This window comes from Poecilia mexicana, unplaced genomic scaffold (genome assembly GCF_051168715.1).
Source record: "Poecilia mexicana isolate PSO_F unplaced genomic scaffold, ASM5116871v1 scaffold_17, whole genome shotgun sequence".
NCBI lineage: Eukaryota > Metazoa > Chordata > Actinopteri > Cyprinodontiformes > Poeciliidae > Poecilia > Poecilia mexicana.
The window spans coordinates 16,236,370-16,342,920 of record NW_028263386.1 but is presented as its reverse complement, the minus strand read 5'-3'; the positions used below and the strand labels follow the sequence as shown (position 1 = coordinate 16,342,920).

The window sequence follows — 106,551 nt, the reverse complement described above, 5'->3', positions numbered from 1 at the left end:
TCATAATTGATAGAAGAAAGCTACTTTCCAACATTCAGCATTTTTCAACATTCCCTCATAGTTTTCTGAAGCATTGCATTTTGTGTGAAAGTCAAGAAATGAAATTTTGATCTTATCTGCAGACCAACATCTTCCACATGACTGTTGTGTCCAATACATAGATTTTGGCAAACCGTAAACATGAGATCTAATAACTTTTTTCAGTAAAGTTTTCTTTTTGCACTCTTCAATAAAGGTCATCTCTGTAGAGTGCATGGCTATAAGCTGGCCTGTCAACAAGTTCTCCTACCTGAGCTGTAGATCTCTGCTGCTCCTCCAGAGGTGCTATAGACCTTTTAATCTACACAATGTGTTTTGTCTGTTTCTGCAGATGATGCAATCCTTTAAATAGACAACCATTTCTTGGTGGTTGGCAATTACTCCACAATCTTTCCATTTTCTGATGATGCATTAAACAGTGTGAGATTGCATAACCTCATCAAGGCTTTCAACTTGTTTACAACTTTATATCTGACCTGTGTTTGCCGTTGACCGCAGTCTTCTTTGTTCACTGTTCACAAACAAACCTCTGAGGTCTTCACATGTTTATTTCTACTTATATTAAATTAGACGCACAGACCTCGCTTAAAAGGTATGTGACTTCTGAAGGCAAGAAAGTGTTGAGGAGTGAGGTAACATTACAGATGGGCTCTACAGAGACGGGATCACATCAGGGATCCTCTCTGGAACATTTTCCAGTTTGCATCGGTGATGGACATGTTGACAGATGGGGTCAGGCAGGAGGCCCCATGGAGTTTGATGTTTTCAGAGTACACTGTCATCTGTAGTTAGAGTCGGGAACAGGTGGAAGAGAGTCCAAAGAGGTGGATGTATACTCTGGAGAGAGGAGGAATTAAAGTGAGTAGAAGCAAGACAGAATGCATGTGGACGAGCAAGAAAGAGACACGTGAAGAACAGTGACGCTCCAAGAGAACTTCGATAAAAAATGGATGAGTTGAAGTTGCCATGAGCAACTGTTCAAAGCAATGGTCATGGGTGAAGAAGATCGTACAGGTATGGAGGAGTGGATATACACAGGTGCAAGGAATGATTTGTGACAGAAGGATAGCTGCAAGAGTTAAAGGTTTGATTGACAAGATCGCAGTGAGATGTGCCATGATGTATAATTTGAAGGAGATAGCACAAACAAAAACACACAGCGTAGGAAGTGACAGAAGCCAGAGATGTTAAATTTTTTATTAGGAGTGATCCAAAATAGACAGGACTAGACATAAGCACATCAGAGGGACAGCTTAAGTTGAAAGATTTGGAGACCAAGTTGGAGAGGCGGGGAGATGGCTTAGACACGTGCAGTGGAGGGATAGTGAGCATATCAAACAAAGAGTATTGCATTCAGAACTGCAAGTGAGGAAGAATGGAGGAAGAACGCAGGATTATATATTTAGTAAAGACGTATATGCAGAGGAACGACATGGCAGAAGGGGTTGAGTGAGATGGAGGCAAAGACAAAGTTTGTCCTCGGCCATACAGCCTTACATGCAGAATATCTTTCTTGATTTTTGTATGATTTTAATGCAAAGAGTGAAGGAGACAAGTTTGACTCTATTATAATATTGTAGAGCCTTGTTGTGCAATTTTTTAATGCCTTCATATGTGCTGACAGCATAATAAAACTCCACACACTATACATGTGCCTTTGATTTTAATGTGACAGCCCAGGACGATCAGTGCCCCCTTCTGGCCAGCCTTCTCCAAAACATTCTGGATGCGCCCCTGCCTGAAACTCCAAATACCTCAATTTCAGAAGAAAATATTGAAGACGTTGGGTGTGAAAATCCGTTTCAACTCTGTTTTCTGCAGCAAAAAAATGTTTGCTTGGAAGAGAATAATAGACTGGTATCCGTGGTGATACAACAAAAAGGAAATTATGCAGACGCAAAAAATAAACAAATACAAAAACTAACAAAAAAAATCACGTAGAACAAAGGTGTTACAAGATTATCATAAATACAAAGGAAACAATGAATTGTTCCTTGTAGTTTCTTTTGTTGTTTTCCATATTTGAGCTCAGATCTAGTGTTGTATTGTCCAGCATGATTCAGGTTGACATACTCCCCAGGCAGAGCGGAAGGATAAAATTAGACGGAGGGATGGATCAGCTGTATATAATATCCAGTAAGAATCAGCTGACACTTGTTTACACAAAACAAAATGTGACTTGCATTCTGTCTCAGTCGCAGATTCAATCTGGAATCGGGAAGCTGGCAGTATAAGGATTTTTTATTTTTTTAATTTCCCCTTTACTTTTCTCCCTCCTTTTCATTGGGGGCATTATTGCATCGTGGGAATAACACAATGTGCACCGCGCTTACGCAACAGAGATCGTCACTCGGCAGAGGGTTTGCGGGGCAAGGACGAAATTAAAGCGAGCATTTTTGAATTCCATTTTTGTTAATCCCACTGATTTTCTGAAGGGATTAGCGGACCGAGCATGATAGAGGCACCGCTGGTTCGCCTGGCACCGCTCGGATCGGGAGCTGCAGACAGTAAGTGCAACACAACCTATAGGATCCAGAATGCACTGAGAAATCTTTTTTCTTAGTGCTTAGTCCTTTTCCATTTTCTCTCTTTCTGTCTTTCTTTTCTTCTTCTTCTTTTTCCATCTTGATCTGCTGGGGATATATTGCTGTTACTTATGCCTTTATTTTCTTACTCTTGTTAGTGCCTAAGAATGAGAAGGCGCGCTGAAATTCCCACCAGATTGTTTTGGCGCACGTTTTGTTGAGATGTACTTTAATTTTTGATATTGCGCAAGAATTTATCTCAACTTCAGCGATTTTAGATGAGTGGACTGAAAAAAAACAAACACTTTTACATATTTATCCAGATACGCTTTTCATTTTTGTTAATGCTTTACATCCTGGTTTAGTTATGAATGACCTATTTTACTGATAATATTTAGCAATATACAAGAAAGGACGTAACAATAAGTAATGGTTGTAAAATACTTAACTAAAGCATTTGTTTAATTGAGCAACTCTTTCCTTTTCTTTGTTTTGAATGAATGGCACAAACAGAGAACTTATTTGGTGTTTAACACCCCCCTATTCAACAAAAGAAAATAAAACATCTTATACCGCTTAGGATTGTAAGGTCTCAGTAGCAGACAGCAGTTGCTTATTCTCATTCTAAAGGATTATCCTGTGCCCTGCAAAGTAATCACTGGATAATGCAACGTGACTGAATCCACAATAAAGATCTCCTCTCAGGAGAGAAAGAGCAACCAGCGATGAATATAACGGAAATGTCTCAATCATTCTTGTGAGTAACAGTTTCTAATTCTCTGCTTTATTTTTTTTTCCCTTCAGAATATTTCAGAGCATAACCCCTTTTTCGTATCGCCCGACCAATGGATGAGGAGAGATCTGCAGGTAATGTTCTTTCTAAGTCCACTTGCCCTGTACCGACTGGCCTTCCCATCAACTGGGGACTCATCACTGGCCCTGTACCAGAGCCTGTTTTCGGAGCATCTTCTTTTAAGACCTCGCTGCCTCCTCACCAGAGTTCAGCCTCGCATGCACTACAGACCAAAGTGAAGTCGTTGACTCAGAGAAGAACAAGAGGCAGGGAGCGAGAGAAGGACAGAGAGAAGTTGGACGCAGGCGAGATGCGCACGAGTGGCTCGCATGGGCAAAATTCATCTGAAGTGCTCCTGAGGCAGAGGCAGAGAGCCAAAGGCCAGTTGTTTGTGCCGTCAACCTCCTGGCGATCAGGTGCTGCAAAGGACTTGAGCAGCAGCGATGAGGATGAGGAGGTAGAGGTTCAGGTTCGACTGGAGATCCACAGTCCTCCTGTGGACCTACAAACGGAGCAGGGGACAGAGGAAAGCGACGAGAAGTCAGAACAAAATGAGGGCCAGGTCAGCTGTTGTGGGCTCGAGGAGGGCACCAGTCTGGAAAGTCTCCTCTCAGATAACTCAAGTAGCAGCAAGGATGACCCGTCGCCCCCTCCTCCTCTGCCTGCCGTCTCCTCCTCCGCTTCAACTACGTCTGCTTCCACCTCGTCCTCTTCTTCAGCGAGACACTGGGCACCTCCAAAGGGCTTCTGGAGAGTAGCAAGGCCAGAAACATTGCTTCTCAATGGGGTCGGCCCTCACGACATAACCCCGACATTACCCTTGAAGGACTACACCCAGATGGAGGCAGTGGAAGCGGAACCTCAGTGCAAGTCCAAACCTTCTCAAGCAGTCGGCAGGAATGAGGCACAGAGTGTGGCTGAGGACACCGAAGCGGCGTCGGTGTTCAAACATTCAGATAGCGTGGAATTTTATCTGGACAGATGTGAACAAAGCGAGGCAGATGTGGCGGATTCAGCCAAAGGGCTGTGCAGTTCTGACAGCTGGGAAAGCACGTCTTCTCAAAATGGAGTGCTGCGTGCTGACCTGAAGCTCAGGGTGAAGGAGAGGGCCTACGCAAAGCTGAGGGAAAGACAGCAAAACTGCAGAGAGGCGCGTGATCGCCGCGGAGGAGAAAGCATCGATTACTATGGGGACATAACATACAGAGTAGATTATAAAGGTAAGCGTCTTAACGGGAAAAAAGCCTCATATGTCCATGTCCTACCTTCACAAATGTAAACACTACTGGATGGAGAAATGTGTAATCAATACTTCAAACAATCTATAAAATACATGATGGTACCTAGATGCATGTCCCTTCTTTAACTTTCTTTGCTGATAGATTTTTTAAAAGTAGATTGCGTCACATCAATTATCCCTAAGAGAGCTATGCAACGTCTGACTATTAAAACTCCAACAATTCTTATAAATAAAAGTAACCTCAGAATCTTTTTTTCAAATTTATTTATGCTTTAGGTATTTAAATTTGATAAAAGTTTATGCAGACTTTCTAATTCATAACTTCCTGTTTCCCTTGGGAATTAATATGACATAACACAGAGGCCCACTTCTTTCAGCTGCTCTTCAAAATAGGAAAAAGCAAGAGAATATGCCATGCAAGAAAGTTAAAAGAGATTTGATCTTCAAAAGTTTTTTTTAAATTACCTACAAGAAAAAAAGACAACTTTCCTAAACATTTTATTTTGAGCTTTATTTAACCAGGAAAGTCCCATTGAGATTTCAAACTTATTTTTCAAGGGAGTCCTGGGCAAGCAGCAGCAAGAGTTATGCAACTTACACAGTCACATCTATAATTTAAAAAGCTTAAAACAACTCCATTTGTGACAAACATGGCTAGATGAGAACCCCATTTTATCTTGCTACTATGCACAAGTAGCACTTCTCTAAAAGTTAAGAATAGTGGTACAGAGTGGGATCGTGGCCTTGGCAATGGGAACCGTCGGAGCTACATAATTATTTATGAGGCATGCCTGAAAAAAGCCTCATATGTCCTACCTTCACAAATGTAAACACTACTGGAACTTTATGTAAAACTGAATATTATGAGACTAAGAGGTAGGTTTTTTTGAACAACAAACATTATTAGTTGGTTTGTAAAATAAAAGCTTAATATGGAAACTTCTCACACCTAGTTTTAAGCATGATAGAGAATCTGTGATGCAACCGGTGAGTTATCAGCCCCGTTTTGTCATTTTTGAGAGACAGGTTTCACCCATTTTGCCTGGTGCTGGTGCTAGACTATGGCAGGCTGAATATTGTGAATGACTGAATGTAGTGTAAAGCCCTTTCCAGCTTTCTGAACTAGATAACGCACAATCCAAGTATAGGCCATTAAAAAAAACAAAAATAAAACATGACATCTTTCCACTCAATGAACACGTGAAATCAAATTAAAGGTACATTTTCTCCAATTATTGATCATTGGAGAAATGATCCCTTTGGGCTGCTCCAGCCCAAAGGGAAATTTTATTGTGAAGCTTTAATACTTTTTTTTTTTTTTTTACCAAGGATGCCACTAAGTATATTTATTGGCATGCTCATACTTATTATACTTATACTTATTGCATTCTATATATGGGAACACTTTATGTGTTGACATGATTTTGTTTTTGCATCATAAAATCTAAAAAAAAAAAAAATTCTTACAGAATATGTGGGTAAGTCCACTTTGTTTACCATCCAGCTGCTACAGTCATTCAAAGTGCCATTCACGAGCAGTCAGTTGCATGTCTGCTTAGGATGTTATGTTAAAATGTGGTTTGTAACCTGGCTGGTCCCTAGCTCTGAACAGATGTCAGATGTGCAGATGTGCATGAGGCTGTTGCTATTATTAGCAGCCAGCGCAGTGGGGGAAGTGTCCCTGTGTCGGTATCTCAGTTTGAGCGATGCTGGATGTCTTTGTATGCTTGAGGATGAGAGATTATGTATTATCCCATGATGTTTATATATAAAAGTGTACATCTGCTGATAGGCGATGAAAAACATATTCATGAAAATACTCGTATTTTCTCCAGTGGCAAAATAGTACAGGATTTCTGTTTAGCTGATGTTAACTCAATTTAATTGTATCCAGTATATAAAAAAAACATAATAAATAAACAAAAAAACATATTTATTCAAAGCAGAAATGCCCCTATTAGGTTTCAACAAGAATGGACTGCTTTCTTGGTCGCTGTGTGTGGCCCCAAGTATGATCTACATGAGAAGTGAACCTTAACTAAGTACCCTGTGCTTTAACATGTTTCCGGAACAAAGAGTTTCAAAAACAAGCTGTTCCAGCTTTAGAAAGCCACGTTATAAAAATTGCTTTTTCAAAATTACATTTGACATTTGAATTACAGCTTACTTCATGTTCCACATCTCCTCTGACTTGTTTGTTTGTTTGTTTTTTCTCCTACTTTATGCCAGTATCAGGGGACCACGATGTTCTGGAGAGCACAGACACCACACTTCTCGCTCAGGAGCTTGAACCGTATTTGAGGTAAGCTTTGAAATTTTTTGTTTGACAATTATTGCATGTGGTGAAATACAACCCTTAATATCTTAATATCTACTTATAAAGTCAGTCTTGTAGAAAATCTGGATGGTCAAAGCAAGGGACCTTTAACAAGGAAAGACAACCACAAATAGTAATCGCTGAAGAAGCAGGTCTGTTTGGAGGATGCTACATACATTGGGAAGCTGAGATGACAGTGAAACTCATAGTGAATGACTACAGTGAATGAGTTACACTTTAGGGAGGGAATTACGACAATAAATAAAATATTTGACTATATTCTCATAACCTTTACCAATCAGGACCTGTTGGAATAGGCTGCTAATTTCCTGGAGGTTGTAATTGATTGGATGAAACAAGGTGACAAACTCTAATCTACTAAAACACACTGAGCTCTCATCTTGCTACTCAGGAGAGAATGAATCACACTCTGTCCATTCTAATGATAATCCACGTGGCTGATGTATCATGCTATCTTTATCACTGGGCCAGGGGATAAAGAAGTACAGACGATGAAGCACAATGCAGAGCAGCTTAGCTTAGCTGCTGGGCGTGAGGATAGATGGATGGATGACGTTTCCCTTTGCTGCTTACCATCGGGGCCACGCCCCAGTCTTTTTCATCTTACATTGCATAAGGCAGCTTAGGAAGATTCCACCCGATTCACTCAATGTTAACTTAATCTTTGAAAAGTATGATGCTGAAATGCATCGACACAGGCCGAGCTATGCGCATTTCAACATCACCTCAGGTATTAGCGGTACTCAAATAAGTGCAGATCTATTTCAGTCTAATAACTCTTAAATCCCCTCATTCCCCTTGCTGTTTTAATCCCACGATGTGTTTTGGTACCAACCTCCGCTTTTATTTCGATCACCAGGTCACTTCTTGTAATAAGCGATGAGCTACCTTTAAGCCCGAGGCACGAGCAAGCCAAGCGTCTGCTGGAGCGAGCCAGGCTCAAGGCTCGCTCCAGCCTCCTCAAAGACGACCGTCCCAGACGCTCGCAGTCTGATCAAAGATCCGCGGTGTAAGTCATTAGTGTATCGTGCTGTTTTCCCCTCTTTGCTTTCACTTACGCATGCCTCTTGGTTGTCCATCAGACTGCTCTTTGCCTGGTTTAGCGAGTTGCATAAGAGAAAGCTCTGAAACCTGACCGCCCTTTGCAATTACAAGGCTCAAACGGACAACTCTGTGAAAATATTTGCTCTTATTTTGTTTACGTAACACGGCGAGCATCACAGCGCTTCAGTTATTCCCAAAATACTTTGTTGTAAGCGAGAAGAATCTAGTTAATGTGGGATTATGAGTGTTTGCAATATACCTTTCATTCATGAACATGATTACAGCAGGCAGCAGAGCACTACTTTTACGCAGTCATTATGTAATCTAAGATTGGATGTTTTTGATGAATTGGCAATGGGCCTGTGTTCGATTTAATGCTTAATAAATAATTTCCTCTGTACTGTTACTTTAGATTTTTTATTTGGCTTAATACTAGACAATACTGGTTCACATTGACTCATCAGTGGTATAATTGGACTTTAATGCATTTAAACCACCCATTGTTGGTGTACATAATAACACAAAGTTAAACCGCAATGACTTTTAGAAACTTCTCTATGTAAAAAAAATTGAGTTTACGCCTCTGAACTTTGGTTTAAAATCAGATATCCAAGCTTAAATGTATGCATGCAACCCAGTGGTTTTCAAACATCGGACAGATACACCTTGACCCTTCTCACATTTTGTAATGTTTCAAACCAGCCATCGGGTAATTTAATGAGATTTTATGTCATATACTTTTACTGACTTTTTGTAGGAAGGAGAAAATTAATTCATGTATTTTTTACAAATAAAAATTCTGAAAAGGCGGCAGTATCATGCTGTGGAGATCAAAAGGAATATAAAACTTGGGCAAAGTCGATGCAAGATGAATAGAGATAAACATGGGTCAATTTTAAAAGAAGAAAATCTCCTAGAGGCAACAAAAGTCCAAAGACTTGAGCAGAAACTCAAATTCATGACCTGGCACTATGACACAATTATTTGGCTCAAGCCATATTAGCGTAATTGCACTAAAAGACAGTTCTACAAGTTATTGGTAACAAATACATGCTTCACTTTCAAGGTTTGAAAATAGTGTGAAACCCATCTTTTCTTTTGTTTCCATTTCACAAACACCTGTGAGGTAGTCTTCTGCTGTTTGACACTGAAAAATGTTTTCTGAGTCACGTTCTTCCCGTTAACAGTTTCCACTTTCATTTATCTGAAAGTAGAAAAATTGTTGCACACATTTACACAACGATGCTTTAAATGTCATTGATAATTACACGGTTTCTATTTTGTACAGGAAAGATCAGCAAGTTGAACCTCCCAATCACACAACAGCACAGAAAAGTGTTCAAACCAAAGAAGATCCTCCATCCCAAGCCTCGTCTGGTCCTCTTCTGGTTCCCACACAAAGGGACTCTTCTCCCGTGAAACAAGCAGATCGACCGAGACGGTATGGCTGTTCCCCCACACGTGTGAGCTTTGAAGATGAATCCGAGAAAGAAGCCGAATCCCGCTATCTGGACAGAGTGAGACAGCGTGGCAGACCTGGAATGCCCAAGTCCAGGGCGAAGGAAAGTAACACAGACTCCAGCAGCAGTGGCTCAGAGAAGAGCAGAGGCCACAGGAGTATCTCTTTGCCACCTTCACAGAAGCAAGAAGATCTTGTGACAAATGATGAAACAACTGTTATCAAAGAGATCATAGTGCTAGTGAAGAAGTGTGAAGCGTGTGGCTCCGTAGTCAGGGAACCTCAGCCGGTCTCCTCACCCTCTGAACTTCAGAACAGCGAGCCACAGCAGACAGCTTCCCCAGAGGACCCGCGTGGAAAATCGACTCCTGTGTGGGCGCCATCAAACAAACCAGACGCGAGCACCCGCCCTAAGGCTCCTCTTACTGTCACGTTCGCCGGAGCTTATGTGCTGGGAGAAAATAAAGAAAGCAGCACCGGGTGGAAATCTTCTGGCTTTGGGAAACTCCGAAGACGGAGCAGGAAGGGGGAAAATCGTTTGGAGTCTGGTCACGGTCCGTACGGCCCATCGTGGGCTCAGCGACGAAACTCCAATCCACGGAACAGGGTCAACTTGAGCAGAGCTGTTTCGTTTGCTCCCGGGAGCCCCGTTGCCTTAGAACCACATTTACTGGAGGCATCCGGTGGACTTAGAGAAGCATCCGCGCCGTCGCTGCCCATAAAGTCAGCCCTGAAGTCAAGCTCGAGAAATCGCTCATCTGCAGGTCAGTCCACGGTTCAGTTCCAGGTGTCCCCTATTCAGGGAGGAGAAAGTGGTTCACAATCCCCGGACTCCCCTGAAGCAAGAAGGGAATCTCCCGTGTCTACAAACCAAGGGTCACCAGCAGCAAGCAGCCCAGTACCCTGCATTAGGCCCTCCACTCTTAGATACTCCCCAGCCAGAATCCCCACGGATCTGCTGTCGGCTGAAATCTGGGATGCCACGTCAGATGGAGCAGGTAAGTGAAGACAAGCTAACCGCTGTACAGACATCAAAACCTGTAGTTTCTGTTGTTAATTTCGAGCAGTAAATCCAACTCTTGCGTAAGAAGATAAAATTGGTTAATCCTCCTATCCTTTTGTAAATGTACTATATACTGTATTACTCCATGAGAGACCTAGAATTAAAATTCAACTCTGTTCTAATTAATATTTTCAAAAGTTATACAAATGATGTTTGATATTTATTTTCGATTAGATAGAGTGGTTTTTGTTTTTGCTTTGTCTGCAAATTCATATGGATATTCTGATCAGTGTAACCATTACTGTCATGACTAAGCAGGCGTAAGTGGGGAGACAGGTCCTGGTTCGGACTTTCGAGCTCTGCGAGGCATGGGTATGTCTCGGGCTGAGGACCTCAGAGCCGAGCTGCTGAGAGCTGAGCATCTAAAAGCCGAGGCTTTGTGGGAAGAAGGCTCTGACGGCTCCAGGTTTGCACTTCATAATCTTACACGCGAATCTCCTCCTACACCGAAGCTGTCACAGGAACAACTCTGCGTGGAGCTGTTCCAGCAGAAAGATTAGAACTAGAACTCTGAAAAACTGTACACTTGATACTGCAGCTCAAAAGATTGTGTGAATACTTCGACAATTCTGCCCTCTATTGGTGGGAGAAAGTAATTATGCTTTTGGATGTTACATAAACTCATTTGGAAAGTGAAGCACAAAATTAAGGGGGTGATTCATAAAGCAGTCTCCTCCATAATTTGCAATTCTCTTGCATGTGGTACTTACTGTATTTCTGCACTGAATTCACAAAGCAGATGGCTCCAATGACATGCAGGTGCAAATATGACCATCCATAACGCCAGTAATTTTTTTTCTACTAATGCGAGGCCTTCATCTGATCATTTATTTTTACCTATACCATGCAATTGACCATGCAAGCCTAACGATAACCTCTCGTCTAAGTTGTGGGGTAAAGACAGATCTTCTTTGCAGAGTTCATTTATTTATGCTGTGTTCATTGAACCTTAAAATGTGACAAAATGATCCCAGCGAGTTTATTTTATTATTATTTTCACTAGAATATTGGATGAAATCAACCTTCTCTAAAGCCAGCTACACTGCAGGTCACTATTTTCTTTATTTTTATTTATTTATTTATTTTTTTTCAGTTTTCTGAACAAAAATTTGGAGTATATTTGTCTTGAGAATACAAAGTTGTTGTTTTTGTTGGCTGTAGTTTACTTCAGCGTGCATAAATATATATGTTCTTTCCTTTAAATGCATTTACCTCAGTGCAGAGACAGCATGCTAAAGGTGAAGGAACTTTTGAACTTCTGGAGCAGATCTACATTAGGACAGTTCCAAAATTAGAAGGATCTGAAACTTGCACACATTTAGAACCTGAAAATAACTTGGTGAATTTCTGCATGTTAGTAAAAAACAACAACAACAACAACAACAAAACAACAACAAAAAAAACATTTCTTCCTCTTACAGAAAATTTGATGGGAGGCCAAAACTTTTCCTGCGTCGTTTCTTTTCCTCCATCGGGCTGAATAGCGTTGGCAGACTGGTGAAGGGGGGTCGCTCCAGCAGCATGGAACAGCTCAGTCTCCCCACCGTCCAGCGGGCAAGCTCAGCCTCACCGAGCCCCACACGGAGACCGCAGCCTACCATTCGAATACAGAGGACCCCCTCACTGCAGACCCTGCACACAGTGAGCGAGAAAAACAAACTTTATTTTATGCAAGATTTTATTCATTCCCATTTGTCACATATTTCTGCCGGACCTCTCTTGAGATTATCAGTTGCAAACTTGTTGTCCGACATTGGAAGCACAAGGTTAACTCCTTGCATCAGTCATAAACTTGATACACTCGTGGCACACTTCAGCAAGCTCAAACTCTTATCAGTTGCAGTCACTTCTGGGATACGTGTAATGTTTTTACATTTGTCATACGGGCACTACTCCTCTGAAAACCGCTCTGAGTTTTGCCACTGTGCTATAAATGCAATACTTGTTGCAATTCCACTTGTTCGCCACTAGGTGCTCCCACTGGCTCAGCTACGTAAAGCCTCCTCTGTCCAGAGTTTAGAGAGAAGAACAGAACGCTCAACAATACTGGGAGAAGTCCAAATACCATATGGCTTGGCACCCAGGTACGAAAATAAAATAAAAAAAGAGAGAGAGAGAGAGAGAGAGAAAGCCAAAAATCGGTAAAAGAAAGTGAATAATATAAATAATTTTTAAAGCACGTTAATAAATTTTATCTGTTTTTCTTCAGCCCTGAAAGCCCCCAGATTGAGATTCACAGGGGCCTGAGTGATGAAGATGTAGTTGTCACCAGAATGGCTCATCCAATGGGCCGGGTCACACAGGCTTTCCCTGATGGGACTATCTTGTTAGAGCTCATCAAACCCCCAAGTGGCCCCTTTGGTTTTGTTATTTCAAGAGGAAAAGGTCGACCAGATACAGGTAACATTTCTTTACTTTGACACTTACTTTAAAGCATTATGGTCAATTTAGTGCCTCAGTTTACAGCGTTAGTCCCCCTAACCACGGACCTCGACGTCCAATCTCTCGCATTTAAAAGTTTCAACAACCTTGATTCACATAAACATCCAATTCACAAGTCTCTGCAAAAGCTGATGCTATACTTAAAAGGGAGTTAGACTAGCTGGAGGACCACCTCCACAAAAATCATCCAAATAGCTCAACATGGGAGAGAAAACACAAGCAAAATTGTATTAATCAAAACTCTCGTTGTTCGCTGACTGTCACCTACAGGTGTATACGTCGAGAAGGTCGGCGATGGCGGGGTAGAGGGCCTGCTGGGCGTTGGTGATGAAATCCTACAGGTTAACGGGGAGGCGGTGGCAGGACTCAGTTTGGACCAGGTGACACGCCTCATGACTCGGGAAAGCACTGCCAACCTCCGGATCTTGCCCGCCCGATGCAATCAACGCTGAACGGCGCAGGATAGACATGGCACACAGCCCATTCCCTCTGGACGCACAGTCAGCCCACTAGCCGTGCACTGCGAACTGACTGGAGCACAATGTACACGCGACACAATGCATTTTGATGTAATTCTAGATGAATAGCACAACATAGAGCTAAGTTCTTTTAGAGCAAACAAATCCAGCTGCACAGAGAACTTAAAAATGTGGATATTACTGTGTATTGTGATAGGTAGGCTCTTACACCCAACACATTTTGTTGACTGAATCTAGATACATAAATTCAGTTCTATATGGTTTTTTATTATTATTTTAGCACCAATTTACACTAACTGTCGTATCAAGATATTTTAGTACTTCACGTTATGTAGAGAAATGCTTGATGAAATCAATTCGATAACATGGGCAGATTTAAATTTTACTGTATACATTCCAGTTTGATCCTATTGATAATACAATGCAGTCAAATGGATTGTATAATGCCTGCTGGACGATACTTTTCCATTTTCAGAAAAGTATCGAGATGAATGCATGGAGTGATTAAATTTGCAGCAATGATCCCCCCAGAGAAAACGTGTAAAGACTCAACATAAAATCCAAGTGAACTGAAATTCAGTGATCTTAATTTAACAAACAGACACATTCTCGTTCAACTGTTTTACAGCCCTTGAATGAAAGAACATCACAACCAGAAACTATAATGTAATGTATTGGGATTGCATGTGATAGAAAAGCAGCAGAAAAGGGAAGGAAAATAATGGATGGTTTTGATCTTTCTTTTTATCGCAAAACATCTTAAAAGTGTAACGTGTTTTCTTCAAGCCCATAGTTTGAATCCCATGTTGATTTTTGAAAATGAACACAAGCTTGGTTGAAGAGCTTATATTTGCACAATTTTGTTTTTGCAATTCTTGCCACAGTTTAATTTAGCCCTGAACATTACAGGGCCGTTTTAAAACACTTATTGCTTTTAATGCTTTTATCAGAACTTTTTTATATGTGGAATTTATATCAAGCCGTAATGCTTTGGGTCATGGTCCCGCTGCAATGTGAAACTCCAAACCAAGTCTTTTGCAACTTTCATCAGCTTTTCCGTTCAGACTGCCCTCTATCCATCTTCTAAGCAATTCAGCCTGGCCTTCCTGGCTGCCCCTCTCTTTAATGCTCTCCTTACCATTGTTTAAACTAAAAGTCCTTGCCCTTACTGTACTTTGCAGTTATGCCACAGATTCATCATTTTCATACAATAGACTGACAGTATCGTGGGATGCATTCGAGCTTGTTTAAGTTTGTTTAAATAAATCCACATCACGCTTTTGAATTTTATGGGGGTTTTAGGAAAAATATTTAAAACCATGCACCATTTTCCTTCCACCAAATCCCAGTAAAGTACATTTGAGTTTGGGGTTGAAACAGGACGAAACAGAAAAAATATATATAAGTTCATAACTTATATTTAAAAAGAGACAGTTTGATGATAGACAATGTGAATCAAATCCATTTTTATTTTATATGTTGCTTACCTTGGTCACATTTAACACAGTCTGATAGAATTCTGTCATTTTTTTCATATTGTGGGACAATTTCTGGAAATGTTCAATACTGATCAGCAAAAAGACAAAACTAAAAGCTGTAAAAAGCTAAAAATAAATAAATTGTTTTACCTTTTATTAAGCACATGACAGCCCCTGTGTGGAGCACTTTGTTGCTTTTACTCCATGAACTGTGCTTTTTATCGTTCTCTTTTTTTTTGATTTATTGATTGTAAAATAAAATATTTTATTTTGTCAAACATTATGCTTCAGTGTCATACCTTTGTTAATTGTGCACTTTTGCTTCACGAAACCATCTGTTCACAAAACGTTGGCAATGTTGTGGACTTAAAGTTAGAATAAAGTAAGCAAAACATAGAGATGTCGATAAAAATAATTCAAACACTGAAAAACATTCACAGGAGATTTACTTGTATATTTATTTATTTTCTTAATTATTGATTGTATTTGTTTGCGTTTCAGCCACTTTTGCTGTTTGTCTTTTGTCAGCCTGACTAGCGGGGATTAGTTCACGGAAATCTGCTGTGAGGACAGGAAGCAGAGTGATGGTCGTGACTGGCGTTTCCACAGGTTTCATGGAGAGACGTGACTCCACCAATCAACTATCTATCTATCTATCTATCTATCTATCTATCTATCTATCTATCTATCTATCTATCTATCTATCTATCTATCTATCTATCTATCTATCTATCTATCTATCTATCTATCTATCTATCTATCTATCTATCTATCTATCTATCTATCTATCTATCTATCTATCTATCTATCTATCTATCTATCTATCTAAAAGCCGCGGTGAAATGGTCTCGTATCCATATTACTTTTACAGACCGGGTAATTAATAATTGAACTATAGGGACAGAAGCGTGTGGAAAATCCGTTATTATGATGTACCTTCTACCATTAAGGCTTGTCCTGAATGTGCTCTGATAGCATGTCAGCAGTTGATGCTCTGCTCTTTTATCTGATGCCTCCAGAGACCGATACGCTTTTATCTCCCCCAGCCATGACTGCCACCCCCACTCACCGACCCCCCCCCCCAATCCGTGGACGTCGGGGAACAGCCGGCCGCGCAGAACCGACCCCTTTTCCCGGGACAAAAAAATAAATAAAAATAAAAATGTGGCACAGACGTTTATTTATTTATTTATTTATTTAATGAAGTAACGGTATCCAATTAAGGCATCGTTGGTTCCAGTGAAAGCAGTTGGTCCATTGGTCCATCCTTAAGGTATACAATAGATGAATAAAGATATCCCACTCTTCTAAAGAGCTAATAAAACATAAAACAACTTTTATTGCTTGATAAATGAGCTTATGGAAGAAAACCTTTTGCTCAGAATACAAAGTTCCCCAAGGCTTAACCTGAGTTTTTGTTTCTTTCTTTCACTTAAAAAAAAAAAAAAAAAAAGACTAAAGCACCTAAGAGCGCAGCCAGTACAGTCTGCCATATACCTCACGTTGTTACAGGCCCTTGCGCTTTGCCTGTTTGCTTTTTTTTTTTTTTTTTTTTTTTTTTTTTTAATGCCTTGCCCTCCACAAGACTATATAGCCCCAACGACAGCCAAATAATAATGAATCATTTCATAAATAATGGGTTTAGGAGCTTATCGGGAATGAAGAGGCCGCTGCCGTGCGCTTATCTCACTCGGCCACATTGCGGCCTGTGTTCCGCTCCCCATACAGAGAGGGAGCGCACTGGATGCGGCGGGGAATAACTTACACTTGCGCACACTCGCGCGCACATACACACACACACAGCTCCAGAAACTGGCAGGGAAAAAAAAAAAAAAAAAAAAAAAAGAAAAACCTCAGACATGGATGACCCACTCACAAAATGGCTCCACTTACACAGTAACATCAACAACACGGCTGAAACGGTAAGTGCGAAAAACTCCCTCTCCATGTTGAACCGTCGTGGCGTCGCTCCTCTTGTTGCGGTAGGGATACGGTTGGGTTTATTGTGTTGTTGTAATGAGCGACATATTTACTCTATATTTTCTAGTTTTGTCCGATCGAGTTGAGACTGGGGGGGAAACGGATGCGAGGCCTGCAGGAGAATCCCCAGAAACAATAATTAAAAAAAAAACTCCGCGTCTATTATAATCAGTCTGTTGTTCGTTTTACATATTAGCAGAGCTTTTTTTCCCCATTAGATTACTCCTGAAAGCACCTTACGCGGATATATACTGGGTGATAAACATAATGTCAAAACCTTAGCGCTCCCTTGTAGCAATAATAGCATTATGGCCTTCCCAGTAAATACATAAAAATACATCTACAAATTAATTTCTAGCTGCTATCGCTAATAAAACGACCCAATACGAGCTACTTTAGAATATTTCAGAACTAGCGAGAAGAAAATGAAAGATTTTATTTCGACTCAGAAATAGCCTACTAAGCTCCCGTAGATAGTGTCTTCATTATGTATGAACGTTGATTATTTTCACCCATGAATAAAGAGCTACAATAATATACTCTTTAATCTACAAAACGCGAATTACAATTAGACATATATATTTTTTTGTCTCACTTAAAAAGACATTTCTCTTTGTGGGCTGCATTGTCGTGGATCAAGCATAGTATTACAAAGTATAACTTACCAGACATTGCGCAAATAAAAATACCTCTCGAAGCTCATGTGGTTAGGAAATTATTTAGCCTATTCGAGTCTGCCGAATTTAGACAGTGAAGAATTTTAGCATTAAGATCGAATCCTCGACCTGTACAGGCAGGTTTTGTTGTTGTTTGCAAAGGTGATTTTTCGGTAAACTGACCACTAAAATAAAACATAACATGTTATATAAAAAAAAAAATCTTTCAGTTGAGAAAGATCGTCCGATAGATTTTTTTTCAGAGAGAAAAATGTATTGATCAAAAGGAAATAAAACGGCTAATTCCAACTTAAAACGCTTATATTTTCATTTTTTGTTTCATAATAACTCAAACATTGTCTAAACGTGGTAATTATTAATGTCTGGATAATTATAAAGGCTTTGTAAGACAAAAAAAAAAGATAATTCAAGTGAACTCTTATTTAAGATTTAAACTAGAGCAAATGCTTGCTGTGTGAGGTATGGATTATATTAATCGAGGACATTTTCACTTAGGACATTGTGGGACTGTAAAAGCGGGTCACGATTCAAAAATGATGGAAAAACGGGAGCAGGAGCTTTGTCCTGGAAGTCCCGACGCGGGATCCGGTCCTGGAAAGCGAGAAGACTCGGCCATCATCTCCAGACACAACGGATACAAGGAGGAAGAGAAGCCGAGGATAGAAAGGGGGGAGGAGGGTGATGCCAGTGAGAGGGTGAAGGAGGAGGAGGAGGCGGACAAGAAGGAGAGGGGAGGGAGCTTCAAAGGGGCTGAGGAGACGGATGACGTTCCGCTGCAGAACTCGAGCAACGGGACCAGCATCAGCATCATCATCAACGGCGTTGCCAGGGAAACTGCCTCTCTCAACGCCCTTGACCTGAAAAGGGAAGTGCCGGTGATCGAGCTCTCCAGGAGGGACGCTATAAAAGCACTGGAGCAGAGGACGGAGAGCCATTTGGTGCCGATCACGGAACTTCGCAGACCTCCACCGCTGCCGCTGCCGCCGCCGCACCGAGACGACGCTCGAATGGTCCAGCTGAGCCCAAACGCGTTCCCTGTCCCGGCCCGGGCGATGCTCTACAATCTGGCGCAACCTCTCGCCGCCATCAACAGGTACCTTTGAAGTCGGAAAGATATCGACTGTTTTAAATGCACGTTTTATCTTTGACGTTTGGACGGAAACTTGTTAAGGGAAAATGCACTTTCGCATCTGGGTGTAAAAACTTTTGATGTGACGCAGCGATGTGCTTTTTTCCTGATGAAATCCGAGTTTTCTCACATTGCCACATCAATTAACCTGTATTTGTTTTCTATTTTTCTTTTTTTATAGTCTTGGAGGAGAGTCAGAGCAGTACAGCATGTACCCCAGCAACAGGGTAAAGCGCCGCCCGGCGCCTTATGAGGTTGAACTCGACGAGGGTAGGCGCATTTTAGATCTTTATAAGTATGGTAAGATGCACTTCTGCTGTGTGCTCCTTCTGCCAGTACAGTCCCTCTTCCCCTCCCCGGCCCTCCCCCCCCAAGTGTCCCTCCCTCATCTCCATTGTCATTCATCCCTTGACATGGACGTACACTATTCCCAATCTGAGAGTTGCAGAAGATGCGTTGCAAAGAGGGGGTTAGAGGAAGGAAATAAAAATAAACGAGTTCAACCAGTGAGAATTGTAAAATCTTACTTCGCAGAACAAATTACTATACCTGTACCTGCGTATAATTAAAACAAGCCATTCTTAGGCAAATTTGGAGTTGATTTGATTTGAAACATCCTCTCCAGTGCTGCCCACTCACTGTCATAAAGGGGAGGAGAATTGCGGGTGCTGCTGCCTCCATGCCAAGGTTTTACTGCAGAGTGGGCTGAAGGATTAAGATAGGCTGGGTGTGTTCCAAGAGCAACAATAACCAAAAAAAAAAAAAAGAAAGAAAAAAAGACACATCTGTTGGGGGTGGAATAATATGACTACCTGCAGAGAAGCATCTCAGTGTGTCTAAATAAAAAAAATAAATTTAAAAAAATGAGTGTTTTCTCGTATCCTTAAAAATCTGTTTGTACTGAGGACAGTTTTGCTAGATATTTAAGGTTGCTTGTTACCTGTATCTAAGCTTTGAAGATGATCTAAATAAAAGTGAAATTAATTTCATAGTTTTAATGACGGGAGTTAAACACTCCCCTATAATGCAGACTTTATTGTTGCAGTATGACAGAGAGAAGCACTTTCTTCTTTTATTCCTAAAATTCACAATTGAAAGTCAAATCTTTTAGATTGTACTTTTACATGCAAGAAGCATTTGAGTCTATCTGATTTAAAAAAAAATCCCAGATTGAAGAAAGGAGTTAACATCCACTCCAAAAACTTTTCAACTTCTATTTGATATTTGAGGTAGGGTATTTTGGGTGTTTTATTATTATTATTATTATTATTATTAAAATTATTATTATTATTATAATTATTATTATTATTATTATTATTATTATTATTATTATTTAGCTATTTTCAAAGTGGCCTTCAAAGAAGTATGTTTAAATAAATAAAACTGATTATGGATTGCAGAACAGGGCTACGTGATCAACCCAAACATATTTTGCTTTTGAGATTTCTGCAAGCAAAATCTTGTGTTGTTAAAACTTTAAGGCGGAACAAAAGATAGTGTTGCAACCAGCATGTAAGAGATAGAGTTGAATATTTCAAATAAAGTTTTATTTCCCTATCTTCAGAGAAGCTTTCAAGTGTGTGTAGACGAATGCAAATTCACTAGATTGCACTATATAGTTAACTCAACCTCAGAAACTAACTTCATTCTTGAGGTTTGGCAAAGAAAATCAAAAATTTGAAAACAGGATACGGAGGACAGTTTTGCTATTTTTATGTGAATGTTGCAAATTATTATTTTTTTGCATCCTATAAATAAATAAATAATCATTTATTTCAGGATGTGGTAAATACACCCTTCCAAATGGCAATTATTTTTGAGGTTTGTTGAACTACAGTAAATAAATAATGTCTTATATATGATAATCCTTGGTTATACTGAGTGCAAATGCTGATTACTGCGATTGTTTTCTATTTTTTTTCTCCTTACAAATATTGTGCATCCTGTTTGCTGCTACACTTTTTAAGCACTATATAACTTGCTTGCTTTTGAAAATCCACATTTTCAGTAATGTTTGAATGTCATGATTTAGCTGCTTCACTTCTGCGTCACCTTAGACTCCTTATATCAGTATTTTTCTTTCTTTCCGTCCTCTCCAACAGCTGGCCAGCCTAAGATTGTGCGTCGCATTTTCACAAACAGCCGTGAGCGTTGGCGGCAACAGAATGTAAACGGTGCGTTCGCGGAGCTCCGCAAACTCATCCCCACTCACCCTCCGGACAAGAAGCTGAGCAAAAACGAGATCCTGAGACTTGCTATGAAGTATATCAGCTTCCTCTCCAACCTCCTGGAGGACCAGGACGGAGGGCGAAATGTTGGCAACAGTACTGACGGAGACACGGGGCTGCTGGTTGGTGTCCCAACCCATGAGGGAGGCCCTCAGGGTGCGCCTCATCAAGAAACCGTGGTGGGCCTAGCGAGGGATGATCTTCTGGAGACAATGTCACCAGGCTCCAGCTGTGGTAGCCTACCTGACGGGGATGGGGAGGGGAGTCCCGAGAGCTTCATGGAGGACCAGGACTCACCTCCGGCTACAAGGACTCTAACAGCATCCCGCGGACCCTCACTGCACCTAGCGGCTAGAGATCTGAGGCGCAACGGACGCCCATTAGATGGTTCCACTCGACGATGATGCTGACACCAGGAGAGCACAGTCATGACATCAAAGACTAGAGAAGAGCAATTACATATGATTCGGAACACCTCAAACACCTTTTACCTTGGAGTAATCAGTTTAGGAAGAGTTATCTCACTCGAAAGGGAAAGACGATAAATACCGTGGTTTAAATTTGAACTTGTAAATCGTGCATGTGCCATGTTCTTGACCAACCTTGCGGACTATAAGCTTCTACGCGTTGAAAGTTCCAAAGACACCCTCTGAAATGAAACTATATAAAAAAAAAGAAAAGAATGAAAGAAAACATTTTAAATTAAACACTCGTTATTTAGAGGATGTTAAGCGTAAGGAGTTCATTTTGGGCTAAATTTGCAGTCGCCATTGATTGCAAAATGGTGCATAATATGGTATTGATCCACTTTGCTTGAACAGTTTTGTAGGGAGCCTGGTCCAAAATGCCAAGACATAAACATAAAGACGTAAGTGGAACAAGTTTCATAGGGCAGAATAATAATAATAAAATAAATGTTTGCGAGAGGCTGTTAACACAGTGGAACAGGTGGGACTCTGATGCAGTTACGTATGTATTGTAAATAGTATTATATTTCCACTGCAAAATATAATAACAGTGACTTTCCAGTCACGAGGTTTCAGATGTACCATAGTGTGTTTGTGAATGGGTTTACTATCAAAACTCTCTTTGAAGAGACAGGATTGGAGAAGAAGGGAGAACAGAAATTCAACTCTACACGTGACGCTATAACAAGTGAACATATAGATGGAAGTACATCAAATGTGGTACCGCTTCTGTCACACCCGGTGATTAGAAAATCAAGCCAAATATTTCAATAGTCAAACAATTACGCTGTGTGTGAATAAAAACCACATGTATTTGAATTGTTGTGGAGGTACAATATAAACAGTGCTCTTAAAGTGTACAAAAGCAGGGGTCAGATGAAATCTTGAGATGACTCATTAAGTCCTTTTGATATGAATGTTTTAATGTTTTCTTTTTTTTTTAAACTATAATGCAATGTAGTTTAGCAAGGTACACAAATAAGTCCCTTTTGTTTCCGCATCTTACGTGTACACGTACACTCCCACCACAGCTACCCCCCCTCCCACCACCACCACTTTGCAGTATTACCATGCGAACACCAGCAGTTTTCTGGAAGTGTTGCTCACTGTTGTTGGTTGTTCTGCTTTTGTAGCAGAATCTGGTAGCTTATCTTGGTACCTTTGGTATTTTATGAATTACAGTAAAGGGACATTGTACGTTTGGTAATGACATATTTGTTGTATGATAGCTGTATCTATAAATATATTACAATGTTAAAGGGATGGATTTTATACAAAAAACAGAATAAAATATACAGAGAAAATTTGAATTTTTTACTGTGGCGTGTATTCATTTTAATATGTTTGTGTTACAGTTTTATTCTGTTATCATTTGGGTTTAGCTCATCCATTCTGTATACCCGCTTATCCTTGCGGGAGCTGGTGCCTGTCTCCAGCAGTAATTGGGCCAGAGGTCGGGTAGACCATGGACAGGTCACCAGTCCATTGCAGGGTCACAGAGAAACAGGCAGGACAAATAACCATGCATGCACACTAAGGACAATACAGAAAGACAAATAAGCATCGCAGTCATGTTTTTGTCTGTTGGGGGAAGTCGGAGTACCCAGAGAGAACCGATAAATGTGCAGAAAGTCTCTAGGTTTGAATCCAGGACAGTTTTGAAAGGCAACAGTTCTACCAACTGCACCACTGTGCAGCGCCAGCACAATTCAATTCAGTTCAATTCAATTTTACTCATTTTGACTAAGTTCAGTGCTTATATTCAGATTACTTGATTTCAATTCAGTTCAGTTCAGATCATTTCACTCCAGCTAAATACACTCAAATTCAGTTTTGATCAGTTCAGCTGAGTCTTTATGTCTGGTCAGATTGATTAAGTTTAGTTCCATTTGTTCAGCTCATCCAAGTTTAGTTCAACTTAGTATAATCAGTTTAATTCTATTTAATATGATTTAATTCAGTCAAACTGAGTTAATTTCATTTACTTTTTGCCTACTAGATTCATTCTACTTCAGATTAATTCAGTTCAGTTCACTTTACCTCTGTTTATAATACCTCTCCTTTGTTTCGTTTTGTTAGTTAAGTTAAATTGAACTCAATTCACTTCAATTTTAATGAACTGAGATCAATGTCATTTATTTAATTGCAGCTCACCTCATCTTTATTTCAGTTCATTTTAATTTAACTAATTAAAGTTCATTCGATTCAGTTCAGTTCAGTTTCTCCACTGGCTCCACACCAGTTTGGATAACTTCATAGCTCGAGAACTTATTGTTTTTATCCCAAATCTTTTACCTTTGGTTTTCTCACTACGTCTCGCTTTCTGTTTCACGACAGTAAAACATAAATTACTTATCTAAACGGGCAGGCAAGTGCGATGCCATGCAATTATTTCCCGCTTCATTTGAACGCGGAGTAAAGTTTAAAACCACAACCTCTTCAGAGAAACTCCCTCACCGGGCGCTACGATCCTCACTTCCACCCCCAACAAGTGACAACTTCCTGTGGAGGTAACCATGGCTTGCTGACCTACAGGATATCCTGCCATTGTGAAAGTGAGTTTTTACAGCCTTCGCTGCGCTCGTTTGCTCACTGTTGCGTCTGCGCGTTTTGTTAACACAGATGTTCAGATCAAGCGTTCGCTGAACACGAATAAGATTCTTGAGCAGTGGAAGATTCACTGCTGTTTCACTAACATCATTTATTTTTTTTTTTTTAACTAACAAAATAAAATAAAAAGAATCCGCGAAAAAGCAGCTTTTGGGTGAAGTTGACTTTAGCTTTGCGCGACAGGGTATGCCACCAGTCCTACTACCTCAACACTGAGCACTCAGATATTTCCAAAGGCTATAATTGCTTCCAGAGAGCATCAGAGACTACCAGGTGTTTGGAGACCTCTCCTGCGCTCCGCTCTGGCTGAGCTGCAACTCCACCGAGGGGCTCTCTAGGTTAATGCCTGCCAAACGTTTACCTGCTTCAGTTTTTCCTGACTCTCAGAAAAGACGCAGGCTCACAAAAGGGGGAAGGATAGGATAGAGGGAGCATACGAGGGACTGAAAGCAAGGGAGTGAAAGAGAGCGTGTATGTGTGTGTGAGAGAGCGCATGCTTATGTGTTTTCGTGTGTACGTGCGAACGGGGCCGGTGTGTATGCGTCCGCATTTCATGGATCTGTTGGTGCGAGCTGTGTATATGAGTGTGTATGTGTATACGTTTATCAGCTCTGTGCAGATGGGTGGCAGAGTGGCTCTTGCAGCCAAATGATTCAGTATGCTAATGAGTTGTTATCTGCGGTGCTGCAGGAACAATATACTGTCTTTCTCGCAGGGGGAATCCAGCCTGCTGGGAACAGATTACACTGCACACACCGCCAAGGTAGTTATTTATATTTTCACATCGAGTAGTTGAAAATACATAAAATGTACAAACACACTTAGACACTTGCACACGTTTATGCCTCTGTGTGTGTGTGCGTTTGTTTGTAATACCTTGTGGGGACGATTTTCCTGACATATACTGTGTTGTGGGGACCAATTGCTCCTTGTGGGGACCAGAGCCTGGTCCCCACAAGGGGAAACCCTGTTTTTGGGTCAGGGGTCAGAGTTAGGGCTAAGGTATGAATTGAGTTTTGGTTAGGGTTAGGAATGTGATGGTTAGGGTTAGGAAAAGGGTAAAGGTAAGGTTTAGGCTGTAGAAATGAATGGAAGTCAATGGAAAGTCCCCACAAAGATAGCAACTCAAACATGAGTGTGTGTGTGTGTGTGTGTGCGTGCGTGCGTGCGTGCGTGCATGTGTGTGTATGTGTCCATAAACAAACAAGCAAAAATAACATTTCAACAAACTGACACAAATAAATTGCCGTCACCACAAGCAGCAGCAAGAATGAGATGGAAATTTGACAAACACTCTGGATTCTTCCGCAGTGGATGGAGATGTCATGGGCCTTCCTCTTTAACAGGTATCACTGCTGTTTCTGTCTTTTTACGTAAATGTCTACAAATGCTGCTCCCCTAATTATGGAGAACTCTTAATTAATTATGAATGTTCTCCTTGAGATATCGTGGTATTAAAATAGACAGTGTTTTTATTATTTATTTATTTATTTTTTAATGGCCATTCTCTCTTTGTGAGTCAGATAAATCTTTAAGGCAAAATTAACAAGTATCATTCGATCAAAGAAATGATGCAAAATATATCTAAACTGCGCCAAACAGATGTGCATAAGGCATATTAATTTATTTCTACCAATTAACTCTTATTACTGTCAACAGAGGATGTGACCGCAGATGTCCGTAGTTTCTTCTGTATTCATGTATTAAAGAACACATCAAGCTCATTTGATGGTGTTCATAAATGCAGCATTCTAAATATCATTTCCTTCTTCCTAATGTTTCTCATCATGGTAATTTTGTAGCAAGTACGTGTTCATGCCCTGCAGTCAACAGTTGTGGTTAACATTACCCTTAGTGATTAGACTCCGTTTGAAAACTGGAGGAAACAGGAAGACAATAAAATCTTTTATAACAGGTTTTGTTTACATTTCCACAAGTGTTTACATGTGGATAACTGCTGTCAAATATACTGGATTGACAAAATGTAAAACAGTTTTGTATGTCTAGTTTGCAGCTTGAGATGATTCAAAACATGCAATTGTAAATAAAGTTTTTAATATTATTTAGTTTGTAAAAGATGTTGTAGCTTCAAATGATCCAAGAAAGGGGAAAGGTTCTGTTGCATTGTCTATGTGCATTCATATTTCTTAAGCTTTATTTCAGGTCAGTGAAGACATACACACGCATAATTTGCTTTTCATTCATCAATAAGTGGAATTTGACGAGGCTTCTTCAGCAAAAAGGAAAATCCAGACTACTAAAACTTATAGAAATTGTAGCAAAATCTTTAAATTCCTGTGGTATGCAGGCATCACTGGTTTAGTTTTGTATCGTTTCCTTTATATTGTCAGGGGAAAAAAAGCAACATAATTTTCTTTAAGCAAACTTAAATTGATTAAAGTGGGGTTTAAATTAATATTTCAAAAATCTAACTACCGCTGTCCTGCTGATTTAGAAGGCAAGCAGTAAAAACTGCTTGACGGTAAATTAAATTAGGAAAAAAAAAACACGACAGCAACCACATATTCTGCTATTTGGTAGCAAAGTTAAAGATAGTAATGAACCTGGAGGAACAGATACAGACACAGATTCATAGTAACAACATATTTCTCCTTTTGTTAACCCACAAGTTTGAGATTTTGTTTCCCAAATATAATGAGTAAAACTACTGTCAGTGTTCATAAAAGTATCTGTGTGCACAATATTAAATACAACACACACACACACGCACACACACACACACACACACACGTGTGTGTGAATGTAATGTTAAAATCATTTTAAACTGAAGAAAATGAGTAATAAGTATGTTTTTCAGTTGCATTAAATCTCTGGTGTGTCTGTCAGGAGCATTGGAAGGCTTTTCTCCCCCATGCACAGAATCTGTTTGCCTGACAGTTATCACGACAGATTTGTTCTGATTGGTGTTAGACATAAGTAGTTAATAGGAGAGTAAGCCAAGATGATTAATATTCGTATTTCCATTCTAATTATAGAAAGACAATTCAACTTAACTATTATGAGTCAGACCACGTCTTTGTGAATCAAGTAAAAGACAAAAAAACATTTTGAGTGTTTTCCATCCAATTCTGTGACTGGTATAGTGTTTAAGGCTGATGTATTAACCTTCTCTGTTTGCAGACAGCTTCCTAATTTTCTAAGTTAATTTTTATTTTTTCGAGTGACTAGATTCAGATATTACATTTCAGTCATATCGTGTTTTTAGTCTCTTTCTGCAACCTGTTTGCCTGTGTTTTAATGCAAAACTCGACGTTATGGTCCCCAGTAATTATTTTTTTTTGCCAAATATGAGCATATTCTGCCCTCTAGTGGTTACTTGCGGTAACTTAGGGTCTCAAGAATTGATGTGATTTTCTTACTGAAATCCCAAATCCTTTATGAAATTAGTACCGCCTCTCTTAATAAACGAAAATCCATACATAAATGTTCTTTCAAGCAGAATAATTTTAATGCAGTTTCAACCAACAAAATTTGAAATAAAAAATGATGCTCTCTCCTAGTGTAATAAAACATGCAAAGTAATTGGCTTGATCAGAGTAACTCTTTAAAAAAGAAGAAAAAATAATTTTAAGCTGGAACATTTTACAGAAACATAAGCTGAGAGATATCCCTCTACAAGCTACAGCTAAAATAAGACAGTTGTAAAGTTAGAAGTTGTGCTCAAATCTTTTTCATAGCGCTTGCTTTTGTAGTTGAGTCTGGGTAAATCAGGAAGCCGGAGAAGGTGCTATCGTCCTCGCTGCTGGAGTAAACCCCGTTCCAGTCCCTCAGGGTCTCCAGCCACACCTGATCTCCCTCGCTGAGCTGCATCAGGATGAGGTTGGAAGCCTGGTCGATGTCCTGGCCGTAAAGGGAATCTCGCGTCCTCACTTTCCGTACCCCGTTAACCACCAGGGCAACCCGCAGGGGCCGGTTGCGCACAGTGATGTGATAAGTGAGTAAGTAGACTCCCGAGAGTGTGACGTTGAACTTGTTGAGTGCCGGGTCCCAGTGACCCTCCTCATTGTAAAAGACCTTATCAAACTTCACAGGCAGACCGGGTGGAGGAAAGGACCGACTTGGGAACAAACCCACACTGAAAGCAGAACGAGCCGGCTCCAGACTCTCACCTGGATCGCCTTTTGGGCCCCGGGGGCCCCGTACGCCTTTAACTCCCCTCTCCCCCCTCATTCCTGCTACTCCTCTTGCACCTGGAGGCCCTCTTGCGCCGACGTCTCCCTTCTCTCCTGCTGGCCCCATTTCTCCTTTTGAACCATCACTGCCATTTGCTCCTTGAGGACCCATCTCACCTTTTGGACCAGGAGGCCCAGGATCACCAAGATCACCTTTCTGTCCTCTCTCACCAAGTAGACATTCTCCCAAACGTCCCTGTTCACCTTTCTGACCCTTTGTCCCAGCTGTCCCTGGGGGACCCATAGGCCCAACGGTGCCCATAGTTCCATTGTGACCAGGCTCTCCTTTTTCTCCTGTGTCTCCTTTCAGCCCATTGATCCCATTTTCACCTTTCTCTCCTTTGAGGCCCAAATCACCTACGGCATGTGAGGAGTTTATGTGAAAAAAATAAAAATAAAAAAAGAAGGAGAGAAATTATAGAAGGTTTTGTATCATGGGATGCAGTTTAACCATTTACAGGCATGTTTGTTCATTTTAATTTTAAATACTGTGACATAAAAGTAGGGAACACATCAATGTTTTTCTCCAAAAACATTAGTAGTAATGGTGCTACTAACATGAAATAATTTACAGACATACTGCGTATATGTTCATTTTTTTTTTGTATATTTTGGGTTTCTTGAATTTTTACAGACGTGGTACCAATTCTATGTCAGCAGCCTCGTTAGAAATATATCTACAGAGAACAACATTGCCATGTTTTGACAGGGGATCCAAATCTAGTTTTTGAAGGAAGAAGCTACAAACCTTTCTCTCCAAGTTTCCCTGGCAGTCCAGGGGAGCCCAGTAAACCGCTTGGCCCTTGATCTCCTTTTTCACCTGTGGCAGTTTTGGTGAAGTAAAAAACAAAAAACAAGAACATATGTCAAAAAGAACTTTTTGTGACAAGCAGACAGCATAAATAGAGTGGCAACAAGTTGGACCTTTCTCGCCATTTAATCCACTGAGCCCAGGTAACCCAGCTGGTCCTGGAGAACCCTGGGGTCCAATTTCTCCCTTTTCTCCTGGTAACCCTAAAAATAAGAGGAGAAATTCAGTTTGGCCTCCAAAATTTTATTCAAAAGAAACCAACGATCCAATCTTACCTGGAGGGCCCCTTTCCCCCGGCGGCCCCTGTTCACCAGTCGGTCCTTTGGGACCTTTCTCTGGCGGACAGCACTCACACATATTGAAGAAGCATTCATTGTAGTCAAAAGTATAATTTCCTGGGGGGTTTCCAGGGGGCAGGATTGCATCAGCGAGGTACTCGGTTGGGTAAGCCTCACTGTTGACGGTGCTGCTGTCTGTTGGGGACAGGGAGTATCCGTCCGTCATAAACCCAGTTGTTTCCTCTGTGTGCAGGCTGCTGGAGGGAGATGGGTTTTTTGTCGCAATCTGTCCAGACCTTCCTCCTCCACCTAAGCCACCGATCCCAGTTTGAGGAGGCTTGTTGGTGTTCTGAGGTTTGGGCCAGTGTGTGGTCCTGGCACCAGACGTGAGCGCAACAATGAAGGCCATAAAGACGGTGGTCACCAGGATGAGATCAGCGGATGGCATGCTGAATTATCGGGTGGAAGTTAGAAGATGGATTACTGGTTGTTCATTTCAAAGATTCGCAAGACAAAAAAAAAAAAATCCCTGTTTTCAGAAGAGCAGCATCGTTTTTGAAAGTCAATCAAAAAGTCGGTTCTGTCGACATTATAGGTCGAGGTGGAGTTCAATCTTCTCGTTCAAATGAAAAATAACATTCAAATTTTCACTAAAATGAATTTGGACTACTGTGAAATATTTCACAACAGGTTTAATATTTATTAGTAGGGGTTTCATATTTGAATAAAATAGACGTGCTTTGAATAGCTGTTTCCTCTGCAGTGTATTTTGACTCATTTTGACAATAAGTTTAAAGGTCATGTTCCAATTTTCCTTATTGTTCCAAACCATTACTCTTGGCATTAAATGGACAATGCAATGCAAAAACCTACATCTTGTCATACTTCAGCTAATGATGTCAGAGTACTGCATATGATTTCATGTTAGTCAAACACAAAATAGGATAAAATTGTGAAGTGGAAGAATAATGATAGAAGGTTTTCCTATTTTGATTTTTGTAAATTAATCTCTTGTCTGTATTGTGTTCAGTTGTGTCCTTGCGTGTGCTTCTAAATTGTCTGGACTTTGACTGGACTATCATAACGCAGCAATTTGTTTTCATCTAAGCCATTCATTGTACCCTGGTGGAGGGTTTTTGTCTTGGTAGAAAGCTAACAAATGGCCAAGACTCTAAGCTTTGACAGCCTCTCTCAGGTTTTCTACAGTAATGTCCCTGTGTTTATTTTCATCCGACTTTCAATAAACTCTGACCAGTTTACCTTTTAATGCTGCCACCACCATATTGCTACCGGGGCGTAAGCACCTTTTTCTCCAAATATTTTTTCTGTCCCCTGCACTCATGAAATTTGAATACAGTAATTTTTTTTTAAAGCATGCAGATCTTAAAAACTGGAAAAGGATTTAGAAAGCATGTGGTAAAATCCCAAAGACCAAAAACAGACACACTTTGGAAAAAGCCTGCCAGTCAACACGGTGCTGTTGTTTCTAAAATCGTACTGTGGAACTGAAATAAAAACGATGGAAGTCCTATATTGAACAGAAACTCTGAAATTATCTGTGCAGAAGTCATTTCAGTTTAAAGTAAAAAAAAACAAAAAAAAAAACAGTCTGCTTTTTATGAAATTGGAAATGGTTGAGGCATTTGTCAGTAACAAATACAACGGCAAGAGTTTGTGATAGAATGTGGGTGCATTGATGTCACTGACCTGGAAGATTCCCTTTGCATGAAACATTCCTGATATATTAAAATTTCACAAGTAATATTCCATTATGTAATAAGTTTTGTCTGTTTGTTTGTGTACCTGTCACAAAAAAAACATGCCTTACATACTTTTATTATGCAAAGCAGTTTGAATTGCCTCATTGCTGATACAAATAAACTGGACTCGACATGACAAAAGGAAACATTTTCCTAATCAAGAAGTGTAAATAACGGGAAACGTAGCTCATAACGTGTTAAAGATTTATAGCTCAAAACTTTCCTAAGCATGTTGCTGACATCAACATTTGTATTTCTTCATATTTTCTGACCACAATGCCATTTCAGTCAAGAATCTGAATAGCCCATCTGTGTTGAAAAATACTAATATTTAAAGTGATAAATCCAAGTTTATTTTAAAGTTTAATTTCAAGATTTTTCTGGAAAGGAGCTCTGCAGCAAGGAAAAGCATCCAGAAGCAAAATATATATTTACCTGGTTATGTAGACTGTGATGATTCTTCACTCCATCCCAACCAAGCAGGGACTGGTGGTGTTTACAGCCTCTCTTTTTTATTGCTAATGTGGCCCAACTTCGGCACCTTCACACCAATGAAAGAACAAAACACGGAGGGTTATCAAGACGCAGGAGGGCTGGACTGGACAGATTGTGTGACTCTTTATGGATACGAAACAAAAGCAGGTTGTGTACAAAGACGGACTTTCTTCTTCTTTGCAAATGGGATATGAATACGGTCCCCCGAGACTACATCAACTATTAAAGAGTTATTTGTTTTGCTTTTCTGAAAACAAGAAGACATGCAATTTTAGAAAAGGTTCTGTTAGCATTACGCATTTTGTTTAGCTGTACAAGTTCGGACACAGTTTGCAGTAAAAGGCATTTCATAACAAACCAAGTGTAAAGGGTAGTGATCACACCGTCTGGCAGTACTTCAAAGCAGATCAATGGATCACTGTACACCCTGTGGGAGGAGGATCAATGTCTTGAAACAGGTGGCATGGAAACCCCGAGCCAACCATTTACTTCCTTGACCAAGCACACCTAAGAATCAGCCCAGAAATCCAGAGGAGCATAATGGAAATTTAACACTGATTAAGTGTCAGAATATCTGACATTAATGTCAAGCTTCCACATGAAAATCTCTTCAAACGCCTTTTGAGGTTTGCTCTTTCCATCGATGTGCTCTTCAGCTTCTATACAAATCTAAAACACCTATAAGCTTAAGATTTACCCCCAAAGTATTAGCTACGCTCAAGCTTAGTTAAACTGAATGGATCTTAGGTCTTTGGTGCTATTTCATAGAGATCATAGAGACTGGACTTTGGCTGGGCCATTCAAATGCAGGAACAAGGTTTAGTCTTAGGTATTCCATTATTACCCTGCCAAACTGAAAGAACTTTGTTTATTTCTCTGTCTATGGTGCATGAGTTTAATCTTGGCTGCAATCTGACTGAATTTTAGAGCATGGAGGTTATGGGCAAGTTTATGCTTGAAAACCTTGAGACTGGGAATTCTGATTCCTCAAACAATGCACTATGAAAGCCATTGCCAAATGAGTAAAGGCATTTAGATTCCCCATGTTATTATATCCTTCATTTCTGCAGCAGGAATTCTGTCAAGTGGTATATAGATTCCGTCCTTCTTTTCAATATGTTGACCAAATCAAATACATTGAAATGTCTATGGACTTTAGCATAGACATAATATAAGAGTAGACCCCGCATTGGCCGCTCCGGCGCAAGAAATACGGCGGCCATCTTGGAGCGGTATACCCTCCTACTTTGCTCAATCAAAACAGCAGAAGATGCCTCAGCACTGAGGGATATTGTTATTCTGATCGAAGGATTATTGATGTGAGGGCTCCACAGACAACATTTCACAAGTAAGATGGACATATTATTGTGTATATATTGTGATTAGAATATTACTTTTCTGTATTTATGTCCACCGGCAAGATACCAGCTAAAATTAGCTACAATGCTTGGTGTAATACCGGGTTCAGCCCCGCTATGAAGGCTAACTGAGATTCTGTACATCTAAAAAAATTAATTATTCTCTAACATTGACTGAGATTATCTGACAAAAGAGCCTATATTAGAAATTAAACAATATAAAACATATTATAAAACTTATATTATGTGTTATAACATTCACCAGCAAAGTTTACACAGGTGGTCAAAACTATTGTTTATATGTAATTCTTTCACTAGTAAGATACATCCTAAATCTTCCGTTTTTGTTTTGAAAGTTTCCTAAAGACACGATGTGAGGAAGAAGAGGGAGATATCTATAAAGAGAGACGGACTCACTGCAGCACGGATGAATCTCGCATCGGATTTTGGACTCAATCTCAGCTGCTGAATCACTCTGAAGCTAGAACTCGTCGGGTGAAAAAAAAAAAAAAAAAAAAAAATATATATATATATATATATATATATGTGTGTGTGTGTGTGTGTGTGTGTGTGTGTGTATGTGTATGTTTTTCACAATCATTATTTATTTATTTGTGTTTGTATAGTTATATAAATATGTATTGATATTACTAAATAATTTTTTAAATAAATTATGAACGGCTGTGTGCTTTGTAATATGCTCATCATACATCAATATCAGAATATTCCATTCCAATTCTATTGTTATAGCCTCTAAGCATATTTAAATATGATGAGCTATGTATTAAAAACATACTTAAAAATACAGTTGTTTATAAATGTAGCTGTGATAGATGTTTGAATATGGTTTCCAGTAACAAAAAAGCGTGTTATGATCGATTAAATGCGCTGATACGTCATTGTGACTGCTAAACACATAACGCTGAGCGGAGTGGAGTACCGCTCCAAGATGGCCGCCCTAAATCTCGTCAGCGACAATAGGCGAGAGCGGTCCATGAGGCGTCTATCCTCATATTATGTCTATGGACTTTAGGGTCACTTTGCTCATTGTAGAAACCACTTCCGATTCGTCTTTTCAGAATAAAGGCTTCTCTAGCAAAGCTCTGCCCAGACCTTATTGTTTCTCTGTCGCGTGTTTAGCTTTATTAAGACAAGCAATCCACTTCCGGCTGTGTCCCCATCGTCTCCCGTTTCTCGTGACAATTTTCAAGAAATGAGGCGTGTAGTGTGAAAAAAAATCATATTAATACGGAGGCTAAATACACATTTAAAAAAAAGGGGTCAAAGGCGGAAAAGGAGGACACCGCCAAGTCACAGCATTGAGACTCTCATTTCGCTCTCCGATGTGCGTCTGACCCAAAAACTCGGCCATTCAGCGATGGGACCTGGGAGATCTGCTCAGCTCCTTTGCAGCTGTTCAGGGGGCCGAGGATAGGACCAAGACATCGGTCAGAATCACCGACAGAGTGGCCTGTTGGTTCTCCACCCGATTAGTGCGCGAATGCGCTTGGGAGACGCTGGAGAAGCCAGCCCACGGAGGAGCGTTTTCAGAGCCTAAATTCCGTTTTTGTCCGTCATCGTGATAGTAAATCGATCTCTTCACAGCTCCGCGAAGCGGATGGAGTGAACCGTGCCAAAAGAGGAGGGGGTAGTCAGACTGCAGTTCGGTTGCGTGTGATGATAGGAGACACAATGACGCTCCTGTCTCTTTTGGGTCGGATCATGCGCTATTTTCTTCTCAGGCCGGAGACGTTGTTCCTGCTGTGTATCAGTCTGGCGCTGTGGAGCTACTTCTTTCACACCGACGAGGTGAAAACCATCGTCAAGTCCAGCCGGGATGCCGTGAAGATGGTGAAGGGGAAAGTGGCGGAGATGATGCAGAACGACCGCCTTGGAGGCCTCAGCGTCCTGGATGCGGAGTTCTCCAAGACGTGGGAGTTCAAGAATAACAACGTGGCCGTGTACTCCATACAGGGCAGGAGGGATCACATGGAGGACCGGTTCGAGGTGCTCACCGACATCACCAACAAGAGCCACCCGTCTATATTCGGGATATTCGACGGTCACGGGGGAGAGGTACTGTATCGCAGGCCCGTTTCGCTACAGCTGCTGCAGTGAGTTTAGATGCGGTGGATGTTGCGTTTGTTTTCAGTTTAACAACGATCTGAATCAACGAAGACAAAATGTGACGAAATCCTAGTTTTTGCCAGGGAAACTACATTCCTCATGTGAGGAGGCAAAATGTTCCTTTAGTAAGGGGAAAAATTGTGAATTACAAAGTTTTAACCAAAAATCATTTGCTTTGACTATTTGGATTTTCATAAACTTTTAAAACTAAACAGTCATTCCCCCTTTATTTATTTATTTATTTATTTTTTATTCCTTGTTTGTATTTTCTTGTATTAACACCCTAACAATGGCTGTGGCTCTCAGGGAGTTGACTTGAAGGGTTGTAACAATGAGCTTTGTGTGCTGTGTGTGTATGTGTGTGCGCTTTTTGTCCCTCATTCACTCCCTCCACTGTCAAGGGTCAGCATTTTCTCATGCTGTGCCTGACGACCTCTGGTTTCAGACGCCATCTGTCACCGGGAGTGTGTAGTTTGAGACTTCTCTGAACGATGAATCCTATGAGCCCCGTACTCTCTGCAACAAACAAGAAACAAGTTTATAATTAACATTATCGTCACAAATATGCTTTCACGCTGCTTAAATATTTAAGAGAGTCGGCTTCTGTTTCTGTTTGCTGGTCGACGTTTCCTGACATTGAAATCTTAGAGCCCGTCGTTCCATGACACAGTTCCTTGTCGTGAATTGACGCTTTATAAACAAACTGAACTGAATTAAATGTGAGAGCCCTGCCTGGCTATGAAAACACTTCCTAGTTTCACATGACTTTCAGTGCATGAAACAAGTCTTGTTTACTCCTCACTCGTTATACCAAAAATAATAAACAGTTAAACTTGTATAGTGATTGATTCTGTCGCAGTTTCTCCTGCAAGTGGATTGCAGGTGAACTATATTTTGATTTTGTCTGTAGAAAACAAAACTGCATCTGTATATTAAGAAATGTAATGTAATCGGTTTGTAAAATTCAATGAGAATATTTAAGAAACTTGCCTAACAGTTTCTGTTTCTCTGTGAAAAGCCTCGTTACAATTTTAGCAGCATTCCAAGATATATTTTTCTATACTTTTCAGTTGTGTTATTTAATTATTTCTGTAATGAGTAGAAGCACTTTTGACAATGATTGCTATAGTTGATTTCTTAAACTGTATCTTTTTTTAGCAGTTAGCATGGTGAGTGTCAACTGTGTGTGTGTGTGTGTGTGTGTGTGTGTGTTCCCCTCCTTTTTAAACGCCTTACTGACACTGAATAAAGCTAATTTTGAGTCTCCTTCCACAACACATCCATACTGCAGTGTTCAGGCTCGTATGACTTGTTACTGCATAGGTATGACGCATTAACCAATTGTTGACCTCATTCTAGCTAAATAAAACTTGTTAGAGTTGCAAATGTTGCACGGCCGTTTGGAAAATGATTAGTTGTAAATATCTACCTTAGAAATATAAATAGAAAAACCTCCTGTCAGTTTCAGAGAACCTGCCACTTACTTTTAATTCTCAGGCTTAAGATAAATGAATGAGTGCATTTTATTGTATGAGATTTTGATATTTGTGGAAAAAAATAACGCGGTTTAAAATTTTTTTAATGTTGTTAGTGTCATTTCAGTGACAAAATTTAGTGCAATTTTTCCTTCAACAAACCAGAGGAACTGCTGAAGTCAACCTGAAAGTTTCCATTTCTGGTCACTGTCCAATTGCTTACATATTAAAAAAAAAATAAAACTTTACTTTTAATGGCTATTTAAGTTTAAATCTTGGAAATGGAGCGTTTGTATGGTCTTTTGTCTGGTTTACAGGAAATGTCAGATGCGCCCGTCCTACATGCTGTGGCAACAGACACAGTGTAGTTGGTGTTTGCTCATTTGGACTTCTCTGTTTATTGTATTCCTACAAACTTTTGTTTGTAGCTCTTATTTAATATAATATTTGTTGCTCTTATCAGTCTGACACCCCTCCCGCCCTCAATGGCAATATCTCACAGCAGCAGCTATTGTTTTATGTCAAGTTACTTTTTGCATGTACTTGCTTACCCATTTTTCCATATATTTTTCCACTTATCTCCTCTTAAGCATCAAGACAGTTTCCTGCTTTGGAATCAGTTGTGAATGCATAGAAACTATGTTGAACGTAGCGATGCTCCTGCAGAGCCATATGAGGAGAAATAGACCAGTGTGTTGTGTCCCAGGCCTGAAAATACAAAGAACATTTTTTTTAGACATGTCTGTCTTTCTCCCTCCCCTGCTGTATTCATTGAATCATGAGTTGTGCCCCTGAAAATGAAAGTCAGCACTAGCTGCTGCTGCTTTCACAGCTTGATTTACAGAGATTAATGTTGTGGAAACACGCACACGCACGCACGCACACACACACACACACACACACACACACCCGTTTACAACTTTGCTCTATCAAATTCAAGTTTATAGCCATAGGCTGAGAGAGGAGCAAAGCCATTTTGATATAACAGTGATGTCAGCAAGAAACCCAGGCTATACATCAGTCCACTTTTAATACCACGGCTCCCATATTTTACATTCACTAATTAAATACAACAGCAGTAAAAATCTTTTGGCTATTAAAAAGGTTTGCAACTGCATTAATCCTGCCGTTTTTTTTTTTTCTTCTTTTTTTGCTGTTTGCTGCAAATGGAAAACAGCACTTTAAGCTCTTTTCCTCATCCAGTCGCCAAGAGTACCACTCTATCCAATTAAATAATGCGCAAGTACTCTTTCAGCAGAACGGGAGGCGAGGGGGAGGGGCAGAAAGGTGATGATGTTTCTCCCATGTTAAGTAGGATTTTGTTTCTATCTAAAATTTCGTAATCTCGGGGCTAATACCTCTCCTCTGGTTCACACACCTTTGCTGCAGCGGATTTGCAATCTCACATTCTGCATGACGACAAACTGTTTGAAGAGAGGGGTGCTGCGATCGTTAGCGCTGTAACTTCGCTGCAGCATTGTGGCTGTCTTTTGTGCTGCGCGCAGTCAAGTCACTGCCAAGTGAAGCTTTACTTCTGAAAATAGAAATTCAAAGCAAACGTCACATGAAAGGTCATATTTGCTGGAAACTGTTTAAGCACATCGCCACATCAGAAAGCAGCTCCAAGAATAATGTGAAATTATTTTAATCATCTGCTTGTAAGACACATTGACTGTATAAAAGAGAGCAATTAAGATGGTTAATTGTACTTTTTGGTCTAAAGAAAATTCTAGCAGGAAAACCGAGGGAAGAAGCAAGTAAGTAGATGTTTGTGCAGGATGAGGAGGCTGTTCAATGATTCAGCTCAGACTGGCTGCTTGCTCAGCGCAGCTTAATGGCATATGGGAAAACTATACCCAGAGACTCATAGAAAAACATGTCAGCTCAGTTTATAATAAAGTTCTGATAAAATCTGGCAAAATCAAGTCAAAGCAAACCTTGTTCTCTTTGTGCGTATTCCCGTCACATGCACGGCATTTCTGAGCTCACTGACGGCATCCACGCAAAGCACAACTCTGCTCTGTCTGTGCCTCCACTTTCTTGTCGTATCTCTCTAATCGCCACTGTGGGTCTGTTTGTGTTCCTTTGGCTTCCTGTCTGCCGCAGGCTGCAGCTGATTATGCCAAGGCCCACCTGCCTGAGTCTCTGAGGCAGCAGCTGCAGGCCTTTGAGAGGGAGAAGAGGGAGAGCGCTGTCTCTTACGCCAGCATTCTTGAGCAGCGCATCCTGGCTGTGGATCGGGAGATGCTGGACAAGCTCTCCGCCAACCATGATGAAGCAGGTCGGGAGGGGGAGGCGGGCGGCCAGAGGGACGGAGGGAGGGGGATAAATTAACGTGAACCGCAGCAGCCCAGTGAAGGGAGAAACCGTGATAAACTGTGATAAACTTTTGGCGCAATCATTTTTTCTTCTTTTTTATCACATACTCTAGAACAATCTCTGGTAAAAAAAAAAAAAAAACCTAAACACACCCTGTAGGGAAAGTTTCAGGAAAAGATGCAAATACACTTTTCAGATAATTTTTTTTGTAAAACGAAAATACATTTACTCTTAGCAACAATATTTTTCAATTACTAAAACAAGATATTGAGTACATTTTAAATATTTGATTTTTTTTTTTTATGATGTGATTTTTAAACATGTTCTGGTTTCTGTCGTTCCCTTTGAACGTCTCGTTCAGGTACAACGTGCCTGATGGCTCTGCTGTCAGACAGAGAGCTCACTGTGGCCAACGTCGGAGACTCTCGCGGAGTGTTGTGCGACAAAGACGGGAACGCCGTCGCACTGTCGCACGACCACAAGCCATATCAGCTGAAAGAGCGCAAGAGGATCAAGAGAGCAGGTACATGCTGAGGCAGTGCTGCAATGCATCCAACATAATCTACTGCAACACCCTTCAGTGTGATTTTAGTGTTCTTTGTTGCCATCTACAGGGGGAATCCAAAATAGCATTCTGTTAAAATATACTGCATCGGACAATAAATAAATAAATTTACACACTCATATCTCAGCGAATTCTGCATTTTGATTATGTAATGCAGCTTCGATATTTCTATTCAAGTTTTTCCCAGTTTTTCCTAAAATGTATTAGGTCGTTTAGGAATATCTATGGTGGCCATTTCATCTGTAAAATAGTTTAGTTTTTTTTTAAGAACTTTTACCCACTTTAACTCAAGACTAGATATCAGTTTATCTCATTAGACTTCTTATTTTTTTACAAAGTACTTAGACTTTTGCTCAAATGGTCTTTTATTATTATTATTATTATTATTATTATTATTATTATTATTTTCATTTGTTGCAAAACAGCTAAGCCATTTCGTGGTAATAATCACAACATCACGATTTGTTTTAATAGCTCTTTGATAACAGAAGTAGACATTTTTTTCTGAAATAACTTTGTACTAATGTTTACCTGCAGGCGGCTTCATCAGTTTTAACGGATCCTGGCGAGTTCAGGGAATCCTGGCCATGTCTCGCTCCTTGGGCGACTACCCTCTCAAGAACCTCAACGTGGTCATTCCCGACCCAGATATAATGACCTTTGACCTGGACAAACTGCAGCCTGAGTTCATGATCCTGGCGTCTGACGGTCTTTGGGACGCCTTCAGTAACGAGGAGGCAGTGCGCTTCGTCCGCGAGCGCCTGGACGAGCCTCACTTCGGCGCCAAGAGCATCGTGCTCCAGTCGTTCTACCGCGGTTGCCCCGACAACATCACAGTCATGGTGGTAAAGTTTAAAAGTGGAGCCGGGGGCAGTAGCAAGGCCGGTGTGTAGGTCTGGGGAGCTCACACTGTGATCAGAAGGATTTTTTTTTAACCCCTCGTCTGGATGCAGCAGGAAGGTTACAGGAAAGCTGAGGTGTGTACCTATAACAAGTCGGCACATAAATTTCCTCATGTAAGAACAAAGCTATGTTTTTCAATTGTCAATTTATTCAGAAAAGGACATTTAAACATACTGTAACTAACCTTTGTATGAATGATCAATTCTTGAAAAAACAAAAAACAAAAAAAGAACATAAGTGCAGAGTAAGTACAGAACTACTACAGACACAGGGGATTTTCTCTTAACCAGCACATACCAGACTGTGACTGCTTTACTTCTGTTTACTGTAAATTGCACATGGACAGTACAACTCCACTGGGAGCTTTTTACGGGATGCTTTTAGGAGAAACTGTGTTACTATAGGAAGGTGCTAAAACTGTAAATGCAAAACCACGGGCTTGTGGTAATACGATGATGCTCTGAATTGTACGTATCTAGTCTTTCTTACTGAACAGAAGCAATTTGTCATATTAAACAACAAGGCTGCAGCAGATCCAATATACTTAATTAACTTGAAGCAACGCTGTGCACAGATCTAACCTTTGAGTGTACGAAACTTACCCCCTGCATACTTGAATGGTTCCCGTTTAGTGTTGACAGTCTTGCCCTCAGCATGCATTCAGCATTAATGCATGCTGAACTGCATGGATTCTAATAAATAAGCTGTCGACACGACCGGTAGGGCGTCAGACGACACAGCGCTCCTGCTGTGACTTTAGAGGTCCTTTACTTATCGAACTCTTAAGAAGCACATGTTTCTACATCTGTAAGCTGTCTTCCAAAAAAGTAGTCAAAAAAAAGTGTAAAATTCTGAAATGAAAAATTAAATAGCTAATTGTTTTCTTTTCAAACAAAATAGAATTTGCACATGATTATTTTTTAATAATCTTAGTTTTTTCTTTTATCCTAATATGTAATCTAAGATTTCACCAAGTCCATAAAACAATTATACTATCGTTTGTTGCTATCGTTTGTCATTTGTAACATTTCAACCTACAATATGCAGACACTCTATCTAGGCTGAAGAAGATTTGATTGCATCAGCTGAGTGTTTTAAGTGACTCCAGCTGCTCTGGAGCTGCTCTAATTATTTCGGCTAATAATCATTTGACCACTTTATGACACTTGCGGGCAGTTTATAGGGAAGTGTGCCTCCGTTCTCAGAGAGTCTTGAAAAACTGGAATGAAAAGGAAACAGTGATTATACAAAGTGGGGCTGCCTCAAACCACACGCACACATACTACATAGGTGTAACACATTCTGATTTTTCACAAAATACACTACATTTCTATCTGTTCAGACCCATGTAAGATGCATTCTTTAGATACACATGCATTCAAGGCTGGATAAAAAAACAGCATGGCAGAAGTTCTTGATGATCCTGACTCCAACGTTAGTTTTGTCACAACAACAAAAAAAAAAGAAAAGAAAAGAAAACGTTGGTTGTTTTGTGTCAGCTGATGCACATTTGGGCTGTTGTTTCTCGCTAATGTTTATGTTGTTGATTTTCCTGGAAGTGACCGCCAAAAAGGATTTGCAAAGCTGAGATCATCGATGTAAATGGGATTTTTTTTTTCTGTGAACAGGCTTTGATGGAGTTGTTTAAAAGGTTTCCGTCAATTTTCCTTCTCCTTTTCCTTTGCAGAATGACCCCTACTGAAATCTAATTTCACGAAAATGACTCCCCCCCCCACCCCCCTTCAGATTGTTTTAACTCTTTCAAGTCTGCAGAAGGTGGGTGATACTCAAATTGAAATTATGGCCAAAATGCCTAGTTCATTTATTAAACATGCACTTAAAAGCTGGGAAAACAAAATGATTTTTCAGAGTGCTCGCGATTTTTTATGGTTATTTGGACATATCAGCCTATAGTAACACTACCCTTAGGAATATTAAAAGGTTTTTATGTTTGTAAAACATAAAAATCTACATCTTTTCAATGTTTTCACCATCTGCACCATCTCATTGTTGATGAACAAAGTACTGTACTTAAAGTGTTTGTCATAGCGCGCAGTTTTTGACCAGATGAGCACACAAGACTTTGGGTGATGAAACAAATTAAATGATGATTCATCGTGAACTCCTTGCCTATAAAGGGAATGCTGCTGGTAATGAAGCGGATATGCTCATGAAGCAATGCAGCTGACTTCACGGGCAGCAGCGACATGTCAGAGAAAGTTCCTGTAAGCCACACTTGATTTACTACTGCTTTCACTTCCTACACTGTAAACCATGACTATGTTATCATCTGAGTGCAACCATAAGAGCTATTTTTTTTATTATTATTATTATTTAACAGGTTACCTGATGCCTTATTTATTGAGTTTTGGATGTCTCTGGCAGATCGACAAGATCTGCATACTGTATGTTTAATCTCTGTCCTTCTGTACCTCAGTAGAAGTTTACAATAAAAACATTTTACTCTTGAGAAGTTTGAATTCTGAGTATTTAAACCATGCTCATCTATATAAAATATGCATCTTTTAGCAAATCTGTAATACCAGAAGCCAGAAAAAAAATCATTTCTAGTACTTTACATATCAGTGTTTGTATACATGTCTTTATCTCACACGTGGCAAGATAAAAAGCACGTGCAAGATCACAGGTACCTTGCTCAGAGCACAAAACATGAAAACATAAGCAGTTGTCATCAGATAAAGCCATCCTGTTGTGCTTTTCATCACCTTTTCTGGAATTTGAATGAGCTGTGTGCTCATAACAAGGACGCTGTGTCTAAATAAACACATGGTTGTAAATCGGTCAGTTTACTGTGGCTCCTACATGAGTCACTACTGGTGAGCTAAAGCTGGGAAACGCATGAGCTTGTCGGACCGCACCAGCTACGCTCCCGTTGGGTTAGAAATAGCTTCTTCTCAATGTCATCCGTGCAAGATAAGTCGCCCTGAAAGGAGAGTACACAACTCCTAATACCTCTTCCAGCACCTCAGTAAGTTTTGTAAGGGGGCCCAAATGAGAAGGCAAGGGAAGGCAAATGGATAGCAATCTTGGGGTGACGCATCAAACGAAGCAAACTCAAAAAAGAAGAAAGTGAAATGTTCAAAGTTGTAGTTTTTGTGTGGATGAAATTATGCGCATCCTAAAATATTCCATTTTAATTCCAGGTTGAGAGGTGGCAAAACGCAGAACAATCTAAAGGAGGTGAATACTTTCACAGGTCACTGTACTCTGTACCATGGAAAAAAAATAATAACTGGAACAAGCCTTTTCATATTTATTTATAGGGGTGGACATTGTCTCCCTTGGTGGCACCTCTGACTCAAGGTCGGAGACGGCGTGCAGCAGGTGGACTGACTTAATATAGCTTGAACATGATCTTATTGCAATGCCCACGCCCCTCCCGCTCCCCCCGCATTGGTGTCAAACAGCCCTATAAGCAAAATGTGTCACACTTCAGTGTTACCGGAACACTTTACTTTCCCGTGTGTACTTGGCAAATATAAGCGAAAGAACAGAAGGGTATTGGCAACAGAGGAAGAGTGCCTGTGGGAAGAAAGAACAACATTTACTTCATTTTGGGAGCCGTCAATAAGTCACGTGAGTTTTCAACCAGCATGGGGCAACACGAATCCAAAGCCTCTGTCGAAGCCCGCGTTATTTTCCACCGCTGTTGTCCAGAAGACATGAGCCTGAAAATGGATCCATCCCCTACTCCGTCCTCCGTCGTTCACATTCAGAGGAAGGTGCCGTCTCCGATGAGATGTCTACGCCATTCTGCCCGGACCACGGAGAACTCCTCAGCCCACTCCTGGCCTCTGAGTCGCCGTGACACAGAGGGACTGGTGTACGTGATGGATAACCCAACTGGTGGCGTCTGGGTGAAGCCGAGGGAAAAATGGACCAGATCCTGATGGGAAGAGAATTCGAACAATGGAGCGCCATGGATTTTTACCGGAAGAATCAGTCGAGCCGTGACTGAATACCTTCCTGTTCAAGGTTCCTTTCATTTGGGTTCCCTAAAGCTGATGCTCAGCTACACACCGCAGCTTGTGGAGCGGGGCGGGCGTGAAGGCCTGCTAGTCTCTGGGGAGGAGGTTGTACACCGATCACTGCAGTGATTTAAGTGTAACTGTGGGTTATGCTGAGCAAGCAGAAGCCTGCGTTTACAAACTCGGTGTTACATGTGTACTGCCATGTGTTGCTCATCTACATTGATCCATTAGATTTTGCAATGGATACAATCGTTTGAGTAAAATTAAAGAAGTCAAAGCAACGAGAGAAGTCAAGTCTGATAAAGTGCTTGAACCACTTTGATTGGGATGTGTATCTGTAGAACCTTCCAAAGTCTGACCCGAGCTTTATTTATTTTTCTCTCCTTTTTATTTATTTATGTTCATTGCTAGAGCACTGAAAATGAAAAAAAAATAAATGCAACTGATTTGTATTTATTATGTCTTGATATTTTAGTTTGAATGTAAATCATTGAGAATTAGAACTGGTGCATTTTTTTTAAAGTCTGACCACATTTCTTTTCACTTTATTTATTATTATATGTTTTTTTAAATTATTTTTAAATTTGTCTTACTGAAAGATGTGGTGTGTCTGACACCAGTGTCTACATTGAACATTTTAGCGTCTGTTGTTTTGAGTACACAGACTCCATGAATAACATTTTCCACACTTGATTTAAGTTTAACTGCCTAATGCGATTTATACTCAATCAGGGGAAGGCGTAAAGACTTATAGTCTTGTATCATGATGGTCAAATATTGCTTATATTTAAAATATTTAATGATTACTTGGATTTGTCATTAAGTTGAGTGGATTTTTAAATTGTTAAAAATTGTAAATTTATTGTCTCAGTCACGTGTTAACTATAGTACTTTCTGACACGGAGGGGCAGAAGAGAGATGTTTGTTTACCCCCAAAGGGCTGTTTGATATGTCTGCACACCAACAGTGCTATAATTGCTGAAATTAGCATCATATTTACTGATTCCAGTTATAAATAAAAATACTTTTTTTTCTTTTTTGATGGAATCTGGTGGGTTTTTTTTTTTTTACTTTTGTGGTTTCAAATACACTTTAACTGTTGAGTTGAAGTCTTGTTCTGTTGCATACATTTTCTAAAACATAATTTCAAGTTAATAAAATCCTTATTGATTTTGTTGTGAGAAAAGGGAACGCTCAGTTGCTTGTTCAGGTGTTTCGACCACAATAGATACAGGAAAGTATAAAAGCTTTTATAATCAGGGCGCTCAAACTTGAATTATTACATAAATTATGTAAGATATCTTCAAAACATTGCAATTGTTCAAAACACAGTTTCGATTTGTGAAGTTCAAAAAGGAATATTCTGCTTTTATGACCACAAAGAGGATGGTAGGATGTCATTTATTTATTCAACAACCGTCACTACCTGTTAAACAAATACCTAATCACCCATCCCTTCATAATGTTCCCATAAAAATATCCTGTCTAAATGGCTATTTTTAGTCATAGGTTTAGCAGCATGTAAGCTAAATGGTTACATTTGAAAGAGACGTGGTCAAGAATAAAACTATTTCTGGTTGGTGGAAAAATCGTGTGACTCTAAATGAAGGATAGGTCGAAACTTTGCCCCCGTTTCCGCGACTTATCAGTGTACAGTGAATCATATATGACTATAGTCAGCACAGAGATAATAGCTTATCTATTAAACTCCGGGCAACGCATTATGCAAACATGACACCAGGCCGGTTATGCGGCTGCCCCTCATACCACTAAAGAGTCTGTGTGAATTCACACCGCCATGGGCCACCCGATCTCCAAACCACAGGTTCAAGTCCTTCTTCTGGGCCTGGACAACGCTGGAAAATCCACTCTTCTCTACAAACTGAAGCACAACGCTAGCGTCTCCACCGTCCCGACGATCGGCTTTAACGTGGAGATGTTGGACGCCAGAAAAAACAGGAAGAACATCGCCGTGACCGTGTGGGACGTCGGTGGTCAGGACAAGATGCGCGAACACTGGCAGGACTATTACCAAAACGCGGCAGCCGTCGTGTTCGTGGTGGACACCTCGGACTTTGGGCGCATGGACGAGGCGCGCAGTGAGATGGAGAGGGCGCTGCGCAGCGACCATCTGCGGGGCTGCCCGGTCGTTCTGCTCGCCAACAAGCAGGACGTGAGCGGTGCGCTGACCGTCACCGAGATGAAGGACAGGTTCAACATGAGGAGGATGTGCGCGGGTCGGGACTGGCTCGTTCAGCCTTGCTCCGCTTCGACGGGGTTCGGAGTCGAGGAGGCTTTTAGGCGAGTGATTCAAATGGTCAGACTCCCCTCTGAGACTGGAGCGGTCAAAGACAATATCAAGGATAGGGTGCACTACCTGCGATCGAATAGCAAACAATAAGCTTATCATGTCAGATATGTACCACTTCTAACTTATTTCCGCCAACAGCAAACTTAGCGGTCATATTATGCAAGTAATTGTTCTGTGGAGTTCACTGGATATACACTGCAAAAATGCATGGCATAATAAGTTACTTTTTAAGCGTCCTGCATTTCTAGTCATGTTTCACAGTGGTTCGATTATAATTACATCAATTACTTTGTTTTGATTATACGATTTCTCCTAGACGTTTTCATTGGTGTTCGACAGAAGCCAGAAGTGGACGGATATCGTCAGTGGTCGTTATGTCCACCTTGCTGGTTCTGGATGCTCTTTAAACAGCCCTTTTGAAATATGAAAGTACATTCATTCTTCAATGGACATTTTTGAAAACGGTCATTCCAAGCGTATGAAGTGCAAAAGAAAGCTTTTGGGTTTTCGACATCTGATGCTTGGAAAAATCTTGGACTAACCGCATCGGCAAAAAAAAAAAAAATTCTGATTAATTAATTTAAAGTTGTGGTAGCTGAGTCTGTGTGAAAGTGTTTCCAGACCTTTATTAATTTACCACTCTGTTGTGAAATCTTATTGCACTATGCTGCTGCTGTCTTGTCCAGGCTCGTAAACGAGATCTGTTATCTCAATAGGGCAAAACAGGTTAAATTTAAAAAAAAGTAATTCTCTTCTGTGTGCAATGTATTAGAAATATGTTTATTACTACATTGAAACATAGTCTTACTGGACGGAGAAACCTAACCTTGTTTTGTCTCGTTTCTACTGTAGAAAAAGATACCAGAATGGCAAAATGAGGTTAAATGTAACTAACTTAGTTGAGTAAACATACAAAATAAAAATCAGTTTGAATGTTCTTACTTTATTGCAATGTTTTGATAAGATATCTTACACAATTTATGCTCAGAAATACTGATTAAAATATATTTCACATTTTATTGTTTAATTTTTATCTTTTTAATTTTTAATCGGAAGTTAAATCATAGTACTGAAATATTGTTTTAGCACCAACTATTTCTAGCTGGAGCCGGTATTCGAATCGTTGCTTAATAACGCAATATCAAGAATTACATTATTTAAACTTCAAACAGACGTGTGTTACACTTGCCCTTCTGGAAATGTTCCAACAAAAGCCACGGGGGAGAAACATTCGCATTTCTCAACTTATTTTACTCTGATCAGTAAACAAGCAAATTATGTCAGCAATGGTCAGACGAGGGAATGCGGTGAATTCATAAAGTAAGCAGTTTAAGTCATAAAATAGAAACATTAGCAGGAGATCACAAATAATGAAAGTTCAAGCATGTTCAAACAATATCCGCGTCGTTCATCCTGGAGGGGCCCGCTCGTCCTTTGCTTCCGTCCTTAATGGTCTCTTCGTAAGTCGGGAGATCTCGACATTCCTCATATGTGGGCAGAGTCACAGCTGCAGCAGAAGCTAGAGGTGGATCAGCCAAGGTGTCCCGCGAACAGCTCTCCATGAGCATTTCTTGTGAGAGGGTGACCGGCGGCTGTCCGTTTAGCGGCGGGCTGTGCTGCCTGGATTTGGAGCACAGCATCCTCTGGATAAAGTATCCCAGGGCGAAGAGGAGCAGCATGATGAGCACCCCGGAAAGTTTCCGGGTGACCATGGCGATGTTGTAGTAAGTCTTGTCCACGTGAGTTTTGCAGCAAGAGTCGATCGTTGTGTTTTTACAGCAGATCTGGTCGTCCCTGCAGATGCCCAGTTCGCATCTTCGGATCGAGGAAACAAGTGTGCGGGTGAGGAGGTAAACACTGAAAACGATCAGTGTTCCGCATCTGTTGGAAGACATATCTGTTGGGATCGGAACCAAAAAAAAAAAAAAAAAAAAAACCCACAAAACAAAAAACTCTCAAGCTCTAAAAATCTAGGAGTGGATGAATGATGCGTCGAAAGATTCCTGGATTGAAACATAGAAATAGAGAACCAACAAGTCACCGCATGCCCAGAGGAAAAACAAAGCGACCAGATTAAAGCTTCTGAGTTTGAGCCTTAAGTTCTCAACAATTGGCAATCAGCCTATAGTTTTTTTTTTCTTCCCAAAAACACACTATTCCAACAAGCCCGGCTTTAACTTTTTATTGTACTCAGAAGTCCTTCCGACGTATCAGACGTTCAGTGTGTTGGTAAGTCGTAAACCCACTCATGGACATAATTCCTAATCGAGAATTGGACTCGTGGAAACAAAGAAAAATGGTCTTCAAATCCAAAACAGCGTGAGGAAAGTCATGTCGAGAAGAGGTGTGGGATTGTTTCAGGACCACGGACAGCGTACACGCCCTCCCGTAGGAAAAAAAAAGAAAAAGGGCGGGGGTCACGCTGTCTGTGACGCTGACGTAGCAAATGGTCTAAAACTCTTCTCTGGCAAGAGCGCAACTAAGATCCATTTGCAATAAGGTTTAGTATTCACTTGTGGGTCAAGCTGGGTCAGCGCAATGCAATGCGTTGATCCACTTACTGCGACGTCGATACAAAGCACAACATGATGTCCTTTTACTGATGGGGGGAGGCGGGTGGGGGACAAAACAAAAAACAACACTACTCATTGGACAGTTTCTGAATTTTACAAAATACAACGGCGTTGCACATGCTTTTGTAATTTTGCCCAGAAAAAAGAAGAAGAAAGGAGCTAAATCTGTATGGGGTCGTTTTACTGGCAATGGTGAAGCCAGCATTTTGTGTTACATCATAGCCTTAGCAAAGATAATCGATAAAGTGACTGCGTGATTAGGTTGTGGGTTGTAATGGCAGGAAGTGGCCCTTAAAAGCATGTCTGGATGTCTTCTAAATTGACACGAGTCAGTATCAAGTTACTGCAGATGAATCTTTGCTCTTGTCAGAGATGCGTTGTTTGTATCTGTGATGCAAACAATGCATTCTTTACATGTACACTTCTCTCTCTGTGTGGTTTCAAGGCAATCCAATGCTAAATAAATTGATATAGCAATTTATACCAAGGCCCATAAACTGGGAGGAGGTTAGTGTTATATTACGTGTTGCACAATAAAAAATGTGACTAAATATTTTATCTTTACATGATTACCCAGGAAATTCTGTGGTGTAGTCTATAAGATTGAATGGGGCAATGAGTTTCTGCTGTAACCATTGGGGTGTTGGTTTGATTTCAGTTGTGTCCATGGGCAAGACACTTCACCTGCCTTGCCTGCTGGTGGTGGTCAGAGGGCCTGGTGGCGCTGACTGAATGGCAGCCTTGGTTCCACCAGGCTGTGTCAGGGCAGCTGTGCCAACAATGTAGATTACCTTCAGCAATTAATGGGTGAATGAAAGGTGTAAAGCACTTCAGAGTCCTTGGACTTGATAGAGCACTCTGCTGAGCTTTGCTGCTGCCTTGTGGCCGACAGCTGAGGCTGGACTACCCCCCCCGAAGTTTGCTATGACCAAAGATTGTGGGCTGCTTGCTCGTGAACCCCAGCTGTAGTCCAGCCGACCCTCTGTAAACATTATGAGCCACCAGGATATGATTCATCGCAAGTTGCGACCCATTCTAAGACACCTTTTGAAGATAGTGGGCCTTCAGTCCACTAAAGATATAGCCGCAGCTGCAGGTGATTAAGGCTCCTGCCTATTTATGACTGCCACCAGCTCTTTATAAGCGTGTTTTTCCTCGACTTTGCTCTGAATAAAAGTTCATAATTAATTTTTTTCTTTAGCATTTTTTTTTTGTTTGTTTGTTATTTATTTGTTAGTTTCTGCTCATAAGTCACAAGTGCTGTACGCTTAAAATTCCACAAGATGGCAACAAAGCTGCATGACATTATTTCTTGAGTTTACAGGGACGGTGAATAACCAAGAATAATGCTATAAGTTTGTAACAAACATAACCTACCTTGTTATGACTTTGAGGTTCTTCAAACATATTTGTAATAAAATTAAAGTTGGGTTGTCTGAAGAAAGAAATATTGTTAATTAAGCAATTGATTAAGTAAATGTCCATAATATTGTTAATATTCAAAAGTACTTTATGGTAAAGCTTCACAAATGCTGCTTAGCATTTTCTTAATATTTTCACAGCTTTTATGTATTTTTATTTAATTTTAGGTTCAAGCCACTGGGCTTGGCAGAGTTGCTACTTTGGACTCATGTAATTGATAGATTATTTTAGTTTTTTTTTAGACATTATTTGTGTACGAACATAATAGTAATATTTGACCATGATATGTGTTTGGTGAACATAAACGGGTCAAATAAATCATGTCTAAGTAGTTATTAATAGGTCTTAAAGTCCAAGTTGAAGTGCAAGTCCTCTGTGATTTCAGCATGAAACAAAATGTGACAAGTGAAAAAAATACATTTACCAGAGATCGGCTTCTTCATTAGTTTCCTTTTCTCAATAAATACACTTTTCAGTCGACCAGATATAGAATTTAATAAACTGCATTTTAACACTGGAATGGTTAAATTTAGTAACTTCCTTCTTTCTACTTCCTTGTTGTTTTTCTTAAGACCAAACCAATGACAGATGAAAAATAAATTCTGTACATTTAGAGCACCACGTATGATTCAGTATTGTAGCCACTTTTTTACAACTGAGATTCCTTTGCAAACATTTTGTGAGATTGAAATTAATGAATGTGAGGCTGATGAAAATTTCTAAAATAAAATCATGATGTGTATTATCGCAGCAAGTAAAAATGTTTCATGATTAACAATTATGAAATCACAGGGGATTTTATATGCATCTCCTACATCTTGATTGCTTTAGTAATTTTTTTTCAGGGACCAAACAACTCATTTTATATTGCTATAAATAAAAAAGTTTCTAACAGTTCGATATGACATTTTTACATCTGTGGTTTCTGGTTTCTGCCCAGATATAGCAGCTTAGTATCACTTAATATGGTGAATAAATTTGCAGTAATAATAAATTGAACTTTATATCTTGAGTACCTGAGTTTTTTTTTCCTTTTGATATATTCTCAGAGATGATATCACAGGTCCCTCTCAACCTCAGCAACCACAAACATCCGAAGAGCTTGTTCACACGACAAGGAAACAATACAAACCAAAGCTGACAAAACAAAACCAACTATTCACTTTCAGTACTGTTTTATGAATAACAGGTTGCAGACCTGCACATTTGAAACATCCTTCCCGCAACTTTAGTCACTCCCAAGACTAAAGGTTGGCACATCATGGGATGCATGGGAAAGATTCTTATGAGTGGTATTTTAGGGCATCCGCTGGGTGATGTACAGGACATAGTTCTCTGGTAAAAGTTGTCGGTACGGTGGCGCCTTAACACCTTCTTATCATTTTTCTGTAAATAAGAAAGTTGCTCGCTGGATTACACTGGATATTATCAATATAAAGCCAGAATGCTGGACAAGAGGAACTAAAATATTTTTTTTCTCTTTTTGTAATAGTCCTATTAAAACCCCAAAGCCTTTTCCAGTGATGATTAGACTTATCGGCTTGTAAGACGCTGGACTTTCCAAACGATGTGTACGCAAGCACAGCTAAGCGTTCAGGGTGAATTAAACAATCAAGGTAGTGGTTACAGGAAAATTCTTCTACATGTTTGTTATCATGTGGTTTTATGGTAACAAAATCAACAAATGATTGAGACCGTCAGCTTAAACAAATGAAGGTCTTCTTGTAAATCCTAGGTAATGCTTGTAAACATCAACATAAAATCAAATATTATTAATCATATTGCTAATAATATTAATATCAGTGACTGTTAATCAATTAATGTTATGTTTAATTATTAATTAATTCATATTTATTCATTAAATATTAACAAATATATTACAGAATATATTGATCTGTTTACTACTAATTAATCAATTACTTACTATTAATTGATTTATTAATCAATATTAATCAATTAAGATTGATTAATTAGTATTAATCAGTATTATTTTATTAGTATTAATCATTAATTTATTAATATTAATTAGTATTAATATTCATTCGGAATTGAACAAAATAAAAAATAGCTTCACTATTTATTAAGGTGATATTACTATTATCAACTTCCTAAAATAAGGGGCTCAGTCATTTTTTGCCAAAAGTGATTTGTTTTTATAAGATCTTTAGAAAAAAAAGACCTGGTGATCTTACTTTTTCTTGACAAAAAATGACATTGGCAATTATTTTAGGAAGTTGATAAAAATCACATTTTGAGAAGCACAGATGACTACATTTACAGATAATTAAAAATTTGAATAGGATGTGATTTTCAAAGACTGTTTTGCTTATTAGCAAATGACAAAATACATCATGGAAAACTCAAGATGATTTTTTTTCTTCAACAAAATGATATGCTGAACTTTGATTAACTTTGAGCTTCACGAGCTAAAACCCCAAGTAAACTTTAACAGATTGTAACTTTAATATGAGATTTTGTGGTTAACTTAAGTAGTTTTAAAACAGGTGGCATACCTCAGTTTAATTCATAAAGATGAAATAAACTCTTTAGGAGGGTAATCCTTGCTTCCCACAGAGGCAGCCACCTCTGACATCATAGGTCTCTCTCAGCCTCAGCAGCCACAAAAAAACCAAATATTTACTTTCAGTACATTTTTTTTCAGTAACAGACAGTGGATAACCTGCACTTTCGAAACATCATCCCCTCAACTAACCTACGTGCACAGCTTACAGGTCAAGTTGCTCATTTACAGACTGTTCAGGAATCTTATGACTGCGCTGGTGAATTCATAACTATGTTTTGAGAAAATGAAAGCTGGTATGTTCACACCTCAGCTCCTCAACATAAAGGAATGTAAACAACGCCACAGACTGATGTTAAGTCTGAATACTAGTCTAAATCAAGAGAAATCAAAATGATTTGCTATAACAGCAGTTTAATATGAGAATGAAGCCTGGTGTTCAAATTCTTTTGCACATAAAGGGAAGATGGCCAACGTTAATGGAAGATAGGTGAAGAAAAACAAAGGACAGTCCTGAAAGAACTCCTGTTAGAGGCTATGAAAGACTATAGACTGGTGTGGAGGTTCACCTTCTAGCAGGACAACTACACTAAATGTACAGCCAGAGCTGCAGTGGAGTGTTAAAGAATATTAATCTGTTTCAGTAAGTCAAAATTCACACCCAAATCGAATTTCAAATCTCTGGCAGGAATTGAAAGCTGATGTTTACGTGTGCCTCCTAGTCGGTTTTGCTGAGCATGAGTAATTTTGTGAAGAAATAAATTGTAGTAGTGTGCAGAGTCTTTGTAGTTATGGTTCCACACAGATACAGATACATATTCGGATGTTAATTTGCTAAATAAAATAACTGAAAATCATGTGTTATCTTACATCTGACACTTCTGGAGGATTGTGGTTTTAAATGTGACAAAATGTAAACACTCAGGTGGGGAATGCATTCTTTTGAATGGCACTGCACAGTTTTTGTTTTGTTTGTTTTTTTAATAAAATTTAGGTTTTATTAACTGTAGTTGTCATTTTTAATTCCAAATTGAATCATTCTGTCTTGTGAAATGAGCGAGAATCAACGATTTAAAAACAAGATAGAACATCAGGTATCATGCAGGAAAAAATAAGTTTATTTGATCAGTTTTAGAACCAAGTAAATAACATCACCATAAATAGTTAAAATAAATAGTCCCGAATAAAAAACAAAACATTATTACATTATGTAAATATCACATGTTCCAAAATATACTTTATAAAAGTACACTGTCACACATCATCTTGATGTTAAATAGAATCATCACAGACTTACAAAGAAAATAATAAATAATATTCCATTATAAAACATAGACTTCAGTGTTTCTTTTAGAGTTGGATTTTCTTTCTTTCTTTTTTTTTTTTATAGTAGCACGGTGTAGTTTAACTGTTTGAGAAGTGGTTCCTTGCTGCTTGTTTCTTGCTCTGGAGATCGGTGAGGGTTCAGTTAGTGTGTTCACCGAGGTTCATGTAGCCAATGGCTCGGTTGATCGTGATGGTGCGGACGTGGAAGCCTTTCATGATCTTGCAGAGGAGCTTCCGTTGATTGAAGCCGTTGGTGCTCGAATGGTCCACAGAAGCCTGAAGAAATACAGAGGCATCATTAGGGCTTTGTGGAAGCAGCTCGTCTGGTAAAGTTGTGCTTGGGTTTATCAGAAATATGTTTCTCGCTAGTTTTTGAGAGAACAGCTAAGGCTTACCTCCTTTGAGCTCAAGTCTGTTAGAGATGAGCTAAAGCAATTCTGTTGATTACAAAAAAAAGAGAGAAATCACTTCAGTTTTTTTTTCCATAGAGTTCAGTTTGCAGCATGAAAAGAAGTACAAATGCTTACAAAGCAACAAGTATCAGTTCAAAAAGCAATGGTGATAATGTTTGACAAACCTCCATGAGCTCTCTGAGGGGGAGGAGAACAGAAGAACCAAGAGTACCGTCAGAATCCGGCTGACTGGAGAGAACGTTGTAGTAGTAGCTCAGGTCGGTCCCGATGTCTTTCAAACACGACTCCTGCACGGAATAACAACAAACATCACCTTCAGACTCAAGAAAAGTGACGCCTTGAATTCTATTGACAGAAAAAAAAAAAAATAAACACATAAAACTTTATTAGGTAGCTATTTAGATGCCTACCCGATCAAACGCTGATGTAGTTTCCCCAGAGCATACCGAACCCTGTGGGACAAACAGTTTACAAAAACCCATTAAAACCACTTTCATAAAAAAAAAATAAAATAAAAAAAAAATAAAGTTGATATGCAGCACAACTTCTGTGACTTCTCTTTATGTCAAATGTCAAAAATGCCGCCAAGCAATGCCAACGTCATTGTCTGTACCTGTGGCGAACACACAGTGGACGTGTTGGTCTTCAAGTTCAGCTGCATGTTGTGCCTGGTGCAGTTCATCCCACTGAACATCCTTGTCTGTTGGGAGCAGAGAGGTTTAGCACCCCAAACGCAACATCGTAGAAGTCAACCTTCACCGAGTCACCTACCGGATCGTCCGGCGCCAGAAGATTTGTGACGTTTTCCAGAAGCATCCGTGCATAAAAGACACAGGAGTCGGTCATCTGACCGCTGGGCGTCAGTGGTAGTGACCGGCTGACCACCCATGCAGGGCAGCTGAGTGCCAGGAGCAGCAGCACAGGAGTGAAGGCTGATAATAAAAGAAAAACAAAAAGCAAAATAAACACACAGAGTAATGTTAAAAACTCTAGTCTTCTAATTATTTTCTTGCTGAGATACACAGAGAAATCACTTGATACTCACAGAGCTTCATGAGTGGCATCCTGGACTTGAGTTGAATTCTCTGAGCGTATCTGTCTCAACTCAGGCATCCTCAAGGGTTTTATACCCTAAGTAGGGATTTTCTCTCTTTTTTTAAATTTATTTCTTGAAACTGAAAGTGCTTTGTCACGTCATTCCTCCTTTAGAGATTGAAGGTCAGGGTGAAACTGGAAATAACATTAGCAAATCTGTGAGGTTACTCTTGTGTTAACCACTGACATTTATACTGAAAGGAAGGGTGATAATATTATTTGATGCTATTTTCGCCCTCCACATTCATACTGCCTCACAATTCTCCATTCAAAAATTTTCAAAGCTAAGCTGGATGTATTTCATTTCTTGTAAGAGAAAAGAAAGAAATTTTTCATTAAATAAAAAAGCAGCAAATACATTTTGAAGAATGAGACGTTCTAATTGAAACACTTTTGTGCAGACGCTCTTGAGCTTCACAAGAGCCACGGGTCACTCTTTCATTGGATGCAGTTGTGTATTATGGTTATGTTGACCCTGAAACAAAAATCCAGTCAAAATAACAGTAATAAAGAAATTCTCATGAAAGGAAAACTGAAAATGTTCCCTTTTTATGGTATGACATATATAATAAAATGTTTAAAATTGTTGTAGACTTTGAATCAGAACAGCTCAAGTGCAGAAATTACAAAATGTGGAAATAACCCTTTAATGCTATTCATTACTCTAGCACACACAGTGCAATTACACTATTGTATTACAGCCATATTCAGTAAATTGGAATATTATTGAAAGTTAATTTATGTCAGTAAACTAGTTCTAGTAAAACACATTACATTGATTAATTAGACACAGACTGATGACTGTGGGTTTACACTTAGGATTAGAATATTACATTAGACCAATGAACATACGGTTATCATGCAGAAATGTGGGTTTGTTTACTTGTTAAAGACTTTTACAGTTTTCAAATTGTACTTTTAATCAGACAAGCCTCATTGGAATTCATAGTTGAATTTGTCGAATAACACTGAATGTCTGCCACTCTGTTACACTTTCTTGTTGCAACATTCTCTCAAAATGCTGTACCAACAAGCAGCCTTTCCTGGCTAACAGCCATCACGACGGGGCACAATAAGCGCGCCTTCTCGCTTCAAAATATCAGTCTCATTTGACACAGCTGGTGTTATGCCTAAATTATTGATCTCTACTCTTCTCAATAGCAGTTCACATTTATTTTTGCCAGATAAAGTCGCATGCTGACAGTATGTTGCAGGTCAGATATTATCTCGATCAGAAATCGGTATTTGCACTGTTGAACAAGATGAATATTCTGTGCGAGAGGTTCTGTTCTTGGTTCCTCGTGTCAAATTATGTTATGCTCTACACAGTACAGCATTTGTATAATAACGGTTCTTTGATTGTTCTATAAAATGCCACTTTGTGTCTGGGTCATGCATAATACTGCTCCTTTAAATAACTAAATTTAAATCAATGAAATATGCTGCGAATGAATCTCTTAAGTTAATTTTGGTTTTCCCATGGCTTCTTATGAGATATTTTTCTCATTCTTCTTGTTTATAGGTGTTAAGTGCTTTTCCAACTAGCATTGTTGAGCCCATAAAAGATCCAATCAAAAGTGTCTTCTTATACCTATAACCACTTTTGTAACTAGCCTGATTTTCAGCCCAATTTTCCCTAGTTGCCATTTCTTAATGTCTGATGTCATTTTTTGTAGGTTACCTAGTTATTCTCATCAGAGTGGTTTCCCGCTTGCTTCCTGTAACCCTTTTTCAAAAGTTGTCGCACAGTCAGAAGCGTGAATGTGTGAATGAGGACGAAAACCCAGCAGTGGTTGGTTTTTAAAAGTACGAAATAAATGTGTTAATGAGAGAGTTGACGTCACGTCGCCTTTCGGTTTCAAGGAAATCGCACATTCTATTAGTGGTTTCTGAGGAGCGTGAAACTTTCAAAGCACTCATTTTGAACAGATTCCTCTGAAATCCAGCTGAATGCAGCTCACTTCAGTTCACAATTGAAACATTTATTACTGGATTTGTTATTACAATCGTTGTACAGTACATTTCTTAATGAAGCAAACAATATAAAGTTCATCTTTGTGTGAATAGACATTCTTAGAAAGCTGAGTGTGGAAACACCGAACATCTAATCGATTTAATCATTCTTTAAATAAAGTCTCTTTTGACATGTACGCACATAAAATAGATTATTCTCTGACTCTTATGCGTTAATATGGAACCAACATGTTTTATGGTCAGCATAAGCAAATAAAGCATAAAACATGATTTTGCATATTTCCTATCTGGAGGTTTGTACTTTTACACGACTCCATTTTTATTTTATTTTTTATTAAACTATCTTGATGTTCTTGCACTATCAATAGAAACAAAACGGTAAAATCTGTTGCAAGCAGAAGATGCTAAAAGTGAATTTCAGTAATGAAACGGCTTTGATACAGTGCTCATAGTGGAATAAATGATACACTTTACAAATACACAGAGCACGTCAAGAAAATCAAGCGTTTGGTGCGGCACGTTGAGAGGTTTAAATCAATGTCCTGAAAGGAAAAGGGAAAACAAGGCTTGAGAGTTGTTCCCGAAAATAAGAGATCTGTGCAACATTCACCAAATGTTAAAAGGATGGCAAGAATACAAACTGGGCAACAGGATTCCCCTCATCCAAACAATTATACAACATGACTTGTCTCTAGTGGGAATGAGAAGCCTGCACCAACTCATTTGTGCCCGTTTTTAAATTAGTGACCTTATTCTCTTTTGACTTTGGTTTGGGGCTTTTCTGACTGAGTCACACGATGCGATAAACTGCATGCGTGTTCATGCTATAGGCCTGTTTTTTTTTGGGGGGGGAGGGGGGGATTTTCCAAACATCATGACCATGGCTCGAGTTAGTGAAAACACAAAACACCAGCAACAGTCTGTGGCATGGGAGGCTGGATGGCGTGCAAAAGGAGACGTGTGGATAAGGATGTTTATTTAGAGACCGCTTTCTCTGTCTGGTGCCGCTGATGGCTGTGCGCGTGCCTGCAGCAGAGAAGAGCGAAAGTTAAAGGCACGTAAATTCACTCATTTGAAACACTGGATCTCTGGTACAAAGTGGAAGAATACCTGGTTAGGTCCTCTATGTCCACCAGCATAGCATCTTGTTCCACATGCAGCTCGTCCCTCATTAGTAACAACTGCACCAGCTCCTCGTTTAGATCTGCATGAGATGATCAAAATTGTATATGTCAGAAAGCCCCTAAATGGTGCCAACTGAAAATAATTTTGTTTACTAATATGTTGCCCACTAAAGTACCAGAGTAAATTATGATATGACTGCCTTTAAGTATCATTGACATAGGTAACCACAAAATTTGGAAGGTCATGGAACTCCCATTTCTCTGGTTTCTAAGAGCTTGTATGCATGCTTGTGTTGTGTGACGTACTCACTCTGAATCTGTGAGTGTAAGTCGTTTGTTATGACTTGCAGCTGTCCCAGACTCATGTCCCTCATGTCCCCGTGCTTCAGGTTCCACTTCACCAACCCCTCACTGATGTGGGGCAGATGAGGGAGCTGAAAGACACATACAAACGAATTGTTGCGCATCAGAACAGTAGCAAAATCGAGTTGTTTTCAAGAATTTGTCAACTTTAAACGGGCCTTGCAAATATTCCCCAACTATAAAAAAAAAAGTGGGACAAACATGCTGGCCTTCACTTACCAGGGGTTTTCTCTTGCATCACACACACACACACACACACACACACACACACACACACACGCGCGCACACACAAACCAGACAATTGACAGTTTACTGAAGCCCAGCAAGTCCCTAATGTCATCTTTATTGTGTTTACTGTAAAAGCAGCCATTCCATTTCCATCTTGTTTCCCCTTTTCATTTGCTGTGGATATTTTATTGTCTCATAAAAGGCACAGCAATGAATCTTATCTCTTTCTCGCTGACTAACCAGGTCGGCAACAGGCGAACGTCTGTGCAGCTGGATTTGCCTCTCCACCTCCACCTGCATGCGAGCCATGGGTCGAGCCAGTGCCAGCGCCACACGTGCCTCCTCCTGCAGCCTTCTCTGCACCCGCCAGAAGCCGCTGCAGTCGTCCAACGGATCGGAGTCCTCTTCCGCCGTGTCCCGGTCCGACAGTGACGAACTCTGCTTGCTCTGCACGGGAAGTGAGGGAGTTAGTGGAAAGTCGCAGCAGCCGGGGTGCGTTTTTATGCGACTGTGATGCACGAGGGGAGCTTAGGGGACGCCTAAGGGAGTATCTGCTGGTGCATACCATCGGTGACAGCGGCGTGTCCAAGCTGGTCTCGGTCCTACTGTCCTCAGCATCGCTGTCTTTGTCGCTGCTGCTGTCGTTGACGAAGCAAACCTGCAGATTCACCCCGCTCTGCAGCCTGAGAGGAAAAATAAGAAAGGTTTTTAGTTGACACCAAACTTGGAGTTAAAAGGCAAAACTTTTAACTCCATGTGTGTTCTTTTTGTTTTTGCACAAGACGGCAATAAAACCTCAAAATTTGGAAGATTGATGTCTATTGTAAGGGAAATTAGATGTTTAGATTAAAAAAAAGTGAAAAAGAAATCGTTTCTGAATAGATCCACAAATAGCTTCTTTTTTTTACCACCAATAGCTTTGAACACATCAACAAATTTGGCCGAAGTTGTAGAATGTAGACAGCAAAAAATAAAAAAAAAGTAAATACATAAATGTTAAAGCTAATTAATAGATTAATTAGAAATAATTAAGCGTATGCAGAGCCTTAATTGAATTCCCAGGATCTAAAACAAATTTTTAGCTCAAGCTATCACGATAAGCATTAGGAGAGAACGAAATTGAAAGTAATTATCGAGAAAAAAAAACAACAAAAAACAGCCAAGTTAGTTACCTCACAGTGTCCCCCAACCACAGTTTTTCCAAACAATAAATGCGCTATTCATTCAATATCTCACCACGACAACCCCCTACTGAAAGGAAACTACTCAACAACCAGGATCAGAACAATTTGTTATACATCCCACAAACAGGATGAGGTGGAGCTGGAATTTCCACTTAGAGCTAAACCCTATGATAATGTACCTATATTGGGGGTCACGTGGCTCCCATACCACAATCCCAGTTTAATGGATTGCATCACGCATCACTTCTCGTTTCTCAGAGCGCTTCCTCAAGTTAACGAGAAAGACTGAACTGGGTGAGAGGGTAGGTGTGGTTTGGTGTTAGGTAAACAGGGTGGAAAATAGTGTGAAGTTACAAGAGGTCAAGGCTGCTTGTTGACCAGAAATGACGAAACATTATTGTCACAGGTGTTATGAGTTTTGTGTGTGTGTGTGTGTGTGTGTGTGCGTGTTATTAGCCGTGATGTCAAGCAACGCCTTCCACTGCACGCCTTCCAAAACCTCAATTACAAATGTGAAATGTCAGTTTTGGGGGACAGCAACAACCATCATGTTACTATGTAAATAAAACCAATGAGGCTGTGTTGTTAAGGTTTTTGTTATAAAATCTTAGCTAACAAAAAAAAAAAAAAAAAAGGAAGAGAAGAGAAAGCTGCTGCCTACAAAATGGAAGTGTGAAAACATAACTGGAAAGGGGAGATAAAGGATGATTGACAACCAAAACAGGCAATGTTTTCTGAACGTTATGCCACGGTCAAAATATTATCCTCTGCAAAATGTCAGAGGGTAAATATACACCCTGTTGCTCACACCAGTTCTTCCCAAACTTGAACCTCTTTGTTCTGCTTTTCTTGGAGGGATTCCTGTCTGTCTCCTTGAAGTGAACCTGACCTTACAGGACACATCTTACTTTCTGTTTTACACTTCCGTCTGTCAAAATCCAACAATTTTTATTTTAACATTTTCTTCTAAGTTATGTTCCGTTTCTCACAAAATACATTTCCACAGACGTTTGAAGCTGGAACAGCACAGAGGCTCAGTTGGTAGCACTGTACCAACATGTTTATCCTCTGAGGACGTTGGAGCTAAACCCTATGATAAATCCAACACACTTTGATAAATAGTATCATGTTAGGATAAATGTGTTGGATGGATGGAAGAACCTAAAGCACAGGTTGGTCAAAAAATTTGCAGAATACTTTAGGTATATTAGGAATATGAATCATTAGGATTTTGTGTTTTTATTAGTACTCTCTTTTGCTCTGCTTTTAAAATATTAATCTGCACAAATAGGGCCCATAGTGATATTTAAAAATAAAGTTCCAAGAATGAAATATTTTGTTGCACATCATCAAATCGTTTTAAAATACAAAAAAAATAAAAAAAATCAGAAGGCAAGATGACTATTCACGAAGTCCTATAGTCATATTAATGGAAAAGTGAATAGAAGGAAAAAGCAGGAATGGTAAGCATGGGATAGGATAAACATCATCCTTGAGAGGCTAACCTTTCTATCCTTTATAAAATTTGTCTTATGTGATAATTAGATTTTTGACAAAGCTGAATTTTTGCTGCTGCCAGAGTCATGAGCAAAAACAGGAAGATGGATTATATCACACAATGTCACTGCCCTGGCTCCCTGTTAGTAAAAATATACAATTTAAATCCTTATTGGTGTTTTATTAGGCATTATAATACCTGAATGTATTTGAGATTTGCTGTTTTGGCAGAGACACCTCAGGTCATCAGACCATTTAGTCAGTTCATTGAGGAGCAGAACTGAACAAGGAACGGCAGCATTTATTTCATATGCCCTGCAGCTCTGGGGAAAAAAGACTGAAAACAGTATGCAGAAACTGTTGACTTCTTTTAATCAGGACTGAGGAAAATGACGTTCAGCTATAACTGTACTTTATCAGCTTTTTTCTGTCATGTTTTAACTTCTTATTTGTGGTGTCAGAACAGCATTTTAATGTTTATTTTTATGCTCGTCTCTGTTTTTGCACAGGAAGTGACACTGTGACTTAGCTCATTTTTATAATGATATGTTTGTGTTGTTGTTTTGAAAAGTCAGTTCTTAATAGGGAAGTCCTGGAAAAACAAAAACAAACACAAACAAAGAAAATGGTGGCCAGATGTTGGCCACTGACAATATTGAACCAAAACTGAACAGGAGTTTTATTGTATCCTTTTGTTATATATGTTGAATTCACGGAGTAAGTAGCATTAAAAAGTGATATACTAAAGTATGAAGTCAGTGTAAGAATGCATACTTAAAAAAGATGAAACTTTACAAAATATTAATGCTACCCTACCCCATTCTCAAGTTAGCTACGGACAGATTCAGAACAGTAATTCTGTTACATTTAGTAAAAAAAAAAAAAAAAAAAAAAAAAAAGTATATTGATCAAACTCAAACCAAACACACAGTAACTCACAGACACAGATTGAAACCTACCGAGAGGTTGGGGTGCTCTTGCTGCAGCTGGTATAGATGACAGGCTCGTCGTCATAGAAACTGCCAAGGGCAAGTTTCTGCCTGATTGACTCTCTCTCATTCCTCTGAGCCTACCAGGAAAAAAAAAAAAGAAGCACGCATGAATGATAAAGGACATTAATAAAAGTGTGGCTCCTACACTGCCACATCCACTCATCTCCCCCGCACATTAGCAGAGACTGAGCTGATTGGTTATAGCTACAAAGGCTTTTCTAGCAATAATAATACTAGGGATGATTAAAGGTTTCAAAAACAGTGTTTTTACCCTTTCAAGAGGTTATGTTTGGTAGACATTTCTTCAGTGATTTAAATGATAAAGATCTGAGAGCTTCAGTTTCTCAGATGCCTCTCCATATATAGACCGGTAGGTCACAAGAAGTCACATCTGAGCTGCTGTCATGAATGAATATCAAAGGTATTAACTTTATTCTGTGTTGCATCAAGACTTTCAAAAATGACAAAACACGCAAAATCAGCAGAAAAGGTAAGAATACATTTTTGGTTTTTTTTTTACAATTTGTATGTTTATTTTTGATTTATTCATTAATTCATATTCATGTGAATTGAAGTAATGGTTACATTTTTCTTAATCTTTCACTTTGAGAAACATGTTATTTAAACACAAACCTGTGGTAAGTGCAGTTTTGATTTTTAACTGAAGCAAAACCCAAATATATTATTAAAAATCTAAATTCCCTGCTGGAGAGTCAAAGGTCCACTAGATGGCACTCTTCTATTGATTTTTCTATACAACACTGAATTGTGCATTACATTCTCGCACTGTTTGAAAAATGAAAAAGCAAGGCTAGCGACTTTCCAAATTGTACACATGTCCTAAAAAGGTTTTCTCAGCTCAAACACCATCAGCTGATGTATTTCTCAACAAGTCTTGCATAAATTATATTCAAGGATCCCTCAGGTAAGCAATAGTTTGTAAGGGGTCACAAAGGTTTTCAATGCATCAGGCCAGTCTTACTTTTACATTGTTATTTGAGACATTTGTTCACAGCTTCAACTCTTTAGCTCCACTCAGCTCAGCTTCCTTTTAGATTTCTACACTTGTTTTTTTATCCTATTCCTGTACGGTATGAAAGCTGAGGAACCCTTTCATTTTGGAGAAAGTCTTTTTATTTTTAGTCTTGGAATCAAATTAGAGTGCAAGATTCCTTTTTAGCACCAAAACAATCATCTCCAGTGACTCTAAATTTTTAACCAAAAAATCATATCCAAATTTAGTCAGACTCACAAAATTTTACATAGCTGCACCTCAGGTTCTGTGACGCACATTCAGATGAGGATGTGATGTCAGAGCATGAATCAGGTGAGAGTCTTTACAATTTTGCTCCCCCACAACAGATGGCCAGATGTCCCCCCCCCCCACTTCCTCACACTAACATCATTTTTCACCTTGAAACATAGTAAGCACATATTGATGAATGGAATGGAAAACGCCAGACACCACAGTGATGCCGAATAACCACCTCAACCTATTTTTAGCCTTCAACAATGCAATTTACAAAAGACAAGTGTCACTACAAAGACGCAAAAATGATTTACGATCATGTTAATCCAGATAAGGATTAAATTGATATAAATAAAAAGTGAGAGATTATTGAGAGATGCACAAATCGGAATCATGTGAAAACATCCACTCCCTTTCCAGACATCCAACTCATCCATTATGGCTGACATCTCCAGCTGCACACCCATTACGCAGATACCTATCCCCCATATCTGTGAAAATCATGTCACAAACACTCTGCTCTCAGAATCCCCGCACCAACGCAAACCCAAATCCACACACCTGGTAAACGCGTTTCTCCTGATGCACCATCTTCTAACGCATCGTACCAACACGGCCGCTCTGCCCTTCTCTACACTGCAGTGGAGCTCTCGTATACTGCAGGTCCATGCAAGGAGAGGAGAGTGAGGGAGGAGAGCACAGGGAGGGGAGAGGCATCAGAGAGTGAAAGGAGGAGGAGGAGTTCAAAGTGTGGGAAGAGACGGAAGCAGAAGAGGAGACAGAAATGGTAGAGAGTGGAAGAGGGAGGGGAGAGATAGAGCTGCTACAGTTTTCCTGATCTGTTATCTGTGCCTCCATCTTCCTCACTTGTGTTTAGCCTCCGTCTTTCCTTTGCTGAAAATAAAAACACAAGATATGTAGATTTGGTGAAGGAGTCGAGTTCCAGGTGAGTCAGACTATGTACTGTTCTGTCCTGAATGAGACTGCATTACTGGAAGGCAAAACAACAAGAGAGGCCCTGATTCATTTGAAAAAGGTTCTGTAACAGATGACACTAACATGGCCTCCTCTTCTGTCCAACTTGTCTCCTTGATCCTGTCCAGTTTTTTGTTTTAATGTGGACGGATTAAAGTACAATCTGCCATAAAAGAGAGAGGAGGAAGCGGATGATGCATCTGCTCAAACGTACTAAAACGCTCTGCCCTCAGAGTGCTGTGTCACAGTGAAGCAGTGGGTCGATCAAAGCATCTTGAATCATCATTCATCCGTCATCTGCGCAGAACTAAAAATACCCAGCATACAGAGGGACATTCTCTCAAGAACAGTATATTAACTTTTATATTTATATTGTGCGCACATATTTGAGAAGCAGTAACTCGGTCACTCACAGAAATGCTGGACAGCCTGGATCGTCCCCCACAGTAACAGCCTTCAGCTTGTGGCACCAAGATGTCCTGGACTTCATCGGCCCAGCTGGGGCTCTCAACCATGCAGCGTCCTCCGTGGTGCTGAGCATCCCTGCTGCCGTCACTGTCCTCCCACCAGTGGCCTGGTGTGTCCCCTCTGAACATTTCTAATTCTGCCAAATCCACATCGTATCCTTCCAGAAAGACCAACTGAGTGGAACAGTCAAAATTTGGTGTTGAAGGTGAAATTCAAGCAAAATTTTAAGATTTAAAAAAAAAAAAAAAAACCTTTGACTTCCAAAAGCTCCTTCATGTATTTGAATTATGCATACCAACCTAAATCCATCTCGTTTAAAAAAGGTATTTAGGATCGTCTTGGAGCTCAGTACCACTCAAAACACAGCTATTCCAAGGGACTATGGAGAAAGAAAAGACACTGTTCTCAGAGTGTGTAGTGTTGCACATTCACCGTCACATGGAGCCCAGTTTCAGTGAAGTGTAAATGTTCCTCGTTCACATGCAGCATCAGAGGGCGCCCAAGGGAGAGAGCACCATGCGGAAATGTATAAAAAGAGACAGAATGGGGTGAACGCGCACATGTTCTGCAATATAAAGTTAACACCTGCCGATTAGTAAATTTTAAACTTAATGTTTTATAAGTTTATTCTTTATAGCTTTATAAATATATTCACATGGCCAATATGGATTACAGTTTACTAAAAATTACTCAAATTTCAACATTGTAAAGGACCAATGAGTGATGTCCAAAATATGGTCAAACCCAAGTGTAACTTTACATTTTGAAGTCAAGGCTCCAAAATTTGGAACAAATGTAGAGGCAAAGAGTTGTAGAATACAAGATTTCCACTTATCTGGAAATTGATGCCATCTGGTGTTGGTTGAGTTTGGAACCAATTCCCTGATGTCAATATACTACTGGCTAGCATGTTTAAAATCAGATTTTCAAAACATAGTACAGTTGAGAAAGAGTGTACCTCAGTAAACAGTGTCTTTCAGTACAATATAGAATTGGAGTTCTGGATCCTGGCTGTAAACGCCTTAAAGCGCCACCAAGGAAAGAAAAAGTTTCACCTTAAAAAAAAAAAATCCCCAGACAAGACATTGTTCAAAGTTAAAGATGTTTATTAAACTCTCAGGAGATTCAGGCACCTACAAAGGAGAACAGTTCAGCTTCTGTTACAGGAGAGCATTGCCTCTTATCTAGGAGTTATGTCCTCCCAATCAAGGTATGGATCATCTTGGCTTGCGGTGTGATAAAGCAAAGGGAATGACTCCCAGAAAGAGTCATGATTTTCTGGACTTTGGTATCCAGAGCTGATCTGCGGAGACACATTTTGCTGATCGTCTGGCATTTCGTGATGTCCAAATGACATTCTTGGAGCAAAAAACAGCCTGTCAAAAGGACCAGTCCTTCTAGCGTATGGGCAGTAACTGCTTGGCATGTTGGCTGTAGTTGTTGGCATTGTGGTAGTAAAGTAATCCATGAAGAATTGGTAGAAGGGGTGGTTAGCTACCTGAGGCTTCGGAGCCACTTGGGGATACATTTGCCACACTGGACGTCTATAAGCATGGTAATAGGATTGCAGGGGATGAGCCTGCTCTTTAAGGTAGCGAGAATACAGTGGGTAGAGTGCAAGGAGTCTTTTCCAGAAGTAGGGATTTTTATAAATTGGGCGAGCTGTGACAGTAGTGGTCGTGGTGGGAGGAGGCGAGGTGGTCGTAGTTGGCGGTGGCGGGGTATACAGGCAGAGTGGATAACGTTTATGTGGACTACAAGGAAAGTACATGGGACGCCATCTTAAATGGCGTCTCAGACGATGAAGGCTTAGGGAATCATGAGGCAAATCATCTTTTAAAGGAAGAGCAGGCTCTGTTGTGTTCACCTCAGAAATTGGAAACATGGTGCAGGTTAAATTAATGCCACTCCCCCTCCATCTCATTGTGAAGATGTACGTCCCATTCTGAAACAGGAAACAGGTCAAATTACACATTGCCTTGTGCTTTTACACTCAATTGTAGAGACACAAGTTGAGTCTAAAAGGCAGTGGGAGCAAAATTACTTACCTCTTGTAAAACTGTACAGCTGTCATAATGAACAAGTAGAACAAGTCCAAGCTTGGTCTGGTTCACCAAGACGCCACAAGCTTCAGGCACCTGGGTAAGTGGTACATATTCCGAGTTGCCTGCGAAAAAACCCCCAATAAGTTAGCCGAGTAAGTTTAGACAATTTAAATAATTGCGATAGAGACTCCTACCGATGTCCAGTTGAAGCTCAGCAGCACCCAGGCCCATCACTTTGAATTTCATTTTGCTAGGGCCACAGTGAAGTGAAGAGTTAGCGGTGCTCCATTCATCTCCCGTAGTCACGCCAGCTTCGGTCACACACACAAAAAAACATTTAACATTTGTTGGTAAATTACAGTTAGAGACATGAAAAGTGGCTTACCATTGGTGTCAGCTTGGATTGAGGAATCATTTAATCCCATTTTTGGACCAACAGCCACAGAAGGAGCCGACTCAAACTCTTTTCCACTAAATGTAGCATTTTCCACTTCGGAACTCCTCCCCACCTTAAGTGCTTTAGTTAATTCTCGCCAGCTAAAAAATGTTAGACCAAGCACTAAAGAACACAAGAGCAGCGCAGCAGCTATCGGTTTCCATTTTCTACGCCACACACCACCTTCCATCATAACAAGGGAACACAACAGTTCAGTATGATGGATAATGTCTCAGGCACACCTTTTAAATAGTACATGCAATCTAAGTGCCAGGTGATTCAATTAAGGAATCAACCAATCAGCCACAGCTCACCCCCTGTTGCCAATTAGGTTCAAACTGGTGATTCTTTAGCCTCTGTTCCAGATTATACCCCTTTTTTTATCTGCTCAAAAGAGAGAACTGAATGGTTGGACGTCACCCCCCATTAAAATCAAGAAGAAGAAGATCTTAATGCTGACAAGAATGTTAAAAACCATGACCTCACACAAATCAGCATGCAATTCAAATAACTTTAGCTGTAAAAATTGGTAGGGTACCCAAAAGATACTCTCAAGAGTAGCATAACTTTAAAATGTTTTTACTCAAGTAGATGCAAACAGAAGTCATCCAAAACATGACCAAAGAGTAAAAAAAAGAACAAATATTTAATGAATATTCTGACTGAACACTTTGATTACATCTGTTTCCCATTTATTGAAAGAAATAAACCCACGGGTAAATAAATGTGAAGAAATTAAGTAATGTATTCATAAATTAACCAACAAAGGCACCAACAAGATCTAAATTTCAATTGTTCTCAATATGAAGCCTATGAAACCAACCAAACTTCAGATGGCAACACGGCTGTGCTGTTTGCCCTCCAAACAGCACAGCAAAGTTCAGATAATTAACACTGAAACAAGAAATCTTGCGTACTGTGATCAAAAAAGCAGACTCCCTGTATCAAACTGTGGGTATGTATGTATGACCTCTGCACCATAAATTGAGTTGAGTTACTTAACATTACTCAAGTAAAAGTTTTGTGAAATGTAACTTTTTTTAAATTACAAATAAAAGTAACTGATTACTCTCCACCTGTAAATATGTATGATTTTTAATTTCTATATACCAAAAAAATCTTTTTTTTTTTTTTTTTTTTTTTTATTCAAACAAGTTTGGCAACATGGTAATTGCAGAAGAAGTTCTAATACATTAAATATTGTTTAGTCATGAATAAGGTGGCACAATAAAGGCCGTTGCTATTAGTTGAGCTTTTCTTTTTACCTTCCCTTTGGTTATGATTTTGACAGTGCTTTAGCTGTAAAAAAAAAGCTCAACTAATTGCTAAATAAATTAAATCAATCCATAAACAGCGAGATTATTACTTCCATAAACAGTGTGACGTCTACGTTCTTCGCTTTGTGGTTGTAAATCGTTCACAAGTCACATTTAATTAGTATGAATGAAACAAAAAAAAATAAAACTCAGCAAGAGAATTGGAATGGAGCATTAAGACAACTGTGAATGTAGCCCAAACCACAACTAGATACAACTTTAATTTTATATTTTGGTGGCGACAGTGGGTGTTTGTACTGCAATCGTTGGATCACCAGTTTGATTCCCAGTCCATTTGTGTCCCTGGGCAAACACTTCATGCACTTTGCCTGCTGGTGTTGGTCAGAAGATCCAATGGCAAACAAAAAAAAAAAAAAAAAAAAAGCCTCATACAGCCTGCCCCAAGGAAGGCAGCTGTAACTTCAATCCAGTAGCTTGTCATCTGTATGATTGTGAATGTGCCCTTTGAGATTTCAGTTAGATATAAAAGAGCATTTTAAGTAGAAACATTACAATAAAACCCAGACATGCTTCATTAGAATGTGGGGCTGAGTAAAGTGAGCATACAACTAGAGATTTGTCTAATTTAAAAAAAAAAAAGCCTTGTTCCACCCAATCCTGTCAGAAGTAGGACTTCATCTACTTGAGAGCTGAGCCATGTTTCATTGGCCTTAAGATAGAGATCACGGTCTACCTATGAATAATTGCAGCGACATTGAGAAACACCTGATCAATTTTGAAAATACTTAATCTACCCAGAGTAAGAATTTTATTTTTAGTGTGCAAAATTTTAATCACAACATCCCAGCTTGTTAGGCTTTTGGGGAAGCACTGAAATACCCCCTATATGCCAGTATGAATTTACCTCAACACAAACAAATCACAAGTTGTGTTTTCAAAACTTTATTTTAAAGCTTCACACTAGCCTTTATGAGAATAAAACATGTGTGGAAAATGTTCATTTGGAACAACAGGTAGGTACTCCAAGGGATACAACTGTCCAGGGGCATCAGAAGGACCCTGGGTAGGTTCAGGAGACTCTGTAGTTTTAGATGAAATTGCTGTCATCTTCTGTCCTGAAGTTGGAGACTTTGGAGGTTTTTCAGTTGGATAAGGCAAGAAGGGAGGGAATTCTGGAAACTGAGGCCAGTATGGGACGGGGAAATACGGCGGAAAGGGAATCTGAGGATATGGGATTTTAGGTACTGATGTGGTAGGTGGTGGGGCAGTCGTCTGAGGTGGGAAAGGGTGCAGATACAGGTATAAGGGAAGTTCTGGAGATTGTGGCACAGGTTTTGCAGGTTCAGCCGGTGCAGGGAAGAGATGAGAATAAAAGTCAAAGTAAGGCTGGCTCGGCATCCGGGGAACCTGCGGCATCCGGGGAACCTGCGGCATCCGGGGAACCTGCGGCATCCGGGGAACCTGCGGCATCCGGGGAACCTGCGGCATCCGGGGAACCTTAGTTCTTGCAGGTTTGGGACATAACAGAGACAGAGGATGGCCTTGCCAGAGTAGTGGTAGCATGTAATTTCCTCCCTTGTGATAAAAACAGATTACATTTGAACAGAATATTACATTTATTTCATTAAGTTTTATGCAAAGCAGTAACTGCATAAGAAATATCCAAGTTCAGAAATGTATCCCAACATCTTGCAAAGTTAAGACAGTTTTACTTCAACACAAACCATTTTAAAGCAAATTATGGATACCTGCTGAATCATGTTGCAGCCATCATATGGAGCCATCAGAACAAAGGCCATTGGGTCCCCATGCATTCTGTAGCCACATTTTGGAGGGACCATGGACAGAGGCATCGGGGGCTCATGTGCTGTGGAGTGGGGGGATATTAATAGCCAGTCCAAGTGACAAATTTACTTTGAACATGTTTGTTTTACCTTGCTCCACTGCAAGTTGTGAAGCTCCTGGTCCAAGTGACCTGAACTTCATGTGGTCACCAAAACAATGCAGAGAGGTTGCTAAGGGGTTCCATTTCTCCTTGGAGCTCTCTTCCATGTCAGCCTGCTGAGACCAGCCTATGAAGGAAAGGGGGGGGGGGAAACTGTCACTCAAGATTCAGACAAGAATATAGTACAGGCTGGAGACACCTTCCTTATATTAAGCATGTGAAATACATACCAGCAAAATCTGATTGATAATCCGTTTCATCATCCACTGAAGTGTTTTTAGAGTGCTTTTCGCTTCCATAGGGGACCTCAAAAACCCTCCCGAACACAATTTTTCCTTCTTGAACTCGACCTGAGGGAGGAAAACCAGTTTCTCTCTGCACGATTCGTCTCTGAGATTTCCTCAATCGAAAGCAGTCTGTAGTTTTCACCCAGTAACACGTCAGAATAACAACTGCAGCCAAACAAACAGCGGGATTTTTCACTTTTTCTCTACCCATCGTTCAACCCTGCGCAACTTCTGTAAAGTATTGATTTGTCACGCCTTTTTAAAATAACTTGTCGTTTGGAGGCAAAGAGTATTTGCTGCAGCGGCCAATGAAATGGTGCGAGAGAACGCGGCGTGTAATCAGCTGGGACTGGCTACACCTGATCACCTTTTGATCTCAACAGTTTCGTTGCCACTGCGTGGCTCTTTAAGTCACAGCTACGTTTGGATAATTTAAACGCTGACGCGTTTGCACAGCATTTCGAACAAAGAATGGAGCCATGAAGTGAGAAAAATGCGTAATAAATTAAAAAATAGTAATAACCAGATTCATTCATAAAGAAAAGGTTGCCACCTTTTAATCTATAATCATTTAAATGGGTGTGATTCATTAAATGCATCATAAAATTATTACATTTGGAAATCATTAATTTAATTTGAATTTATTATTATTTTTTTACTAACATTGGAATATTTCAGAATTAAAGGGTGTAGGTTTTACATAATCAATGTCGACATGGTACTGTATGATCAAACAGAGCCACACTTCTGATTGGTCAACCTGCAATGTTTGTCCTACAGCGGCGTAGAAATAAATTAAATAAATTCCTTATATGACACAGAACTGTGTAATAATTGCTTTTTTAAAAAATATATTTTTGTGATATATTTGCATATTTATATGAATTATATAACTGAAAATATTGTATCACATGCTGTTTAAAGAAACTGTTTCAAGACTTTTTTTATTTTCTAAATTTACTATTAATTTTATCTATAAATTATATCACACCAAAAGTGCAATATAAAACTGTGATAATTTAATGTGTGAACATACTTAGACAAATACTCTTGATGCACCATTGTATGCAGTTTACACATTTTTTTCTGCTTGGGTAACATCACTAAAAGAACACTACACTTGGAGTGAAATGTGGTTGTAGCAGTGTCATGATCTGAGTTTGTGTTTCTTCAGGTGGAACTGTGTGCTGAAATCAAAGCGAACTAACAATAGTCAGTTTGGACTCAAAACCTTCCACCGTATGATTGAAGGGAAAGACCAAGATATTTTCTCCATCCAAAACAAAAATAAAAAAATGGTAGGAATAGTCCACAGTTCAGAACTAAATCTAAAAATTTAGTTTTGAAATCAAAAAGTTTAAAGAGGGCTACAGATATTTCTACAATCTGACAGATTTGGAAAATGTTTGCAAAGTAAATTTAGGCCAAGCCTAAGAAGATAGAAGTAATTTAAAAATCTGGTATTAGTGAAGTAAGGAAAATAAGAGAAAAAGTCAACACCTTTGTAATAGTTTATTTGCATAGCACATTTTAGAGCACTGCAGCATTTTAATCATGTGTTAACCTTTGAGAGTTATAAGTTTCTTTCTGAGGAAGGAGGGAGTTCTGTATACTTGTGGCAAAATGTGAACACTATTTACAGTGCCAGTAGGTCTAAAAATAAATATATATTTGAACTGTGCCCAATCTGGCACTCCCCAACTTTACAATTTTCCCTCTGCTTCCATCTAGTGGATGACTAAAATAAGTGCAGTTAGAATAAAAGCTGAATACACTGTATTAAGTTACCATATCAAGAGCAATACTGAACAAAGGAAAATCAAAAGGTAATATACATTTAAAACTAAATAGCCATATGTGCCAATATCCCCAAGTCACCATAAATCTATTGCAAGCCACAATTTGAGAAAACTCAATCTTACATCAAATTAGTCTGAAAAATCCAGACTCAGAAATTAGACTTGAAGAAAATGTGTCCCTTTGTTCAACCATTGTTGATCTCTTGCACATTTGAAAAATAAACCCCTTTAAAATAAATGGCTTGTACAGCACTGTATCAAGCCCAGAGGACACCAAAGCATCCATGGTCATTCACACACACATTGACATGCTGATTGATAGTGGCAAGTTACTGGCCTGTAGCCCTGGACTACAACCCACCAGAGGCAAGGCTGCAATGCACCAGCACTTCTGGGCTCTCTGAGCACCACCAGGCATGGTGGGTGCAGTGTCAGATCACTGTATCCAAGTAGTTCATAATTTGACTGTGCCCACTATTCCACTCCACCAAGTGGTTGGACATAATGAAGGTTTTAAGCTTTACTTTTGGCAAAGTTACAAGAACTGATTGTAGTCCGATTATCAAATTTTCATAGACTATACTCTTTTCTCAACAAAAATGTCCAACTTGACCCATGCCATAGACTTTAGTTTCCATTTCAGTTTCAAACTGAAATAACCCTGTAGGGAAAAGAAATTAAAAAAAAAAAACTACACATTGTTGGATCTGCAACCAAAGACACAAGTCCCTTTTATTTTAAACATTTATTTCAACTTTTCAAAGCTAACCTTGATAAAACATGTCTTGAAAATGTTGCTCATTTGGAAGAATAGGTAGGCAGATCACAGGATACCAAGTTGCAGGAGCATCAGGAGGAGTCTGGGTAGTGGCAGGATCTTGTGTTACACAGGGAGTCTTTTGTACAGGCACTGCATATTTCCCATGAGGACAAGGATAGACAGGAGGAAATTCTGGAAGCTGAGGCCAGTACGGCCAAAGAAGCTCTGGATTAAAAGGAATCTGGGGATAGAGGACTTTTGGCTCTGCAGTGGGAGGAGGAGCTGTTGGAGGTGGATGAGGGAATGGGTAGAAGGGGAAGCCTTGAACAGGATCATCTGTTGCATGATAATAGAAGTCAAAAGGCCCCACGGGCGGAACCACAGGCCCCACGGGCGGAACCACAGGCCCCACGGGCGGAACCACAGGCCCCACGGGCGGAACCACAGGCCCCACGGGCGGAACCACAGGCCCCACGGGCGGAACCACAGGCCCCACGGGCGGAACCACAGGCCCCACGGGCGGAACCACAGGCCCCACGGGCGGAACCACAGGCCCCACGGGCGGAACCACAGGCCCCACGGGCGGAACCACAGGCCCCACGGGCGGAACCACAGGCCCCACGGGCGGAACCACAGGCCCCACGGGCGGAACCACAGGCCCCACGGGCGGAACCACAGGCCCCACGGGCGGAACCACAGGCCCTGTATGTTCGGGACACAGCAGGGACAGTGGATGGCCTTGCCAGAGTAGAGGGAGTATGTGATTTCCACCCTGGAAAGCAAGACAGAATGTTAGTTTTGGCAGAGTTACTCTATTCCTGTTTGCATTTAGCATCTGCATTAAACGAGTTTGAAGTTAGCCCTTTATAGTGGTTTAAAAGCAAAGTATAGCAAGATATGCATGACTGTCACATTTAACAGGGTTGAGGTACCTGCTGAATAATGTTGCAACCTTTAAATGGAACAATCAGAATAAATGTTATTGCAGTCCCATATATCCTGTAGCCACATCTTGGAGGAACCATGGACAGAGGTATTGGGGGTTCATTTGCTGTAGGGGAAGAGAAGTTACATCAGTGTGCAGACCTGTTTATGTATATTAAAATAAAAAAATTACTACCTTGAACCACTGAAAGTTGTGAAGCCTCTGTTCCAAGTGACCTGAACTTCATGTGGTCATCAAAACAATCCAAATATGCCCCCAAGCGCTCCAATAACTCCTTGGAGGCTTCATCCGTGTCCGTCTCCTGGGACCAGCCTATAAGATCAAAAGAAGACTTAAATTTGTCCCACTTGTTTTTAAAGCATACAGGCTACATAGTTATGGTCCTGACAAGTGTAGGAGCTCATGAAGCAAGTGTAGCAAACTACTGTGCTTAGCCTGGTTTAACCACATGAGTTTGAGGCAGCAAGACATTTTAGAGGGGAACATACAAACTCCCTATTGGTTAATCATGTAGTGTCGACTAGTGTTTCAGGGCAATACATCACAACTCGGTTACCCACACCATAAAGTCCTTTACTAAACAAAGACAATAAAATCCTTCAAGTTACTCCGACAAGAATTATCCGCTTTTTAAATGTACGCCACACTAGAGCAGCAGCATTAACACCATTAGCACATACCTGCGGAGTCTGACTGATAATCAGATTCGTCATCCAATAATTCATTATTTGACGACTTTTTGTCGATATCAGAGCTCTTGAAAACTTTCCCAAGCAGAATTTTTCCTTCTTGGACAATAGAGGTGGGAGAATGAACAGACCCTCTCTTCACCGCTGGTCTCTGAGTTTTCCTCAGTCGAAGGCAGTCCGCAAGCGGCACCAAATAACACATTAGAAAAACAGCTGCAACCAAGCAGACTGGGGGATGCGCTTTCCGTCCCACACCCATTGTTTTCTGCTGCCTAACTATTGTGAAGCAGTACTGTCACCTGCTATTTAACCTTTAATTAATTGGCCGCTTAAACCCAGTGCAGCACGTGCTGCACCAGTCAATGAAATGTCGCGAGACCTGCTGCACTGTAATTAGCTGAATAGTTTACAGCTTAGCAGAAGACGGTGGCGTGGCCAGAAATTGAACTCCAGCAGGAATACTTCAACATATTTCTATTGAAATAATAGGAGACGGTAGTGTTGTTAACCAATGAACCTGGGAATTCAACATCTTCACCAATGCCTGGTGTGACCTACATTGATCTCCTAAGATAAAACATTCTCCACAATCTTCATGCTGCTGCTCAAAGACTTCTGGAAGTTGGTGGAGATGAAGAGATGACTAATAGCGACAAAGTCTTCATACATGGGTGCATTACATATTGCTAATGTGTTGAAGTCAGATTCCAGTATACTGTTGTTGCATCCCAGTGAACTAGAATACCTTTGAAACTCAAGATTTATAACTCAGGATAGTTCACGTATTGTCTGGACATTTTGATCATTTTGGTTCAAAGCTGAGGTGAACAAAAGTTCACCTTTTCAGAACACTATAACATTTCTGATCAAGAAATTGACATCTACTGAAAAGAATGTCCATGCTCTGTGCAGTACACCCATCCATAAACTACATCAGTGCAGCTTAAGCCTCTGCTGAGGTGCTAAGTAAAGCCCATGTATTCATATTCATGAATCCAACTCTGGTGTCAGAGGCAGAACATCTATGGAGCATGGTTCATATTCAATAATCTGAATGTGAATCAGTGATTCTTGAGAATAGGGACAAAATGGGTTTTAATTTTCCCATTTTTTTTTTGTTATTTCTCAACCTTATGTATGCAAATATGACAAATAATGTTTAGGAAATGTAAAGATGCTAAGGTGCAGGCTCCCAGTTGCAACATTTTTAAAAAAATGATATTTTTAATCGACCTGACCAAGAACGTAACTGAAGGTGGTGACAAACTAGTAAGTAAAAAGAAATACTTGATACATGTGAAGTAATGCAATTTATGTAAAATACATTAAAATGAATTAACTGCACATTTAAGTGAGATTTGACAACAATTTCACTGAAAGAGTCAGAAAAACTCTGATGGAGTTGACATCTGACGGAGTTGACAAAAAGCCAAACTACCTCAATTTATATGATGTTATTCTTTAGGAGGCCAAATTGTAGCTCATCAGGTCCATGAAATCTTTACAGTTTACCAAAATTAAGCTTTTATTTCACAAAATTTCATCAAAGTTTTGTAAATTGTCAGTTATGGTGTTGACACATCATGGTTGTGACGAGCAACTTAGGAATAAAACAGAAGAAAAAACTAAAGAATAACTTAAGCTAACCAGAGCTAACTAGCCCTCTTAGCAAAGGAAGAGAAAGGAAGAGATCATGGGGTCCTCAGAAGTTCTGGTGCCTCCCAATAATGCCTGATTTTTTTTACATTCTTTTCATTTCTGACGGTGTTGACAAAAACTAGGGACAAATTTCAATGGAGTTGGAAAATATATAAAAATGATTTTTAATTCAATTTATTGATACCTCTATAATTATTTATATGACTACTTGTACGTAATTGTCACAATATATAATTTTAGTATTTCTTTAATTGTTTTAAACTGTTATAATGTATTGAGTTCTGCTCCTGGACAAGGGCTTTTACAGGCATCATCCACCGACTACAATGTTTAAAATAAAATATTCAGCAAATACCTGGAAAGTATACATTGTTGTGCTCACATGACCCAGGTTAGTTGAGTTAGATATTTGAAAAAAATTATATTTTGTGTATATTTTATTCAAATTTTGTGCTTTATCCATAGGACCTGTTTTGTCCCTATTCTCAGGAATCACTGGAATATGGTTCATAATTTAGCATTGTATTTAATGCAATAACTATAGCATACTCTTCCAACTCCCCAGGCCTCATTTTTAATATTCGACAATACACGAGGCTCCCTGAATCTTTAGATCTTGATATCTAACCTGATTTGCTTGGTCTAATCAAAAGAGAACCCAAATACATCCTAACATGAGCACAAAGGAGATCAAACTGTTTTCATCTGTAAACCACTTAGATGGTTCACTGAGACATCGGGATTTATGAATAACAGCATCAACGTGATTACACATTGACAAACGCATATAGAAATTGATTTCATAAATTCTGATTTGCAGAAAAATACCATCTCCTTGCAAGATTCAAGTATGGTGAAATTTACCTGACCCCTCAGCTTCTCTCTCGACCTCAAGTTATTTCAATTATTGCAGAAACATGCTTTAAAGTCCTTTTTGTTTCAACATTTAGGCAAGCAGAGATACAGAAAAGGGAAAAAAAAAATAAATCAATCTACACAAGTGAGATAAATTACGGTATTGGTCTTTTTAAATCCATGATAAATAGAAACACTTAAACCCAGCTTCACACTGAAATTGTTACAATGTTTTATTAATATTCATAGCTTCCTCCAACATATGTAAATATAAAAATTATTCAGAAATCTTTCCAAGACATGGTCTTAATGGTATTGTCACAACAATTATTACAGATCTTAATTGGTTTATTTTTGATATGGTTACCTACGTCTCTGACTGGTACACTTAGAATTCTACATATGGCTCGTTGGTACAAATAACATATTTTTTTTTCTTTTCCATTCACAAAGGTCAATTATATGAAACAGGTTAAAGACTACAATAATCGATGTTAAATCTCCCCTCAGTGGACCACTAATTGCCTGGATGAAATCAGCAGTAATATGGATAGTACAAGAACATAACAGAACAGCCTAAACTGTTGCCATGGATCCCGCTCTGGCGTCAGGGGCAGGACGTCTCTGCGGAGCGCGGTGAAGAGTGATGGGGGGCATCCAGTCTGTGCCAGCAGTCCTCCTGCCTTCAGCGCAGACCTTCATAAACATCACTTCACAGCTCAGAGAGAAGCCCACCTCGAACCTGGGGACAAGAAAGAGTCGGCGTGGGTCACACGTTACACCTCGTCAAGATTGAGCGAACATAAAAAGAAATTCAGAATAAACGTACAAGGAGGGGCTTTCAGCTCCAGCCAGGATTTGAAAAGTAGGGTTAGGAGTGGTGATGCGTTCTTGTGTTCATGTGAACGTTCATCTTCATCTCGTTGTCCAGGATTTGCACGAGTTGTTGCATGGAGGGGAGGTGACCCGATTCTAGTTTCGACCACACTGGCACGTCTATAGAAACAAGACTTTGAATGTGGCTGAGTTTTTCTTATCCTTGGAGCAGCAGCACAACAACAAGTAATAAATGTTGCTTACATGTAGCAACATATAATAATGCATTTTCACCAATAAAAGGCTGTGGATGTCACACAGTCTAACAAGAAGTTAGGGTTTAGTCTCTGAAGCCATGCTGGAAAGGAAATGCTCACCGTTTAATGTGATTTCAAACGCTCCTGTCGACATTAACTGGTTTTCAATCATATTGCTGAAGAAGAAGACCATCATGCAGGCATATATCTGACAAGAAGAACAAAAACTAGGTTAAAAGTCTGAACCAAAAAGTTAACATGAGATGTGTTCGTTTTGACCCGGCAGGCGTTAGAGAAAATCCACAAGAAATTCAAACTGAAATGTAACAAAGAATGAATAAATAATTTCATGACAGACATAGATTGGAAAAACAGACAGAGAAAGTAATAGATGAATAAATCAGTGGGTTTGCTAATTCACAAACCCACTGATTGATAAGTTGATGGAATAAACCAAGCTTCTTTTCTGTACTATTTTATCAGATTTGGACTGATTTGTTCATGTCCAAGACTGAAAACCTCTTTCACAAAACGCTCTGCTGATTAGCTGATGGGATTACAGCATCTGGTGTCATTAGTGAAACTGACTTCAGTTTCACTAAAGTCAGTTTTTTGATACGTTTTCCTTTAGCTATATCTGATGCAATGTTTACAGGTTATTACCCACAACAGATACCAAACACTGTCACTATCAATCTTACATTTTTTGTCCAAGGAACAGCAACTACAGAATATTGTGACGCAACACACTCTCTGATGGGAGTATCAATGACCCTGGGGAAAACAATCTAAGCAATACTGAACTTTAAAAACATGCAGAGCTCTGCCAGAGAGCATAAAATGAAATCATGGGACCTTTGGTTGTCTTACAAGTGCATATGTACACCCTGACACCATTTTTCTCCAATTCTAAATAAAACCCAAGTGATTTCTGTAATGGCACAAAAAAAAAAAAAAAAAAAAAAAAAAGCAATGCAGCTGAATCAAATGGCAGCATCCTCCACCCCCCCTCCCCCCTTAAGAGTGTGATTTTAAAATGAAACAGAAATCCTCACCTTGTTTTGCTGGCCCCACTCCCAGATTCCTGGGGCTTGAACACCAACGAGAGCGAATGGGTCCCTGCCGATTATGATCAGTCCGATCACCAGCAGTTTGAACATAGACAGGAAGGACGCAACATGTCTGTGGAAATAAGATACCATCTCATCAGAAACAGAGCACAACACACACTGGGATGATGTTATATCCAACGCCTGAACAATCAGGACATGTCCTACATGTGGACAGTCTCTCTGCAACTTATTCATTTACATCACTGAGGGAAGGGTGAACTGAAAGTTACTCAAACTTCCCTATTTTCCATTTAAACATGTTCTTTTCTTAATGTTGCTGATGTGTGGTATTGCTTCATCAACCACTGGAAGTCCTACTTGGACCGCAGCCATGCGATTATCTGAGGCACATCGCGCACTGCCTGAATGGCTCCCAGCCCTGAACTCTGCCCAGGTATTCCTCTACGCCGTATGCAAGAGCTCTGTTCCAGCGTTTCATGAGTAACCGGCATGGATCATTACCTCATGTCACTCTGTGCTGGAATGCACAGCCAGCATATCTTCCATGATTGATAACTCTATGCATTTTCTTTTTTTAGGTGTGGGGCAGAGAAAAAGTAGAAGAGCACTAGTCATGCCTATGAAGAAAATATAAAAATGTTTTTTTTTTTTGTTTGTTGACACCTCAATACAAGTAACTTCATCTGAGAAAAAAAAAGAAAAACATTCCATTTCGTGTAGTAAATGAGTAAAGTCATGTTTACTAGTTGACAGAACTCTAAAGAATAAAAAGGGGTAATTTATAGCTACGAGACCAACCTTGGAAGCTCAAGGTCTGAGCTTAACCAAAGCTGGACTCTAAACTCTGCAACTTCTAACATTTAAAAGCAGAACTGGTAAAACAAAAAACTACCTGAAGGAATATCTTGCTCTTGCTGTGACATACGCAAATGACAAACTTCACAAGAATTCAAAGAAATGATGTCTGGAGCATTTGAAGCATGTGACGAGATATTTAAGAGAGTCGCCTCGCTGAAATGTAGCCAATCTCTTGTGTGCTCATTAAGTCGACCACATGAAGACCCAGGAGTCTCGGTGACACTCCCTGTTGAACCGCGGCACCAGAGGCTGCATAAAACCAGCCTCCCATCGATGCAAATATAGTGCAACTCTAATGGGACCGAGGTTTCACAGAGTCTGACTTTGTTTCTCCCAGTTTATTTCTTGAAATAAGAGAAACTTTGCGAAGTAAGCAATAGAACCAATAAAAATCGACTGATTAGTATTACGGATTCAACCAGTGGTGATCGAGCACAAATTAGCCAAAACAAATCAATTGTTCAGAAGTTCATTAACTTCAGTAGTTTAGTCCAAAATGTAAAACAAATAGGCCCATTACATACATTCCATGCCACAGGCTGAAAACCTCTAGGTGACAGTGATGTGGTAATTCATCTAAAAGCATTGCCAAACAAATACTGAGTACATATACTTTAGAGTACAAAACAATCTACGTAATAAATAAAGTTCACTGCTTAAACAGCATAAATGAATCTACGTTTCATTACTATTCTCATTTATCGAGGCACCTGCTAATCAGCTGAAATCAGAAAAGGCAGGGCACATGCCACTGCATCCCGATACCAGCTGATGATTAAAAAGCACATTCCAGGTCCTAACCAAATCTACAACTGATGACATTTATCCGTCTGTTACACGCGATAATAGCAAATGAGTATCCAAGGGAACTTCAGTTTGTTAAACAAATTATACCTGATCCTGGGCTGGACTTAATCCACACGTAAGCCGCTAGACAATGGCTGTCCCTTACCGATAGATGGGTATAGGAAGGTAGTTCTCCCCTTCAATGCGGATGTCTGGGTACCGCTGGTACAAGGCCTGCGTGTACTCCTCAAACACCCGCTTGTACCCTCAGGAAATGCTGCAGAAGGAAAGGAGGACAGGTTGTACAACTGGAAAAACAGAATTTAAGTAGCCAAAACATAGTTATCAGCCATTCCTGGAAGACAGTACTTCCACTGTGCTGGAGAGAAGAAGAGGCCTTTTTTTTTTTCTTTTTCCCCGATTCACGAGCAGCTGAATGTTATAAAAAGATTTTCTCTTTTCTTCCAAACGTATCGTGGAGCCTGAGGCACATTTCACATGTTCCTGAGTTACCGACACCAACAACTGATATCCTTCCTGATCTTCCAGAAATTCAGTCATTTAAATAAGTGGCCCTTTTCGTCAAATAAATGGACAGCAGCAGAAATTAAGAACAATGCTACAGTACAGCAGTGTTCAGAACTTTCCTCGTGTTTTTCCATCTGCAGCCAGATATTTAACTGCAGTGAATTTTTATTTCTAAACACCTGTGGAATCTGAACATTTTATTCACCTGTTGTCGCACCAGTGAGCCCAATTCAAATACACAGATCTTGCTCTCTCTGCATAACTTTCCTCCACTCGGTCTTGAAAGTAATTTTAACAAGTTAATCTTTGCTTAACTTGTTGCAACTCGTTTCTCTTATTGAGAATATATCCAGTGCACTTGAGGGTCTGCTTGTACTCATCAAGACTGTCAAAAATCATAATCTGAAACTCATTAAAAACACATTTTCTCTGCTTGTTGAAACTTTCTAAGTGATAAGTTGTTCTGAACAGTGGCGTCAACTCCTGTCATATTTGCTCATTTAAAGAACAGATCAGAGGTATTTTATGCATCAATATACCAACTTGATGTGGCGAATGCATCATCATTTATTTCTATATTTATATACACACACATATATATATTTATATATTCACATGTAAAGAGTAAAAACACCAACGAGGTGAAGTTGTGTGTCCACGTTTAACACTGTGTAAATAATGCAAATCAAGTTAGTTTTTCTAGCTTCCTGTTTTGTTTTCTCCATTTGATGTTTCTATACAAGCAGCTTTACTGAGAAATGAAGTTTCACAATCTAGACAGACCTGTTTCAGACATGTAATAAGTAGCTAAACAACATCGTTATCAGCATGCTGTCATAGGTACAAAGTGAATTTAGCTGAACAAAATTAAAGTGAAAAATCTACCGCTGACACACATTTGCACAAAACTTTAACATTGATAGTCATGATGGATTTGAATAGGACCAGGTTGACATTTATCATGATGTACAATCTCTGTTTAATTACATTAGCATAGTCTGTACAGAAAATGACAGAAAGACAGATTTTTTTTTTATTATTATAAAAAAAAGATTAAATATTTTAGTAGTGAACATGCTGGTAACAAAAGTTAACTTGCTTTAAAAATGAACCAAGTTCACCTAGTAAATGTTTCTTGGGTCTAATTTGCATAAAGTTTATAAATCAACACCTGTGCTGCTTGTTAATCTTTTATTTAGCGGCTTGGAGACTTGCTCTGACCGTTTTCGTTTGAGGTTCAGTGAAGATGTTTAAACCTGTGCGATTCAAACCAAAAGTTTTGAATCGCACAGCTTCACTCACCCTCGGAATGTAGTCTGTACCTTACGTAAAACATGTTTGTCTAATCCACAGACGCTGGGGCGGTTCTTAGAAGATTTAATATGTTTCACTGCGGAAGTGGAGCCATGTTTCCGATGTGTATGGGAGCTACCAAATATTTTACTTTCACACATTTTGTTTCGGCGTTTCTGTAAGAACACACGGTAGCGGACGCTCTCCTTAGTGACCGTTTTTTTTTTCTGCACACAGACTAACTGACATCTTATTCGCTTGTGTCCGTACGGCGATGTTAGCTGGTTTCTTTTAGCTAGTTTCTTTTAGCTAGCTTGCAATGACTCGCCAGATTTCTTTTTTTCGTCGTCTGCTTACCAAATCTGAAACTTAAGCAGAGGTCCCGTAGCAAATTGCATCTTCATCTTCTTTATGCCGCTGCTGTCACCAGCTGTGGAGCAACAAAGCGAGAAAACCCCCAAAACGAGGAGCGAAAAGCGCAACCACTTCATGGCCATCCGGTCCACGGTTGCTTACCTCTGCTCTGCGTTAATCTGTAATCTTTTTTTCCCCTACTGCTTAAACCCCGCCTCTGCTTCTTACTCGCGACATGCATTCAGGTTCTCAGAACGCATAGAGCACCCCCTATTGGTCTGGCTGTGGATATCACCATTCAACGCTGTTGTGAGTCCCGAGTGCTCTGCAATTGTTACATGGACGCTTTTAATGGATGTTTTCTTTTAAAGTATTCGTGATTTTAGTTTAAGATTTATTAGATGTGGATTGCGTTGATCTTGTAAGCTCTCAAACACCCTTAATTTAACACTTATCTTCACAATCCTCCTCACCCTTGGACAGCTGAAAATTATATTAAAATGAAATAACTTTTCAGCATGTCTTGGTCACATAATGTCAACCTTTTTTTCCGTCTTTTAAAGTAAAAAAATATATCATTTATGGTGTTATTTTTATGTCTTAAGTAGTTCTTTATTTTAGATGTAACCAGAAACAATGTACTGTCAAGTTGTATCTTTGTCTCGTTTATAAAGCACATTTTAGTGCATTTTGTTACTGTGTGAGAAAATTTATATGAAGAAATCTGTAGAATTCAATTCAGTATTGTGCAAAAGTAATGACACCTTTTTCTCACAACTGTGGTAGATTTAGGCATTCTTGGTCTCGTTTCTTTATTGACAAAGTGACCCGAGAAATCTCAAAGTTCCAACAATAACTTCATTCTCCTGAGTTATCAGTGCACTCTAACAATTATTGCAACAATTTAAAACTGAGGTCCATGTAGGAGCTAGACTTTAAGTATTCAGCTTCTTGAGTCTTCAACTTGTGCAATTCAAGTCACATTTTAAGGAAAAGAGTACAAATTGAAGGAAGAAAACACCTCGATAGCGTTTTTTTGCTTGTCAAGGTGGAATTACAAATTAGATAAACATATATCATTTGAGCTAATTAAATAAAAGGTACACAGCTGCAAGGTGGCAAAAATGTAATTGCAAACTATTTTAACAGTAAGGTATGTTTCTTGACACTACAGCTGGTTCTTTCTTTTAAGCACATTTCTTTTTAGTACCATTTACTTTATATTGGGTTAATTTCATTCTATCCAAAAAGAAGACGGTGAATATGTACAAAAAAAAACTAGCCAAAATCCAAATTATTCACACTATTGGAAAGCCAATGAGAAAATATTACTTTTCAAAAATATTTACCGATATCAGTTTTCCACCTATGGAGTAAAAAGCTTTTTATTTAATATTCTGCAGAATAAATCTTAATATCATATTTGCTGTAGTTTGAATAGCGTGCAAGAGCTGCACTTTCAGTTTTCTTTAAATAATTACAACCATGTCAGCAAATAGTGTCATAAGAAAGCAAATTCTGGATTTTCTAAGAACCATGCCATTATTGTTTTTTTCTCTTTTTAATGTTAGTGTTGCATTTTATTTAACAAAGTATACATTACAATAAAAACAGCTGAAAAATAAAACAATTTGTCTCTCTGCAGGAATATCTGGCTTTTCAGAGGTTCAGCCTGGCCATGCGCTCCTTTGCGACAGCAGATTGTAGAGCCAGAACTGAGTCTGCAAACAAATACAAAAGTACGCACTTCAGATTTTTTGGTTAATACTGGAAACACAACCTAATCGGACAAAGACGAGTCAAATCCTGTACAAACCCATCAAATTCCTGGAGTAATCCACCAGCTCAGGAAGCCCTTCCTCAATGTTGTATGAGATTTTGTCCATTTCCTTAACAACTTCATCTGCTCTCTGAATAAGAAAAAATTAAATAAATTTTTCTTAAACAACAACAACAAAAATAATAAAAACTACCTTCAGCTCTCCATAGACTTTTTCTTCTAACTCTGTAACTTGAGATATGATGTCCAGCACGCTGGTATCAACAGAAGAATCCTGTAAAAAAAAAAAAAACAAAGATCATAAATGCATTTGGAATAAGTACATCATTAAATTCAGGATTTTGCTTGTTGTAATGTCATGCACCTCTTCGGACGAACTGTTTATTGGCTCCTTCCCCTTTTGTGCTGCGACTTTGGAGTTGGCATTCAGCTCCTTCACTCTGCCAAAGAAACAGAAATGTTTAAAGTTGTAATAGATCAAATGTTGAAGAGTTTTCATTAAAAGGATGAATAAAATGTCATGACAAAAAGGTAGTCGTTAGTCATCAGTTTGAAATGCCAATAGTGGATCACTACTCTTGAAGGACAGTCTGATTGATTGATTAAAAACCAAAAACAAATTCAGCACAAAACTAATTTAGAAAAGATTTTAGATTAAGCTTTTTGAAAAAAAAAAAAAAAAGAGGCTCATCTACTGTTGAGATGAAGTTAGAAAATAAAGATATATCACTGAGTTGAAGAATAACTCAGAATTAAGTCTTTGACTTTCTAATGGCTTGTTCTTGGACAGCGCTTTATGAAGTTCAGCTTTAACAACAACAAAAAAAGCTAGAATTTTTTTCATCACTCCTAAAACCAATTACAAAGATGCAGCTATGTAAATTATTGTGTCATTTTGAAGAGTGACAAACATCTCAGTCCTTCACAGACATTTTGAAATACAAACATTCACTTGGAATATATGGCATGCATCTGTACTATGGGCAAGGTTTACATATGGTACAAGCAAAAATTAGGAACCTGTTAGAACACAAGGATGGAAGGACAGACAGACAAGAAAGGAAAAAAATAAATAAATGAAAAGACAAGGAAAGGGTGAGGAAATGGACACAATGAAAAAATGAATGAAACGGACATAATATAGCATAAAGGAAGGCTAGTATGCAAGGAGGGAGGACACAAGGAAACAATGAGACAGATAAGAAAGAAAGATGGTAAATAGGAAGGAATGAAAGTCAAGTAATTATAGTATAAAGAAAGGAGGGACACAGGAGAAGGAAGTATACTAGTAAGAAAGGATGCAGAAGAGATTTAGACGACCAAGTAGACAATGAACTCTGAAAATGCATACTTTCCCCCCAATCATTACTTTTATCCATGCATGTCTAGAAAAATGCTAGAAATCAAATTCCAAATCTTACTGGATTACATCCGATTTATTTTTGCTAAAGCATAAAACTGCTTTCTGAGCATTCTTCAGGAGTTCTGATTCCAGACTCCATTATTAGGATGCGTCACACCGTCTCTGTACCTGTCTGCGTAGCGAAGTGTGTTCATTGTGTATTCGCATGAGGCCATTCCTGGAGACACCATGGCAATCTGAAATGGAGGGCGGAATATAAATATGTTCATTTTAGAAAACAAAAACTTGTACACAAACCAAGATTAACACTAAAACAGCTGGAGGAGGTTAGGTGAGTCTCCATACCATGCAGGTTCTGGACTTTTCTCCAATGAAGGAATCCCTGAGCACTTTGGTCAATGTACTCATCCGAAAAGGAATGTGATCACTGTTCTTCCCCAGAGAGCGAATACACTCCTACAAGACACACAGGACAGGACACAAAAGTGGCTAAAGGGGGGTAGCTTTAACCTTCCTCCACCTGAATATAATTTTTTTCCTGAAGCTTATCTGATCCTAACTTATGGTTTCAGAGAAAAGTTCTTTCTGCAGGACGAGCGCGTTTCATGCGTTTTACCTTGAGAGCCAACAGGCTGCGGTTGATCTCGGTCGTCTCCACCATAGTGCTGCGATCGTTGCTTCTGACGTCCGTGCCACGCTCGTTTCCTGCCAAATCGATCAACGAGAATTTGCCGTGCAAAGTGGCAGCACGATTATTGCACCGCAGGACAATCTGGAGGATGGCGTGGGAGCGGGAGGAGTTTGCGTTGGCTGAGGTCTGCCCGGATGTTCTGAACAGGTAGATGTAGAGGAACGACTTGGATTAGTTTTATTACAAGACACATAAAGATGCGTGTCAAAATAGCTATATTTATTGGCCACTCATACTAAGAAGCTAGAATCAGAACTTGCTCCAATCGCCACAAGTTAAAGGCTGCATTTGTATGGATTTAATCCAATTTGTGAGCCATTATGAGTAATGATCATTTTAAAAAAATAAGTGGAAAAATAAAATTCCTGCCTACTTCCTACTATATGAGGTTACCCATCTCACACCACTGCACTGAAGTACCTGCATGCACTTCCTGTCTGTATAATCCTGATGACGTCTTCTGGTGAGGACACACAGACCTCCTCCAATCCCACCACCTGAACCTGTTGCCGGTCATCCTCTAAGACACGCAGCTTGGCCTTCTTGTTCAGCAGATCATACACCTGAATCGAAATAGGAAAACGTTTCTACAAGCTGATGTCAGACTGACTCGTGCTTCATCAGAGCTCCTTCTTACTTTGCTGTTGTAAATCTCGAAGAAGCTCACGTAGACGCGCAGATCCAGATAAGCAAACCTCCTGTGGTTGAGATTGGTGAAAACATCCTGGGCTGAAATATGAAACATCATTAATAAAAATGTAGACCAAATATGGGGCACCCTCAACATTTACTGGCATTTCTTTACACAAGTTTTCAGTTTACAAGTAAAGCTCTCTCTCTTTTTAAATTCAGGATGTCCTTTAGTAAGCCCGGTGAGAGTGCATGAGACCCCCAACAATGTAAGGCGCAGGAATGCATATCTATTAAATATTCTCTGAAATGGTCCCTGTGCTATTAAACAGATTTATCTATCAGAGCTTTCTTAAAGAGACCTGATGTTTTTAAGGGGTTGTACAAATCTGGTTATCAGCTATGTATATCCATCCAGGGTTTCTGACTGTTGTTGCCTTACTCTAGCTGCACATAATTCTACATGAAGACACATCTGATGATGTCAGAGGAAAAACATGGCTAAAAGTTGGATTTTTCCTTATTGTGAGACAATGCAAAAAAAAAAAAAAAAAAAACTAATAAAAGATGAATTTACAGTAAGCCCTTCTACACATCTTTACCAAGTGTGCAAATAAATGAAAAGGGCACTGTATAAGGTTAGCTGAATGACTTGTATTTGATCTGCATTTTCAAAACACTACATATTTACAATAATTTACATTCAACTGTCCACAGAGAAAGTAATAAATTGTAGTTTCACCTGCTAAGGCATAGATTCCTTTAGCGCTGTTCTGCTGCTTTCCCGTGAAGTCACCTCCCATTGTCTACAAAGATTTAGGAAAAGAAAAATCCATTCTGAATTAGAAAAATTGACTTAAGCATAATCTTAAAACTTGTAGGGTTCACGGAGGCTTACATGGGTCTTGCCACTTCCAGTCTGGCCGTAGGCAAAGCAAGTCGCCATGCAACCTTGAAAAATGGACTGCACCAAAGGTTTTGCTGTGAACCTGAAAGCAAAACCAACAAAAACTCAAGAATTAGAAGAAAAGAAAAAGCTCTTTAATAAACATAAACTTTTGTTTACTGTTGCTTGTGGATACACAATATTATAGCACAGCAAAAAGTTATTTAGTGTGCAACAAACATGGTATTAAATTAAAATGAATCAATTTTTAGTTTGAAATAACAGACTACTAATTATTTTAGGTGACAAATTGAATCTATTAAGTAATATTTACTTGTAGACCAGCTCGTTGGTGGCATTCTCATCAAAGGAGTAGTCAAAGTGGAAGACCTGGTTCTCCAGGTACTTGGTCAGGTCCACTTTTTGCTTTGGCTCATGGACCAGTAACGCACCTTTGCCAGGAACGGACACCACATCAATCTCCTTCTTGTTAAACTCTAAAGAAACCCCACAAAAATAAAAATGAACTTTGGGTTCCTCTGTTTATTCCATTATATTAACTTGGCACCGCGTCATAAGACATTTTCAACACACCCTGCTTGTTTAGAGGCCGTTTGCGAACACACACACAAATCTTGTGAGGCTCAATCTGTGAAAGTAAACCAGCGATTAAGGAAGTGGAGTAAAAAGCGTACAAGTAGAAAACGGCCTCAAACACGGAACACGATCTCTGTGTCAGAACTCACCGGATCAGAAGTGGTTATCGGAGTTATTTCCAAGGTTTCTCTAAAATCCTGGATCATCTCATAGAACTTCTGATTTGGTCGAGATGACTCTCCAAACTAAACCAAAGGGAAATCAGTGTTTGATATTTAACTTTAGACAAACAAAATGGCTTTAAAAAAGAAAAAAAAAGATTTTCCCCAACCTTTCCCTTCTTAGGTTGCATGTCAAAGGGCTTCACGACACTGGAAATCCTTTTGTTGCTTTTGTTTGTTTCCTGAGGAGCCACAGATTTTCTTCTGCCTGCAATGCAGAGATGTGGGCATCATCTTTATTATGTTATTGTACAGAGTAGTCTATATATAATTAGGTCTGTAACAAATTTTCCTGGATGATAAATTGTCCCAGAATTTATTGCCATGAACAATAACATTATTTTGAGACCATTTGAGACCCTAACCCAAGTAAAAATGGCATGAAAATGCAAGAACACATTTTCAAATATCAATAAACGTTAAATTCTAATGAACATTTAAACACTGGAACCGAAAGACATTTGAAATATCCAAGATAAGAAATGAAAACGGAAACAACAAAGAAAATTAATTACGGAGTCTTTGTATGCAAAATAGTCTTTAAAAAAAAGAAAAAAGAAAAGAAATAGTGGAGACCATATCACCAGACTGAATACCTGTATCGTTCAGTTTTAGTAAAAAAAAAAAAAAAAAAGAGAAAAACAATAATTCAAGAAAATGACAATTATTGAATGTCTTTTAATTTATCATAACATATATTAATTGATTTACCGTTTATTGTGACAGGCCCATGTACAATAACCTACACATCTAATAGGATTATGGGTAAGAATTATTGACCTCTTGCTGAAGGCAGAGAAGGCATTCTGTCAGGCTCGTTTTCTTTGACCGACTCATCAACAGGAGGCAGCAGCTGTGCTAGTTTGGCTTCATTTCCTCTATGCGGCTGAAAAGAGGGAGCTGCACAAAGAAAGAAAGAATGGTATTTATAAAAGATATTTAATTTTTATTACTGAAATAAGTAAACCACTGAAATGTGGAAGCATACAGTTAAAATGCATACAGATTACACAAAAATATCTAAATGACATCTAATACAAAACAAAGCCAATACACGTCACTAAAAACAATAACTGTAGATCCAGTGAAACAAGTCAGTTGTCTAGAGATGGAATGTTTTCAAACAGGAGGTACTTTGGAGGATCACTACTAACCAGAGCTGGTAGGCTGCGCCGACTGGTTCATTTCAGGACAGATTGTCTCTGGGTTTCCTTGAGAGGATGCATTGCTTGTTGCCGCTGGTGACACCATAGGTGCTGGTGGCTGGAACAAACATGTCTGCCGTGTCTGAGACCGTAAGGCAACTAAGAGGAAGATAAATCCAAGAGGAAAAAAAAGCAATAAGTTTTAATAAGCCATTTTTTGTGAATAACGAACTGATCAAGATAGTAATATTCTAAATCACAGCTAAAGCATGGCAAACTAAAGAGTATTGTAAAATTTGTGACTAAGGCAGCAGAACATGAAAGGAACAAAGGCTCAGAAGATGATGTAAAAAAAAAATAAAATAAAAAAAAGGTGTTTAGTGTCACCAGAATTAATTCAGTTCTTCCAAGCTTCTACCACACAATTTGCCTCCCAGAATAGTGAGAATAAACTGTCTCCAAGTTGTGCTGCATGCCCAACATACCCACAACACCCGTGTCTTACAAAAATAAAGCAGAGATTCAGTCCTGAATATAGCCCTTGCAGCATCGTTATTGTGATTTTGTGCATCATTTCCTTTCTTTAAAGAAAAGTGAGGATTGCCAACCTAACTCCTCGTTATTTTTGGCCGATGGAGTTGAGACTATGGGATAAAACAAAGTCTAAATTCAGTAACTTAGGTGAAAATTACTGAAAGTGATGAGACAAACTGGATCATTGGTTACATACAGGAAGAAGGAGCAGGGATACGGGATGAGCGAAGTCTCCCCTCATACTTCTGTGAAAGAAATACAGACAAAAGAAGTTTCTGTTAGGAATTACTTATTTTGTTCAAACATGCGTTATCCTCTATTGAATTTGAACTTTTTATGCATTCTCTCTTTCTGCATAATTACATTGGCTAAAACAGTAAAATGGAAGTATTTGAAGGTATGGATGTTGATACACTGAGGTTTATCTGCATGCCACATAATTTTAGTTCTGCAGTTTTTTTTGTTATATATATGAATAAATACACACATCATCACTTGCCTTGTCAGGAGCAGCAGAGGGCGGTTCAGTAGCTCTGGTGGCAGCATTTACATGGTCCAAAAGCTCTGGATTTAAATGGCATAACTCGCTAATCTCAACCTGAAATACAAAGAGAAACTTAAATGCAGACTGTCTAAAGAAAATAGTTGTTCAGCACAAAGCTTAATCCTTCTGTTAACTTGCACTAATGCATGACATTTAAACAGAAATCCTAATTTCTGCTCAAACTGTTCCCTTCACAATCATAATGCAGAAACTTCTCATTTTCTGCACAATTCACAGTGGGGAAAAATAAATTCTATTTTCAACAAACAATTTATAGTTTTCAGGAATATGCTGGCACATGTTTTTATACATGGGTTAAACTTAAACTTATATGTGGGTTAAACTTAAAAGTAACAAGTATCAGTCACTAGGCTCCATTTGAGAGAGCCTAATTACTGAACTACAGCCTTTGACACTTACTTACCAACTCCAAACAAGGAAATGATACACATATACACACACAATCAGGAAATTGTGGAACAAATAGTTTTGTCAGTTTTAAAGTTTGACATTTCTTTTCCAAAAAAAGAGTATTTTTAATCAAAACATCGAGATGCCTCCTTCAATACCCCTTAATCTTAAAATAAAGAAATATACCATATTAAGCTACTTGTATATTATAAGTGTTTGAGGTGAATTTCCAAGACACTAATTTAAAACATTGGATTTTCTCCCCAAGAAACTGTGTGCAAGTACAAAGATGGAAGGCATTATATGACTATGATGCAAAGATTTTTATGCATTTTACCAGGTGTACCAATAAAAATGAGACTGCTTTTTAACTTCTACATCTTGAACTGCATCATATGATAGATAAGACGTAAACTTTGCAATTTCTGCATAAATCCTATGTAGGTATTTGTTTACTTTCTTGAAGAAAAATATGCTTTATAGATATTTGACAAGTTTTTAGAAAAATCTTGTGAAATATTTGTTCAATAAAATGACAACTCAAAAACATTCAGATTGTTTTCCCAGTATTTCAAGTACTATTCACTTTAATTATCTACTACACACAAAAAGTCATTTTGAAATTGTTACTTTAAGCTTGATCTTTAAAAAGTGTGTTAAATGAAATCACTAACCTCCTTCCCTCGGCTCATTTTCCTCTCCTGCCATTCAACCATTGCCGTAGACTTGAAGGCATCAACGGATTTAACGATGGCTGAATGGATTCGACCTGGGTGACGAACCAACAAGCCGAAAAGCTTACAGTTAAGATTTAGCACACAATATATCACGTAAGAAAACAAATATACAAACTCACCATCACTGCGACTGATCTGAATAGAAAGCCCAACTAAAAGTCTGGAAAGATTCTTCTCCATCTTTGTTTCTTTTTACTGTCGAAGGGGAAAAAAAGTCAAATGTACCTCCGTTAGCGTTTGGGCTAATAAGCTAGCTCGCGGTGCTATGAAGTGGTTGGTGTAAAACTAATAGAAATAACCGTCTTCTAACATATCTCTACTCTGACATTAAATGAATATTTGTTTATATCTATTAATTATTCCTTTCTCTGATAAAGGAAATATTCCTCACCTGCGACAGCCCAGTGCACCGCCAAAGATTCAAATAAGCGTTATTTCCTACCGTCCAGGCGCCTGATTGGCTTATATCATTACGTAGTAGGTGGCATTCTTCTTCTTTTGCTATTTTGAAAAAAAAAATCAGAGATACATGTAGCGCCACTTCCTGGATTCTTTGGGAATTACGCAAATGAACTCGCTAACCTTAAAAACACACAATAACAAACGTGCTCATTTGAATCACAGATTATGTAACGTCTGACACTATTTGAAGCAATGTACGTCTTTCAAACCACAGGAAGCAAGAAGTCTCGTGTATTTGGAGAGTTTTCAAAAAACTATATATGGTTTTTTGAAAACTATATACAGCTTTCAAAATAGCTATATAGCTTTAATATAAACTCTGCGGGAGTTAAATCAACACTGGGTTTTATATGTATATATATATATATATATATATATATATATATATATATATATATATATATATATTAAGCTATATATATATATAGCTTAAAACCAATGTTTGAAGGTTGAAGCTATACATAATTTTGACATAATGAGTGGCAAGGTAGGCAGATCTGATGGCCATTTTATACTGAAATAAGCTTGTTTAATTGAAATAGCTGCAGCTAAAGATCAGGTGTGTATAGAATGAAACATATCAGTCTTTGTTTTTAATCATATTTTCCCCTTATAAGATTGCTCAAACATTAGTTAGATAACTTGCTTGATCTGTAGTAGTATTGGAATTGAAAAAGTTGTTACTTGAACTATCATAGAAAATTTAAGATTTATTTCCAGTTTGAATAAAAGCAGGTTTTCAGGACCTCTTAAAAAGATCTGTGTCAAAATATCTCAGCTGCTTGTCTAGAAACCAAATAAACATTTCAAGACATGAACTGCTGTCTCAGATATTTCAGCTGTAAGGACTGTTTTTCTGCAACACCCTATAGTTGTGGCCAAATCCTTCTAATTGCTCATCCATTTGGCCTATACAGTATTTCATCCATGTGAAAACAGGAATCCTGTGTTTGTCCACATGCTGTCTCTGTCTTCCCACACCTTCTGCAAACCAGTCCCTTGTGACATCAACAAGCAGGGACAGCTGGAGAATGACCCAATCTGCAGTTCAGCCTTTGCCTTCAGGGTGGGACCCCCCCCCCCTACCACCACCACCACCAAAAGCTCCTTTACTCCACACCCTCAGACTCCAAGCATTCTAATTCTACTATACACAAGCCTGACTTGTGTATACACATTCCCCCTCAAGCGAACGCTGACACATGACAAATCAAAGTTCTAATAAACAGCTTGTGCTATAAGCAATTTTCCCGCCGCCACCAAGGGATGAAAAATAAATAAATCCCTGTTGGTCGACTGTCCGGGCCATTTGGTGGGTCTGTCTGCCGGCGACTGGGTGGCCCAGGGCTGCTTGGTGTGAGGCCTGGGACGGAGCCACAACTGTTTCCTGTGGGCAGCCCAACCCCCAGAACTTCTCCACAACTGGCTTAGTGGGTGGCATTCCCCTCCTCCTGTTCCTGTCACCCCCCAAAAACTCCTACACACCACCCCACCTCCCCCCACCCTCATAGCTCTTTTCCTCCAGGCACCTCCCCCTGCTCCCCTTCAGTCAGACGGTCCATCATTTTCACAGCCTGCGTTCAGCACTTCCACAGTGGTGTGTCAAATCAGACTGCATTTAAAATAAGTAAATAAGTGCAAGTGAGAACATATTAGTTCGTTTGAATGGATACAATGAAATTCAGCAATTTCATAAATTATGCATATTTAAATTACATTCGTCAGGCCTTACAAAGTAAGCTGGATACATTCTCATAAATCTCGATAAAATGGCACTTCAGGAGTCTTGGTACAAACCTCGAACTAACTGACTAGCTAGTGAAAGACTAATCTTATTATAATCTTATTATTATTATTAGTATTAGTGAGGGTGACTCTTTCAACTTTCCGACATCCATTTTTCCATAAGTGTCTTGGTGTTCTTTTGTTTGTTTTGATTCCCTTTGCTAGCTTTCTATTCTGTAGTGGTTTTTGATGGGGCGGCTGTGGAGTGGGTGGGGGGCTGGGGGGTTGACACAGCTTTATGCCCTGGACAGCAACACCAGAGGGCAGCACCATGGGGCAAAAAAAAAAAAAAATCCCAAAACATGTCACCTCCACTCTGAGCAACTCCTCTATTCCGAGTTTGCAGGTCCAGTCACCTCTCTGAAGTGTGCACAGTGTAGCTACTTTGAGAACATATCTCTGCTAGAGATAGAAGTTTTGTAATTAAAAAGCTGTTTTCATTCTCTTAAAAAAGTCTGAACTGTGTTTCATAATCTTTAGGTCAAAGCTAACAGATAACAGATAAGTAATCAACAAAGACACAGAGTACAAAAGGCACAAGACCAAACCAGCCAGCAGAGCTGAATGCAGATAAAAAAAAACCTTTTGATGCAACTGTTCAATGTTTCACTGAATGCTGTTCACACTTAAATACTTTTTGACATATTGATGAAGTGCTATGTTCTGGATAACACATTCCTGATGCTCTAGGTCCAGAGATGTTCTGTTCATGGAAATGCAAGTTCAGTCTTTCGCTCACTTTAGACTCACTCCATTTCTGATGATCCAAACACTGCTGATTTATTTTTGTTTTGTATTTCATTAGTAACCCACTTAACATTGCAATTATTTCAACCAAACACTTCTGAACTTTTATTTTTTTGTGTTTCATTTCATTTTTTTCCCTCTGAATATTTGATATCAATAATTCCACACATGTCCTCCATGATGGGCCTTCTCCTACACAAACACAGTGCATGTTTGTGCACAGTTATCTCTGTTAGGATCAGCATACACACTGGAAGTTGGCCAAGTCTCCAAAGCCTCTACACGAGAGGTGAGCTGGGAGAGGAGAGTAGTCACAAGAAGAGAGCATTTAGAGGTGTCAGTCCCTCAGGTGGATGGTCGGAGGAATGGGGTGTTGGAGAGGGATGTGGGGGATTCGGGGGGGCGGGGGGGGGGGGGACTTGTATCTTTTGGCCCCGAGTCTGTTTAACTGTTCCCATTTTTCCATGTGTGCAAAAGCATATTTTCTCAGTGTAAAGAAAATCGGCAGAGGCCAAGGCTCTGTTCCCCCTGCGCAGATCAAATAAACACACATGCGTGAGCTGAGCACACTTAAAAACCACCCAGGAAGGCTGACAGACAAGGAGATGAGCACTGAGGAAAACTAACATGGAATAGAAATAGAAAAAGTACAGAAAGGCATTCATCAGAACTGGCTGTTTGATCTTTTCTCTTATTTTTATTTTTAATAAAAGGTGTGTATCAAGTACAGAGTATGAAACGTAATCATAAACAAAACTTCAAGATTCCTGATTTTCAGTCACTTCTGGCATATTTCTTATATTTAATAAACAATATACATGATTACACGCAGACCAATGCAAAATTAAAAGAACCTAAAAAGTATTAAGTTGTATTGATGTGTTACATTAATGTGTAAGAAGCTCATACTCATCAAATCAAGGTAAAAAGGAAAAAAATCTATTTCACGACTTTTTGGGACATCACAGGCTCGCTAAAGCATGGCGTCTGTGACCCAATATGAAAAATGGCCACCAGAGGGCATTATAGCAGCAAACTGCGATGGCAACATGCAGGATGTGGGACAAGGATACCTCACACCTATACATGCAAGGGGAGAGCATTCACCCAGCATGAGTCAATAGCAACATTAGAGTAATATTTTTCTGTTTTATTATTTGCTTTGCTATAGCTTGTGTTTGACTCTGAGTTTTCCTGCTGAACATGTATTATATCAAGCTTCAACGATTATTCAGTTTTCCCGTCTAAAACATGAAACTAACTAGATTCAAAGTTTGTAATATAACATCCACTCTAGAAGACATCTTCATATGTTTTATTGACTAAGGTCTACATTTTGGGGACCTGTTTTGCATCTAAAAGAAGCTACCGTATAGATAAGACTTTGTTTCTCTGAATCAATTGAAAGCTTTTGAATAACTCATTTAATATTTATTATCCCTTTGTATCTTGTTAGAGCACCATAGTCAGGGGTACACTCCAGTAATAGTCCAAAGGTCCTTGTAACTGGTTATAAACCAAGTGTAAAATAGGTAAATTATGCAATATATACAGAAAGAGAAACCTTGTTTTATTGCTGCAAATTGATGCAGCTTGATTCCAGCACTGTCATAAAAGAATAATTGTTTACAGTAGTTACTGGGCATTACACACAATTTACAGATACCTACTTTTATCACACAGTGGTTTTATGAATTGTAAATCCATGGTTCCTGGTCCCTCTGGGCTGATTTGAAGCTCTTAGACAAGACTGATATGTCTTTGAATTATGAGGAAAACTTAAGGCAAGCATTTAAAGGACGAGAAGGCATAATTAGATGGATAGCAGAATGACATTCAAATGTAAAAATAGGAAAAAATGTTTTTTCTTGCTTCACCAGATTTAGATCTGTGTAAAGATTGTCTTATTGATTGCACTTTATGAAGTAGAAATCTTGCCTATAGTAGATCTTTGTTATTTCTTCAGCACATTTGAACATCTAGCGTAAAAAGTAGGCATGTCCATAATACATACAAGAATGTCAATAAAATTTGACCAAGGAGGAGCAGAGGAAAAACAAGCCGTGGTAGTTAGCAGGAGTGGTAACCAGTCTTTGAATTGGCCTTCTTTTCCCCATATTTACCTCTTCATCCATCAAACACTGTCCCCCAATGGAGACAGTTTACCTCATTGATAAGAAACGGATTATAATAATCTCTTTGACACTCAGTCCAATTATTTTCAGTAGCTGGATCCATAGATGCATAAACATATGGAGATATAGACAATACTTTATTTCACCCTAATTAATCAAAACTTTGATGGAACTCAAACTCTGTTTTAAATAATTCACTATTAAATGTATGTCAGTCTAGTTGAAGTTTAATCAGTCTGAGTAGTTTATTTTTTTGAAGTGCAAATTATCAAATGTAGTTACTGATTCTTTGAAAACCAGTGAAATAGACCTTTAACTGAGCACCAAGTCGAAGCTGAAAATCAGATACCAACCTAAGCATCATCATCTGTCAGCTTAGTCATATCTTCTGAGAGTGCTTAACTTTGCCCAGCATGGGGTGTAAATGCCAGATGGACTGCACATGCTAATTGTTGATGGGAAACTCGTTTGGGTTACTACAGCTCACACAATGTTTTTGTTTTCCCGTGTACTTGTGCCACCCCAAGACTACGTTGCCCAGAGCAATGAGCCATGTCCTCTTAAAGAACTAAGTATCTCTAGCAGAAACACAAATGGCTTCAGATCTGATGACTATTTAATACCAGTGATGTTACACGGGTTTGTCTATGCCCTCATGAAACGACTAGGAAATATGCGTCAGCTGCTAAAAGATTAAGAAATAAAATGACATTTTTAAAACGTATCTCTGTCTGACTTTCAAAAAAAATCAACAAGTGTTAAAAACTCAGCATAGAAGATTTCTTTCTTCACCCTGAGGTGTTTAGTTGCATTGGGTGAATAAAGAGTTACATAAAAGCTTCTCAAAAGTGCTACTTAGATACCCACATGAAAGAGTCAGATCCTTTTTAAATATAGAGAAATTAAACCATAGGAGGGATAGATCTTGAAGTTATAGTCGAGGCAATTATTAAAATTGTTCTTTCTTTGAGGTACACTGTAAGGATTTGGGAAGGAGGGGGTGGGGATTATGGTTTGTGAGCTGCAGTAATGAAATACAATTAATGTCAAAGCTTTGCTTCCCGCAGCCTCACACACATGTGTCCTGTGCAGCTCGGGGTTCCTCTGTTTGTCCATTTGGTCAGTAACTAGTCCACAGGGCCGCTCTGTCAGTCACAATTTCCCGCTTCGTCTTCGTCAGTTTTCACTCTAAGCTGAGGGAGCCGAGTGGGTCACGCCACAGAAAACACTAAGTAAGCACACTTTCAGCCTAAACATAATCTGAACCTGTCCTGTGACAAAATTAAATGCATTAGAAACAAGGGCTGAGCCATGACTGTGAAATTAGCCTATAAACTCTATTCTTGAATTCAATCAGTTCCTTTATGTGAACCGTAAAGATAGAAACCCAGCAGGCCCAGGCATGGCCTCTTAAAAGGGAACACCAATCGAAACCACAAACCCTGAATAGAAACGCCAATGTGTCAGTGTGCTTTTGAAATTAATCCTCAAAACCCACCAGTGTTTCTTTCCCCACCTCCCAGCGTTTTCTTTTACAGGAACTCAACAGAGAAATCAGATGTTTACTTGCATTGTAGAGAGATCCTCAACATGTGGAGCCCAGAGTTTTCAAAGAAAAACTTACACCACCAGTTCAGTTTTATAGCCCTCTCCCAAAACCACAGCATTAGGGCACACTGCAAAAATGCCTGCCTAACCAGTCATTTTCCTGTTTCACCAAAGCCCAAAACTAAAATATTAACATGTTAAAGGGCATTTTGTTGTTTTGGCGAAAGTAATGGCCAAAGCCCTATAACAAGTCAACATTTAAAGACAAAACAATTTGTTCTAGACACATTTGATGTTTGAAGCTGTGGGATCACTTATACTATTCCGTTCTATTCTCTGTGCATGGATTTAAAATAAAAACATATTGACAAAATATGTCACTGCTGAGGAAATAACAATAAGTTACAATGTCTTGCAGAAATATTTGAGCCTTTTCACATTTTGTCCCATGACATCCACTAACTCCAATCTGTTTTAATTTGCCCAATACGAAGGCATGCATGGTTATGAGATGAAAAGAAAAAAAATCGTGCTTTTTATTTGTATTATTTTGAATACCTCGATGATTGCTTTTCAGGTCATCCACATCCACAAAGATCATGGTGCCACTGTAAACCTTCCAAATCTACCATCTAAGCTATAAAACTGGACTGGGGAAGCATTAATCTGAGAAGTAGGCAACAACAAACATGGTGGTGGCAGGATTATGCTGTTAGGTCTCTGTTTTTTTCTGCATTGGCACCCGGGGTTGTAGTAGACATTTTTGTTCAGCTGTGATTTTGACCGATGGGGTAAAAAAAAAAAAAAAACAAACAAAAAAAAAACAGTCTATTTTCTCCATCAATTCTTAAAAAGGTTAATAATGACACTTCATTGACATTGCATTTCATTTTCACACAATGTAATTAATATTCAATTCAAACCAGCTGAACAGAGAATCCACATTGTGTCATCACACATCAAGCAGATGTTTTTTTGTCTGCAGTGACAAAAAAACCAACAAAAAAACACTGACTGTAGCCCCCAAAAACTTCATTTAAACAATGTAATTGAATGGCTGCGCAATAAGTGATGAATTATTCACCTGCTTTGGCTTGAAGGTACAGCCTCATAACTTACACCTTGTCATGCAGTGCAGAAAGACAAAATACTTGACAAAAGTTTAGCCTACTAGAATGAATCTGGAGGAATAATAGCGTACAACTCATTTATTAGAATGTCCCAATCTAAGTCCAGACCTAAATCCAAATAAGAAACTGTAGCTGGGCTCTAAAAATTCTGTTTACAGACACTCTTGAAGCAGACTCAGTGGGCTTATGCTATTCAGCATAGAAGATTGCTCAAAACGTTTGAGTCTCTAGGCCTCTACAACCCCGAAAGTCTGCATTAATCTACACGCCACACTTTTCAGACTTTTACCTGCAAAATAAACCTTAAAACACTGGATCAGTTTTCTTCCCCTTCACTATTATGCATCACTTTGCATTGATGTGTCACATACAGCTGTAATAAAACTCATTAACGCTTGTGGCTGTAACGTGATGAAAAGTCCAACGGCTCAACCTGCGTGATGAAGTCTGCAAGGCACTGCGGCTCCCCGGTACAATTTCAACTTTGCTTTCATCCTGATTAATTAGATAAAAACTAGTTGCTTCAGTAAGTACAAGCTACTCTCACTGTACTATTAGCTTTTACTGTTATTGCACTCAAACGTGTTAATGTTATTGCTCGCCTTATCCTAAACAATAATTTGGCAGCAGCGGAGAGAAACGATATTGAAAAAAAAAGCCATGGTGTCAATTAAAGTTTATTCTCTGGTTTGCCCAACTTTCTGAAGGAGCCTTCGCCTTATTGCTCCCCAGCCTGTCCCAGTCCTCCTCCTCCTCTTCTGCCTCCTCCTCTCCTCTTCACCACATGAAATGGCCGTCTGTGCCAACCTAGCACTGAGCTTTCATTAGCTTTTACTACCCCACTTGGATGTGTTTAGTTTTGCTTTCTTTCTCCCCCTCTGTGTGTGTCTCCTGCCCTCTGTAAGTGTCTGTGTCTGCATATGTTTAATTACCAACCCCCGCCCTCCCTCTGGAGCACCCCTCAATGCCATACCACCATATCATTACACTGTGGCTGCAATTTAAACTTCACTCACACACAGGCACGCATGCATACACGCACTCGCACTCACACACACACACACACACACACACACACACAGACACACACACACACACATGCCAACGTGCGCTGGCTGAAGACTGCTGAGCTGCTGTTGCGTCTTTATTCCAGCCTAACTCTGAACCCCTCACGCCGGAGCCCACACGGACAAAGACAGGGAGACGGGGAGGAAGAAGAAACGGGAACTTCAAATCGTGTAGTGCTCCGGCGCAACACATCACGACTGATCCACAGTTACATCTGGTGTTCGAACTGTTATTGTTTGAACCAAACAAACCACTTATAAACACAAGGCCTCTGCCTTGTGAGGCTCATATTTAGGCCCTTCTGTAAACAGCAAAGCACAGAATGAATCAATTAAAAGGGCATTACGCTGTTCCTGTTTATTTAAAACATGTTTACACTATACGGGCCCTACCGCCTGTCTGCATGATTGCCTGGAACTTCACATCCCTCCTCCTCCTCCTTCTCCTCCTCTTTCTCCTCCTGCCACCCCTCGACAGGCCTGGTCACGGTCAAGGTATACCAAACACGTCCTCACACACAAACACGTGCGCGCACATGCACACACGCATACACGCACGCATGCACGCATGCTGGGCATAGATTACAAACACATTTGTTATGTCGAAGAGAGCTTGGGGTAAATATTGATCTCGTTCTTCCTCTGTTTCGGTGAGAGATGATTAGAAGGAGCAAGCTGGAGCAACAAACCCGGCGCAGCCAGCAATCACATCACATGGAACACATATAAATTCACGGAGCAGCAAAAGAAGTCAAGGCTTCACAGAGCATGCACTGTTTGAGAACAGGGCTCGGGATGGAAAGTGCTTATGTAAGTAAATGAACATGACAGCGGATTGTTAAGAACGATTTTTACATCTCCGAGGGAAAATGTTGGGAAGCGTTGTGACATCTCAAAACCCCTTTCATGCATGGTCTGCAGAGACCGAAACATCATTAGCTGCGCTAACAGCTAAATCTCACAGGCCCTTCCAACTGCTTGAGTTTAAGTATTCAAATCAAATGGTCGAGAAACGACGTAGAAAAACGCCGTAGCATGACAAAAAAATGTATGTTGGTGTTATTTGAATTCATTTGTTTTGATTTTTCTTGCGTCTTCAGAAGGGGTGTGGACAAATGTTGAGGGGACTGTATTACCAAAGACACTCACATTTGATTACTTTTAACCTGTGGAAAAGTAACGGTAATAAACCAAAAAAACAGATGCTGCCACCACCATCCCTTACTGTGTTCTATTGGTGTTGTAGTGTGTACCAAATACAACATGTGAAACTGCAGCCTGAAAGATCAAATTTGGTCTTATTAGACCATAACGGTCAAATAAAACCAGTCTAGTAGATTTCTTCTTGAATTCTGGTAATGGGAGTGCCTTACACTGACTGATACCTTTGTTTGATAGATCTTTTATATGCCTTTTCTCACATTAGTATGAAAATAACACCTCTCCTAACTTTTGTTACTGGTTTTAATTTTTCTCAGCCGAGGTTGAAAAACTGAGATCCAGCAATGCTGCATTTCACTTTGCTCCCACACTTATCTGTTACAAATTGTCACACATCTTTTTTCAATTGATAGAAACAAAGATTCAGCAAGAAACGTTAAAAAAGCAGCAATATTGATAGCAGAAGGGACTTTACTATGTCTACATTGGAAATCTTCTTTTTTTTTTTTCTTTTGTTTTGTTCGACATGAAACCTCCTTCTCTGTGACACAGAGCCAGTAAATGTGAGAGAAGTTAAACAGGCTCCTTCTCCTCCTCTGTGGGTGTGAGAGCAGTGTGTGGGCCCAGATAGGAGCAGATAGGCCAGATAACACGATCTCGCTGTGCCAGCTCCTGACCTGAGTGTGAAGGTGAGACCGCTGGAGGAAGAGAAAACATGCCGAAGGAACAAAAGTCTGATCTCATGATCTGGTCATGCTGGTTTGTGTGTGCGTGTGCGTGCGTGCGTGTGTGTGCATATGTGCACAGCTTGGGTGGCCAGAGGATGAGCGCCCATTGTTGCAGGAATTCAATAGAGCTGATTAGCAAAGAAAAGTGTTTGTGTGTGGCTAAAACATGCACTGGCATGTGTGTTTGTGAGGCAGGGGGTGGTGTTTGTGTTTCTACCTTCGCACTGGGTGCAGCACAAAAGAATGGAGGAATTAGCTGTGCAGCGAAGGAGAAAGCAGACATCCAGGGAGACATACATACCACACAGTTTGGAGGAAGTCAGGCTGCTTATCTTCTCATCTAAAGCAATTTTGTTGCAGTAACACAACTGCTTTGCTGATGTACAGAGCTGTGCAAATGTTTTAACTTCCCTGATGTTTCCGTGAACCTTCAGCGTTCTCCTCAACCGGATCACTTTGGATACGATGTGGAGTCACTCAGAGCTCTGCTTTAGGGCCAACGCTGGTCCTGCTTTACGCACTTGCTTTTCAGAAATAATAAAGAAATTCAACGTCTCTCAGCGCAGTAACACACAATTAACGTCCAGTTGTAATCACTTAAAATCTGAAGACATTGTGTTTAATCGTTGCTACTGACAGCATGACTTCAGAAATCATTCTAAGAAACTGAACGCTTTTGTTTGATCAGCCTACATGTCTCCATGTGGTTTCTTTAACTTTAGATTTTTCTTTTTCTAGAGTGAGAATCTTGGCGCCAAAACAAGAGATTATCATCCGTGCTTTTATTTGTTCTCATTTAGATTACTGTAACAGATGTGAATCTCTCTAAATAGAAAGGCTCTTGATTGTCTCCAGATGGTGTGAAATACTATATACCAACGCTCCTGACTGGAAATAATATAAGAACATACCTGGCTCATGACCTGCTCTCTGCTGATTACTTGTCAATTTGGGAATTAATTTAAAAATCTTGGTATTAACTTTTGGGGGAAACCAGACACTGTTGCTTGTCTGTTGCTCTGACTCATTTTAAAAAGCTGTGGATGTTACTCTTGTTAAGCAGCAACATTTCAAATGAGGAATACTCGTCTTTACACTGTGTTGACAATTTTGATTCTATAAAAAAAAACAAAAACAAAAACAAAGTTTTCTTCATTTGAAATTATTTTTTATCTATATATTTTTGTTTTCCCTTATTGTATTTTTTACATTTTGAGGTGAATTACTATGTGATTTAAAAAAAATATGAATGGTGTAATATAAACAAACATTATGTGCTTTCTTTTAAACATGTTCAGTTTCGTCCCATTTGAACCACTCTGTCTGGGTGCCTCCATTTTCCTGTGTTTTGTTTTTCTAATACAAGGAACAAATTGACTATTTGGAGATGTGTGTTTAATATTAAGACACATCACCCCTTTGTTGACAATGCTAACAAAAGTCAGCTGTGGTTTTTTTTTTTTTTTTTTTTTGAAAGGAAAATGCTTTTCCAATTCTGCCTAACGTTGGATTACAGCTGCTCCCACTTATTTGCTCAAGGCCCCTGTGGTCATTGTCTTTGTTTTATCTTGTTAAATGTTTAACTTGGGGTGAGAATATGCAA

General features: G+C 39.4%; 13 protein-coding genes and 2 long non-coding RNA genes across 21 annotated transcripts; 6 read left to right on the top strand and 9 right to left on the bottom strand.

Annotated features, from left to right (window-relative positions):
* The first annotated feature begins 3,264 nt into the window (after positions 1–3,264).
* si:ch211-13f8.1 (uncharacterized) lies at positions 3,265–15,183 on the top strand. The gene is made up of 9 exons (XM_015000105.2): positions 3,265–4,577; positions 6,827–6,899; positions 7,795–7,944; positions 9,268–10,436; positions 10,760–10,907; positions 11,923–12,142; positions 12,473–12,585; positions 12,711–12,901; positions 13,214–15,183. The coding sequence occupies exons 1-9, from the start codon at positions 3,410–3,412 to the stop codon at positions 13,393–13,395; spliced, it is 3,414 nt and encodes a 1,137-aa protein (XP_014855591.2). The 5' UTR covers positions 3,265–3,409; the 3' UTR covers positions 13,396–15,183.
* Positions 15,184–16,466: 1,283 nt separating this feature from the next.
* Positions 16,467–22,691, top strand: tal1 (T-cell acute lymphocytic leukemia 1). 2 transcript variants are annotated; one of them, XM_015000115.2, is made up of 4 exons: positions 16,467–16,822; positions 18,053–18,650; positions 18,868–18,986; positions 20,789–22,691. In XM_015000115.2, the coding sequence occupies exons 2-4, from the start codon at positions 18,091–18,093 to the stop codon at positions 21,316–21,318; spliced, it is 1,209 nt and encodes a 402-aa protein (XP_014855601.1). In that variant the 5' UTR covers positions 16,467–16,822; positions 18,053–18,090; the 3' UTR covers positions 21,319–22,691. The 2 variants fall into 2 exon arrangements, with proteins under 2 accessions (XP_014855601.1, XP_087871102.1); XM_088014976.1 differs by lacking the exon at positions 16,467–16,822 and having other exon boundaries at positions 18,868–18,956.
* A 762-nt stretch (positions 22,692–23,453) lies between these two features.
* LOC106925680 (uncharacterized) lies at positions 23,454–28,178 on the top strand. Of its 2 annotated transcripts, XR_015765926.1 has the most exons (5): positions 23,454–23,936; positions 24,707–24,754; positions 25,303–25,337; positions 27,776–27,950; positions 28,044–28,178. It is a non-coding gene; the product is annotated as an uncharacterized LOC106925680 (long non-coding RNA). The 2 variants fall into 2 exon arrangements; XR_015765925.1 differs by lacking the exons at positions 23,454–23,936; positions 24,707–24,754 and having other exon boundaries at positions 24,776–25,337.
* LOC106925672 (inner ear-specific collagen-like) lies at positions 27,439–29,721 on the bottom strand. The gene is made up of 4 exons (XM_015000113.2): positions 29,271–29,721; positions 29,109–29,198; positions 28,933–29,004; positions 27,439–28,541 (listed from the first exon to the last, which is right to left on the bottom strand). The coding sequence occupies exons 1-4, from the start codon at positions 29,719–29,721 to the stop codon at positions 27,673–27,675; spliced, it is 1,482 nt and encodes a 493-aa protein (XP_014855599.2). The 3' UTR covers positions 27,439–27,672.
* LOC148154772 (uncharacterized) lies at positions 28,500–31,040 on the top strand. The gene is made up of 2 exons (XR_015765927.1): positions 28,500–29,439; positions 29,527–31,040. It is a non-coding gene; the product is annotated as an uncharacterized LOC148154772 (long non-coding RNA).
* Positions 31,041–34,034: 2,994 nt separating this feature from the next.
* Positions 34,035–42,748, top strand: LOC106925681 (protein phosphatase 1L). Its single transcript, XM_015000125.2, has 4 exons — positions 34,035–34,962; positions 38,595–38,769; positions 39,169–39,330; positions 39,910–42,748. The coding sequence occupies exons 1-4, from the start codon at positions 34,564–34,566 to the stop codon at positions 40,263–40,265; spliced, it is 1,092 nt and encodes a 363-aa protein (XP_014855611.2). The 5' UTR covers positions 34,035–34,563; the 3' UTR covers positions 40,266–42,748.
* A 915-nt stretch (positions 42,749–43,663) lies between these two features.
* arl14 (ARF like GTPase 14) lies at positions 43,664–47,519 on the top strand. The gene has a single exon (XM_015000126.2). It carries the CDS (start codon positions 46,066–46,068, stop codon positions 46,666–46,668), a length of 603 nt encoding a protein of 200 aa, XP_014855612.1. The 5' UTR covers positions 43,664–46,065; the 3' UTR covers positions 46,669–47,519.
* A 156-nt stretch (positions 47,520–47,675) lies between these two features.
* Positions 47,676–49,326, bottom strand: LOC148154771 (putative membrane protein C3orf80 homolog). The gene has a single exon (XM_088014708.1). The coding sequence runs from the start codon at positions 48,471–48,473 to the stop codon at positions 47,967–47,969; it is 507 nt and encodes a 168-aa protein (XP_087870834.1). The 5' UTR covers positions 48,474–49,326; the 3' UTR covers positions 47,676–47,966.
* A 4,868-nt stretch (positions 49,327–54,194) lies between these two features.
* On the bottom strand, positions 54,195–55,669 carry LOC106925686 (uncharacterized). The gene is made up of 5 exons (XM_088014670.1): positions 55,447–55,669; positions 55,244–55,285; positions 54,998–55,120; positions 54,816–54,857; positions 54,195–54,696 (listed from the first exon to the last, which is right to left on the bottom strand). The coding sequence occupies exons 1-5, from the start codon at positions 55,525–55,527 to the stop codon at positions 54,559–54,561; spliced, it is 426 nt and encodes a 141-aa protein (XP_087870796.1). The 5' UTR covers positions 55,528–55,669; the 3' UTR covers positions 54,195–54,558.
* A 2,220-nt stretch (positions 55,670–57,889) lies between these two features.
* LOC106925685 (schwannomin-interacting protein 1-like) lies at positions 57,890–66,194 on the bottom strand. 2 transcript variants are annotated; one of them, XM_088014733.1, is made up of 7 exons: positions 65,929–66,194; positions 63,259–63,368; positions 60,184–60,301; positions 59,859–60,065; positions 59,337–59,460; positions 59,013–59,106; positions 57,890–58,928 (listed from the first exon to the last, which is right to left on the bottom strand). In XM_088014733.1, the coding sequence occupies exons 1-7, from the start codon at positions 66,109–66,111 to the stop codon at positions 58,877–58,879; spliced, it is 888 nt and encodes a 295-aa protein (XP_087870859.1). In that variant the 5' UTR covers positions 66,112–66,194; the 3' UTR covers positions 57,890–58,876. The 2 variants fall into 2 exon arrangements, with proteins under 2 accessions (XP_087870859.1, XP_014855615.1); XM_015000129.2 differs by lacking the exon at positions 65,929–66,194 and adding an exon at positions 65,102–65,584.
* An 874-nt stretch (positions 66,195–67,068) lies between these two features.
* Positions 67,069–68,707, bottom strand: LOC106925684 (uncharacterized). Its single transcript, XM_015000128.2, has 4 exons — positions 68,414–68,707; positions 68,223–68,339; positions 68,032–68,150; positions 67,069–67,928 (listed from the first exon to the last, which is right to left on the bottom strand). Exons 1-4 carry the CDS (start codon positions 68,655–68,657, stop codon positions 67,164–67,166), a joined length of 1,245 nt encoding a protein of 414 aa, XP_014855614.2. The 5' UTR covers positions 68,658–68,707; the 3' UTR covers positions 67,069–67,163.
* A 1,960-nt stretch (positions 68,708–70,667) lies between these two features.
* LOC106925687 (uncharacterized) lies at positions 70,668–72,320 on the bottom strand. Its single transcript, XM_015000132.2, has 4 exons — positions 71,917–72,320; positions 71,676–71,813; positions 71,490–71,608; positions 70,668–71,316 (listed from the first exon to the last, which is right to left on the bottom strand). Exons 1-4 carry the CDS (start codon positions 72,182–72,184, stop codon positions 70,702–70,704), a joined length of 1,140 nt encoding a protein of 379 aa, XP_014855618.2. The 5' UTR covers positions 72,185–72,320; the 3' UTR covers positions 70,668–70,701.
* Positions 72,321–74,502: 2,182 nt separating this feature from the next.
* LOC106925688 (uncharacterized) lies at positions 74,503–76,485 on the bottom strand. The gene is made up of 4 exons (XM_015000134.2): positions 76,159–76,485; positions 75,653–75,790; positions 75,465–75,583; positions 74,503–75,304 (listed from the first exon to the last, which is right to left on the bottom strand). The coding sequence occupies exons 1-4, from the start codon at positions 76,424–76,426 to the stop codon at positions 74,537–74,539; spliced, it is 1,293 nt and encodes a 430-aa protein (XP_014855620.2). The 5' UTR covers positions 76,427–76,485; the 3' UTR covers positions 74,503–74,536.
* Positions 76,486–78,889: 2,404 nt separating this feature from the next.
* selenot1a (selenoprotein T, 1a) lies at positions 78,890–84,847 on the bottom strand. Its single transcript, XM_015000135.2, has 6 exons — positions 84,650–84,847; positions 82,638–82,748; positions 80,810–80,936; positions 79,875–79,962; positions 79,511–79,677; positions 78,890–79,423 (listed from the first exon to the last, which is right to left on the bottom strand). The coding sequence occupies exons 1-5, from the start codon at positions 84,787–84,789 to the stop codon at positions 79,553–79,555; spliced, it is 591 nt and encodes a 196-aa protein (XP_014855621.1). The 5' UTR covers positions 84,790–84,847; the 3' UTR covers positions 78,890–79,423; positions 79,511–79,552.
* Positions 84,848–86,188: 1,341 nt separating this feature from the next.
* Positions 86,189–94,658, bottom strand: kif2c (kinesin family member 2C). 4 transcript variants are annotated; one of them, XM_088014720.1, is made up of 23 exons: positions 94,577–94,658; positions 94,305–94,380; positions 94,123–94,217; positions 92,981–93,091; positions 92,690–92,738; positions 92,568–92,603; positions 91,969–92,118; positions 91,595–91,714; positions 90,925–91,022; positions 90,743–90,838; positions 90,591–90,645; positions 90,331–90,493; positions 90,009–90,099; positions 89,853–89,916; positions 89,118–89,209; positions 88,901–89,043; positions 88,406–88,619; positions 88,135–88,245; positions 87,958–88,025; positions 86,791–86,866; positions 86,620–86,700; positions 86,463–86,556; positions 86,189–86,367 (listed from the first exon to the last, which is right to left on the bottom strand). In XM_088014720.1, the coding sequence occupies exons 2-23, from the start codon at positions 94,363–94,365 to the stop codon at positions 86,306–86,308; spliced, it is 2,130 nt and encodes a 709-aa protein (XP_087870846.1). In that variant the 5' UTR covers positions 94,366–94,380; positions 94,577–94,658; the 3' UTR covers positions 86,189–86,305. The 4 variants fall into 4 exon arrangements, with proteins under 4 accessions (XP_087870846.1, XP_014855622.2, XP_087870847.1 ...); XM_015000136.2 differs by having other exon boundaries at positions 92,993–93,091; XM_088014721.1 differs by lacking the exon at positions 92,568–92,603.
* Positions 94,659–106,551: the final 11,893 nt, after the last annotated feature.

Coding starts and splice junctions, on each gene's coding strand:
- kif2c (XM_088014720.1), bottom strand. CDS start 94,365: ATGGAGAAGAATCTTTCCAGACTTTTAGTTGGGCTTTCTATTCAGATC. Junction 90,100..90,330: donor ACCAACGAGCTGGTCTACAA/GTAAATATTACT, acceptor TTTTGCTTTCAG/GTTCACAGCAAAACCTTTGG. Junction 86,368..86,462: donor TTACTCCAGGAATTTGATGG/GTTTGTACAGGA, acceptor ATTTGTTTGCAG/ACTCAGTTCTGGCTCTACAA.
- LOC106925688 (XM_015000134.2), bottom strand. CDS start 76,426: ATGGGTGTGGGACGGAAAGCGCATCCCCCAGTCTGCTTGGTTGCAGCT. Junction 75,791..76,158: donor TTATCAGTCAGACTCCGCAG/GTATGTGCTAAT, acceptor TTGATCTTATAG/GCTGGTCCCAGGAGACGGAC. Junction 75,305..75,464: donor GTTGCAACATTATTCAGCAG/GTACCTCAACCC, acceptor CTTGCTTTCCAG/GGTGGAAATCACATACTCCC.
- LOC106925684 (XM_015000128.2), bottom strand. CDS start 68,657: ATGATGGAAGGTGGTGTGTGGCGTAGAAAATGGAAACCGATAGCTGCT. Junction 68,340..68,413: donor AATCCAAGCTGACACCAATG/GTAAGCCACTTT, acceptor GTGTGACCGAAG/CTGGCGTGACTACGGGAGAT. Junction 67,929..68,031: donor GCTGTACAGTTTTACAAGAG/GTAAGTAATTTT, acceptor TTCCTGTTTCAG/AATGGGACGTACATCTTCAC.
- LOC148154771 (XM_088014708.1), bottom strand. CDS start 48,473: ATGTCTTCCAACAGATGCGGAACACTGATCGTTTTCAGTGTTTACCTC.
- LOC106925686 (XM_088014670.1), bottom strand. CDS start 55,527: ATGTTCAGTGGGATGAACTGCACCAGGCACAACATGCAGCTGAACTTG. Junction 55,121..55,243: donor CTACATCAGCGTTTGATCGG/GTAGGCATCTAA, acceptor TATTCCGTGCAG/GAGTCGTGTTTGAAAGACAT. Junction 54,858..54,997: donor CCCTCAGAGAGCTCATGGAG/GTTTGTCAAACA, acceptor TGTAATCAACAG/AATTGCTTTAGCTCATCTCT.
- LOC106925681 (XM_015000125.2), top strand. CDS start 34,564: ATGATAGGAGACACAATGACGCTCCTGTCTCTTTTGGGTCGGATCATG. Junction 34,963..38,594: donor TCGACGGTCACGGGGGAGAG/GTACTGTATCGC, acceptor TGTCTGCCGCAG/GCTGCAGCTGATTATGCCAA. Junction 39,331..39,909: donor CAAGAGGATCAAGAGAGCAG/GTACATGCTGAG, acceptor GTTTACCTGCAG/GCGGCTTCATCAGTTTTAAC.
- LOC106925685 (XM_088014733.1), bottom strand. CDS start 66,111: ATGTTCAGAGGGGACACACCAGGCCACTGGTGGGAGGACAGTGACGGC. Junction 59,461..59,858: donor GTTCGCCTGTTGCCGACCTG/GTTAGTCAGCGA, acceptor TGTGTCTTTCAG/CTCCCTCATCTGCCCCACAT. Junction 58,929..59,012: donor GACATAGAGGACCTAACCAG/GTATTCTTCCAC, acceptor TCTCTGCTGCAG/GCACGCGCACAGCCATCAGC.
- si:ch211-13f8.1 (XM_015000105.2), top strand. CDS start 3,410: ATGGATGAGGAGAGATCTGCAGGTAATGTTCTTTCTAAGTCCACTTGC. Junction 4,578..6,826: donor ATACAGAGTAGATTATAAAG/GTAAGCGTCTTA, acceptor ACTTTATGCCAG/TATCAGGGGACCACGATGTT. Junction 12,586..12,710: donor CCATATGGCTTGGCACCCAG/GTACGAAAATAA, acceptor GTTTTTCTTCAG/CCCTGAAAGCCCCCAGATTG.
- LOC106925672 (XM_015000113.2), bottom strand. CDS start 29,721: ATGCCATCCGCTGATCTCATCCTGGTGACCACCGTCTTTATGGCCTTC. Junction 29,199..29,270: donor GGGGGAAAGGGGCCCTCCAG/GTAAGATTGGAT, acceptor TCTTATTTTTAG/GGTTACCAGGAGAAAAGGGA. Junction 29,005..29,108: donor TGGATTAAATGGCGAGAAAG/GTCCAACTTGTT, acceptor AAACTGCCACAG/GTGAAAAAGGAGATCAAGGG.
- arl14 (XM_015000126.2), top strand. CDS start 46,066: ATGGGCCACCCGATCTCCAAACCACAGGTTCAAGTCCTTCTTCTGGGC.
- LOC106925687 (XM_015000132.2), bottom strand. CDS start 72,184: ATGGGTAGAGAAAAAGTGAAAAATCCCGCTGTTTGTTTGGCTGCAGTT. Junction 71,814..71,916: donor TTATCAATCAGATTTTGCTG/GTATGTATTTCA, acceptor TTTCCTTCATAG/GCTGGTCTCAGCAGGCTGAC. Junction 71,609..71,675: donor ACAACTTGCAGTGGAGCAAG/GTAAAACAAACA, acceptor CCCACTCCACAG/CACATGAGCCCCCGATGCCT.
- tal1 (XM_015000115.2), top strand. CDS start 18,091: ATGATGGAAAAACGGGAGCAGGAGCTTTGTCCTGGAAGTCCCGACGCG. Junction 18,651..18,867: donor CCTCTCGCCGCCATCAACAG/GTACCTTTGAAG, acceptor CTTTTTTTATAG/TCTTGGAGGAGAGTCAGAGC. Junction 18,987..20,788: donor TTTAGATCTTTATAAGTATG/GTAAGATGCACT, acceptor CCTCTCCAACAG/CTGGCCAGCCTAAGATTGTG.